The sequence below is a fragment of the Meles meles genome, chromosome 2, assembly GCF_922984935.1.
Source record: "Meles meles chromosome 2, mMelMel3.1 paternal haplotype, whole genome shotgun sequence".
NCBI classification, from domain to species: domain Eukaryota; kingdom Metazoa; phylum Chordata; class Mammalia; order Carnivora; family Mustelidae; genus Meles; species Meles meles.
The window spans coordinates 23,355,376-23,466,802 of record NC_060067.1 but is presented as its reverse complement, the minus strand read 5'-3'; the positions used below and the strand labels follow the sequence as shown (position 1 = coordinate 23,466,802).

Genomic DNA, 111,427 nt, shown 5'->3' with positions numbered 1-111,427 from the left:
AGTACCATGCTGTCTTGGTGATCACAGCTTTGTAATAAAGCTTGAAATCGGGTAACGTGATGCCGCCAGTTTTGTTTTTGTTTTTCAACATTTCCTTAGCAATTCGGGGTCTCTTCTGATTCCATACAAATTTTAGGATTATTTGCTCCAGCTCTTTGAAAAATACCGGTGGAATTTTGATCGGAATGGCATTAAAATTATAGATTGCTCTAGGCAGTATAGACATTTTAACAATGTTTATTCTTCCAATCCAAAAACATGGAACAGTCTTCCATCTTTTTGTGTCTTCTTCAATTTCTTTCATGAGTGTTCTGTAGTTCCTCGAGTACAGGTCCTTTACCTCTTTGGTTAGGTTTATTCCCAGGTATCTTATGGTTCTTGGTGCTATAGTAAATGGAATCGATTCTCTAATTTCCCTTTCTGTATTTTCATTGTTAGTGTATAAGAAAGCCACTGATTTCTGTACATTGACTTTGTATCCTGCCACGTTACTGAATTGCTGTATGAGTTCTAGTAGTTTGGGGGTGGAGTCTTTGGGGTTTTCCATATAAAGAATCATGTCATCTGCGAAGAGAGAGAGTTTGACTTCTTCCTTGCCAATTTGGATACCTTTTATTCCTCTTTGTTGTCTGATTGCCATTGCTAGAACTTCTAATACTATGTTGAACAAGAGTGGTGAGAGTGGGCATCCTTGTCGTGTTCCTGATCTCAACGGGAAGGCTGCAAGCTTTTTCCCATTGAGGATGATATTTGCTGTGGGTCTTTCATAGATAGATTTCATGAAGTTCAGGAATGTTCCCTCTATCCCTATACTTTGAAGCGTTTTCATCAGGAACAGATGCTGGATTTTGTCAAATGCTTTTTCTGCATCAATTGAGAGGACCATGTGGTTCTTCTCTCTTCTCTTATTGATTTGTTCTATCACATTGATTGATTTGCGAATGTTGAACCAACCTTGCAACCCAGGGATGAATCCCACCTGGTCATGGTGGATGATCTTTTTAATGTGCTGCTGGATCCTGTTTGCTAGGATCTTGTTGAGAATCTTTGCATCCATATTCATCAGTGATATTGGTCTGAAATTCTCCTTTTTGGTAGGGTCTTTGCCTGGTTTGGGGATCAGGGTAATGCTGGCTTCATAAAAAGAGTCTGGAAGTTTTCCTTCTGCTTCAATTTTTTGGAACAGCTTCAGGAGAATTGGTGTTATTTCTTCTTTGAAAGTTTGGTAGAATTCCCCAGGGAATCCGTCAGGTCCTGGGCTCTTGTTTTTTGGGAGGTTTTTGATCACTGCTTCAATCTCGTTACTAGATATCGGTCTATTCAGGTTGTCAATTTCCTCCTGGTTCAATTTTGGGAGTTTGTAGCTTTCCAGGAATGCATCCATTTCATCTAGGTTGCTTAGCTTATTGGCATATAACTGTTGATAATATTTTCTGATGATTGTTTCTATTTCCTTTCTTTTTAACATCCCCCCAATTCTTGGGCTCTATAAAAGAGAAATTAATGTTATTAATTGACTCAGAAGATTCACATTTCTTCCACTCCCCCAAAACAGTAAGGAGTACATCGTGCAAAGCAGTAGAAAGTGAAGGGAAAGGGCCCTTCTTATTGCCAGACCAGACACTCATGTGCTTTTATGGAATAAGTATTTTGCACCAGGACTGCACAACGTAGTGGATTCCTGATGAGAGAAGATGAAAGGAATGGCAGTTGGCTAGGACAGAACACCAAATGTTCCCTCTTCCCTCCAGCCAGCAGTCTGTTCCTCGGAGCCAAACAACCCTCTGTCTGGGATTTGTGTTAAACATGACCCTGCCGTGGCTTTTCCCCCAGACAGTGTAAGGCAAGTTCTTTTATTATCCTTGTGTAGACCCAGCTAAATCCATACACAGGAACCCTTAGGTTGCTGCTGCTCTTTTCGAACTTTCTGGGCTTTGAAGATGGTCTATGACCTATTTTTGAATTACAGAATCTCAAATTCTTGGTCAAGTTTTCACTCACGAGCCCCCAAAGCTCCCGATTATGGTGCAGATGGATTGAGTTAGTTGAAACAGAAGCGAATTATATAAACCTGTAGGAGATTCCAAATGGTTACTGTTTGACCTTATAGTCTATGTGTGGTATCCCCATTTAATTTTTATTTTTTATTCTTTCAAGATTTTATTTATTTGTTCATTTGAGAGAGAGAGAGAGGAGTGCATTCGGTGGGAGGAGCAGAGGGAAAAGAACAAGCAGACACCATGCTGAGCACAGAGCCCAATGTGGGAGATGGGGGGCTTGATCCCACAACCCTGAGAGCATGACCTGAGCCAGAATCAAGAGTTGGATGCTCAACCCACTGAGTCACCCAGGTGCCCCTATAGTCCTATTTTCTGAATCCCAAATAGGACACATTCAGAGCATGAGAAGGACTTGAAATCCAGACCGCCCCGGGAGCAAGAGATATAGTCACTTTATGTATGTTGCATATTATTTAGGTAACTGAGTCATTTCCCTAACTTTGCCTTGCTTAGGTAGTATAATTACTTGTACTCTGTAACCGTACACCAGTCTGAAGGTAGTGAAACAGCCGTGGGTGAGGGGAAGCAAGGAAGAGAGAAATGGTTCAGATGATCTGAAAGAGTGTTTCAGAGATAGCGGTGTTACTGAGATGCAACTAGTTACGTATCATTTATTATATTTCTATTATGCGTATCATATATTAAATTACCATATATACTTATCTGGTTGGAAATCCCTTCAGTAAATGAAACCGCTGGTGCAGTGAGGGCTCAGTGACTGCCAGTGTGAATCAGCTGAATTCCATTCACTTGACCTTTACGGGCAAGAGGGTTTAGCTGCTGGGTTTAGTTCAGCTTAGTAATTTCCCTCATTTCGCCTTTGCAAAAAAGTCATTGTATGAGGTATCTACTGCTGTGTAACAAACTACCCCGAATGTCAGTGGCTTAACATGAGTACTTAGCAGCTCAGTTTCTGTGTGTCTGGATTCTGGGAGCAGCTGAGGTGACTTAGCTCCTGCTGGCTGTCGGCCAGAAGCTTCCCTCAGTTCTCTGGCATGTGGGCCTCTCCAGAGGGCAGCTCACGACACAGCAGCAGCCTCCCTCAGAGTGAATGAGAGAGTGTGCAAAAGAGAGCAAGACAGAAGTCACGGTCTTTTGGTCACCTAATCTTGGAAGTGACATGCCATCGCTTTTGCCATAGGGTCCCGCCCATAGTCAAGGGAAGGGCCACAGGGATCGCTGGAGCCAATCTTAGGTGCTGCCCACCACAGCTAGAGAGAAAGCAAGTGATCATTTGATTTGTGATCAAAGTAGTATGACCTAAATATGACACAAAATACACAAGCCATCGAAGAAAAGTTAGGTGAATTGGACTTCATCAAAATGAAGAATTTTATGCATCAAGAAAGTGAAAAAACAACCCATAGAATGGGAGAAAAAAAACCACAAACCATACATGGGTTAGGGTGTCATATCCACAATATATAGATTTCTTACAATTTAACAATAGAAAGACAAATAATGCCATGTAAAATATGCAAAAGAGGGACACCTGGGTGGTTCAGTTGGTTAAGCGGCTGCCTTTGGCTCAGGTCATGATCTCGGGGTCCTAGGATCGAGTCCTGCATGGGGCTCCCTGCTCAGTGGGGAGTTTGCTTCTCCCTCTCTGCCCCTTTCCCATGCTTGTGCTCTCTCTCGCTCTCTCTCCACGTGCTCTCTCGCACTCTCAGTTTTATTTAAAAAATATGCAAAAGATTTAAAAACATTTCTCAAAAGAGGGTATACACATGGTCAATAAGTACATGAAAAGATGCTCGACATTAATCATTAGGAAAATGCAAATCAAAGCCACTGTGAATATCACTGCATTCATGTTATGTTTATTTAAAAAAATGGAAAAAACACGTTTTAGCAAGGATATGGAAAAATTGGAATTCTCATTCACTGCTGGTGTAAAGCATTGTAGCCACAATGGTGGTTCCTCAAAAAAGTTTAATGCAGCATTCCTACACGACCCAGCAATGCCATTCCCAGGTATAGCCCCAAGAAAAAAAGAAACTGCACATTTGCAGAAAAAACTTGTATGTGAATGTTCATAGCCACATTATTTGTGACAGCCAAAAAGTAGAAATAACAAAAATGCCCATTAAAGTGAATGGAAAATCAAAATGTGTTTCATCCACACAATGGAATATTATTGAGTCATAAAAAGGCACAAAGTAGGGACACGTGGGTGGCTCAGAGGGTTAAATCCTCTGCCTTCGGCTCAGGTCATGATCTCAGGGTTCTGGGATTGAGCCCCACATCGGGCTCTCTGCTCAGCAGGGAGTCTGCTTCCTCCTCTCTCTCTGCCTGCCTCTCTGCTTACTTGTGATCTCTCTCTCCGTCAAATAAATAAAATAAAAATCTTAAAAAAAAAAAAAAAGTGACCACTTTCCCGCTCAGTCTCCTTTCCAGTAACTGTAACAGGCAAGGAAAGCTGCGTGGCCCTCAACGGACAAGCCTCTCTCCCAAGTCAACACGGCCCTTTAATTCCCTGCTATTTTCCTTTCTGGGGGCGACTCGGTACTTCCGAGAGGGCCTATTTTGTGCTTTCCCGCTCTTCTCTCACTGTGGGTTGGGTTGCTGGGATTCAACGGCGGACAGAGAGAATCATTTGTTCCCGTATGGAACCGAAGTTGGATTCTGTCCAAATGGGTTGGCACTTGTGCCCTGAAAAATCTGGATGTTATAGTTTGTGAAGTTCTCAGCAAAAAAAAAAAAATAAATAAATAAGATGCAAGGAGCCGGGAATGTGAAGACTTTTACATGGGGCTGCTGACCCCTCTTTTTATTTATTTTTATTTTATTATTATTATTTTTTAAATATTTTATTTATTTATCTGACAGACAGCGATCACAAGTAGGCAGAGAGGCAGTCAGAGAGATAGAGGGAAGCAGGCTCCCCACAGAGCAGAGAGCCCGATATGGGGCTCGATCCCAGGACGCTGGGATCATGACCCGAGCCGAAGGCAGAGGCTTTAACCCACTGAGCCACCCAGGCACCCCGCCTCTTTTTATTTTTTAATCGAGCTGTAACTCTCAGCTTTATGGAACCGTCTTTAATCTCAGCCTCCCAGAGCCCCAACCTCTGGGGTCCTGAATCCTCCGCTGCCCAGCAGATCTCCAAGTTGCTTTGGCGCCACGTGCACTGTTTGGCTAAACTATCTGGGCTGGGGTCCCAAATCACAGGGGCTCTAATGAAATCCACCAACTGACCAAAGTAGTAACATTTTTTTCCATTCATCCCTGGAGGCAATTTGTGAAAAAGAAATTGGTGAAGAAATTTAAAAAATAGGAAATTTAAAAGAATTAGAACAAAAAGGATCAGCAACAGCTACTTTTTAGGCTTTGAAGGCAAAGCCTGTGCAGTTCTGGCTGGTAACCCTCTCTTGAGGTGGGTGACAGCAGTAAACACACAGGATCAGCCTTGGCGCCACAGCGCAACAGCGATGGGAGGAAGCTCTAGAAGGGAGACTAGGCAGAGACGGACAACTTCAGGAAACTTCTGGTAAGTAAGAAACAAGAAACTGTGGAGGCCTACGGAATGCAGGAAGGGTAGGGAATTGGAAAGTGTAGACGTGTGGATCTGCTTCTTGAGAGCCGTGGAAACCAACTAGCTTTCTAGAATTAAGCACTTGTCTCAATCTAGCTGAGTGATTTTTTTACACGTATATAAATCTGTGAAACCACGGGCCAAATCAATATGAAGAATGTTTCCTTCTTCCCAGAAAATCCTCTTACAACCCTTCCCGGTCATAGCCCCCTCCTCTCACTCAGAAGTAGCCCTATCCTTATTTCTATCACTACGGATTAGTTTTACCTGTTCTTCAATTTCATATGAATGGAACTACACAGCGTGGGTTGGTCTGTGTATGGCTTCTTTTGCAGAGGATAAGGTCTTGGGGGGTCTATGCATGTTGTTATGTGTATCTATAGTTTGTTCCTCTGATATGGCTGTGTAGTTTTTCATAATATAAATGCTTATCCACTGTCCTGCCAGAAGGGTTTTTCCAGAGTGGCTGTATCGTTTTTCACTCACCAATAGTGAGAATTCCCATGGTCAGTTTTTTTTTTTTAAGATTTTTATTTTATTTATTTATTTGACAGAGATCACAAGCAGGCAGAGAGGCAGGCAGAGAGAGAGAGGGAAGCAGGCTCCCAGCTGAGCAGAGAGCCCCATGCAGGGGTCGATTCCAGGTTGAGCAGAAAGCAGAGGCTTAACCCACTGAGCCACCCAGGCACCCCCTCCATGGTCAGTTTTGAGATTAAAGAGCAGTCAGCAAACTCCCTTAACCTGAGCCCAACTCCTGGCGGCATGAAATTTGCAAGGATCTGTAAGATAGGGAACCAGCAAGGCTTTGCAGCTGAGGGATGAAAGAAAAAGAATAAAAACAGAGGCCAGAGAGGGCACCTGTAACTGTCCCACCCCATCCAGTGCCCGCAGGAAGGAAACCCTCAGTTATTTGGGGGTCTGTTTCCTAGAGTAGACATTAGCTAAAGGGATTTGATGGAATGGGAGATGCTAAATCTTTTTTTCAATTAACATAGTGAACAATAACACAAAAAAGAAAAAGCAGGGTACTTCTCATACTTCACTGAGCAGGCGAGCTGGTTAAAAACACAGAATTTATGTTTTTTCTTTTCTTTTTTTTTTTTTTAAGATTTTATTTATTTATTTGACAGAGAGAGAGAGAGATCACAAGTAGGCAGAGAGGCAGGCAGAGAGAGAGGAGGAAGCAGGCTCCCTGCTGAGCAGAGAGCCCGATGTGGGGCTCGATCCCAGGAGTCTGAGATCATGACCTGAGCCACCCAGGCGCCCCTATGCTTTAAAAAAAAAAAAGATTTTATTTATTTGACACAGAGAGAGACAGCAAGAGAGGGAACACAAGCAGGGAGGGTGGGAGTGGGAGAAGCAGGCTTGCTGCTGAGCAGGGAGCCCAAGAGCCCAGGATCATGACCTGAGCAGAGCTGAAGGCAGCTGCCTAAGGACTGAGCCATTCAGACACCCCACAAAATTTACACTTTTATTTTTTTTTTTAAGATTTTATTTATTTATTTGACAGAGAGAGCACAAGTGGGCAGAGTAGCAGGCAGAGGGAGAGGGAAAGGGAGAAGCAGGTACTTCACTGAGCAGGGAGCCCAATGCTGGGGCTCCATCCCAGGACCTGGGATCATGGCCTGCACCGAAGGCAGCTGCTTAATGGACTGAGCCACCCAGGCGCCCCAGAATTCACACTTCCAAAGAGACACTCCAGGTGATACCATTGGTGTTTCAAAAACCACTGAGAGGGAAGTCTGGGTGGACCAGTCAGTTAAGCCCCCCATGGGCTCCTTGCTGGGGGAGGGGGGCGGGGGGGGGGGGGGTCCTGCTTCTCCTTCCGCCTGCCACGCCCCTTGCTTGGGCTCTCAGACAAAAATAAAAAAAAATCTTAAAAAAAAAACAAACCTACTCCCACTGTTTAGAGTTTCAGCAATGCTTGCACGTAATGTGTGCTGGGGATAACAGCAAGAATGTGCCCATCTAACTTGACTTTATATTAGGGCACCTTGTTGACACCATCCTTTAGATCTGGAAACGTTTTGAGTGTCCCTTTAAGCACCTAAAAATCGGGGAAAAAGCTTCCGCGTTCACTTTTTCCCTGGGGCTGGGGATGGAAAGGTTCTTTCCGGTAATGAAGCTTTTTCTCTCCCTTTCTTGTTGCCAAGGAGGACAATTACCTCAGGTAACCCCATTCCCCTTTTAAAGGGATTTACTTTTAGTTTCAATGTTGAGCTGTGAGGAGCTACAAAAAATTACCAAGACAGCATTACGAAGTTAAGCCAATTTTGGCACATATAGCGACTTGATTACATTTATTTCATTAAAAAGTGTACTGTACCAATTACGTGACAGGCAGTACTCTAGGACAAGGAATACCCGTGGAAAGTGCATATAAAATCCATGAAAAAAGGTGGGAGAAAAACGCCCCTCCGCCTGTGCTAGCTGAAACCCTAGCAAAGCCTTCTTCGTCCTGCCTCCTCAGGCCGACCTTGACCTTCGGCTCCCCAGACCACTAGAGACCCCTTGGGCCAACGGCCCCTCCTCAACCGCCTGACTCTCTGCCCCCCACCCCTCCCCGCGGATCCCAGCCCGCTTCACCCATCTCTGAGGCCAAACAAGCAAACAAAAAACAAGACGGAAGAGACTTCTAGTTTCAAGAGATTTTCATTCTAGTGGGAAATTTTATTAGTCAGGGGTGTGTGTGTGTATGTGTGTGTGTGGGGGGGGTAACCTGTAACAAAAGTGCACGCCCACACCCGCGTGCACACACTCGGGCACCTGTTGTCGGTAGCTTAGCGCAGTAAAAACTCATAGTGCTCAGCATCTCATACCCCAATTCAGGTTGGTAAAAGGAGAGGAATTCTGCTCCAGGCCGCCTTCCGGGCCCAGACTCCTTCCACTTTCCTCCGAGCCCACAGAGGGGAAGGAGAGAGCCCGGGGACCACACGGCGAGTTTTTATGGCCAAGTCTGCAAGGGGCGCGCACCACCTTACCCACATGGACCAGACTGAGGCAGTGGTCGCCCCCAGCTGCAAAGGAGGTTGGGAAATGTAGCTGGGTGGAAAAGGAAAGAAAAGGAAACCGAGTTTGGTGAACCCTAACAGCGGCTACTGCAGGGGCGAAGAAGAAACAGGAAATACAGTCCGGGGTGTTAAGTGCTGTTCTATGGGAAGACAGTGCTTGGTAATATACAGGAAATAAACCTAACCCAGCCTGCGTTTGGGCAAAGAGAATATCCAGAAGGAAATGATGCCTAAGCTGGGGCAAAAAAAAAAAAAAAAAAAAAAAAAAAGAAAAAGAAAAAGAAAAAGAAAAAAGATTAATTTCTTTTTAGACTATGGTAACTGTCTGCTAATGAGATACCTCCCTGCATGAACGATTTGTTTAAACCCCAAAACATTTTTCCCCCCAAAGTAACTATTAAAAATAATAAGCCCTTTCCTGGGTTGCTCTCATTCTTGCTTTAAGAAGAAATAGCCTAGGGGCACCTGTGTGGCTCAGTTGGTTGGGTGACTGCCTTCAGCTTAGGTCATGATCCCGGAGTCCTGGGATCGAGTCCCACATCAGGCTCCCAGCTCCATGGGGAGTCTGCTTCTCCCTCTAACCTCCGCTCTCATACTCTCTCACTCTCTCTATCAAATAAATAAATAAAATTGAATTTTAAAAGAAGAAGAAGAAATAGCCTAATGTGGCCTTTGCTATTGACTGACTGCCCAAAAGCCACTCATTTCATCTTCCTTGATAAGAAATGCCTGTTTTCCTGATCCATCAAGCAACAATGTGTGCTAGGAACATGGGTTCCAGGAGATGGCCTGTAATTAGTCTAAGGCAACCGCCGTAATCCAATTCACCTTTCATTCATTCAACAAATATTTAATGAGCTCCTGCCATGTGTTATTCTGTTCTAAGTGCTAGTTTCTCCAATTGTAGGCATGGGGTGCTTTGAGCATGGGGCCCAATTCTAGATAATGAGGGGAAGGGGGAAGACTGCTGGGGGCTTCTGGGAAAAGGCTTTCCTCCCTGATAAGGTAAAATGAGAGTCATTTAAAGAGAAAACCATTTCTTTTCCTTCTTGCATTTGGAGGATATTATGTGGGATGTGATGCTTGGAACTGACTCGGTATCTTGCAACCAGGAGGAGATGGAGAAGAGATCACAGAGAGGATAACCTAGAGCTCTGGCCTAGTTAGGCGACGGAATTAGGCAAACCTGGAGTCACCTACATTTTTTATATGAGACAAAAGAAAGTCTGATAAGCTACTTCAGCTGGATATTTGGTCACTTATAGCCAGAAGCATTTAAACAAATATACATGATTTTGTTGGCATTGTTTGCTTTGGGTTAGAATGGGCAAATAATTTAATAAATGAATGAAAAATCTGAAATTTTTCATTTTCTTCTCAGCTGTGCCATTTGATCATGCAGGAGTTTCTATTGTAGATATATTTCTGGATAAAGATCATCTTCCATGGGGCGCCTGGGTGGTTCAGTCAGTTAAGCATCTGACCTTTGATACCAGCTCAGGTCATGATCTCAGGGTCTAGAGTGGAGCCCTATATCGGTTCCATGCTGGGTATGGAGCCTGCTTGAGATTCTCTTTCTCCCTCACTCTCTGCCCCTCCCCATCCCAACTTGTACTCTCTCTCTCTAAAAAAAAAAAAAAAAAGAAAAAAGAAAAAAAGATTACCTTCCATGTTGACCCCTTCTTTGGCCACTGCAGATACCCCATCGGAAGCAGATATGTTTGGAAGCAAAACCATATTCTCTTTTAGGTCCCTACTTTGTGCCCTTTGGAGAGCACTCCCAAATGAAAGGGTTTTTTGTTTCTGGTTTTTTGGGTTTGGTTTGGTTTTTTAATGTAGAAGAGGCAGCTCCTCATTTGATGATGATGAACTTGATAGGTAGGTTCCTTCCTCCCTTCCTCTTTCTTTTCTTTTTAAAGATTTAATTATTTGTCAGAGAGAGCACATGCACACAAGCAGGGGGAGCTGCAGAGGCAGAGGGAGAAGCAGGCTCCCCACTGAGCAGAGAGTGCCATGCGGGACTCAATCCCAGGATCCTGGGATCATGACCTAAGCCAAAGGCAGAGGCTTAAGGGCTGAGCCACCCAGGCACCCCTCTTTCTTTTCTTTCTTTTTTCTTTCTTTCCTACCCTCCCTCCTTCCTTTTTCCTCTCCCTCTTTCTTTTCATCTCTCCGTCCGTCCCTCCCTTCTCTCTCCTTCTTTCTTCTCTCACCATGGAATGAGTTGGGCTGCAAACAGTGTTCTTTGTGGCCTGTGGGATTTTTGGAGGCTCCCTGAATCTTGTTCAAACAGAAACCTGGCAAATTCCATCCTAATTCAGAGCTTCCTGGCTGAACTCCATGGAACTCCAGCTAAGGAATTAAGCTGGTAAGCCGGTGATATTTGAAATGAATAATGGAGATATTTGGGGATAAGCTTTAATTTTGGAATAAGTATGCCAGAGAGCTTTTTGCTAGAATGACCTGGCATCACAAATATTTGAGATGCCACTTGGCTTCTCACCTGATGGTGATGATGCCAATAAATGGGAGTATCTTTCCCAGACTCTGTGAGATCTGGGTGCGAATGCCTGTTCGCTTTGACGATTATGTTGTTGATCCAAAGGTCATCATCATCATTTTGAGGCTTTCATATCTGCCCATTTTTTATGTCATTGGTTGTTTTGATTTATAGCTGTAATTGGAGGGAGAAGCTCCGTATTGGTCAGGGTACTGTCAGGAAATAGAGGGCAGAGTGTACCGCAGATGATTCATGAAAGGGCTCTCCGAAGATGTGAGAGTATTACGGGAAACCCACAAGGGGGAGTGAGACATTAAGGCGAATACCAATGACTACTTCTAGGCTTGGAATGGGCCAAGGAAAGGGAAATGTTATTGGAAACTGAAGAGATCAATAGCTTTGGGAGGGCCTCCTGCCAGAAGCTATGGCCTTGCCTAGAAGAACATAGTCGCTGTCAAACCAGGACTCTGGATAGACAGAGATGGGTGAAAATACACTGACATTACTCTGCTCTTATCCTCTGATCCTGCTGCTAGTGAGCATCATTGGGTAACTCAACCCGCAGTCAGAGGAAAGGGAGCATGGTTGAGGCAATCTGTAAATGTCACCCTCCCTGGCCACAGAACAGGGTAGAAAAGGATAGAAAGTGGATCTGGAAGAACGAATTGGATTAACTGTTTGTGTGCCTTCACTTTCTTTGTCGATAACTTTAAAACCAGTTAATAGATAGGCAGGTCCTAGATCCATTCTTTAAAGCTATATGCTTTTGGGGCACCTGGGTGGCTCAGTGGGTTAAGCCTCTGCCTTCGGCTCAGGTCATGATCTCAGGGTCCTGGGATCGAGCCCCACATCAGGCTCTCTGCTCAGCGGGGAGCCTGCTTCCTCCTCTCTCTCTGCCTGCTTCTCTGCTTGTTTGTGATCTCTCTCTGTCAAATAAATAAATCTAAAAAAAAAAAAGCTATATGCTATTATTGTTTAGGAAACAGGGGTGCTTGGGTGGCTCAGTGGGTTAAAGCCTCTGTCTTCGGCTCGGGTCATGATCTCAGGGCCCTGGGATAGAGCCCCGCATCGGGCTGTCTGCTCAGTGGGGAGCCTGCTTCCCCTTCTCTCTCTGCCTGCCTCTCTGCCTACTTGTGCTCTCTGTCTGTCAACTAAATAAATAAAATCTTCAAAACAAATTTTTTTTAAAAAGGAAGCAGGCTAGGCTCTATAATGAGATCCCCAAACACTATGAGTTTCTCAAAATACAAGGTTATTTCTCTAGTGGGCCCCTTCCCAGAAAGGAGTCCAGAGCTGATGTGATGACTTGATGGTGTTCAGTGCTTTGGTAGATATTAGTTCTGTTGAAAAAAACATCTCCAGTCTTCTTTCTCTGAAAATAATGGAGGATTTTATTTCTCTGCCCTGTTGGGGTTAGAGAGGGTCCTGCACTTTGCTTTAGCTGGTGAATTGTGAGTGTGGAGTGTGCCACAGATGCATTTAGTTGCCCACGTTTTCCCTTTCACTGATATTTGCAAGGAAGCACTATTACTATGAAGGACAGCCATCCCAAAAAGATTCTCAGAGCTGTAGCAGATCTGTGGGAGAAATAGAGAAATAAAGTGTGCTTTAAAAAAAAATTTTTTTTATTAACATATAATGTATTATTAGCCCTAGGGGTACAGGTCTGTGAATCGCCAGGTTTACACACTTCACAGCACTCACCATAGCACATACCTTCCCCAATGTCCATAACCCCACCACCCTCTCTTCCTCCCATCCCTCCGTCAACCCTCAGTTTGTTTTGTGAGATTAAGAGTCTCTTATGGTTTGTCTCCCTCCCGATGCCATCTTGTTTCATTTATTCATAAAGCGTGCTTTTAAGCCAGTGGTTGGAGGTCGGTTGTTCATGCAGCTAAACCTGGTATTTTTGAAGAATACAGAGACCCAGGCTCCTTCCGTTCTGTTGCCCTCCAAACCCTAAGGTACTGCTGTCATTTACATGATCGCGACAGCTCATTATCATAGTCCTATTCTAGTTCAGGAGAAGTGGGACAAGAAACAAGAGGACACATATTCTTTTTAGAGGCACGACCCACAAGTAGCACCCGTCACTTCCTCAGCCACACCTAGTGCTTTAGTTCTCTATTGCGGCAAGACCAAATATCCCAAAGCTTAGCAGATTCGAACAGCAAACATTTATAAGGGACAGCTTAGCTGGGTAGGTTACATGTCAAGGGCTGCTGTTATCTGAAGGCTTGACAGGGGCTGGTGAATGCACTTCCAAGCTCACTCACATGGTTGGAGGCAGAGCTCTGTCCTTATTGGCTGTTGTAGGGAGGCGTTGGTTGCTTGCCATATGGGTGTTTCCCTAGGGCTGCTCGCCATGGCAGCTGGTTTCCCCCACAGGGAGGATGATCCCAGAGAGACAGACACAGAGACAGAGAAGCTGCAGTGTCTTTTAACCTCATTTCAGAACTGACCCATCATCATTTGTTTCTTTACTGGTCACACAGACCTGGTACAGTGTGGGAAGGGACTATGCGAAGGTGTGAACAGCAGGGGGTAGAGATCACTGGAGGCATCTTGGAGGCTAAAATACCTCACTGGAAGAGAGGCGAGAAAAGCTAGTCTTTAGCTGGGCAGCCATCCCCTCAGATAAAACTATAGGAAGAAGGAGAGAAGGGCTGAGGAGACACAGAATTCTCCGCACTTGCCTCTAACCACACAACTATACATGTGCACTCTCTTAATCATACATGAATATACATTCTATATCCTAAAAAGATTCTAGGCTTCTGAATTATAGTTCACAGCTGTGGCCCAGAGGATTCTCATCCTTAGGGTCTCTATCCCCAGAAACTTGCCTTCTTCACTTCCAGACAATGCCAAATTCCCATATAAACTACTTTTAAAGAAAGGAATGGAGAGAGGGAGCTTCCATCTGGAGGAAAGAATAAGAAAATCCTTCTCAGGGCAGCTGGGTGGTTCATTCGGTTAAGTGATTGACTCTTGATTTCAGCTCAGGTCATGATCTCAGGGTTGTGAGATTGAGCCCCAGGTTGGGCTCCCAGCTCAGCAGGGAGTCTGCCTGGGATTCTCTCTCTCCCTCTCCCCCTTTCCCCCGCTCATATTCTTTCTCTCTGTGTCTATTGAAAAAAGAAGAAGAAAAAGAAAATCCTTCTGCATTGCTAATCTGGAACTCCAACGATGAGTCATATGAACTATGAGTCAGTTGACCATTATATGTAAGGAGTTGGATGAGTTGCATAAATTGAGATTCAAATCTAATGTTTCTTATGTTTTTCTAAGTTAAGGTGGTAACTTCATACAGGAAGCCACATCGAAATCTATATTGGCAGGAGCATATCCCCAGTGTGACAGCACTTAAATACTTTCAAGTGTGCAAATGACGGTGAAGGAGAAGGGAGAAGATCTCTAGAAGCTTCTACTTCTTCATGCCTGTAATTGTTAACATAGAGCACAGCAGCATAGCCCTGGGCTTCATCAAACCCCCAAATCTCATTCTTCCCTGCCAACAGAAGCAATGGCTGATGTCCCAGATCTTTGCCTGACTTACGTCCACTTCGCCACCTCTCGGTACTTCCATCATGGGAAAAGAATGTGAAGGTTCAAATTATTTTTCTTATCAGCATTGTTATGGCTAGATACTTTGGCATTGAATTGGGGCAAGGATATGCTTGAAAGCGTTTTAAAATGTCCTTTTAGTGGACAGTGGACTCTGGGGAGCAAAATTCTACGTGGAGATGGCAAGGGTTAAGAGAGAAGAGCAAAATATCACCCACGACATTCTGTCAGTTCAAAAAAGTATGTCCTTGATGTCCATAAATTACCTACTTGTCACCTTGTCTTTTAATGTGCAAACCTAATTTTTTTTTTCTCGAGTCTCCATCAATTGAGAAAAATCTGGTACTCTGTCCAATTATTTTCAAGGTTTGTTGGCCTGTAAATTCCTGTTATTATTATTTTTTCTAAATTTGGCTTGGATTCCCTGCTTCTCTTGGATTCTTTCTTTTTTTTTAAATTCTTATTAGGTTTTTAAAAAGATTTTATTGATCTATCAATTTACTTGACAGAGAGAGACAGTGAGAGAGTGGAGGAGTGGGAGAAGGAGAAGCAGGCTTCCTGCTGAGGGGGGAGCCTGAGCTGGGGCTGGATCCCAGGACCCTGAGATCACAACCCAAGCCAAAGGCAGACGCTTAATGACTGAGCCACCCGGGCACCCTGGTCCTGGATTCTCAATTACTCTAGTAGCTGATAGCCTTCCTTCCGTGCATTCGTCTCTTCTTTTCTTTACTCTGACATTAGTCAGGGCTCCTTGTGCTGCCAATAAAAGATACGCAGCAGGAAGAGAATTCCTTCGTTCACAGAGCCTGGGCTGGGGTAGCCCAAGGGAAGAGTGGGAACCGGGGCCTCAGGACCTGACCTCTCTTCCTCTTCTTCTCTTTGAAATCCCCACCTCTGCCTGGCTTCATTCAGTGCCCTTCTCCGTGTGGTTGGGTAGAAGGCTGCCCGCCACGACAGCCCTCTTCCTCCTGACTCCCCATGCAAGCGCACAGTAGAGAATTACCCCGCCAGCTCCAACTGGGAAACCTCTGGTGCAGGACTTTGCCCACAGGAGGTCAAGAGCCCTTACCTTGTTTCAGTCCCTGTGTGTGCAGGGAGATGGCACTGTGGTTGGCCAGTTGGGGTCCTGGGTGGGGAGCGTGGGGGGGCTCTAACTGCTCTACCAGGACCACACAAAGTGGGAGGAGATGCCGTCACCCATTACAAGAAGAGAGCAGACAGAAACACATTTCTTCAGTCCACCGTGTGCCAGAAACACGCCTCCGGCAGTTTCTTCCCGATCCCCTGAAGGCTCACCAAGGCAAGACCACTGTGGACTAAAGCTTTCCTGAAAGTTGAAGATTTCATCAATTGTGCCTACATAAGGAAGCCTCCAGAAAAGCCCCAAAGTACAGGATTCACAGAGCTTCCGGGAGGTGCTGGGAAGTGTGGGGTGCCCACAATGGGCATGAAAGCCCAACATATCTTCCCCGAACCAAATCCTCTAGAATAGACTGGTCATCCAGTGAGTAAACTGTTTTTCCGGATTCTGGGAACTGTTCTAGCCACTTAGTCACACCCAAGGAGGGGGTCCTGGGAGCTTTTGATATAAAACCTCAAAAGCACGCCGCCCTCCATTGTATTACACTGGTTACCTCTGGGTAGTGGGATCATGGGTAATTTTTATGGATTTTGTTGGGTTTATTGTTTCTCCTTTTTGCTTATTTCTATTTCTACAATTAACAAATGAAATTGGTTCAAGGCAAGCCAGGAAAAGCAGAGCCTGCTGTCCCCGTCCTCTTTACTGGGAAACGTGGACCCCCTCCCGGAAGCCTCCAAACTCCTAGCCCCAGCCAGGCCTTCATCCTAAGCCTCTGCGGCAGGACCGCATCACACGACCACCACAGTCTCCAGCGAGGATGGGAAAAGGAGTATTTCCGTTTTTCAGCCTCTACAGTCTTGCTAGAGAAAGGTGGCCACGGAGGAAGGGGGCCTGGCGTAATGATCAGTCTAGGCAGCCAGTACATCCGCAACAGCAGAACTGAGACACCAGGGAAGGCAGAGAGATTGGACGATTGTTCTTGGTCTGGGGTGGGTGTTACCACTCTGCTGTGTGGGCCTGGGTGTCCAGAAGGGACTCCTGATCATAAAACGTAAAGCTCTGGCCTTTCATTATGACTGCTCTCAGGCATCACATTGATCCTGGTCCCCATCTCGTTACTATTTTGCAATGATAGTAATTATTATTCCTATTTATAAAGTGCTTTTTCCGAGGTCGTTGCCAACCTCCTATTACAGTTGAAAAAGTCAACTCAGGAAGGTTAGTACGGGGAACAAATGTGCATTGAAAAGGCCATGGACCTTCTGGGCCGCTGCTGAGCCTTCCAGATTGGCCTCCGCCCCGCCCCCCACACGGGCCCCCTCCGCCAGGGGCAAGGAGGGCCCTGCAGCTGGCCGTGTTGTGGAGGATAGGACTGCTGCACCAGGAGAGCTGAAGACCCCCGGGTCTGCAAGGGCCTGGCGCGGGGACACCCCAGCCACCAAAGCCTGAGATGAACTCCAAGCCCACTCATCCTGTGAGCCGCATGCTATGGCGAGGAGCCCGGGCATGTCAGGTTGGGGGAGGCCCTTTGTGCCGAACCCCAGATGCACCTAGTGGAGGCTGATGGCCAGGCCCTGCTGGGGGAATGGGTGGGCTTCTGGGAGCCGTTCCGGGAAACCGAAGACGGGGATGTGTGTGTGTGTGTGTGTGTGTGTGTGTGCGCTGTTGTGCGGCAGTGAACGACGCAGCAAAGACTCTCAGCCCAGGACATCATGAAGGAGTGCTTCAAAGGCAAAAAATGAATAAACAAAAACTTTGGCACTGGTTTAAACAAACTAGTTAGTTAATTAAAAGGACACAGAATCTCATTTCGTCCCAGCGTGGGTCAGTCAAGGACTCTTGACGCTTGGGCCTGAGGAGCACAGGGAGCGAGGCTTCTGTCACACACACTGCTTCTCAGTCCCAGGGCACACCCTCTGCCCGGCTCGTCAGCTCTTCTCGTCCCGGATGGATTGTTCTCGAAACATGTCTCTGGTGTGCTAGGAAGACGTCTGACGTGGGCCTGAGACCTGGTTTACCATCTCTCTCAGGCCCTGGCATGGGTACATCACTGTGCCCTGCACCTGCTTCGCCCGCAGTTACTTTTCTCCCTTAGCCAGTGTCCATGAAGGTGCTTGGGAACGTAAAGAATGTTCTCTCTCTGCAGGTATTTCTTATGTGCACGCATTCCTACCTCGTCTCCACCTTTCCCCTCTTTCTTTCTTTCTTTTCCTTCTTTCTTTCCTTCCTTCCTCCCTCCCTCCCTTTCTCCCCTCCTTCCAGAAAGTGATGTCAGCATCCAGCGCTGGGTGCTGGGAAATGCTCAGGGTACCACTCATTAGGTTGAGGGGAGCATGCGGGGGGCATTATTCTTCCAGACCCTGGGTCACTGTGTGTTATTCCCAGAAGAAAAGTTTTAAGGTATAGGGACAGGAAATTTGCCAAGGATCTTTAATGGGTTCTTGTAAACATTCGTATTTTGAATAACTGTTAGTGTTTCTTATTCTGGACTCTCTATTTTAAAGATCTAAAAAAACTTGTGCCTGCATTGTAGGCCGGAGTCCAGAAGTGTGGACCAGTGATGGGGCGCCTAGGTGGCTCAGTCAGTTAAGCGTTGGACTCTTGATCCCAACTGAGGTCTTGATGTCAGCATCCTGAGTTCAAGCCCCACACTGGGCTCCAAGCTGGGTGTGGATCCTACTTAAAAAAAAAAAAAAAAGCATAGACCAGTGTCATTCCAGGGTGTGTTGGCAGACGCTGCTAGTGGCCTTTCTAATAGCCACCCTCCCCTTCTTTCTTCTTCTTTTTTTAAATTTTATTTACTTGAGAGAGAGAGAGCCAGAGAGAGAGCACAAGTGAGCATAGGGTGGGGGATGGACAGAGGGAGAGGGAGAAGCAGACGCCCCACTGAGCGGGGAGCCCGACATGAGGCTCCATCCCAGGATGATGGGGTCATGACCTGAGCCAAACGTAGATGCTTAACCAACGGAGCTACCCAGGTGCCCCCTCTCCTTCTTTCTTACCAACAGAACCCTGAGTTTGCTTAAGCAGCCATATGCCCAATTAAAAATGTTCACTTTCCTAGGCTCCCTTGCAGTTAGGAATAGCATGGGACTGAATTCTGGCCAATGATATGTAAGTGACAGTTGCCAGGTGGGGGCCTCCAGGAAACCATTTTTTTTTTTTTTAAGATTTTATTTATTTGTTTGACAGATAGAGATCACAAGTAGGGAGAGAGGCAGGCAGAGAGAGAGAGAGGAGGAAGCAGGCTCCCCGCCAAGCGGAGAGCCCGATGCGGGGCTCGATCCCAGGATCCCGGGATCATGACCCGAGCGAAAGGCAGAGGCTTTAACCCACTGAGCCACCCAGGCGCCCCCAGGAAACCATTTTTAAAGGCCAGAGATTCACTGGCATTCTATTCCCCCCCTTTTTTTTGGCTTGAAATGCAGATCAATGGCCAAGCATCCACCTTATATCCATGAAAACAAAAGCTACAAGTTAAAGATAGCAAAGTAGGAGACAGAATGACCATAGGTCCTTGACAACAGTAGAGAGGCACTTACTTGCTGATGTCCCGGGTAAAAACAGTCAATTAACCAATTAAATTAACCAATTCAGTTAATCCATTATGGTCAAGTTATGGGCCCATGCAGTGAAACACTTTTTTTTTTTTTTAATTTATTTATTTGACAGAGATGACGAGTAGGCAGAGAGGCAGGCAGAGAGACAGGGGGAAGCAGGCTCCCTGCCGAGCATGGAGCCTGATGTGGGGCTAGATCCCAGGACCCTGGGATCATGACCTGAGCTGAAGGTAGAGGCTTTAACCCACTGAGCCACCCAGGTGCCCCTGAAACACACTTTTTAAGAAAATATTTATTTATTGAACAAATGCCTGCCTTACCGCCTAGCCCGATCAGGCGCGTGGTTCAGTCTCCCCAGCAACTGAACCGAAAACGCAGAGAAAACTCCAAGTACCCTGGGAAGGATCGACTGCACCGTTCACAAGAAAAACATTTCACAGAGCTTCCTCCCCTTTATGTAATACCTGGTGCCTAAGTAAGCGTTAAATACACGTGTGGGTTTTCTTGTATGAAATCATGTTCTGCAAACCAGTATTAATAAATTTTATTACTAAGCGTAAAAAAAAAAAAGAAAGAAAAGAAAATATTTATTTATTTATTTGGGCGGGGGGCGGGAAGGGCCGAGGGAGAATCTTCAAGCAGACTCCCCGCTGAGTGCAGAGACTGACTTTGGGCTCCATCTCCCCATCTGTGAGATCATGACCTGAGCCAAAACCCGGAGTTGGCCACTTAACTGACTGAGCCACTCAGGCACCCCAGTCAAACACACTTTGAACTAGCAAGGCCATTAAGACATTAAATGTGCTATGACAAGGGGTGCCTGGGTGGGTCAGTTGGTTAAGCCTCTGCCTTCAGCTCAGGTCATGATCCCCAGGGTCCTAGGATTGAGCCCTGCATAGGGATCTCTGCTCAGTGGGAAGCCTACTTCTCTCTCCCTCTGCTGCTCCTCCTGCTTGTGCACTCTCTGTCAAATAAATAAAGTCTTTTTAAAAAATAATGTGCTATAGGGGCACCTGGGTGGCTCTGTCTTCAGCTCAGGTCATGATCTCAGAGTCCTGGGATTGAGCCCCACATCGGGCTCTCTGCTCAGCCAGGAGCCTGCTTCCCCCTTTCTCTTTGCCTGCCTCTCTGCCTACTTGTAATCTCTGTCTGTCAAATAAATAAATAAAATCTTTAGACAAACCATAAGAGACGCTCAATGTCACAAAACAAACTGAGGGTGGATCGGGGGAGGAGGGGTGTGGAGAGGGTGGTGGGGTCATGGACATTGGGGAGGGTACGTGCTATGGTGAGTGCTGTGAAGTGTGTAAACCTGGTGATTCACAGACCTGTACCCCTGGGGCTAATAATACATTATATGTTTACGAAAAAAAATTATAATAAATAAATAAAATCTTAAAAAAAATAATGTGCTATAATAGAAAATGGGTGCAAACTTCCTGTAGGGTCTGTGAGACCCCAGCGCTGCTCACCCTTCCATGTGCCTGTAAAACCCTTAGAGACCATGTTAAAACCGCAGATGCTGACTCAGTTGGTCTGGACCGGAGTCCGAGGTCTGCCTTTCTCAGAAGCTTGCAGCCAGCGCTGAGGATGCCGGTAGGGACCACACGCTGAGTAGCAAGGACTTGAAAAATGACAGCTCTTTTGTCTGCTCCTCCGTTGGAGCTATTCTGTTCTTCTTTGATACGTGGACTATTCAGTTAAAAATCTGCAGAGGACCCAGTACATTTTCAACCAAAAAAGTTTTTATTTAGAATATTTCAGAGACAAAAAGCAGTTCACTTTGTTTAGTAAAATAAATTTAGCAAACACATTTAAATAAGGTAAATCGAAGACTTCTGTGGATCTTTTTCCTGTTACTTGGTTTTCTGCCAGTTGGAGTTTCTGTCTCCCAGCCTGACTGGGTTCTTTCATAAACATAGCATGAGGGGGAAGCATTTCCTTCTGACTCTACTTCCCTAAGTTGTTTTCCTTATGTTATGTTTTCAACAGAGGCCTTGCCTACTCTGAAATGGGAGGTAAAAATAAATTGGTACTGGGAGGTGATGATAAAAGGCAAACTTAGATGATTTTCACACCATCTATTATCAAGAACCAAAAGGAAATGCAAGCCCCACCACTTCCCAGCCAAGCCGCTGCTTTACACGGAAGCTACATGGAGTTGCCTAGGGTTACTTTCTTTTCTGGTTATGTACATTAAAAAAATACAACGTTGTGTTAAATAGCAGGACAGCTAACAATGGAACACACAGCACTACACTGAAAAACCAAAAAGCTGGGTTGAGCCGAGGAGAGAAACGGTGGATGGTCTTCATGGAGGGCAGCTGTCAGTGCCCATCATCTCCTCAGTCTGTCACGGATCTGCACTCTGAGGGCAGGCCTTCCGATTGCCGCCACTGAGCCAGACGCTGCTTAAACCATTTCTGGAGGAGGAAAAAGTGCAAAATTACCTGTCACATACTGGCAAACTGAACATCCCTTCCTTTTCTAAAAGATAGCCTCTGTGGCTCAACCAGAAAGGAATGTGTCCACGGGGATGGTTTTTCTCACTGTGACACTTGCCTTCCCTGCCCCAGGACATTTGTACATGCTATTTCCTATGCATAGCGTGGTCTGTCTTCATTCTTTATCTGATGATCTCCCTCTCATTCTCAGGCCTCAGCTTGAAAAGAACTTTCTCAATGAAGTCTTCCCTAACCACTTTGGGAGGACCTAAAGCAGGTTCTCCACCCGTCTCCTTATTCTCTATTTTAATACTTTGTTACCTTCACAGAACTCTTACTACCTGTAATTACTATGTTTATTCACTGGCTTTTAGTCTACATTTCCTTCTGGAATATACGATCCACGAAAGCAGAGACTGTTTTCATCTTATCATCACTGATTGCATCCTCTACCTGAGCACAAGGGCTGCTTCCTCAAGTTCTCAGAGCCAACTGATCACCGTAGAGCTTCCTACGGGAAGGTCCCAGACTGAGAGTCCCCACTGGTTACCCACCCAAGCAACTTGCCTGTTTGTCCCAGCATGACACGAAATATCATTCCCAATGTTTGCCATGATGCATGAAAGGCTGGGAAACAGGAGAATAGAGCGTGAGGTCTGACTTCCCACAGGGCCCTCTGACTCATCGGCTCCCATGAGGATCAGTGTCTGCTGTTTCTGTTTCCTCACTAGTCCCTCCTCGACATTGTTTTTTAAAAAACCCAGTTTCCTCCCGGCCAACCTGATCTACACCCCAGCCTATTCACCAGCCTGGGTCTCCCGGTCCCCTGTGCACAGAATCCCCCCGCCCCTTAGCAGCAGGGTAAAAGGCAAGGACCCTGTCCAGAAGCATCGCATCTGGGGCCTTCCCTAAATCCATGGTCTCTTTTGTGAGATGCAAATATTTGAGAGCTGCATGGTGCCGGTTTCACTAATGAGGTAGCTCTGTGGGGGTTTTGGGGCGACAAGGTCTGATTCAATAGTTAGTACCGCTGAATACATGGCGACGTTTTCAAGACTGACTAATTAAAACTTGGAGGAGGAAAGTCTCATTTTCTGTCGGGATTCATTTAAGACAAAATGAGCTGGCCTTATTCAGAAGAGCCACCCATATCTTTATGCTAGTAATGAATATTAATGGACAGTTACCAAAAATAACCTCAGCGAGGACCACATTTGTGAACTGGGAAATTGGCGTCCACATGCCTAACAAAGCAAACCCCAGTGCTGGGGGATGGAACCAGGTTCAAGAACAGCAGAACAATTTTCTCAAGATACATATTTTAAATCAGGTGTGTGTGAAATAATTTGGCAAACGAGTTGCTGTCCAACAAAAACCATCAAACACACCTCGCTTGCTGCTTTTTCCCTCCAGAGGTGAGTCTTACCACATCTCCCTCATATCAATACGAACTTTCCACCTGGCTTTATTCTTCCCTTCCTTGTTTCAGTCATCCCCTGGGAAAGACATTCATCCCACACTGGCTCATAAATGAATGCCCTCATTACCTCACCCCATTGATGGAGATTTATTTACTCTGAGTGAACAGATGATAATTAGACACTGCGGTGGGGAGGGATGGAGGCAAAATAACATTGTTCCCGTCCTTTTCTCTAGTAACTAACATTTTGTTCATTTCAGGGGGAGACCTCTAGAGGTCTTTATTCCACTGATAAAACGTCCACCAACTAAAACCACGGAGTTCTGGGAATAGTCCCAGGGCATTAAGAGGAGATAAAGATACTGGGAACCTCCCTAAGAACCAAGGCCAGCTACACCGGGCTTGGATTTGTGATCGTAGAAAACGCCAGGTCTTCCTGACCTCCCCAGGGACTGATAAAAGACCTTTCCCAGCCCCTTCTAACACTGACTTCAAAATAATAAAAGACACAGGGGTTGGGATTCTGTAAGGTTTATCTTTTAAATGGAGGAGGTATCTTACTACTGCCATGAGAAAAAAAAAAAACAAAAACAAAAAAACACCCATTCTAGGATCCCAGCAAAGGCAACTTAAAAAGTTATTAACATTAGAGCTCCCTCCACCTCCCTCTTGGTTCCTGCAGGTGTCCCCCCAGTAGCAGAGAGCACTGTCCTATAGTGGGACAGTTACTAAGAGGTCATCAATGTCATCATGTCAGAGAATGTTTCAAACTTCTAGTCTCTCCTCCCCTTGCCAAAGTACCAGCAACGTGAATCAGCTCAGTTCATTATCTCAAAGGAGCATCTCATGCTTATTTGAATCAGAATATGACTCCGATTCTGGTAGGGGTGAGCAATCAGGCATAAGAAATAAATATTATTGTGGCTTTGGAGATCTCTCCCTGTGGAAAGGGGCAACAGAGATAAAGACTAGCAACAGGGACATGCTGATACCAGACAAGCTTATATGTAAGCCCCGTGACCCTGGCCTTCACGGAGTTATTTAAAATCCCTGCAAAACCTGCTATTACGTAAAAGAATTTTATTTATGCCTGAAAGTTCACCACTGCACATTACATCTCCAGAAGACACTTTAAAAAAATATAAATGTTGTTTGAGGTGGCTCAGTTGGGTAAGCGTCCAACTCTTGATTTCAGTTCAGGTCACAATCTCAGGGTTGTGAGATCGAGCCCCACGCTGGGCTCCTTACTGGGCATGACACCTGCTTAAGATTCATATTCCCTCTCTCTCTCTCTCTCTCTCTCTCTCTCTCTCTCTCTCCTCTCCTGCTGCCCCTCCCCCTCTCTAAAATAAATATTTGTTTGAGAAGATTAAAGAAGAAACCATTCTTACCAAGCCGTGCACTTGGGGATGGCGTGAGCTGCGAAAGAGTTTGGGTGGAAAGGATGGGAAATTGGAAAATGGGGCCCAAGCAAGTAAGGGATGACAGAGGATGGATACCCTGAGGAAGCCTCTTCCCCCAAACTTGCTAAATGTTGCCTCCCTCTGAGCTCTCTGATGCTCCCCTGCGGGTCCACACAGGAAGGCAGAGGGGCAAGCAGAGCTGTGGCAGCCCCAGAGAGGAAGAAGGTGTTGGCCCTGAGGCAGGAAAAGGAAGCCAGGGGCCCTGCTCTGAGGCTGACTCACCCCTACATCCACTCATTTCAGGGTTACATCTATCATTTGTTCACTTGAAGATGGAGGCGGTGGGGGCGGGGGCAATGGAGAGCCGCTGCACTGTGGGGGGAGGGGGGACAGGTGAACCTGCTGTCAGAAGTCTGACTTGGTAGACTTCAATCACAAAAATTCTTTCTTCCTGCCCCTCACCTGATTTCATTTCAGTTCTTTCATAGAAGGTGAAGGTCAAGAAAAGATTGAACATAGCCAGGATGTCTGTCATGTAATACATAGATTTTTTCCCCCGTCTAATACATGGAAAATCCATGTAATCCACAGATTTTTTTTTTTTTCCAGGAAGAAATACAACAGAATGGAATGTTCAGGGCACCTGGGTGGCTCAGTGGGTTAAAGCCTCTGCCTTCAGCTTGGGTCATGGTCCTGGGGTCCTGGGATCGAGCCCCGCATCGGGCTCTCTGTTTGGCAAGGAGCCTGCTTCCCTTCTTCTCTCTCTGCCTGCCTCTCTGCCTACTTGTGCTCTCTGTCTGTCAAATAAATAAATAAAATCTTAAAAAAAAAAAAGAAATGGAATGTTCAGTCCTCGCCTCCATCCCCTAGTCAGTCCCATTCTTTTTCTTTGTGAAGACAACAAGGGAGCTAGAGGAGTCTGGACTGTGACCCAGACTGCCACGGTTCAAATCCCAGCTCTGTTACTTCCTAGCTGTGGCCTTGGGCCAGTTATCCAACCTTTCTGTGCCTTGGTTCTCTTATCTGTCCAGCTGGGCTAATGCTACCTACCGCAGAGCCCTGTTGTGACACACAGATGACTTATTGCGCAGAGGGCGCCCGGCACAGTACCTGGCAAGGATCAGCCATCACAGAGGGCGACGTAATTATTCTGCCTCACTGGTGACGGTGATTTACCGTGGGAGTAACAGAGGCTGAGAGGAGCTTGGACCCCTAGCTGGAACTGTGCCCTCAATAAATCTACAGCCTTTTTAAAAGACATGTTATTATCATCTCTCTGATCACTCCTCTTTTCTAAATATAGTGTGGGATTTTAAGTGAGAAAGCTTCAGCAAGCTGCCCCCTCCGGGGGTTCCGAGAAACATGAACTGCAGGACTTGGGTTACATTAAATCACCTTCCATTAAGTTCTGGTTCTGGGTAGTCCGACAGCTGTTCCCTCTGTCCCCTTTGCTAAGAACCGATATGCTTGACTTTCTATTTGACCTAGGGATGAGAGGATTTTCTGTGGGCAAATTTTCCAAAGTGCATCTGGCTTAATTAGTAAAAATCATTTTAGGCTTGGGATCCCGGGTCTTGGTTCTAGACTATCCTGGAGCACCCATTACCAGCTTCTAAGCCTCAGTTGAGTATGGCTCAAGGTGAGGAGAGGTCAAAATGCCTGATGCTCTGGTCTATAAAATGGGAAAAATAAGACCATCTCTGCTTTAGAGCTGAGACTAGAGGTGTGGAAGGGCTTTGGGCTCCCCTGGGAGAGATGCTAGGGCAGTTCCAAGTCGTGTTATCATGCAGAACTAATTGTCTTTCCATGACCAGGGGGAAAATAGAAGTCAGAAAAACTCTGGATAGGGTTGTGGGTTTTTTGTTGTTGTTGTTTGTTTGTTTTTTTTAAGTCAGCGGAAGGAGCCAACATTGCACCTGGAGGTTAATAATCATGGGCAATGTTGCATTCTCTGCCCTAAACAATATTCCGAATAACATAGGAGCTTTTAAAAATCAATAAATGAATCAGCGCACTTAATGGGACATCTGCTTCCACTCCCTGCAGTTGTAATGTCAGATGCTTTGCTTCTTGGAAAACTCCAGAAAAAGACTACATCTTAGAGCTCGGGAATTTTTTTTTAAAATACGAGATCTCCCTGACTATACACAGTCTTAGCTCTGCCTCTAAGGGGAAGCTGTGTGGAGTGATAGGGTGGAGAGACCCTTGCTATCCGGGCAACTCTCTCCCTCTTGGCCTCAGTTTCCTCGTTTGCCAAAGCGAGGACTGAATTTACAGCCGATCGCTCAAGTCCCTTCGCGGCCCGACACCCTCACTCGAGAATGGATTTGAGAGCGGGGGGCCTCAGAGGGCACACAAGTCGCCTCTTCGGAAGGTTTTGCTCACGGCCCTGGGGAGAAATGGAGCAGCGGGAGGAGGAGGGAGGAGGAGGGAGCGAGGCGAGAGCGGACCGGGGCCGCAGCTCCCGAGCCGGGGGATGGCGCACTTCTCCCGGCCTGCGGGGGAGAGCAGCGAGGCGCGGAGAAGGGTGGTCGTGAGGATTCTGAACGGTCCTGGGGCGCCACCGCGGGCTGGGGCTGGGGCGCAGACGGGGCGCGCGGAGCCGGATCGCCGGGATGCGGCGGGGGGAGCGCGGCGGCGACCGGGCTCCCGGGGTGCGGGCGGTAGCGATGGCAGGTCGGAGAAGGGCGAGCGGCAGCCCTGCCTGCGCAGACGGCCCCGGCCGGCCAGGGTCGGGGGAAGGGGGTGCGGAGCGTGCCGGGCTCACCTGGGTCTCCTCCTCCGAAAGGCCGGCCTCGGCCGCGATGAGGCACAGCGTGGTGGGGTCCGGGTGCTTGTTGACCTTGTTGAAGTTGTACTCCAGGATCTCCACCTGGTCCTCCGTGGGGCCGCTCGAGGTCTCCGCCGACATGGTCCCGGCGCGGCTGCGGGGAGGAAAGCGGCGGCTGCGGTGAGCTCGGCGGCGGGCGGGGACGGAGATCCGGGCGCGGCCGGCCGGGCACCTCGGGGCGCGGGGCCGTCCCTCCCACGGGCGCACGATCGCGCGAGTCCCCGGCCGCAGCCGGCGCTCCCGGCAGAGCCTCCCGAGTGTCAGCCGGCTGAGCCGCGCGTCTCCGGGCTCCGGGCCGGCCCGGGGCGGGTGGGGTGCGGGGGGGTGCGGGGCGGTTCTCACGGCAACTTTCCCCGGGCCGGGCCCGGGGCGGCGGCGGGAGGAAGATGACGCTGCGCGCCCTCCTGTCCCGAGGCTCTGGGGACTAAGCGGGAGGGGAAGAAGCGCGGCGGCGATTTTGAAATCGCCTTCAAATCCCGCCCACCCCGCCCCACCGCGGGAGAGGGAGCTGCGCGGGGACAGTCCTGACGGGTCGCGGGGGTGGGACACACCTCACCGGTCCGCGCGTCGTTCTGCCTCTACAGTGGTTTCTAGCCCAGGAGGGCGGTGCACCCCACCCCTCCTCCGAAGAAATGACCCCAAGGACGGAAGTTACTTCTTAAAGTTGGGGAGCTGGAGCGGCACTTCCCATCTCTGCCTCTTACAGAGCTGGCGACAGCGTCCGCAGAGATGTCGGGTCCTCCCGCCGGTGCTGGGACCGGGAACCGAGCATCAGGAGAAACGTCCCCTGGAGGGCTTGTGTGAGTCACTCTGCAATCTGCCACCTCCTCTGCCATCCCGCCCGCCCCGTCACCCCCATCATCCCGAAGCCAAGAATCCACAGCCTCCAGTCAACGCGGCTGGTCGCTGCCTTGCGTGGTCTGGACACGATGACGTAGCTCCAGCCGGGAGCCCCCGGCATGACCAGCCTCGAGGTCTCTTGTATTTCCTTACTTCAGAGCCCAACACTGCTCTGGTAGGTTTGGGGTACCAAGACTTCCTGCTGCATCCTCTCCATGTCTACACAGCCTCTGAACTGGGTCCCAAAAAAGGGAGGGGGGCAGACGTGCGTCCCTCCTCTCCCTTCCCACAATGTAAGAGGTACTGAGGTACCGGACGTTGCAGTCTGGAAGCTGTCCGGGAGGATTTGGCAGAGACAGGTCAGGGCTCGACTTCGCTGGCAGTAAAAGAGAAGCGCCAAGTGTGGGAATCAGGTTGGTTTGTTGTTTAAACAAACCATGGCAAAATCATCCAGCACAGTCCTGAGTCGGTTTTGATGTGGTTTGTGCCTGGGGAGGAGCTCCAGTCCGCCTAGGAGCCTGCATAACGTCCCCGATGCTGGGACAAGGTTTTCTGGGACCTGCCTCCAGCGCTCCCTGATAAAGGTCTTTACCTGTCCTCTGGGTCACTTGGAGAGGCTCGCAGGGAGGACAAGAAGCCATTCTACTGGGAGGGAGACTTGGGCTCAAGGCACTTGTCAGGTCAGCAGGAAATCTGTTTCTAGGTGAGTTATATGCCCCCTCCCCCATTTAAAAATCTGTACCGGTGATTGTAGGTCAGAAACACCTCCTCTCCTCTTGACACCTGTCTCCCTTTTTCTTTGAGCCAGAAGTTCGGAGCTGGAGAGAACCTTGGAGATGAACATTTTCAGTCCTCTCCTGGAAAAGCCCGGGAGAACGAGGCACAGGAGGGCTTCCGAGTCCAGCGGTGCCCAGTTAACCACCAGCACCCTAGAGGGGAGAGGCTGCCTTAGCTTTGGTTTCAGTCCTGGGCTCTCCAAAACCCTTCTCAGCAGGCCATCCAGTCTTTAGTCTGGCAGAAAAGATCAGGAGGGCAACAGTTTAAAGGCAGGGGCTTTGGAAAGAGCATTGACTGTCCTCAAAGGATACCAACTCTAGCCAAAGCTGCCCACTGGAAACACCCACCACTGCTTCTTTTGCCCAGAAGAGTATAGGAGAGGAGACACGACTGCCTGGGATTTTATTTCTTGGAAAGCTTCCATCTAACCCCATGGACACAGTCATGCTGCCTCTCTTCTAGGAGAATTTGTGCTTTGTAGAATTCTCGGTCCTTCAGAAATATGAACGGAGTGCATAGATTTCCAAACTGGACTCAGATTCAAGGACTGCTCTGCATATCCTTATCTCGTTTTGTTACATACTTACTATTACATAACTCAGAGGCTCTTACTGTCCTTACATTTAATCAGGTGCATTTTCTTTTCTATTTGTGTGGTTTCCTGTTACAGGACTTTGTATGAGGTTTCATGGGTAGCTTCCAGTTGACTTCAAAGTTCTCCGTGGTTAGGTGGCTGAGGGCCATTGGACTCGTTTGGCTGCTAAGGAGACTTGTGGGAGGTCCATTTGAACGTACCTACTTCTCCAAGATACACCCAACAAACAAATCTGACCTCCAGAGATCAATCTGCTGTTTCTCCACAAAACTAGTTTCTGTCCTTTCAGCCCTCGTCGGTTGACAAGCGTTTACGGCTGTTGCTTTATTTCTTCTCTCCTTCGCTCTCTTTTCAAGGAAATTTAAAAACCAAATCACCTTGGTAACCTTGGCCTTATAAAGCTTCTCAACTCTTTCCAGTAAGGAAACTGTTGAAAAGCCCTCCTGAAGGTAGTCTAAACACTTTCAGATGAAAAGAACTAAAAATATTTTTAAAGCTCCTTAAACTTTAATCTCAGCACAAGTTCTGTTGTCGCTGTTGTTATATTCATAACTTACGGAACATTCAAAGAGTAATGCGTCCTGTAGTCGTGTTTTCTTTTGTGGTCAAGGGAAGACAAAACCTTTTCAAGAGGCTAAATGAAAACGGACAGCTTTTCCTGAATTAATCCCAACACCTGGTTGGCCGTTTTGCCCTTGTCCCCTAACCTGATAGTTATTTTAAAGCTATTTCCCTGTATGAGCTAGCTCACAGACAGTGCTACAAACTCGTAGAAATTCTACGAGTTCTACAAATTCCACAGGTTCTACAAACCTGCAGAAATTGTTGTGAGCTCACGGTTAACTATCTTCTTCCTCTTCCAGCCATCTGACCTCTTTGTAAAGCCACTAGTATGAAACCAAATTGTTATCAGTGATAGATACTTGTGAACAGTCCCATGGTGAGCTGGCCAAAAGAGAAAAAAGCCATGGAGTCATTTTTTAAGACCGTCGCCCAAGTTTCTTTAGCCCAAATTTCCTTCGTGTTCACTCCAGACTTCCACAAACCAATGGGCCCTTGAAGCTTTAGTATTTTCTTAAGGGAGGAAAATGCGCTGTGCTGCCCCAACCCCAAAAGAAGTGGAGGCTCGTCATTTATCACTTGCTGAACTACTCTGGACAGGGTGCCAGGGGCAGCACCCAGGCTGTCTGTGTGTCTCAGGATGGACAAACAGGGGACGCCTAGGTGGCTCAGTGGCTTGAACATCTGACTCTTGGTTTCCCCTCTGCTGTGATCTCAGAGTCCTGGGATCTGGCTCCACACTCATCGTGGAGTCTGCTTGGCCTTTCCCTCTGCCCCTCCCCTTCCCTCTCTCTTTCTCTCTCCCCAATGAATCAATCTTAAAAAAAAAAAAAAAAAAAAAAAAAAAGGAGTGGAATATTGACCTGCCCCTCCAGGCTAACAGGAAGTCTGCTTTCAAAAGAGAGTTTTTGTTTGTGTGTCTGTTTGTTTGTTTTTGTTTTTTGTTTGACTAATGTCCTTATGCTTCCATCGGTAGCTCTCATGCGTGGCTGGGCCTCAGAGTCACCTGTTGAAATGTCCAGGGCCCCCACGTCCTCCTGAATCAGAATTTACTTTAGGAACCCAGTGGGGAAGGGATATAAAAAATAGCTCAGCTCTTATTTACAAGATTTTGTAATTTAATCATTAAAATCAATGATAAATGCTTAGAACTTAATACTTTATGCCTGTAAAAATGCATTAAAATATTTTGTACCTCTGATGCTGTGTATCATCTCAACAGTTGAGTAGATGGTAGGTTGAGGAGGTTTTAAAGGAATAAAGGTAAAAATGATTCTATTTATTTACGTTAGAGAGAGACTGGGGACAGGAGCAGAGGGAGAGAGAGAAAGAGATTCCCAAGCAGATTCCTTGCAGAACATGGAGCTGAATGTGGGGCTAAATCCCACAACCCTGAGATCAGGACATGAGCCCAAACCAAGAGTCATGCCAAAACCATGCTTAACTGACTGAGCCACCCAGCTGCCCTTAAAGGAATAAAGTTTTTAAAATACAGAAATACACACCAGGAAAAAAAATTTAGAACCGGGCGCCTGGGTGCCTCAGTGGTTTGGGCCGCTGCCTTCGGCTCAGGTCATGGTCTCGGGATCCTGGGATCGAGTCCCGCATCGGGCTCTCTGCTTGGCGGGGAGCCTGCTTCCTTCTCACTCTCTCTGCCTACCTCTCTGCCTACTTGTGATCTCTCTCTGTCCAATAAATAAATAAAATCTTTAAAAAAAAAATTTAGAACCATGTTATTAATCTTTTTTTTTTTTTTTTAAGATTTTATTTATCCATTTGAGAGAGAGAGAAACAGTGAGAGAAAACCTGAGGGGGGAGAAGGTCAGAGGGAGAAACAGACTCCTCGTGGAGCTGGAGCCCAATGAGGGACTCGATCCTGGGACTCTGGGATCATGACCAGAGCTGAAGGCAGTTGCTTAACCAGCTGAGCCACCCAGGCACCCACTATGTTATTACTCCTTTTATATGTATGGTCAGGAATGGGGAAATTGCCTTTACAATGACAAATTATTGGGGCACGTAAGTGGCTCAGTCAGTTAAGTCTGTGACTTTGGCTCAGGTCATGATCTCAGGGTCCGGGGATGGAGCCCCACCTCGGGCTGCATGCACAGTGGGAAGCCTGCTTGTCCCTCTGTCTCTCCCTCTGCCCCTTCCCCTGCTTTTTCTCTCTCTCACACAAATAAATAAAATCTTAAAAAAAAAACAATGAATTATCCAGAGAAATTTTCTCCTGCTTTCGAAAATTTAGAAATAATATAAAACCCTTTAAAAAATCTTTCAGAAAAATGTATTTTTATATTGAAATCAGAGTTTAAGAAGGCAGGTCATCAAAAGAAAAATTCCACTTCATACAAATACCTGTAGTTGATTTAGAAGCCAAAAATTATAGGAGAGAATATTTGACAACTTGACAAATGATTGTCCTTCTCCTATTTCTTAAAGTTTCCTGTGAGAGAACTACTAAAATTTAAGTTATCATTTATATGGGTAACTTGTATACTAGAACTTAAAACTGAACATTAGACTATGAATATACCATATACACATAAGAGGATTCTGAATAGAAATAGAAAAATATATTCTTAAATGCTATTATTAGTTCTAGTTTTACATATTTAAAAAACTAAAGAAAAATACAATAAATATTAACAATGATTATATGTAAATTACGGAACTACAGATGATGTAAAGTTTTTTTCTTTGTGTCTTTTTCTGGTTTTCTCCATTTTCTATAAGCATTTATTACTTTGAAATTAGAAAGTTTATTTTTTCTTAATAAGGTCCCTGATGAGACTAATGATCCATCTTGTCCAGAGTTTCATCTGATTATTGGGAACAAATTACATTTTCAGTGCCTGAGTGGCTCAGTTGAGCGTCTGCTTTCAGTTCAAGTCATGATCCCAGGGTCTTGGGATCAAGCCCCATATCGAGCCCCACATCGGGCTCCCTGCTTGCCAGAAAGCCTGCTTCTCCCTCTCCCACTCCTGCCTGTGTTCCCTCTCTCACTGTCTCTCACTCTGTCAGATAAATAAGTAAAATCTTTTTTAAAAATTACATTTTCGGGGAAAGCATGGAAGTTGTTTTCTATCGAGTCTACCTAGAAGATTAGGGAAGTAGATACTTTCATTTTGAAAGATCATTAGGTATTAAAAGGATATTTGTAATATACATGCAAGTTATGAAGAATAAATTAACATTAGTGAACCCCACCCAATTTAAAAATTAAATCATGACCAAGACTATGGAAGCTACTTGTATTTCCTTCCCAATCCTACCCTTACAGCTTATTTGCTCCCAGAGGAAATCAAGATTCTGCCTTTTGTATTGGTCATTCCCTTGATTTTTAAATAAGTTCTATCACATATGTATGGATTCCTAAAAGAACATGTTATTTTAGCTTTGTATATGTTTGAATTGTATAAAAGTAGTATTATATGTGATTATTCTGTGAATGCTTTTTTCCCATCAACATCTTTCCAAGATTCATCTATATTTCTGCATGTAGAGAAGTTCATTCGAATTCAGTGCTGTTTCCATTTTGTGAATATACTATAATTTAGGTCTTTTCCTGCTGGTGGATATTTGGATTGGTTTCAGTTTTTTGCTATTACGAACACTGCCTCTTAGAAACTTCTTTTGTAAAGATTTTATTTATTTATTTGAGAGAGAGCAGAAACTGGAGTAGAAGGAGAGGGGGAAGCAGGCTCCCTGCTGAACAGAGAGCCCACCATGGTGGGGCTCAATCCCAGGACCCTGGGATCATGACCAGAGCCAAAGGTAGAGGATTTAACCCACTGAGCCACCCAGGCGCCCCGGAACATTTAATCATATGTCTTCTGGAGTGCATCTGGGAGGGTTTTTCTAGGGTATACACGAGTGGAACAGGTCATAAGATATGTGACTCTTTTTTTTCTTTAAAGATTTATTTATTCTTGAGAGAGAGAGAGAGAGAGAGAGAGTTTGTGTGTGGGGGGGGGAGGGGTAGAGGGAGAGAGAGAATCTTAAGCAGAAACCCTGCTGAGCAGGGAGCCCTACCTGGGGCTCGATCTCAAACCCTGAGATCATGACCTGAGCCGGAAATCAAGAGTTGGCCACTTAACCGACTGAGTCACCCAGGAGCCCCGAGATATGCAGCTTTTAACTTTATAACATGTTATCAACTTCTTTTCCAAAGTTGTTGAACAAAACTATACAAACATTGTATAGCATTTCCTTTGCCCCACATCCTCATCAAGACTGCCAAACTTAAATTTTTGCCAAAATTGTTATGTATTCTTTTCATGCATGAGTAATATCTAATCCTCTTTCAGCTATTTACGTATGCAGCTTGCGTAAGTTCTCAGGGCCAGAAGGCTCCATATGTTTACTATTTACTGTGTAAAATTATTTCCTGTTCCAGCCGAGCAGGAGATTTGAGGTATTTTTTGAGAGTTTGGGGTATGTCTCTAGGGTATCTTGTTCTTTCCATGGGTCACCAAAAACAATGCAAAAGATGGATGGAAAACCAATTATAGGAGATCTTTTGTCTGATGCTAAAAATGTTCCTATTTTGCCTTTTACAGAGTTCTTGGAAGTCAGGACTTGATTCTGTGCTTAAAAAACAAACAAACAAAAAACAAACAAACAAAAATGTTAACCATATCAATTATCCAACCCCCCATCCTCCACCCCTGCAAAGTGAGTATCAAAGTCTCTGAATGAAAACAATAGGTATGAATTTCAAATGACCCAGGAGAAGAAAAAGAAAGGATGTAGGGATAGACAGGAAGTCTAAAAGAGACCATTAGGCTGTGGGTTTAAAACGGTATAAACATGAAAAACCAGATAATGTGCTCAAGGGTTTGGCCTGCGATGCCATGAGCACGGGGTGCTGAACTCCAGTCCGAAAGCGGGTTGTTATTAGTTCTTTGGGTCTCTCTCTCTCAGTAATCAGAATGGAATTAGTCCTGTTTCGCAGTTGAGAAAAGTTAACTGATTTGTCTGTAGCATCGGCGGAAGGCTCGGAATCCTACCTTTTATTTGGCCTGAGCAGGAAAGGCAGTTTGTGATATCTCGGACAACAACATTGATTTATACCTTTAACATAGATTCTCCTGGAGCGCCTGGGTGGCTCAGCCTGTTAAGCAGCTGACGCTTGATTTGGGCTCAGGATCACGAGATCAAGCCCTGCATTGGGCTCCAAGCTCAGCGTGGCGTCTCCTTGTCCCACCCCCTCCGCTTCACCCCCCCCCACACCCCTCCCACTGGCTTCTACTCCTTCATTCTCTCTCTCTCTCAAATAAATAAAATCTTTAAAAATATATATATATTTTTTCCCTATGCTCTACTGATGTCAGAGATTCTAAGATACCACTGGATCACCTGTTTGGATTGTGAGCTCTAATTGGCATCGTTGTCCGTTATTTTAGTGACCGGTCGGTGCGGGTGGCAGCCAGTCTTTCCCAGTGCGGGGCGGGCACTGCTGACTGGCTGTGGTCTCTGCAGCCTCATTCCCTTAGCTGCTTCTGCAGGCTTCTTAGAAACCTCCCCACGTCTCCTGGGAAAGCCTGGTGTCTGGCTGACACCAAGGTCACAAGTATAAGGGACTCGCCCCTCTCCGGTTTTGTTCTGACTCCATTGTTTGGGGTGTGGAGAAATTGGGGAGATTTGTTCAAGTTTGTGCAGTAAGATCTGAGTTCCTAGTTTTGGACTCCATGTAACAGCTCCAGGTGCATGGAGAACCCCTGCCCGCTCACAATGACAAGCACCTGTCCTCCAGAACATGCTGCACTTGACTCAATGAGGCAGGAAGACTGAGAGGCCAACTTGTCCTTGAATACATACCATTCCAGCCGGTCGCTGGTGCCCGCCCCATCCCAAGAACCTCTCTGTGCCCCTGGGTTCTGTCAGGCAACGGTGTATTCAGGTTTCGTTTTTGATGCTTCAGCCCTGGTGTGGGATGGCATCTCTCTTGGCAGCTGGAAACCCAAGGCTTAAAAATATGAAGTCCTGCCTTCTTTTAACTTCCGCCTATCTGACGCGTGCTGTTCCGTGCTGTGTGGAACTGCTAATTCACCGTACTCCTTCCCAGGAATTCCACTTTCAACTTGCTTTCCTCTTGCCTTAGAACCCCTCTATTCCAGGAAACCCAGCAGAATGAAGAGCAAAGTGAAATTCAACTTAGTATAGTCCTGAGTTAAAAACAATTAAAAGTCCCAAGTACTGATCATTCAAGACATCACTTTGGGGGCACCTGGGTGGCTCAGTTGGGCCAGTGTCTGACACTTGAGCTCAGCTCAGGCCTTGATCTCAGGGTTGTGAGTTCAAGCTCTGAGCTGGGGTCCATGCTGGTTATGGAGCCTACTTAAAAAGAACAAAAAAAGGGGTGCTTGGGTGACGCAGTCATTAAGCCTCTGCCTTCGGCTCAGGTCATGATCCTAGGGTCCTGGGATCGAGCCCCGCATCAGGCTCCTTGCTTGGAGGGAAGCCTCCTTCTCCCGCTCCCCCTCCCCCTGCTTGTGTTCCCTCTCTCACTCTGCCAAATAAATAAAATCTTTAAAAAGAAACCGAAACAGAAAACATCACTTTGCCAAGCCTCTGTTTCTCTCATGTGAAGAAGGGATACGACAAACACCTTCACGTAGCTCAGAGCTTTGTTGTAAAGTTTATATATTATTGTAGGGGAAGTATTTCTAAACTGTGAAGCGCTCGCTTGCAGAAGATACTGTTCTTTCAATGACTGTGAGCTAGGCCTTCAGTGGGGTGTCTCCTGAGGACAACTGGTAAGAACAGTTTATAGTTTCAGTCTTTCTGGGCTGCAATTTATTTAAAAAAAAATATTTTTCCTGGAATGGTGAAGTACAAGCATTGAAATCAGAACCTTTTGGAAAAAAAAAATCACATGCTGTCTGTATTGCTTCACCGTAAAATGTATCCCTGGATGGAATTTCTCAAAGCTAACGAGGTGGGGATGGGCGAGGTTGAGGATGTCATATCTGTAGCACGATTTCTCATTAGCACTTCTACGCTGTGTGTGGATTTGAATTTAGTTGTTGGATTTTTTTCCCCCTCATTTCTCACGGGCACTTCTCAATTTATCCTCCCATCTATTAATGAGGAAGCATTACTATACAAAAGATGAGTAGTGAGGAGTTAAAATAGGAGGAACAAAGACTCTATGAGCTAGTGAGTAGAATTTTCTAGGCTGTCTTGGCTTATGAGAATAATGATCAAATTGAAATTGTTTCAAAATAATTTGTTTCTGGCCTGCCTTCTCCACTGAATGATACGCCCCCATGTAGGGGATGGGTCTTACACATTTCTATCTTGCCGGCATTCATTAGGAGAACCTGGCACTGAATAGGTACTCGTCACTTGTCTGCTGAGCTGAACTTAGCCAGTGGCATCTGGCATGACTTGACTGAGGGCATAAGTTGGAAAGACATGGTTTCCAACAACCAGGACTGACCAAGTTCAAAACCAAAACATTATATTGGAAAAAATAACTTCCCTGCCTTCTAATATCTTTTAGTCCACGCTGCCTGAAACAGCACAGAGTTGGTTCCTGTTTTTGAATTGCAGACAGACACCTCATCCCTGCTAGCACAATAACAGCATATTTATTGAGCAATTACTCCGTGCCTGGCACCGTCATACGTCTTAGACGAGTTAACTCCTGTAACCATCAGAGGAAGCAGCACTATGGGATAGGTACTCTTCTTGTCTCCATTTTATCCATGTAGTAATGGATGTAAATGGAAACTTCTATCCCTTTCCCCAAGAGATGTATATAACTTTCCTCAAATGCAAGCCTAATAATGAGTGGTAGAGCAGGAATTCAAACCCAGAAAGTCTAGCTTCTGCATCCACGTTCTTGGTCACTAACTAGATTTCCTCTTTGCATGGAGCAGCCATGTAGACAGAAGAGCCTTGAAGGGTGGTTGTGGAAAGAGGAGAAGTAAAGCCAGGGGGTGCCTCCTGGGACAAAAGTAAGGCAGTGTCCTGCGTCTATGCCGGCTCCCCTGTGGGGCGGATCCAGTCTTGCAGCAATGACCCCCCTCTCTGTGGCATGTTTCGAAACAGAAACATGGTGACCAGACGTGGCTGTGACCCAGTGAAATGGATTAGCTAGTGATTTCAGTGACTGCTACCAGTCCACTGGCCGGGCTGGCTTGCTTTCCCCCACACGCTCTTCTTTCATGGGTACAGACATAACTGAAAGATGACATTACGTGAAAAATACAGTGGACAAATGAGAAAAGATGTCAGCATTTGACAGAATGGAACAGAAAGGTTGGCTTTGGCCAGACCAGGTGGATCTTAGTGACTATGGCTGCTACTTACTCCCTAGATTTACAGAGTTTAGTCAAAGGGATTAAGGAAACTCCTGAAACTGTTGTTGAAACAAGTCTGTCAGTGGTCTAGACTTTCTACGGTCACTTACAGAAAATAGCAAGCTATGAAAAGGGAGGGGGTGGCGTCTGTGAAGGTCTTCCAGCAGTGAATTAATCATTAATTAACCCTGAATAGAAAAGTCTTTGTATACACAGAGTTCTTTTCGCTGGTAGCCCAACTCATGCTCTAAGTAGAAACTCCGTAGGTAGAGACGTGGGGGGAAATGGTTAAAGACAGTAATAAAACCTTGGGCTTCTTTGTTCTATGAAATAAGTGGAGGAATGAGTCAACCTACTTAGAAGTAAACAGGCAAATGAAAGAAGGCAACCCCACTTCCGTAATCTCCTCACAGGAGATCTGCCCGTCGTTTCAGTTTGCTTTTCCCAAAGTCTATCTCTGTGGTGATCGTTATGAATTCAGAAGAAGTTTTCTCTAGACAGAACGCTGTAACTGTAGGTAGAATCCCAGGCTTACCGACGTAGGGAGTGTAACTAAAATGTTACATATTTGTTACAGGTAAAAAAAAAGGGGGGGGGTAGAAACTCATCCTGTTGAAATATCCCAGGGAAATTTAATAAGCTATCCTCCCACTTTGAAAGTAAATGTTTAAGAAACCGCAGTTTTAATTAAGCCTTGGCTCAGAGAAATGAGGTTCTGGTACAGATATTGAAGGGGGTTCAGGGAACTTGGAGGAGACTAAAGGTTTATAGCCCAAATCTGATGTATCCCAAGAGTCGGGAGCAGTCCCTGACACATTGTGGGGTGTACAGTGAACACGTATTGGATGCAGCGTGATTGAAATTTATTTTCACTTTGGGAAGTATGACTTACCCATAAAAACAGAATCATTAGAGCTGTATTTGGGTCAGAAATGAAATAAAATGGGGGAAGGAGGGAGAAGGGGAATGCTGAGAAGCCATGATGTGAGAAGTAGGTTGTCATAATTAATGGGAAATACAGTTTCCTATAGAAACTCTATTCTATAGTTATAGGAAAATATAGTTTGCTATAGAGACATAATTAATGAACAATAAAGAAAAAGTCAGAGATTATCTGGCACAGTCCTCACCTCCTCCTTTTCTACCCAAGGGACAAGGAAGAAGGTGGTAGGAAAGGTTTTGTGCCTTGCATTTCCTGGGGCAGCCACCAAGAGGCGCTGTCAGGCCAGAACAGTTCAGTTGCAGGCCTGAGCTCTTTGCAGGTAGGAGGAAGAAGCAGAAATAAAATTATTTTCAGTGTACAACATTAGTTACAGAGGGAGTGTTGTATATCTTTATTGAATTACATAGAGGGGAGAGATTTTAAATCCTCCTTAATGAATGAAAATATTAACCTGGAATGGGATATTGGAAAGAGCACTGGACAAAGAGTCAGACCTGCATTTCCATTTTAGCTCTTCTACTTAGTAGTCACGTGACCTTGGCTGAGGTGTTTGGTTTTTTTGTATGTTTATTTGTTTTTAGCGTTTGAAACTTAGTTCTCTTCTTTATAAAATGTGGCTAAAAACTTTCTTCCTTCCTCACTTCAATTGTGATCCTGTGAGATTCTGCTCAGGAAACAACTTAGAAAACTATAAAATGACCTTTATGTTTCCAGAAGTGCAATAATTTATTCATCCAGAAAAGTGAAGATGTTGGGCCAGATGACCTCTGAGATCATTTCTCCTCTAAAATTCTGACACTCGGCATGGCCTGGGTTTAAATGATCATGCTGTTCCCCAACAACAGTTTGCTAATGTCACTGACCTGAGAAAGGGGAATACGGTGGCTTATTCCAGGCTCAGTCCCTGGTATGCTGAACACTTTGTGCCTAGTTTCCACTTCAAAGGACCACTGAAGAGCCCACAACACATTTTGAACCAATGTGCTCTTTAATATTTAACGTGTTAAATTAACATGACCAAATCATTTGCCATCTAACCTGGAGCATCTGTGTGTAAATGGGGTGCTGTGATTAATTACACCAAGACAACAGCATACGTCAGAAGCATCCCAGGCAAACCTGGCTATCTGGTCCCCTTAGTATAGGTAAAACATTCAATTTCTCACTTAGGTATGGGATAGTATAAATATTCCTGTTGGATTTAGGTATCCATGCTGCTGTTGGAGTTTAGCAAGACGCAGTTCTGATAGAATCTTGGAGGACAGAAACCCATATTCCCAACCTTGGTAGTGAACAGGAGGCGGCATTTTGCTCTTAAGAAATCATACGGTTGCAGCTTTGTGGTCACCGATCAGAGAATACACTATAGCTTCAAATTTCCTGACCTTTCATTTTTATCCCACTTTGAATAGGTAGGATAGAAATTTGTCTGATGGGGTGAATATGGTTGGGCCTCTGCCTGCTTTGGGTATTGTTAGTATGGTTGTGCTAATGCTTAGTAAGTGTGAATATTCATTACATCCCAAACAGAGTTTGGTCCTATGATCAAATATAAACAAAGGGACAAAAACGCCTTGTACGAGAGATTTCCACCGGCCCAGCCATGTGCTCAGGGCTTTTCAAACCAGATAATCCAGGAGGGGTGAGACTTGTGAAGTAAATTGATTTATCAAATCTCTTTGAAAATGTCTCATGCCCTAATACACCAAGAAAAACAGATTTTTAGACAAATAGATTTCTGTTACGGGGGGGGAATCTTCAATATTTTCCAAAGCAAACCATTAAACATAAAGAGAAATTTGCACTGCTAAGGCTAGAAGCAAATAACAAAAAGACCACCTTTCTAAACTGTTTGTGGAGAGGAAAAATGGCACAAGTAAGTCAAAATGGCAGGTTATAAATATCCTTTTTTTTTTTAATATCCTTTTTTTCAAAAGAGATTTATTTATTTATTTTGGGGGCTTACAGAGGAAGAAGGAGAGAGAATCTTCAGCTGATTGAGGAGCCCGACTCTGGGCTTGATTCTCATGACCTGAGCCAAAATCAAGAGTCGGACACTTAACCAACTGAGCCACCCAAATGCCCCTATCAATGTCCTTTCTATGTTTTAAGATTTTCATTTTGGGTAACCCACTTAGCTTCCTAATTCTGCTTGACTTAGAAGACATTAATTAAGTTAATTACATTAATAGGCTGCAGGGTAGGGAGAAATAGTTTTCTTTCTTGGAAGAGGAAGGGCGCTCAAAACTTAAACACTAATGATAGAAATCAGCCTGGTATTTTAAAAATCTCATCCAGTGAAGCCACACACAGATAACTGAGAGTCGAGTAGAATTGTCATATTGTTCTGCCATCTAGTCGCTTTAGAATGTCAACAAAAATTAGAGGTTTTTTTCCGAAGTGGTTCTTATTCCCAGTGCCTGACTCTCAAAAAGGCTATTCATTTGTCATTCTGGGGACATTTCATCATGATTTATTTTTTTAAAATGTATACTGGGTTCTACAATACTTTTGCCTGAGCCATAATTGCATGGTAAAGAAAAGTAGTTAGGGACATTCCTGGTATTGCACATGCGTGATGGTCGATGTTTGTAGGAGTTTGTAACATAATGCAAGCAGGCATAACTTTCTCAGGATGATTTTGCATTTTGAAATGTCTAGGAAAACTCTTTGGGGGCACCTGGGCGGCTCAGTCAGTCAAGGGGCTGCCTTCGTCTCAGTTTATGATCTCAGGGTCCTAGGATTGAGCCCCATGTCAGGCTCCCTGCTCAGCAGAGAGCCTGTTTTTTCCTCTTCCTCTGCCTGCCGCTCTACCTACTTGGACTCTATCTCTCTGTCAAATAAATAAATAAAATCTTAAAAAAGAAAGAAAGAAAAAAAAGACTCTTTGAAGAATTATCTCTACGCAAATGTACTTCAATCAATTATTCTTTTTTATGGTCCAACCATTCTTGTTTTATGACTGTAATTAGGTAATGAATAAAATGACATGCACTTGGTACTTTGTAGCTCTCCAAATTATGCCAAAGTCCAACCATGCATGTTGCTTGTTGCCATGAAACTCAGTTATATGGGTCTTATTTTTTTACACAGTTGTTTTTATGGACAGGTGTTCAGCTAATGGGATAAACACAGGGTGTGCTGCTAGAGCCTTCTTATTAACATCACAAAATAATTGAAAAAGACAGATACTCTACAAAGTCCAGCCCAGGGGATAACTCAACCTACTGTAGGTCATGTCGCTGAGCATTAGAGAGATGTTGCAGAAAGGCTGGATGAGGGGGCACCAGGGTGGCTCAGTGGGTTAAGGCTCTGCCTTTAGCCGAGGTCTTGATCGCAGGGTCCTGGGATCCAGCTCCTTGGAGGGCTCCCTGCTCAGCAGAGAGTCTGTTTCTCCCTCTGCCCCACCCCCCAAATCATGCTCTTTTGCTCACTCACTCTCAAATAAATAAATCTAAAAGAAGAAGAAGAAGGAGAAGGAGAAGGAGAAGGAGAAGGAGAAGGAGAAGGAGAAGGAGAAGGAGAAGGAGAAGGAGAAGAAGAAGAAGAAGAAGAAGAAGAAGAAGAAGAAGAAGAAGAAGAAGAAGAAGAAATGCCGGATGGAGCCTCAGAAGACCCTCACTCTGCTTCCAGAAATGTTACTTAAATTTCCAAGTGACTTTGGACAACTTAATTGCTTTGAACTGCCATTTCTTCATCAACAGCTGAAGGTATCCCCACCTGCTACACTAATCCTACCACCACCTGCCTCACAGGGTTGTTGTAGGATTCAATAAGATAGATTATGCTTATGAATAGCACTATATATTATAAACACTATATAAGTACAAGATATCCCTATTATGGTTCCTATGCCTTTCCTGGTGACTCAGGATCAGCTGTTGGGCAATTGAATGCCAACAGGTTTTGCAAACATTAAAATAGCAAAACATTCTAGAAACTTCACCCAACCCTATGACTAATAAGGTCCCTTAGAACATTTCATTTGCTTTGTCCAGGTAATCAATGGCCAATATGGAGAAATGAAATGCTTCCAGAACTGACAAGCCCAAGTTGAAGAACATGATGTTGAAAAGGGAAGATCATTGAAGATCACACTCTTTAAGCTCCAGAATATTATTTCGGTCTCTTATTCAGGAAGTTACTAAGGAACTAAGAAAAACTTCAAAACATTTGAAATACTGGACTAGGACTTGTGATATCATGTGTCTCCATTCCTCATGGACAATTCAATATTCCTCATCGCTTAAAGAAAACATAGGCCATCTAGCCCACTCCTCTCCCTTTCCTGTTTCCCATCAACCAGATCTAAAGAGTGCTCAACAATATGTAGGAGTATATTCATTATGGCATCATTTGTGAGACCTGAAAGCAGCAGAAACATTCAATACTAGAGGATTCAATAAGCAAAGAGTTGCACAGAAAGAGGAGACCAATAAAAAGCAGTTAGAAACAATGCATTAGATACATTAGAAATATAACTGGCAACATAGGTCGGTCTTAAGAATATGCTGTTAGGAGAACACGATAAAGGGTGAGTGGGAGAGCAAATAAATAGAATGAGAAGGAAAACCCAAGAAGGGTCTTGTGTGCACCATAAATTAAGGCATATGATGACATGAGCCTCAAAACAAAACAAAGACTTTAAAAATTAGAGGACTGTTGGGCTGCCCCCTCTTTCAGAGTTTACTTGTGTAATTCTTCTAAGGTATTTTTTGCATAATGAGGGACTGCTTCCTGGCTTACTCAGTATCCTTCATGCTGCAGCCCACACCAGGGTTGGTCCGTTTCCTCTCAGCTGGCCAGGTGGAGAGCTGATAGTTCACCACCATGATCACCCTCCAGGCTTTTCAACACTGATATCAAATGGCTTTCTAGTCTTCTCTTACCCAAGTTATCCTTTTGCTGTTCCTTATAGATTTATTTTATTATTATTCAGCCATTTAGGAGCTCTTCTAAGCTAGTGCCAAGGACCAGAAAACTCCCTTTTAAATTGTAGAACCTGGGGCCCCTGGGTGGCTCAGTCAGCTAAGCATCTGCCTTTGGCTCAGGTCATGATCCTGGGGTCCTGGGATCGGGCCCTACATTGGGCTCCCTGCTCAGCGGGAAGCCTGCTTTTCCCTCTCCCACTCCCCCTGCTTGTGTTCCCTCTTTCTCTGTGTCTCTCTCTGTCAAATAAATAAATATAATCTTTAAAAATAAATAAACAAATAAGTAAATTGTGGAAACTGAACCAGGCATAAAGCCAATGAAAGAGGAGATGACCTCCCCCTTTCTTTCTTTCTTTCTTTCTTTTTTTTTTAGTAAACCTCCCCCTTTCTTTAGTCCTGCCTCATTCACCCCAATGCCAGCCATCTCCAAAGGATGCCATTCTATTCCCACAGAAGAGCATGAAGAACACACAATAAAAGGACAGATACTTCCAAGCCCAAGTTACTGAATTAGAGTATTTTCTAAGACAGATTTCACCCCTGGGCACCAGTAGACCAGAAATTTGGAAAGGAGTGAGGGGCATAAGAGCTAGAGACATTGTTTATATAAATTTCCTTAGGGAGAAACCATACAGGAAGGAAATGAAGATTTCTAGCAGTGAAGACTAGACTATCTAAACAGATTTGTCATGTCCTCAAGAATTTAAGGAAACTTCCATTATGATCCTCCAGACCTAGTGGTTACCGTGGCAGCCATTAGTTTCCTGCCCAGGACACACTAAGAGACCAGAACTGATCGATGTCTGCCTTAGATTGTTTCTGGTTTTGTTTTAACATCAAAGGACAGAGTAGCTCTGAAAGATCTGGAGGATTTTCATGTTTGGCCACATTTTATCAAAACTACCAGGAGCAAATTACAAGAAATCATATGAGAATGGGTAAAAATTAACTTCCCTACCTTTAAAAGAACTTCTATCGTTATCCAAACATGGCCATAAGCTAATATTAGAACCTGAAGCAAATAGAGTAATTTGACCTTGTGATGAACAATTCCTTGAGCCCCTAGCATTCATGTTGAACTTCTGTTTGGTAAGCCAATATAAATATACCGGCTCTCCGTCTGGGCTGTTGGGACATAAGGCTTCCCACTGGGAACCCCAGTCATAGAGCAAGTGAGTGACTTGACAGGGACCAGAATGAGGCGTGGGGAGGGCTGGTACCAGAGCCAACTCAGCCACCAACTCATCATAAGATGCAGGACAACTCATTATACTCTTGAACCTTTATGTGTGGTATTCAGAGGTGACCATACAGTTTATTGCTCAGGATAAGTATTTTTGAAAATGAAAGAGGGCACTATTAATAATCGACTGGAGGGGCGCCTGGATGGCTCAGTGGGTTAAAGCCTCTGCCTTAGGCTCAGGTCATGATCCCTGGGTCCTGGGATCGAGCCCCGCATTGGGATCCCTGCTTCCCTTCCTCTCTCTCTCTGCATACTTGTGATCTCTGTCAAATAAATACATAAAATCTTTTAAAAAAAATAATCCACTGGAACAACAGATAATTCAAGCTCCCTCGGCTTCAAAACTCCATTACAGCTGAATGAGAACTGAAAATAGGACGCAGGATCCTGAACATCAGACTCATACGTTGCTCCCTAGGCTCGACTGTTGTCTGCCGGGACTTGTCTACATGGGGATTCTGTGGAAGAGTGTTTAACCTATCACTTGAAGATCGATGAAGGGAGTCTCCCAGCAAATAGAAAGGATAGCCTGACCTATACCTGTTTGGTCACGAATCCACACACCCAAAACTCACCTGTGTTCAGAATCAACAGCACCGACATGCCAAACCCATATTGGGGTCCTTGAAGGGTGGGGCAGTCAAGGGACTGAAAGCCAGGAAAAGAACAGGAGCACACACCACCTGCACCAGGAGAATCCCTTATAGATTGTTCTCTAGCAGCCTGCCCAAGGTGAGCAGACAGGATGGCTGTGGTCCAGGGGCTGCCTCGGGATCCTCAGTTGTTGGCTTTGAGATGGGCAGGTAAGTCCTTTATAAATTACCGTGGGCCATATGCCACACTTCCGCCCACATTTTCATCTTTGCACAGTTCTGTTGACCATCCCCATTCACCTGGCTTTTTAAAAGTTCGAGGGAGCCATCAACAACATCTAAAAATTAATCTAGGTTCAGTCATGACACAGTCTTAAAAAAAAATGTCCAAGTGAGTTAAGCCATTCCACAATAAGAGAATTTGAAAACAAAGGGGAGGGGGATGTATTCAAAGACAAGCCATCCAAAGAAGGCAGAAGTTCTGTCCCTGTTCTACAAAAATGATGTTTATCAGCCGCGCAATCATGTCAACTCATTTTTCAAAAAACAATTTTTGGTGAAACTCTGGCCAGAGAAAGAAACACCAGGCTTCCCAACAGCAGCATTAAACCAGTGTGCGCTGGCCACCTAATGCCAATAGCCTAACTCTTTCCTCGAACTCGAGTGCGGTCTCCCCGGAGCCAGGACAGTGCTTACCTTCTCCCTCCTCTCTTTGATGCTCACTGCTGGATCACGAGGGAAGACTCTGTGCCCTCCGGCTGCCCAGCCGCTCTGGGCTCCCAGCTGCCTGCAGACTCTGCTTCCCTACAGGTTAATCACACACCTGGCCACACCCCTCTTTGGAGGCAGGACATGCCACATGCCACTGTCACTTGCCAAGGAGAACTGCAGCAATCTCAGGCTTCTGAGGGAAGACAGGGCTGTCAAGGACCCAGAGTCCCAGGGACTGAGGGGGTCCCTTGTCCCCGGCTGCAGGACTGCATCCCCAAGGAAGGAAGCCCCTTGTCACTAGGACAAGGCACTGGGACTGCTGGTGCCAGCTGTCCACACAGGAGGGTGAGCCAGGTCATACCGGTAAAGCCCTGTGAGCAGAATTTCCCGACATTTTTTTCTCCACTGTAGTGTCCTTAAGGCGGCTCTCTGTTTTTCAGAGAGATACATGCAGCCACCTCCAATAAGCCCATATGCATTTAACAAAAAATAGACCAACTCAGACAAAGCATTCTGTGGGCCCCACAGTCCATAGAGAATTCCTTGCAGGATGGGATTTGAGGAATTCTGCTCCAAACTCCCAATCTTGGTGTATTTTCCCCCAGCAAGTTGCTTGGAATTTTTACCAGTCGGGATTATACATTTCGCCTACAACTTTGATCCTCTTGATGGCCCCAAATGGTAATTATATTTAGATAACATTTCAAAGAATTCCCAGATACATTATCTTGCTGGGACCTATTTAATATCCTGGGACATAACTCATTAAGCAATTATTGTCTATTAACATCATAACTTTAATTAGTTTTCCAGAGAAGGAGAAGCCAAGCCCGGAGGGGGTGAGACCCTGGAAATCAGATATGTTTGGACTAGAAGGGAGTGGAGAAACCAGCTAACACATGGAGCTGGCCCAGGCAGAGCAGGGGTGGTGGGCGGTCCCAGGGACACCCTTGCACCCACCCAGGAGCCACAGTGAGGAACAGACAGGAGCAGCAGTAGCCACAGAGGCAAACTTCACCCCCTCACGCTGCTGCCCAGGACCGACTGGAACTCACACAAAAACATGTCCCCCTCCCCCCCGGCCCCCGCGGTGCCAGATTGGCTCCTTCCAGGGCTGAGAACTCGCGCTGATCCCCACAAGAACAACTTGGCTGCCCTGGGCACCTCAGCAGAGAGCCTTGTGTGTCTGCTGCAGGTCTCTCCATAAGTATAATCCCCTGGCTTATCCCAGATATTTTGGAAGGGAACAAAAGGAAGCCTTCGTTTTGAAACATCCCTTTTCACCATCCCTTCTCACGTGTTAGCACAATCCCTAAATAATGCACCTTTGTGGTTCTGAGTAATTCTTTCCGCTGGCTGCCCCCAGCCTGTCTGGGTTCCAAGAATTTGCATGAAATGCGCTGGATGCCTTGTCCTAGCGAGAGCTGCCAGTGTGGTTTTGAGACCCAGGAGCGTGGTCTCAGGGCTTCCTCTTCCTTTGAGATCCTGCTGCTGTCTTCCCTGGGCCATGGGAGGGGTGGTTCTATGGTCAGGGGCAGACCCACCTTCTCTCTGAGCTTCCTTAGCCTCCTGTGGCAAACCTCCTGTGACAAACCTCAGATGCCCCTTGCCCGGCTTCTTCTAATTAAACTGTAGATGTCAAGCTCTTTGAGAGCAGGAGCCCATCTTGTATTTCTTTTCTCTTCCTTGAGGCCCCCAAGTTATCTTTGCCCAGAGAAACCCCTTATTCATTATTTGCTTGATGGGAATCAAACCTTGGTGACCTTACAAGGGAGTTTCAATTGGGTGGCCAGCTCCCCACGCCTCCTCTGTAGGTTCCTAACCAGCAGTTCCACTCAGTTTAAAAATGATAAATTAGGGGCGCCTGGGTGGCTCAGTGGGTTAAAGCCTCTGCCTTGGGCTCAGGTCATGATCGCAGGGTCCTGGGATCAAGCCCTGTATCAGGCTCTGTGCTCCGTGGGGAGCCTGCTTCCTCTTCTCTCTCTACCTGCCTCTCTGCCTACTTGTGATCTTTCTCTCTGTCAAATAAATAAATAAAATCTTCTAAAAACAAAAAAAGATAAATTAGCTTAAATGCATTCATTTGGGGGTCTGTGGAGTTCTAGGGCTCCAGAAAATGAGTCAAGGTGTGTGTTGTGGGGAGCAGGGGGAACTACCTAGGAAAGGCCCTTGGCTTTCGCCAGATTCTTAATCACCAGATTCTTGACCCCAAAGGAGGAACTATGGAATTTATGTCATGTTTTATTCCTATCACAATCCTACGTGTATTTTATTAATATGATGCCTAATAGGAACTCCCCTCCGGTCTGCTCCCTTTCCTCCTCCCTACCCCTCCCCTCAGTACCTTTATTTTGTTCTCTACTGGCTCTGGTTATACCTCACCCTGCTCCACTCAAGGCCTGTGGGGTTGGCAGTGCTGTCCCCCGGGAACTTTCTGCATCCCTCTTCTCTTCAAGACCCTCTCACCTAAGTCCCGTGGAGTGCTGTGCCTCTTTACTCACTGATTGCTGTCCCACCCTACCTCACAGTCCACCGAAACACCCGGGTACCGCTGGGCTCCAATATCACAAACCAACATTGCCTCAAACCCCAGGGCGTGGGATTCCTTTTCATCTTAAACAAGATCAGTGTTTGCACTATTGTAAATAAGTGTCAGAAGAACCAGACGTAACAAGAAATGGCGCTGCAGATTCACCGCTGCTCTACCGGACACAAAAAGATATTAAAAAATAATGCGATGTCTGTTTCGAGACCGAGCTGAATGATAACATCAGCTTCTCAGGGATCAATCCAAACGCATCTGGCCCAGTCATGCAGACACTGGTTTCACAGTGTCTTCCAGAGAGAGGAGAGAGCAAGAAAAACATCTCACCTGTTGGCCGAAAGGCCAGACCGGACTCCACCTTGCCCCGATCCCCCAACCCCTTGCATTGTCTACAAGGGTCTGCTATCTTCCACCCAGCTGCGCTCTCTGGCTCCCTGCTCGCTCGGGACCAGCTCTGAACTTTTATCCTCCCTTTCAGCCCTGCCTTGCCCCGACAGAAGAGCACATGCAGTAACTAACAGAAGGGCACTGCGGTCCAGTTTCTACAGTTTCATTCCTCTGCAGTAAAGGCAAGCCTCTGAAAGTTACTTACATGGAGTGGTAAAGGCAAGTCCTGGATCTGGAAGCTGAGTTTGCTGATGCCAGCCCGCTTAAATAGCCGGTCTGGCTGACGCAGGCCGTTGGTAGCACGTTTATTTACGCCTGTGAGTGCTCGCTCAAGCAAGGACCTGAAAAACCTGCAGCGTGGGCAGCAGGGGAACAGCTGAAAGTATGCCCAGGTTACGTCCCGCCTGGTTCTTCGAGTCTGATAGGCAGGCGGTGACTTCTGAGTTCCACGGAACTTTCTCGGCACCACCTTCTTGTCCCTGCTCTCTTTCTTGGCCGGGCAAGACTCTTTGCCTAGATGACAGGAGAGATGCAGCTGAGAGAGGAAGGAAGAAACAAAGGACCCGGGATCTTTGCGCCAAGTTCCTTATTTTGAATGGGCTTCCAGTTCAATGTTGCCGTATTTTAAACCACAGGCTTGGTGAGGTTGATTTCACAGCTCTGCGGGCTGGGTGCCAAGTTAGGAGCCTGGACAGATTCCCGATCAATGAAAAGTTGTGTGTGTGTGTGTGTGTGTGTGTGTGTGTTTCAGGCACAGACCGTACAAATAAAGAACGGTTACAGGGGAGGTTCAGGCTAGGAGGATACAATTTTAGATCCCCTTCAAAAATGATTTTAATTTCTTTCTTTTGCAGCTGTACTTTCCTCCTGACTCCCCCCTCCCCTTTCTTCGTTAATGAAATTCCTATCTGAGAGTTGAGAGATTCCCCATGAGAGCTCAAATAAAAAGCCAGTGTGTGAGCTAGCCTGTGGGAAGAAGCGCTCCAAACGTGCGAGAGTGTTCCATGGTTCATGTGATCGTCACTGGAAGCGTTTCTGAGGGTGAGGGTATGTGTGTGGGTGTGGGGACTCAGTTAGCCGATGTTTATCTGTTTTTTATAGTTAGATATGGCAGTTAATAGTCAATTACAGCATTGCTAAACACATTAGCTGAGCATGATTTTGAGAGAATGAAGGAAGGGAGACAGGCTTTGGTAAGATCATTTATGGGAGTATCTGTGAGTATTTGCTGGTACGTAGCACAGACGGGTAAGTGGCACCCAGATTTACACAGTCTACATTCTTCACTTCGCTGGACAAAGAAAAAGCCCCCTTGATTCTCTCAGCAACAGCAGCCATATGGGAAAGAAGGGCAGCAATCATTAAGAATATTTCTTTCTGTCTTGGAAAAGGGACAATGGTTATAAAACATGTGTGGGAGAATAGTAGAGACAGGGGGGCTGGCCTATCCCAACCCTGGTTACCAGAAGAATTCTTTTGTTGCCTAATTCATTGCCTAACTTTTGACTGTTCTATGGCCAAATCTGGATTCTCGCCTCCCAGATTTCTTGAATGCAGGGTCTATGTCTTGTTTATCATTTGACGGTAACAATGACTACGGATGCTGATGTCTGGGTTTACCCTCAGGACTGATGTGAATCAATATTTAGGAAGTTGCTTCAGAATGGTTTCAACTATCCTTATTTGTTTGTTTACCATCAGTCTTCCGGAAGGTTATTCCCATGACCTTGGTGACCTTGCCAGCCTTGCCCACTCTTGCAACCCCAACACCCAGCACAGTGTCTAGCACCTAGTAGGTGCTCAACAGATATGTGCTGTTTGCTTAGTTTCTAAATTCCTTTGCAGTCTGTGTAACCCAATAGACAGAAGTTTTGGCATCAGTGGTCCCATCTTGGTTCACGTATGTTTCTTTCACTCCTGCATAACGTGTTGGCTTCAGGCGATTCCTCTTCATCCATTGTATCATGGAACTGAAACCGAAAGCGGCAGAAACCATTGGGCAACTTGACATCACTTAAGAACTCTGCAGGTGTGTGGTTTCAGGTTGCTCGTGGTGCAATGAGGTTATCAAGAACTCAGGCATCTTCTGTGTTCCATTTTGTAGTCTTCGAGGTCACAGCATTGCCTCCTGTCATGGCAGCAAGGTTGATGCAGTGGCTTGGTATGTCCCATCCTTAAATGAAAAAAATCAAAGACAGGTAGGAGGGGATATGGACTTTCTCCTTAGTGTCCCTTTCTGTTAGAAAAGCCACTGGCAGACTTCTGATTATGTCTCCTTGCTGAGAACTGGGTCACGTGGCCACCACACTGGCTGAATCCATGACGGCCCGCCCAGACCATGGCAATTCTGCTTCACTCAAGCAGCTTTCTCTGGCCATGGCACTTGTGGTTTGTTTGTTTTTAATGTTTTAAGTTTTAGTTATTTTATTACTATTTTTATTTTATTACTATATTTTTAGTTAAAACTATTTCAACAACCCACAAATAAGGGAAGTAGCTGACTACACTGATTTTTGTCTACAAGCTTAGATTATAAGTCTGTATCACCACTGATTTTCTGCACATCCGAGGAATAGCATAGAATCTAGCAGCCTCTTATTTTCTCTTCTGTCAGATGGGATTGATGATGCTGTTAGTTCTCAGAAACATCAAGCCTAATGCTGCAACTAAGCATAAAATGTTTGCCAAACAGTCTATAAGGGTTTAAGATTCATTTTCCTGCTCCTCCTCTTGTCTATTATATTTCAGTGGAATCCCATAGTCCCACGTTTGCATCTGGGGCTCCGGCTACTGCTTCAGATTTGTAAGCTGGAAACAGATGGCCGATACAGTAATTCTCACCGAGAGTTTATCTTCTCCCGGCGATGAACAAACTTCAAATTAACACACCAATAGGCAATTTTGTTTTCCTTCTCTTAGACCTCTTCCTTGCGGTGGACTTCAGGAACTCTTCTCTGCATTGTCACAGATCAAGAGAATTAGGATGAAGGATGTGGTGAAAAGAACAGTGTCTGGGAGATGGTCGGTGCTCAATAAGTGTGTGTTGAATGACTGGAAGAATGGTGGAAAGGAAAGAGTATGGACTATATTGAACCATGCAGGCTTGCATTCAAGTCCCAACCTCTGCGACTTCCCATCTATGTGAGCCAAGGCAAGTTATACAACTTCTCTCAGACTCAGCTTCCTCATCTATAAAATAGGTTGGCCAGAAGGGCTAGAGATAATATACGTAAAGCACTTAGCATAATGCCTAGAACATAGTATATGCTCAAGAAATGGTAGTTGCCACTAACAGCTACAAAAAGAAGCCGAATTTTCCTTAGTCATCTTTGTGGAACCCACACATGATGGGCACAAAATAGTGAACTGAAAGCCACGGGTGCCACAGCAAACAAGAGTGTTTGGAAGAGCTACATAGGCTGGAGGGGCAAGATGGTTGAGAAGTAGGAGACCCTGCTTCACCGGTCCCCTAAAGTGAGCTAATTATCTACCAGAACACTCTGAACACCCACGGAAGAGCTACATGGAAGTCGGTGATATCTGGACAGTGGGCAGCTATTCCTTTCCTGCTCAAAGCCAGAGGTCACCAAAGTGCAGAGGGACACTTTATGTATGAGAAGCGTGCAATGGTGGCGGAAGAGAAAAAGCCATTTCCTGGGGAACAGAAAACTCCCAAAGATATTTGAGAAAATTTATCATGAGGGATATAAACCTCTCCAGAGCCAAAATCTGACTTGGACAGAAGCAGATTAGGAAGAAGGGTGACCAGAGTGTAGAATCATACTTGCTGAAGTTTCTACGCCAAGGTGTGAACTTGCAGAGCAACTGAGAACCTCATTCCATCTGCGGATGGTGTCGCAGTGCTGACCCCCAGCGTGTCCTTCCTGGGCCAGACCAGCGTGGGAGGTAGCAGAGGATCAGCAGTGACAGAGAACCTGGTTACAGAAAAGGATGTCAGCTAACCTGGGTTGGAGATGTTTCCCATGGCTCTCCCCGGTGAGGAGGGACTGAGAGTTATAACAGAACCACACTCTGGCCTTTTGTGAACTGGTAGAGATTAGGTCATTCTTTCAGTGAACTGCCATATGTATTTCCAAGTGTGGATTCCGTCATCTTACCTAATCCACCCTCTGTCCTTGTGGATGAGCCCTGAGTCAGTGCATGACGAGAAGTTAGGATGCTGCGGCCCATGCCCCACGCCCACTGCCAAAGGTGCCTGGGGAAGGCTGTTCCAGCTGGTATGGTCCACATGGCCTTTGCTCTTTGACTTAAAACTCATCTTCTCCTCTCATTCCATTTTGTTTCATCCAGAGTCTAATGAATGGGGAGGTCACAAAGCATCGTTTTCCCTAGAAACCCCATTCATGCTCTTGACTGGAGGAGGGGAAGGCTCTTGATAATGGGGAGCATCAGCCATCTGGGGAAGGAGGGAGGGGGAGGGGTATCTGTCTTCACCCATGAATGCCTCCAAATGCGTCTTCTCCTCTCCCTCCGTGTGAGGGCTCACTGCTGCCAGCAGGAGCTGCTGGGTGACATTCTCAAGAGGGGTGGAGCCTCACCAAAGAGGCTACCCTTCCTTGAGTGACAGTAAGGTATTGCAGGTTGGGGCCACCTCAGCCTGATTGTCATCCCCTAATACACAGGGTGAGGAAAGAGAGTCCCCACACCCATGAAATTTCAGGGGTGGGCCCTGTGCTTTTAGAGAGGAGCGGGTGGAGAGCTGGGGTAAAGAAAAACTAAATCCTTTGGTAGAAACTTGCCTGACTGGGTGTCAAAACCCGGCACAGTTCACGATACCAATCACCACCCACCATGACCTTTGTGGCCACTTCTCAGGGTGACTCACTGGAGCCCCAAGGAGGAAAGGAAGAGCCATCCCCCCCTCCCAAGGGGTATGCCCACCAAGCTCCGTCTGTTTAAGATACTTGACTTCCATGAGTGATTTTGTCTGGAAACAGAGAGGAAGAAGAAAGGAAAAAAGGGAACTAACAAAAATATAAACCTGAAGCTTTATATTTATATAAATATATTTATTTAATATATTTATATAAATAAATATATTTATTTATCTAAATAAATATATTTAGAATATATTTATTCTAAATATATAAATATATAATATTCTAAATTTATAAATATAATATAATAATATATATAATATATAATATAATATAAATATAATATATAATAAATATAAATATTTATATATTAGAATATATTTAGAATTTATTTAGATAAATATATATATTTTTAAAGATTTTATTATTTATTTGACAGACAGAAATCACAAGCAGGCAGAGAGGCAGGCAGAGAGAGAGAGAGGAGGAAGCAGGCTCCCTGCCGAGCAGAGAGCCCGATGCGGGACTCTACCCAGGACCCTGAGTCAAAGGCAGAGGCTTAACCCACTGAGCCACCCAGGCGCCCCTAGATAAATATATTTATATTTATATATATATTTTATATAATAAATATAAATAAATATTTAGAATATATTTATTCTAAATATTCTAAATATATAAATATATAATATTCTAAATATATAAATATAATATAATAATATAATATATAAAATATATATAATATATAATATAATATAAATATAATATATAATAAATATAAATATTTATATATTTAGAATTTATTTAGATAAATATATTTATTTAGATTAATATATTTATATATAAAACCAAAAGCAACAAAAAATGCATGTTTGATACTGTGGAGAAAGGGTTGAACATACTTTGGGCTAAAACTGTGAATCTCCTAAGGGGAGAGATAAGCTTTGATTAGCAGCTACAGATGGTTTCCTTCCTCCACCCTCCTCTTCACCTCAGCAGCCGCAGGCTGGACTCAGCATGTGACTCCAGAACATCCAATCCCCTCTCCATGCCTCAGCCCCTGCCTGCCTGTCTGTGTGAGGAGGGAGTTAAGTAGATGATCCCTCTGAGGTTCTTTCTGTTTTAATCTTCTGCACTCCAAGGGGAGAGAGTCAGGGGCTACTGGGTGGAGAGGAGGGACCCCTAGCAGCCATAGGGGAGGATGGCTCCCCCCTCTTAGGGCTGAAAGAAATGAGAGGAAATATCAGTGGACGGGTACATTGTGAGCAACTATTGTGACCCTGAAACCCTCCACTCACTACCATTGGTAAGGATCCACTCCCCAGGGCTCCCTAGTCCCCCTCCTCAACAACCTGGGCCTCCTTAAGCCTCCTGGGAGCCAACAATTAGAGGTAAAACCTGGCTGTGTGTGTGCATGTGTGCGGGCGTGCGTGCGTAGCAGAGGGGGCAACCAGGACCCGCCTCCAGCTCCAATACTTCAGGCATGTGTTTGGTCAGTGCCTGACTTTCCACTACAGTCCAGGGAGATATGTTAAAAGAGAAACCCGGGAGGTGGGGGAGTTTAGGGGGCTGGGGCTCGGGGTGGGGGTGGGTGAAGAAGGGAGGGTGGGTGGAACTGTTTATACGTCATCCCTGAAAAAATGTCTAAAGTTCTTCATTTATGCTTTTGGCAAAAATATGCTGCAGTCTGATTTTCCTAACTAATTCAGCACATTTCTGCCCTGCACGTTTCAGCAGAAACCTCCCTCCTCCGTGGTGGTCTCTGCGGTTTCTGTAATGAGGTCCTGGCGGGGCAGTGGGCAATGATTTAAGGTCTCTTGGAAAATGGCTTCTGTTGCGGTGAATTACATAAGGGTGGTGCACACCCTTGCAGCTGACTTCTACCTCTCTGGAGAGTCAGCTCCCAAACTAGTCTTTCCAGTGGGTTCTGAATAAACTGCAAAAGGGACCTGGTGCCCTGAGTTGACTTCCCAGAGATGACATTGAGGAGGGAGCAAAAGGCAAGCTGAGGGCAAAGCACACTCCCCTCCCAGGTGGGATATTTGTGACCTTGCTCGGGCACTCCTGGCTGCCCAAGGACAAAGGGGGGAAATGGTCAACAGATAGAGATCATAGTCACTCAGGACATGAGCCTCCCCCACTTTGCAACAGTCCTCGTGATTTACAAGAAAAGAAGAGGCAGTCTTACCAACAGCCCCACCTCTAGAAACCTACAGACTCAGCTTTGCGCAGTGGCAGTATCGTAGCCAATGAGGTTTATCCGAGGCGCGATTATTGCTAATTGAAACCTACAAACTCAATTTCCTGAGGCCCTAACATCACCCGCCCCTCCACAGGATAGAAAACCTTATATGATCAGTCACACTCCTCACAACCCCAGGCAGGTCTTTCTGCCCACAGGTCCTGTCCCTGTGTTATAATGAAACTACCTTTTAGCACCAAAGACATCTGCAGAATTCCTTCTAGACTGTTAGTTCACATTTCACATCAACACCACTGACTTTGGTCCCTGACTCAAAGGGAAATAAACTGCATTTTTCATGGTGCTGCTCGAAGTTGTCCCATCTGTCTCAAGGCCAAATCTCAGGCTGAAGAGAATTTAGGGTGGTACCAGGATTCAGAGGGAAGATTCTGGAGAAAGTGTGGACCTAGCTCAGACCTATGGTGACCACTGGCCCTGGTTTTCCCAGCACTGTCCTGGTTTAGCACTGGATATTCCATGTCCTGGGAAACACCCTGTTCTGGGCAAACTGGGATGGTTGGTCAATCTGTCCTAGTTTTCTTACATTATAGCCAGAAATTTAACCTCCTTTTTTTTTTTTTTAAGATTTATTTATTTATTTGAGCTGGGAGATTTATTTATTTATTTATTTATTTGAGAGGGGGAGAAGGAGTTAAGAAGATTCCACATTGAGCACAGACCCCAATGTGGGCTGGATCTCACGACCTTGAGATCATGGACAGAGCCAAAACCAAGAGTCTGATGCTTAACTGACTGAGCCATCCAGGTGCTCCAGTAATTTAACCTCTTTGAACCTTAGTTTTCTCATATATTAAATGAAGATAATGATCAGCACCTCATGTGATATTTGAGGAGTGGGGTTGATATCCACACAAAGATTGTTTAGGGAGAAAAGAGAAGATTGGGTGGCAAAAGTAATGTCTTTGTGCCTCTGTTTCAAGGAGGAAATGTGTCCTCTCCCCCATGGGTTTTGACCTTCCCAAGTGCAGGTGTGAGCACAACACTTGAGGATTCTGAAACAATCCAGAAAGCCTTGCGGCCCTGGCTAATACAGAAGGCTGGATTAAGGTCTCTTCCAGCCGTGTGATTATCTGATTAAGTGTAAATGGCAGAGGCAGCTGCCCCCTTGCAGAAGTCACTTTCAGCAGCTATCACTTAGGAGTCACAAATAAGGGATTATGAAGCCCTTTCTTTTCAGCTTCCTTGTTGCCCCTCAGCTATTGTGCGTGGAGATTCTCAGCTAATAGCCATGTTCTGAGTAACTGTTTCCCAGTAACTACTGTTTCATGGCTGAAAAAGGAAAAGAAGTTAATGTTTTAAAAGGACTCCCTTGCAAGCCTTTTGCAACCCAAGGGTGAATTTCACAGATGTCTTAATCCCTGGCAGTAGATGCTGAGGGTGTCTTGGGGACCAGAAGCAGCAAGCAAGAACTCTAACAACAAAAGGGAGGCGAGGAAATTATTTATTCAAATGTCCTGATAGAAGAAAGCTTTAATCAAAGAAAACAAGCTGCAGACTGATAGGGAGTATCTGGAACATGAAGGTGTCAAAAAATCCAGGCTCTTTCTGAACAGAAGGAAATGACTGGGGAAAATGGTTCTTCCTAGTATTGTCAGCACCAACAACATGAGGGGGCTTTTATTAGGAAGGTGCCAAGGGCTGGAGATGGTTCAAAGCATGACCATCTTCACCATCCTAGCCCTCCCACCCCACCACAAATGAAGTCAGAGACATTAGAATTACTGTCAGATCCTGATGGAAAATAGAAGGTTGCAGAAATTAGAAAATTCAACATGCAAGACTCTGACACCAGTGATAACTAACTAGTCCAAGGCAGTTGATGGCACAATTTTGTGTAATCAGGACACATTTGGGAGGAGAGAACAAAAGGACTCTGCAATCAGAAATTTACTGATTTACATAAACATTAGTGTGATCGATGGTTTCAAATCCAATGGTGCCTCCTTCATATTTATATCCCAAATTAATGAGGGGGAGGATGCCAAAGACAGTGATATTTCCGGCTTTTGGTGGCACACAAAAGGGTCCACCAGACTCTGGGGAAACCTGCAAAGTGGATGTTTCTAGGTCACCAAGTTATTTTTCTCCTGTGCTGCCCACCCCTTTCTAAATAAAATTAAAGTCTGGAACAATTAATTCAAAAGTCAAGAAATTTGATTATCTGAGTAATGCATTAAGCCATGACCATTAACTAGTACTGCATGATAAATCACTCCAAAGCTGTGGTTAAATTAACCACACTCGTTTTATTACCTCTTTCAATTTCTGTGGTCAGGAATGCAGGGAGGGCTCAGTGGTGAGATTCTGGTCTGGTCTGGGCCCCCTCGTATGGCTGCAGTCAGAGAGTGGCTGGAACTAGAGCAGCAGAGAAGCTAGAGAAGCTGCAGTCTTACTGGGTGTCTCCCTCAGGTAGTCTCATGGCCTGTCCATGCAGTCCCTCCACATGCGCTGGTTGAGCTTCCTTACAATATGGTGATCAAGTGGTGCAGTGTAACTAATTCAGCTTCCAAGACAGCAGCATCAACTTTTACGACATGGCCTTCGAAGTCACCTGGCATCACTTCTACAACATTCTCACACTGGTTACGAGTGGGTCGTAAGGCCACCTAACTCAAGGGGAATTAGTGAAGAATTCTTAATTCTTACTGGAGAAATGGCAAGGTTCCAGAAGAGTGATGTGGGGTAGGAGATATTATGGCCATCTTCGGAAAATACAATATGCCGTAGATAGGATAACTGATGATCATGAACTTTAAAATAAATTTTTGTATTTTAAGAAAATAATGTTGAGGCACCTGGTTGGCTCAGTCACTAAGTGTCTGCCTTTGGCTCAAATCATGACACCAGGGTCCTGCTCATCACATCGGGCTCCCTGCTCAGCAGGAAGCCTGCTTCTCCTTCTCCCACTCCCCCTGCTTGTATCCCCTCTTGCTGTCAAATAAATAAATAAAATATTTTTTTAAAAAAGAAAACAATGTTAACCCAATTGATCTCTAAATTAGTGAAATATGTACTGAAGAACCTAGTGTTAACTTCCTTCAACCCCTTCTTCTCCATGTTACCTCTGATTCTTCGGGGTCAAAGACTGTAATGTGCTGTATTAGTTTGCTGGGACCATCATAATAAAGTACCACAAACTGGGGGCTTATGCAACAGAAATATGTTGTCTCTCAGTTCTGGAGGCTAGGAGTCTGAGATAATGGTGCCAGCAGGATTGATTCTTCCTGAGAGTCAGAAGAGAACAACTGGTCCCTGCTTCTCCCTTTGCTTCTGGCAGTTTGTTGGGACTCTCTGTTGTCCCTTGTCTTGTGGAAACATCCCTCCCATCTCTGCCTTCATCTTCACATGGCATTCCCCCTGATACAAGTGTCTCTGTCCAAATTTCCCCTTTTTATAAGGACACCAGTTTATTGGACTATGAACCCACAGTACTCCAGTGTGACCTCATCTTTATTATATCTGTAATGATTTTATTTCCAAATAAGTTTACATGCTGAGCTCCTGGGGTTGGACTTCAACATGTGAATTTGGGGGGGGGGGGGTCATTCAACCCACATGTCTCTCATTTTCTAAAGGTGGGGGCTTCTTTTGATATGATTTTTAAGAGTACAAATGGGAGAGTAGAACACAATTGCAAGTAACATTTTCAAATTTTATATCTTCTTTCCATGGTCCTTACCGTTCTCTCCTATCTCCTAAACCCCTTCAAATTTTAAGTAAAGGTTTTCATTGAAGCTATTGATGCCAGGGGCGCCTGGGTGGTTCAGTGGGTTAAAGCCTCTGCCTTCGGCTCAGGTCATGATCCCAGGGTCCTGGGATCGAGCGAGGCCCACATCGGGCTCTCTGCTCAGCAAGGGAGCCTGCTTCCTCCCCTCTCTGCCTGCCTCTGCTTACTTGTGATCTCTGTCTCTCAAATAAGTAAATAAAATCTTAAAAAAAGAAAAGCTATTGATGCCAGTATTTTAGGACTAAAAGTATTTTTTATTAAAATGTCATTAGATAAACAAATAAACAAATAAATAAGTAATTTTAAATGTCATTATCAGCTGTTGGTTATGGAACCTCATTCCCTCTCAAATTCTCTAAAATCTTAACTTCACTAGTTATAGAACTTCAAATTGTGTAAGATTTTTCAAGACTTAATCCTCCTTGGAACATGGGCCTCATATCTACGTAGCAACTTAGTTCATTTAAAAGAACAATTTTTTTTAAAGATTTTATTTATTTATTTGACAGAGAGATCACAAGTAGGCAGAGAGGCAGGCAGAGAGAGTGAGAGGGAAGCAGGCTCCCTTCAGAGCAGAGAGCAGGACGTGGGACTCGATCCCAGGACCCTAAGATCATGACCTGAGCCGAAGGCAGCGGCTTAAACCACTGAGCCACCCAGGCACCCCCAAGAACAATTTATTGACTTGGGGAATGTGAGATCGTTCTCTCCTAATCTTGTGCAGACATTTAAAAATGTATTTCCTTTGGATGTTTAAAGCAAGAAGAAAGAAAGACAGGCACCTCCCGCTGCCTCATTAGGGAAGCCACATGTCTTTGGTTTTCCTGACCTAGCACTTATCTTGTATTTGATGTTTTCAAAATATCATCCAATCCTTAAATAGCCAGTTCCCACTATATCTTTGTGAGATGTGAGGATTCTTGCCATTTTTAGTAAAGGGATTTGAAGAAAAAGCACCAAGGTGACCTGTGCAAGGCAGTATAACAAATCAGGACTAGACCCAAGTGTCTGCCATTTCATGAGCTAAAGCTTTGTTTTGTGCAAACCAAAGAACAGATTCTCACAACCCCATCCCTTTCCCCTCTTCCCAGAAGCCAGATGCCCACTTTCCCTTTTGCTCTGCAGTCACTGGAGGAGCAGCCGATGAGGCAGGGTCTAGCAGATACCCACTGAGAGCAGGCCTGTTCTCCGTGTTTCTGAAACACCCCTGGAGGGGTGCCTGGGTGGCTCAGTGGGTTAAAGCCTCTGTCTTCGGCTCAGGTCATGAACCCAGGGTCCTGGGATGGAGCCCCGAATCGGGCTTTCTGATTGGCGGGGAGCCTGCTTCCCTTCCTCTCTCTCTACCTGCCTCTCTGTCTACTTGTGATCTCCATCTGTCAAATAAATAAATAAAAGCTTTAAACAAAAATAAAGGGGCGCCTGGGTGGCTCAGTGGGTTAAAGCCTCTGCCTTCGGCTCAGGTCATGATACCAGGGTCCTGGGATCGAGCCCCTCATCAGGCTCTCTGCTCAGCAGGGGGCCTGCTTCCCTTCCTCTCTCTCTGCCTACTTGTGATTTCTGTCTGTCAAATAAATAAACAAAATTTAAAATAAAATAAAACGCCCCTGGGGAATCTCAGAAATCAGAAGGGGAACCTTTGGGATATGAAGCCCCAGTCAGCAGGTGGGCATCCCAGTGCAATCTCATTTTACCCACAGAGTGGTGAGTTCTGGGAAAATCAGCACACGTATCAATCCTACAAATGGTATGGAGGTGTTCTTTCTAGTCTTAGAAAACCGCAATCTTCTTGATCAGAGACTCGACTTGAAACAAGCCTTCTGAAATTCTTTGGTCTCGTCTTAAGCCACCAAACAATGACAGCAAACTTTATGGTCTTTCTTAAGTTCTAGGAAGGTGCTGCCAGACAGAATCCCAGACATCTTATGTGGCGGCCTCCCCAGGAAGACTGGTAGGCACCATAATGCTCCCTTGTTTTTGCAGAGTTCTTGGTTTTTCCTCTGATGAGAGAAAATTGCATATCATTGGCTGGTCCTATACTTGAGTGAAGGAAAAATAGTTGCATGCAAATTATCCTATTCAAGATCATTCAAGACTCTACCCAGACCAGCATTTTACTCTTAGGCAGGCCATTAAAGCAAAAAACAAATGCAAATCACAAGCTCCTCTGCTAATTTACCAAGCAAACCCTTACCCTTCTTCTCTCTTTAGTGACTTACTTTAAAGCTGTGATTGGCTCTTTATTTGGCGGAAATACAGCTAGTAAAGTATGTTTTGCTTTGATTACAGGATACTCAGGTAGAATAGTGTATGATGTGGGCCTCTTTCTAAGCAAGAATATAAGTTCAGGAGACGCCTGGGTGGCTCAGTCTGTTAAGTGTCTGCCTTCAACTCGGGTCATGATCCCAGGTCCTGGGATTGACAACTGCCCCCCCCCCCCAACAAGGGCTTCGCGCTCAGCAGGGAGCCTGCTTTTCCCCTCTCCTGCTCCCCCTGTCTGTGCGTGTGTGCCCTCTCTCTCTCTGTCAAATAAATAAATCTCTTTTTTTAAGATTTTATTTTTATTTATTTGACAGAGAAATCACAAGTAGGCAGAGAGACAGGCAGAGAGAGAGGGGGAAGCAGGCTCCCTGCTGAGCAGAGAGCCTGATTCGGGGCTTGATCCCAGGACCCTGAGATCATGACCAGAGCTGAAGGCAGAGGCTTAACCTACTGAACCACCCAGGTGCCCTAATAAATGAAATCTTTTTAAAAAACCGAGTATAAATTCAGACTTCTCATCCTCATATCAAAATGCCATGTTGGTTCTGCGCTCCTAATTCTAAGCTCAGGGATCTAAGCAGTTAGGTCTATTTTCCTAATCAATAGTAGCAAACTCATCCCATATTTCAGTTCATCTTAGTTTAGGTTTTCAGGTATGAAACTTTTACATTCACAATGTTTATTATTTATACATGTCTTAATGATTTTATAAGAGTTTTTTACTCAAATGCACCTCAAATCTTTTTTTTAAATAATGTAAACATGGAATTAATAATAAATAAAACACGTAATATTCAACACTGGGAATTTCCTTAAAAAGTCATTGTGTTTTGTCTACAGGTTGACTAGAGAACACTGGTAAAAGATAACTAGTTCTGGTATTTTGCTGGGACACACTCATATTGCCATACCGGAAATTAAGATACTGAAATCTCTGTGTGGATTGTTTAAAACCACTGCCCCAAGCCTCCTGAGGACCTACCATAGGCATTGAACTCTGTGCCTCCCCTGGGACATCTCCCTTACCTTCTCCAGGATCCAGCAACCAAAGTGGCCCTAAAGGACCAACTCCAAACTATGACCAGTTGCCATTCTCTCATGTTGGTGATCTAGCTGTTCTGGCTATATCTTTTTTTTTTTTTTTTAAGATTTTATTTATTTATTTGACAGACAGAAATCACAAGTAAGAAGAGAGGCAGGGGGAGAAGGCAGGCTCTCTGCTGAGCAGAGAGCCTGATGCGGGCTCGATCCCAGGACCCTGAGATCATGACCTGAGCCAAAGGCAGAGGTTTAACCTACTGAACCACCCAGGCACCCCTGGCTATGTTTTTTAATATTCCCCTTAGAGGAGATGGTTTTTGCTCCTCTTGTATCCCTTTAGTGCAAACGATATCTTCACACTAATTTTTTGCAAACAATATTCTGAACGACTGAGCCACCCAGGAGTCCCATAAACAACATTCTTTTAAGGGCCGGGAAGTGGTGAAGAATACATATTCTGAAGCTGGACTGCCTGGGTTCAAGCTCTGGTTCAGCCTCATATTTGTCCTTGTGAACTTAGTGGATTCTGTATCTTCCTCATAACCTCATTTCTTTATCTGTGAGTTAGAGGTAATAGTGGTATCTCCTTATAGGACTGTTGTGAGGAATGAACAGTGAGTGTAAGTCAAGCAGTTAGAACAGTGCCCATAGGGGTGTCTGGGTGGCTCAGTGGGTTAAAGCCTCTGCTTTCAGCTCGGGTCATGGTCTCAGGGTCCTGGGATCGAGCCCCACATTGGGATCTGCTCAGCGGGGAGCCTGCTCCCCTCCCCACGTCTGCCTCTCTCTGTCTGCTTGTGATCTCTGTCTGTCAAATAAATAAATAAAATCTTAAAAAAAAAAGAACAGTGTGCATAGTAAGCTCAGTACATTAGCCGTTATCACTGAGCATCTAACATGTGTCAGTCAAGTACTAAATGCTTTCTGTATCTTATCCCTCCAACACCCAATCAAGTAGGTATTATTGTCCCCCCCTGCTTTTAAAAAAGATTTTATTTATTTATCTGAGAGATAGAGTGAAAGAGCACAAGCAGGGGGAGCAGTAGAGGGAGAGGGAGAAGCAGACTCCTTCCTGAGCAGGGAGCCTGATGCGGGACTCGATCCCAGGACCCTGAGATCATGACCTGGGCAGAAGGCAGATGCTTAACCATCTGAGCCACCCAGGTGCCCCTTATAATCCCCCCCTTTTTTTTAAGATTTTATTTATTATTTGACAGAGAGAGAGAGATCACAAGTAAGCAAAGAGGCAGGCAGAGAGAGAGGGAAGCAGGCTCCCCGCTGAGCAGAGAACCCGATGCGGGGCTCAATCCCAGGACCCTGAGATCGTGACACGAGTTGAAGGCAGAGTCTTTAACCCACTGAGCCACCCAGGCACCCCTATCATCCCTTTTTTAAAGAGAACTGAATCACAAAGAAATTAAGGAATGTGCCTAAGCTTACCATGATGGTGATGGATAGAGCAGATTTAAATTCCTATGTGTTTGGCCCAAACTCTATGCTTTCCCCTCTGACTTAGAGTCTTCCCTAGTAGAAGCAACACTTGGCAGCAAAGAAGAAAGAGGAGATGCCATCTGGTCCAGGTACCTTTGGTACATGCCAAGTGTGTGATGATGCTCAGTGGACACAAGACCTGGCAGAGGATGGATGGCCAATAGCGTTCCTACCTGACTAGAAGGGTCAGAGCTTCTATTAACAACAATGTTCTCCTGTCACCCCAGCTTTGGCAAGCATCTCTGATCCCTCCTGTTCCCTCGTTCCCAGCCCTAGTCGCCAAGCCCCTCAAGTCTGTTCCAGTGGTTTCTCTCACATCCCTGCCATTCCATTCATGCCTCCTGCTAACACTCCATTTCAAGTTCTCATTACCTCATGTCTAGATCATTTCAAAAGCCTCTTAACTAGAGTCTCAGCCTCCGTGTCTCCAAGTCACCCCTCCCGCAATCAACACATTGTTCCCTAAAGAAACTGCTTCCATCACATGATTTCACCACTCAAGCCACCCCCCACCACACCACCCCCCCCCCCCCCCGTGAATGCCCGATGTCTACAGACTACAGTTCAGCAATTTAGAATGACCTTCAAATTCCTTCTTAATCTAATTCCAATCTTTATTTCCAAACTGCTCTCCCAGGATTCCTCTGTAAGACCCCTATGATTTAGTCAAGATTGTTCCCTTGTTCTTTCTTAACCATGCTATTTCTTTTCCCACTTCCAAGCCTTTACCCACTCCATTCCCCGGGCCTGCCCCACCCCTCCTCCACTCTTCTATGTCCCGCATGTTCATCATAACCCAGCTTGGCCACCTTCTCCACTGTGACACCTTCCATGCCCACACCGCGGAAGTGGGTCTTCTCCTTGATCTGACCTATACCCCTCATTCGACACCTAGACCCCATCGCCTTATAGTATAAATTTGTCCTTTGTTTCTACATGTTCTGTTTTCCCAGGTACCTTGTGACTGCTTTACAGTCAAGGGAGTAAAGGAGTTGGAAGGTGGGAGGGTTTTGACAAGGAGTTGGTGGAATATAGCTTGGTGGTTAGGCCTTCAGGCTCAGGAATGAGATAGCCTGGCTTTGAATCACAGCTCCACCCTAACTACCTATCTAGGCAATCTTTATCAAGATGGCTAATCTCTCGGTGTCCCCGTCTATAAAACTAGGACAATGACTGTCCCTTCATCATAGAGCTATTGTGAAGATTAAATGAGCCCTTATCCAGGACCTGGCACACAGATAAAGCTCAGTTAATATTATTTGTTATTACTTTCATTATCAAACCAAAAGACAGAGTGTATAATGAGCTAGACACCAAATAAATTACCTTATTTAATTTGTATGACAACTCTATAAGGTAATAGATCATGTCCTAGCTCTGTCCTAGCTCTGGAGCCTTCTCACCAGCCCTGAATCATGACGTTTCCATGCCGTGTGGAAGCCATGTTTAATATTCCTGTTGCAGCTGAACTCAGTTCTGACAGGCACAATTACTGTCACTCTGGTGCTGGAAATAGCAGCCCTTCTCTCTGGTGACCATTGGGAACTTCATTTCTGGTATTCGAAAAATTCTATTAGGAGGGAATGACCCAATTTAAGTCTTTCCTACATTGGCTGGTTTCTCTTCAGAGTGAGCAGGAGGATATGAGATCGAAGAATAAAGAGAGAGAAACCAATATAGATTCTGTCCAAAAAGACGGGGAGGAGGCAGGGTTGGGCTAAACTCGAGGACCCTAGGCTGCTGCCACCATAACCCCCTGGGGACGCGGGGGCAGATGGGGCTTCACAGTTGGCACAGTCTCTTCAGAGAATCACGTGGCTGTTTTTTTTTTTTTAATTTTTACTTATTTATTTGACAGAAATCACAAGTAAGGCAGAGAGGCAGGCAGAGGGAGAGCAGGAAGCAGGCTCCCCGCTGAGCAGAGAGCCAAATGTGGGGCTCGATCCCAGGACCCTGAGATCATGACCTGAGCTGAAGGCAGAGGCATAACCCACTGAGCCATCCAGGTGCCCCTCACGTGGCTGTTTTGAGCTGTGTAGCTCGTAAGTCCAGCCTCAGGTCAGAAACCCCTCTGGAGCCGGCTATGGGTTATTTGGGTTATGATTTAGCAATTTGCATTAAGTCATGACCTTGGTCTGTCCTTTGGGCATCTAGCTAAGAAATGAAGAAAAGCAAAACATAAAAACACTCAGGAGGAGCCCAAAGCAGTGGCACAACCCCTCCCCCCATCCCACCTCCCTTTTGCTTGTTGGAGGAGTTTGTCCTTTCACCAAAGCTATGAGTTCAAGTTACTGGCATTCTCAGAGTCCTTGTAGCTAGAGCGTGGATATGTGACCTAGTTTAGTCCAGCTGACCTGACTCTGTTGGGAAACTCCTCCACTGGACATAATCTTGTTGACATGGGATGCCTGGAACTGCTGCAGCCATCTTGTTAGTATGAGGTACACAGGAGCGAAACATACTGAGGAAGGCAAAGCCAAGAGTTCCTGATGAAATCACTGATCCAATCTTTTAAAATTGGACCGAATCCAACTTAATGGTATGTGAACCAATAAGTGACTTTATTGTTTAACTAATTTTGGTTAGATATGCTGTTACTTGTCACCAAAAGCATTTTCACTGATGCAGTGGCCAAAACATTTTAATTTTCAAAGCTGTATTACTGTATCTCTATAGGTTACCCTAGTCAAAACAAATGTATCTCGCCCTTGCTAACATGTTCTTTCCCATTTTCTAACTGGAGACAGGTTAGGGAAATATGCTATACCCACTTTATGGAAGATTATACAGTTAGGTAACCCACATTCAAAGCCTGGCTTAACCTCTGTGGCCTTGGGCAAAATAACTTCTCTGTCCCTCAGTTACATCATCCATTAAATGGGAAAATGGGGGCACCTGGGTGGCGCAGTGGGTTAAAGCCTCTGCCTTTGGCTCAGGTCATGATCTCAGAGTCCTGTGATTGCTCCCCATTGGGCTCTCTGCTCAGCAGGGGGCCTGCTTCCACCTCTCTCTCTCTGCCCACTTGTGATCTCTGCCTGTCAAATAAAAAAATAAAATCTTAAAAAAAAATAAATGTGAAAATAACCATCCTGCCTCCTAGAATTGGATCCAATGAACTAATAAATAGAAAATACTTAGAACAGTGCCTGGCCCCCAGCAAGTCGTCAATCAATTTACATTAGCTTTGTTTTCATCCTTCCAGCAAAGCCCTGCCCTTCCCCAGGTTTCCTGCGTATTTTGCTGCCACACTTTCCACCTACGTTTTTCTCTGCCGGGCATTTCTGAGAATAGCTGAAATGTGGGACAGACACAGTCAGCTCAATCCTCTTGTTAGCACGCATACCACAAGACCATCAGAAAAGAAGTTTAAGAGAAGATTACAAATCTCTTGTCTGGAAACACCGTGTAGAAGCCCAAATTCCCTTCACTCCCCAGATCCCACGCTCTGGGTGTCCTTTACCCCATGCACTGAGACAGAGATGGCAACGACTCTGGGGTTGCTTGTCCCATGGACCCCTGGGGTGTGCCCTTGGCATGGAGTGTGCCTCTCATACATCTACAGTCCTAGTGAACAGAAACAAGAAAAATCCACAGATCCTCTTATATCACGATCATTTTTTTACTTTACTATGTGGCATTTCTCCTCTTCTTGAGCTTGTTTCCTGGGCCAAGTATCTCATCTTGTCTCTTTCTCTTGGGAGACTTCTTTTCCCATCAAACCATGACTGTACATCCCTTGTCTGGCTCCCACCCACCAGGGACTCGCAGTTGACTTCAGCTCCTTATATCTGCATGTGCTTGTCAATCTAGATTGGCTTTCAGCCAACGCTTCTGTATATCTAATCTGTAGAGCCCTTGGCAGCCTCCAAAGTGTTTTGGCACAAGTTATTTAATCTTCACAAAAATCTTGTGTGGTGCATATTTTTATTCCAAACCTGACTCCTTGGGGGCTTTTTCCTTTTCCTGTAGAGATCAAGGGCAGGAGGGAGATGGGACAAACATATTTCATGGTCTTTGCAGTATAAGTCTGAGGTGATAAGGACTTCATCTGGTTTTACCTCGCCAGTGAGCGTTTCTGGAGGAGAGAACCCAAAGACCCTACAGGAATCAGCGGAAGTCCACCAGACATTCAAGGATTTGGCTTTTGAAGGAACGGCAAACACCTGATATTTCTCTGGAAGGAAGGATCAGGTTCTGACTGGTGGTGGGCCAATACAGAAGAGGGGCGGGAGGAGGATGAGGCTCTGGAAACTAGTTGGCACAACCAAGTACTTCCTGACAAGAAATCTTCTGCCTTTTGTATGAGACCAAAGAAGCACGATACTTGGCCCCCTTTGGATTGAAGATGTTCTACTGATTGACTTCTCAGAGAGCCCCTCAAACATTTATATTGGCAATGATTAGGCTAGACCCCCCCCACCCTGCAGGGGTGGGGGTCCCAATTCTCTGGGAACAGTTGATGGGCAGTGGAAGTTTGCCTGAACAGGACTGCAGATTCGTGGAGCCCTGGTTGCCGCGTTCTAGAAGGTAAGAGGAAATGGGGGCCTCTGCGTGTGGGCTGGTACCACACAGCTCTGCTACCTCCGTAGCTGTCCGAGCTGCCAGACTCTTGGAAAAGTTCCTTTCAAGTCTTCAGTTTTATTCAGTGCCAGGTTGGGAGGCCTGGAGAGGGGTCAGGGACCCAACCATTGCTAACCAGAGCAGCACCGACTGTCAAATAAATGTTGTTCTTTCCTTTTTATCTTTTTATTTTCTGCCTTCCAGGAAGATTAAAAACAAAAATAAAACCCAACACGCGTTTTACTTTCAAGCACACCCTGTTCCCTCACAAGGAAAAAGGCCCACAGAGCAACATTTATTCATAAAGTCTCTATTCAGCTCTCCTTGCTAGTTTTTGGCTCAGGGTTTAGCTAACTGGTTCCCACAGAGTGCAGGCCAGCGGGGGAGGTGAGGTTCAGAGTAGAGAACAGTGAGGAGACCTGCTCTTCCAAAATGCAAAGGAAAACCACAGTGTTCCTGGATGAGTGGCATGAGCACAGAGGTGACTCTGTTCTCCATTTCCCTCTTTGGATGGGAGCCTGCCCACCTCAGGGCTGGCCAGGCCCGCCCACCCATTCCTGCCTGGGCACGTCCTCTCTCTGAAAGGGCCTGCTTTGGGGGCAAATTGAATGTGCTCTTGGAGTGGCTTTCATGGTAGAGTGAGCCCCTGTCTTAGAAGGAGACAAGTGAGCCATCCTTCTAGCGGCTCAGGGAGAAAACTCTGGAATCACCCTTGATTCCTCTCTCGAGTCCCTCATCCTACTTCCAGTCCACTAGCATGTCCCATCGGCTCTGCATTCAAAAGTCCTTCAGTATCTCTATCAGTCAGTATCTATATCGACAGTCATCTAAATTATAAAAGTGAGTCCATACCTAGACTTCTTTGTGGTTTGACAAGAGAAGAAGAAGCAGTTGGATATGCATAGTAAGAGATTCATTGCAAGGACTCAGCTTACCTCATTGCGGAGCTGGTTAGGAGAGTCTGAAGGCCGTAGGGTGGACCCTCAGGAAAGCCAAGCAGGAGCCCTGAGGCGCCAGGTGAGGCCGCTGTCCACCGGCAGCGCTGACTGCTCATCTGGGAACCCTCAGGTGTGCTCTGATGGCCCTTCACTGATTGAATCAGGCCTACCCTGAATCTAGGATCATTTCGCTTAAAGTCAACCCACTAGGGACTTTCATCATATTTACAAAATATCTTCACAGCAACACCCAGATTAGTGTTTGGTTGAATAATTGCTGACTGTAGCCTAGCTATGTTGACCCATAACACCTGCCATCCCATGGTCGAAGCCACCATATTTCTCCTCTAAATTACTATTGCTTCAGCATCTTTACGAGTTTCCCTGTTTCTGCTCTGATCCTCCCTGCCTCTCCATCTCCCCGCACTGGTCTCAGCAGAGCAGCTGGAGAGATCATTGCTCCATTGCTCAAAGCCCTGGTGATGGGCAGAATGATGGTCCCCCAAAGATATTCACATCCTAATCCCCAGAACCTGTGAGGATGGTATCCTGCGTGGCAAAAGGGACTGTGCAGGTGTGCCTATGGGATAAATTGGTGGGGGGCGGGGGAAGGCATGGTTCTGGATTACCAGGTGGACCCAATCTAATCACGTGGGTCTTTAAACATGGAGGAGGGAAGCAGAAGACTATGAGAGGTTTGCTGAGATGACTTGACCCTCCAGTACTGACTTTGAAAATGCAGGAAGGGGCCACCAAACCCCCAGCAAGGAATGGGGGACCTCAGTCGCACAACTGCATGGAACTGAATTCCACTAGCAAACCCAGTGAGCAATGGAACAGATTCTCCCCCACAGAGCTTCCAGGGTAAGAAATGCAGCCCTGCACAGAGCTTAATTTAATCCTGCATTGTGCTTCTGAGCTATAGAACTGTAAGATACAAATGTATGTTTTTTTAAGCCACTACATTTGGACTGGTTTCTTTCGGCAGCAACTTCGCATGGCAGGCAGTGTGAAAGCCAAGCTCCGCAGAATCCCCACCTCCCCTTCTCTCTGACCTCATTTTCTATTACTCTCCCCTAGGCTCCCCTCACCCCCTCCATCAACTCCAGGGCCTGTGCCAGACTGAAGCTTGTGAGGCATCAGTCTCGAGATGCCAAAAAATTCAGTAATCAAGATAAAGAACATTTGAACGAAATACCAAAATTAATGCCAAAAAAAAATCCATGGCACACAAAGTATAAAAACTTGGACACAGAGCTGGATTCAACCATGCTTTTTGTACAGCTTGCCTCCCACTAATGCTAGCCCTGATCTTTGTTGTTCTCAAACTCCCAGCACCTTCCCATTTGCTTTTGCCCCAAATGTCTGCAAACCTTTCTCCTTCACCTGCTTCAGGCTTTGCTCAAATATCCCCTTTTTATGAGAATTCCCTGACCCTCTATTTAAAGTAGCAGTGTCCTTCCCCGGCACCCCCTGGCCCCTCCCTTGCTTTATATTTCCCCAAACGTGTTACACATCTAATTCTGTAGTTTGTTTATTTACTACTGTAGGGGAGGCAAATTTTCTCTATCCTCCTAGGGTTTCTGGCTGGGACTGTCTTAACAGATTAAAAGAAGTATCTAGGTCCAAGTGCTTATATACTAAGTTGGAAAAAAGAGTGTCAGTTGTGGAAAAGTAACTACAATATTTGGAAAGACTAGAAGAAGATAAGAGAGGTTTTAATAAGGCCTGTGTGTACAAATTTCCCTCAATCTCGACTCCCTGTCTTAGGTGACAAAAATGTTCTTTTTTCCTCCTGGTATTAGGAGGGCATTTTTCACACTGGGAGTTTCATCTCCCGTTTTCAGGAAGAAAAGGAAAGTTCCGAGTGCTTTCCTTGTGTGGGTTGTTTCTCAAGTGACTTTAGCTCAAAATAATATGCCAAAGCAGCACATTTTGAGGTAACATGTTCTGAACCCCTTTGTTACTTATTGTTTGCTGCTGTTTCATCAAGGCCTAAGAATATGTGGCACCTGGTAGACCCTCAGATAGGAGTGAAAGAGAGAGAGAGAGACAGGAAGTGTGGAAAGTGTCAATGGCAGAACAGGGTGTGTAAGTACATTCAAGGAAGAATTTTCTCGTTGGTTTATTGAAGCATAAAATCCCTGAAGAACTATAGTAAATTTCAGTCTGTCTGTTTAAGGAAACATTGATTTATAAGCAGGTTATTTTTTCTTCTCCCAAAGGGGAAAAATCATCAAAAGCCAGTATGTTCTAGTAGATTAATTAGGAGGTTTGGATTAGCTGTGAACTTCCTTTTCTAGGACATTAGCTCAATTCTGTTTCCCCTGCAATTCTGAGAAATGTTTGAATCCCTTGCAATTTGTCCAAAATCCTTTGAGATAGTCTCTGCAAGCTATATTTAATAATCTCTAGAGAATTTATTCTTGTCTAGTTTACTCTCAACAATTAAAAATTCCATTTTGATCCCTTTTCTCTATTGTTTTAGTAGATTCTAATGGATCTATTGTCAAAGATTAGTGACAACTTGCATCATAAATTGTTTTTTCATGCCACAGTAGAAAAGAACATTGTAATAAATGTATTACAAGGTTGATTAGGTTGGAAATGAGACCCAAGTTTGACCGCCGTTCGTTGACTGACTAGCTGTCATGAGAATCAGGTGTTGGCTGGGATATATGAGCTGGGATTTAATCAGAGTGAAGTTGCAGTTGGTGACACATGCTGAATTCTGAGGATTGTGGGCCAAGATGGCCAATGTGGGCATTTGTAGGACAATTAAGCTGAGGAAGTAGGTTAAGAAAGAGAAGAGCGGTCCAGAAGGAGGCCAAGAAGGGAGGTGGGTAGCAGCGGGGAGAGAGAGACTCAGAGACAAACCGGAAATAATGGACTCCATTCCCTAGGGCTCTTCCAGTTCCCATCCTTGAGTCTTTGCTCCCCATCCATGAACTCCCATGAGCTCCCCCCACAGCCTTCCTTGAGCTGAGTTGAGGGTTTCTTTGTTCCTTGTACTTCGAAGAGTTGACGGGATTGTATATTCTTGAGGATGGCCATTGAAAAAAGCAAAATTTCCTTGAGCACCCTTGGGAAATCACAGGCCGGTTTATGCAGCCTTTTCCACTGGAATTGAAGAGTGGGTTTTGATGGTTTTAGGGTATGGAAAAAAAATTAGAAGAAAAATAAAAGGAAAAATCAGCTCAACTATATGTAGTACCTTGGATTGGATCCTAGAACAGAAAAAGGATCTTGGTGGGAAAATTGCTGAAATCTGAATAAAGTCGAGTTTGGTTAATAATCATAGTAATAGTGAGTTTTAAAAAAAATTTATTTATTTATTTGACAGAGAGTTCAGAAGCAGGCAGAGCAGCAGGCAGAAAGAGAGGAGGATGCAGGCTCCCTGCTGAGCAGAGAGCCCAATATGGGGCTTGATCCCAGGACCCCAAGATCATGACCTGAGCCGAAGGCAGAGGTTCAACCCACTGAGCCACCCAGGCACCCCAGTAATAGTGATTTTTTTTTTTTAATTTGACATGTATCACATTTTGAAAGATGTTAACATTAAGGTAACCCAGGTGAAGAGTATACAGAGCCTGTCCTATCTTTGAAGATTTCCTAGAGGTCCAAACTTATTTCAAAATAAGCATATTTAAAAAAAAAACAAACCAAACTTTCAGGGGCACCTGGATGGCTCAGTCAGTTAAATGACCAACTCTTGGTTTCAGCTCAGGTCATGATTTCAGAGTTGTGAGATTAAGCCCCACGTTAGGTTCTGAGTATGGAGTCTCCTTAAGATTCTCTCTCTCTCCCCTCTGTCCCCCCCAACCCCCGGCTTGTGCATGCTCTTATGCATAAGCTTGCTCTCTCTCTTTCTCAAAACTTTTGATTCTTCGATTTGATTCTTAGATAGAGAAGGAAGTAGAATGATGGCATGGAAATAGCAACTATAATAAGGGTCAGAAAAACTAGAGTAAACCTGGAGAAGCTTGGTTTAAGTCCATGCTTGGCTTCTTCCTAGCTGTGCAGCCTTGGCCAAGACCCTTCTCCTCTCTGATCTTCAGTTCACTCACAAATTCCTAGCGCCATAGCAAACAATGACCTCAACAATGATAGTATGGTGGGATGAGCCAGGATGGTGGTGTGGGAAGGAGAGGGAGCTGGTCTAACCTGGACAGCCGGACTGCGTATAAACGAATTCAACCCTTGGCTTGTGGTCCTTACTTTATGCACTTTGACAAATAGAAAAATCACTGTCACCCATCCATGATGAGCGCCTCTTCAAAGATCTATGTTAATGTAGAAAATTACATATCACTGTGTACACACATTTCATGCGTCATCTTTTGGGTAATATTATGTCATTAGTATTTTTAGTGTCTGTAGTCCTCAAATATGTTAACTGCAAATTAAAACCCATATATGTTTATATATATATGCAAAGAATGTTTTATATATAAATATGTTTATAGGGGCACCTGGGTGGCTCAGTGGGTTAAGCCTCTGCCTTCGGCTCAGGTCATGATCTCAGAGTCTTGGGATTGAGTCCCACATCGGGCTCTCTGCTCAGTGGGGAGTCTGCTTTCTCCTCTCTCTCTCTCTCTGCTTGCCTTTCTGCCTACTTGTGATCTCTCTCTGTCAAATAAATTCTTTAAAAATATATATTTATAGATATATATAACATATATACATATAAATCATACTGTGATAAATATGCTGCTTTGGCATATGTAATACGTGACAATAGAACATATTGTTCAAGACCAAGGCTACAGCCAGGCTCTGGGTATGAATCCTAACTCCACCACTTCCTACGTGAGGTCCTATGCTTCATTTTTCTCACATAGAATAAGGTAGAATGTGCTTCAAAAGACAATTGAGATAAACTGAAATAGTTTATACAAACAGAATGTAATGTCTGACCATAAACAATGAAAGATTGGCTTTGACTATAACCAACTTGTGACAGTTGGGAATCACTTGAACATTACAGAAATGTAAAAATCTTCCATAATTCCACCCACACCACCCAAGATCTTGACTACAACTGTTTGGTGCCCATTTCTACTCTCCCACTTCCCATTTGGGGTCTTTGAATTTTTCTCATCCATTTGTGTGGGCGCCTGTTAAAAACAGTAGTCCTTTTTGTCTTTATACTTGTTGAAGACTTTCCCCAATCTTTTGCTTGTTTTTTGTTTTGATTATTGGCTTGGAGGTCACATGGAGGTATGATAAACATGATTTCATAGCCTATGTGAGTGATATTTATTTTTTAAAGATTTTATTTCTTTGAAAGAGAGGAAGAACATGAGTGGGGTAGGGAAGGCAGAAGGAGAAGGAGAAGCAGACTCCCAGCTGAGCAAGGAGCCTGATATGGGGCTCCATCCCAGGACTCTGAGATCATGACCAGAGCCGAAGGCAGACGCTCAACTGACTGAGCCACCCAGGCGCCCTGTGAGTGACATTTGTGTCCATTCCCGGCCTGATTTCCTTTTCTTGAGGAAGTTCAGAGGGGTGTAGATAGTATCAGGACCTCGAGGAAAGGGGCTGGATTTGGGTGCTCTGTGGCATCATGGTGGCACCTTCTGAGATGTCCTTGTTCCCATCTGGTCTTCAGTTCTGCATCCGTGCAGATCCTAACCCTGAGGCATCTTCAGGTCTGCTGTCTGACCCTCCTGGCCACATCCCTGATCCTGTCCTATTCTGGCTGAAGTTCAGGCCTGTGGGGAACACTGAGGCTGGCTCTGGCCTTCTCAACCTATGTATGCCACATGCCATTTCTCCTCTCGTGCCCTAGGCTAAACTTCAGGAACTCTGGGGTCTTCTTCAGGTTCCTTCCTTTCCTCAGTTTACAGGTGTATCTTCCTGAAGTAGCCAGGCCCCGTCTGAACAATCTTTTTATGTAGGTGAATATTTGAACGCCAGAAGCTGGTAGGGGTGGGGGGGAGGGTCTTTCAGAATGACAGAGATAGAGCTTGAACTGGGGTACAGGTACAGGTGTTATGACCTCTCAGAGGCCCCCTAAGGTCAAGCTAGTAGGCCAGACTTGTGTCCTTCCACACCGAAGAATCATTATTATTGGTTGTCTCTAGGGAAGGGGTGTTATTTTGGGCCAGGCAGCCTTTTTGCCTGCTCTGGGGAGGTGTCTCCCGGTGAGATGTCTCTACTCTTGGAAGCTGGGGGAATGAGGGTTCAGTCATGAAGGGGGTATGTGGGCAGCGCCACGGCATCCCCCACGGTGGCCCACTGGCCTCTGAGCTTTCTTTGTGACCCTGGCCCCCCTCTCTCCTCCCTCATTGGACTGTAGAATCTTTATAAAGTCTAGAGGGATAGCCTGGCTTTTTTTTATATTCTTCCAAATTTATTGTGTTTGCCCCGAGACCTGAGATTTTGAAATTCCAAAGCCAAAAATGAGTGTCCCTTGTTCACATTCTGCTGTGTCGTCGTTTCCCTGAGACAACGGAACAAAATGCCTGGTTGCCTGAACAGTGGGGCCGGGAGAGTGACAGGAAGTACCAGGACAAGGTCTCAATGTATTATCCCGCCATATCGGAACACACTACACAATGTGTATTTAAGGTTTACATGATGCAAATGACCCACAATGATGTTCCACGATTCTTCCTACCTGGTGTGGATATGGAGAAGAGAGAGGGATTCTGCAAAGGGTGCCAAAGCACACCTTGTAAGGGGAAAACATTTCAGGATCTCCAGGGGTTGGGATGAAAAAGAATTGGTAAAATCTTTAGCCAAAGGGAATATAGACTGATTTATAAATACTAGAGCCTTGTGAAAGTGAGATCTTTATAGAGGCTTGAAGAGATGGGATCCAGAGAACAGAATGCTTCTTGACAGGAGGAGGGAAATCGCTTCCATTTGAACTGGACGGGAAGAGGAGAGTGAGAGGTATACTGTGGGCAAACACGGAGCCTCCCTCAAATGGAGTCTTTTCACTGAGAAGCTGGAGGCAAGGTCATTCAGTGGGAGCAAAAGAGGAAATGCTCTCATGGAATGAATTTGGACAAGAGAACCTTGAAATAGCTCCAGGGGAGCAAAAGAAAGCCCTTCCCAGGGACATAGGGAAGGAAGTGTCACTGGGCATCTCAAGAGCCCCACAGAAATAGGCATTACTCACTGAAGCTGGGAGTTTTCCTCTGATAGCATTACATACAGCAGGTGTGGGCTCAGATAAGGAAAGGTGATAATGGATTGATTAGATGATTTTTTTTTACCTACAATTAAAAACATTGAGCCATAATTGACATACATTATATTAGTTTCTGATGTATAATGTAATGATTCTGGGGTGCCTCCGAGTCAGTTAAGCATCTGACTCTTGGTTTCAGCTCAGGTCATGATCTCTAGTCTGGGAAATCAAGCCCCCTGTTGAGCTCTGCACGCTCTGCACGCTTCAGGGAGTCTGTTTCCCCTCTCTCTCTTGCTCTGTCTCTTCCCCTGCTCTCTTTTTCTCTCTCTCTCTCTGAAATAAATAAATCTTTTTTTCTTTTTTTAAATATTTTGTTTGTCAGATATAGAGAGCATGAGTACAAGCAGGGGGAAGTGGCAGGCAGAGGGAGAAGTAGACTCCCTGCCTAGCAGGGAGCCCAATGCCCAGACTCAATCCCAGCACCCTTGGATCATGAACTGAGCTGAAGGTAGGCTTAAGCAACTGAGCTACCCAGGCATTCCTGACACAAATAAATCTTTTTTTTTTTAAAGGTTGTGAACATAAAAAGAAATCATGTACTGATATGCCCTACAGCACAGATGAATCTTGAAAATATTATACCAAGTAGGAAAGAAGAGACAAGAAAGAACACATATTGTATGATGTATTTGTGTAAAATGTTCAGAGGATCCACAGAGAAAAAGCAGTGCTTGCCAGGGGCTGGGGGTGAGGAGAATGAAGTGACTTCTTCTTTTTTTTTTTTTTTTTTTAATATTTATTTTAGAGAGTGAGAGAGTCTGTGGAGTCAGAGGAAGGGCATAGAGAGAGAGGGAGAGACCATCTCAAGCAGACTGCACTGGGCAGGAAGCCCCAAATAGGGCTGGATCCCATGACCCTGAGATCATGACCTGAGCTGAAACCCAGAGTCAGATGTTTAACCAACTAAGACACCCAGGTGCCCCAAGAGTGACTTCCTCAATGACTTTTTAAGCTCACAAAAGAAGTGAGCTTCCCTTTACTAAGCAACTCCAGAGCGATTATGGGTGTACAACATCGTAAATGCCACTGAACTATACACTATAAAATGGTTAAAATGGTGAATTCTATTTGTGTTTGTGTGCAAGTGTGCACGTACACACATACACAACTCAAGGCCGTGGAAAAAAGCAGGGAAAGCAGGCACAGGTGGTTCATTTATTATAATTGCCATCATCACCCACCTGCCCACGACATAGGCCCCACCCTACATCCTGGCCAGGCTCCTCCCCCTGATTCTTGACCTGCCCGCACTTCCTCAGGAAGGACCCGTGTGTCCTGCCCATAGGTATGGATAGATGGTCTCTAAACTGCCTTCAGGTCTGAGATCCTCTGATCTTATGATGCTCTGATTTGTGGAACATTCCTTCCCCTTCTCCTTACCATACACTCTCTTACTCAGAGATATACCAGCATGACCTACAGATGGAGGAGCAAGAAATCTGAACTCGACTCACATTCAGATCTCTGCTTTTCGTTGTACTTGTTGCACGACCTGGGGACCGTGATGTCCCAGAGGCTCTGTGAGCTTCCTGCTTCCTTGCTTCTAAGGGGGAGATTATGACTACCACCTGGCCAGAGCACTGTAGGGATTAACAATGTCTGTGGGGCTGGCACAGAGTAAAAGCTAAATACATATTTCTAATTGTTGCCTTTTTTTTCAAAATCAGAAACTCAAATTCCTATCAAGAAGTAGGTATTTAACCACCACCAATGCAGTAGGATCTAAATTTGTAAATCTACTTGGCAAAGCCCAGAAACTTCTAGGCCCAATTAGATACTTATGGGATCAGAACTACCTTTGAGGCATGACTTGCCAAAGTTAGATAACAGCTTGGTAATAGTAATTAGATTTTATATGTATCAACCAGATTTGCTATAGATTAGGGCTGAAATAAGGGCATAATCTTATGTAAAAATTAAAGCCTCAGGGTCACATTATCTCAACAGAAAAGAAGAACAACAGAATTACAACATGTTACTGCCCTTTACGTGAAGGAACTAAGCCCTGGGATGCCCTCTCAGCAAAAATCTGCTTTAACATAAGCCAAAAACACAATAAATGGGAATCCAAAATAACTTTGGAGTAAAACCCAACATATATCCATGCAGGAGGGAGGCTAAGGTGTTGTACTCCTGCCTCTCCCAAGGCCTCTGTAAACCCCTGAGGCCTGTAAGAGGTTCTCACATTTCCAAACCTTCCCTTACTTATGTTGACAGAGCCCTGCAGCTTGCTGGGTGAGAAAAGTTAGTGCTCCCCAGATTTTCCATGAGCTCTTGTCTTACTTTGAGTGCACCCCCCCCCACCTCAAAGCACAGTCTGACAGAGCACTTGGCATAGGGAATTTACCAGAGAGATCATCTGAAGTAGAAGTGAGGGAGTAGGGAAGGTGATGTCAAGAAGGAAAGTGTTGGGTGCCTGGGTGGTTCAGTGGATTAAGCCACTGCCTTTGGCTCAGATCATGATCTCAGGGTCCTGGGATCGAGTCCCATTGTGCTCTCTGATCAGCAGGGAGCCTGCTTCTCTCTCTCTCTCTCTCTCTCTCTCTCTCTCTCTCTCTGCCTTCTTGTGATCTCTCTCTGTCAAATAAAATCTTAAAAAAAAAAAAGAAAGTGTTATCAAGGTGAGAAAGGTACAGAAGGTTTCAGGAATTCCCCTGTACCTGGAGTTATTCTTACCTGTTGTCTAAGCAAGCTCTCATGGTGTTGGAGAAGGTCCTGGGGCAGGACGCTCAAGGACAAGACCTCACGCTTACAGGAGGGATGCTGCCAGTGAGAACAGCAGCTGTGGCAGAGCTCAGAGGTGGCCAACGTGATGCAACATGGACCACCGAACATGTTTGTTTCAGCACTCCTACACTGCCCAGCCTCTCTGGCAGCAAGACTGTGGTCTTGCTGAGTCTTCACGGAGGCATCTGATAAACCCAAAAACATACTCTTTCTACTCCTATCCACTTCACCGGGGAGGCAACAACCTTAAGGCAAGTGAAGGATGGGCATAAGAGGGAGTTGTTTCTTACAGTCAGACAATAGCCTTGGCACGGGAATTGTGAGGATTAGGAGATCATTTTTCTGTTTGTTTTTTTTCCCCCCCTCTGAGGAGCTAGATCTAACAACAGGCAGTCGACATGTTTTGATAGAACCTCTCATCTTCTTGTAAATGTCTATGTAAGCTTAGGATTTTTTTAAAAGTTCTGGGTTTGGGGCACTTGGGTGATATAGTCAGTTGGGTGACCCATTCTTGGTTTCGGCTCACGTCCTGATCATCAGAGTCGTGAGGTCAAGCCCTGTGGTAGAGCTCCGTGCTCAGCGGGGAGTCTTCTTGGGATTTTTTTTCCCTCCCTTTCCCTCTGCCCCCTCTCTCTAAAATAAATAAATCTTAAAAAAGAAAAAGTTCTGGGTTTGAATTTCATTGGTTTGGTTAAAATCAGATGTCTATCCCTGAATCAATTACTATGGCCAGAGTGTAGAAGATTCCGATTGAAGAGTCCTGGATCATGTGACCTATATGTCAGCCTTGTTTACAATCCCTGAAGGTGAAGACCAGTGGTGAATCTGGGTGAAATTACTTTAAGAAAAAGATAAATAAATGCTGGATAGCAAAAGCAACATATCTATAGAATACTCTTGTTTATCTCTTTATTGAGATATCACTTAAAGCGCGTGAACTATACCAATCTTTTCATTTTTTTAATTTTTTTTAAAGATTTCATTTATTTATTTGACAGAGAGACACAGCGAGAGAGGGAACACTAGTGTGAAAGGTGAGGCAGAAGGAGGTGAGCACAGAGACAGGAAAATCAATGTATAGATTATTGCATCAGACCTACTAAAGGAAGATACAAGCTTCAAACGGGCCCATTCCAGACGTAATGGAGAACAGGAAATGGCTCTTGAGGGGGTAAAAATCTATAAGACTTAGCGAGATTGGAGGAGGAAGGCGGAGGCCAGGAGGAAAGAATTGGGAGGATGCCTGTTTTCGGTCTGTTAGGATGATGAAGCTGTTACTTAGAAGAGGAAATATTTGAGAAAAAAAAGGTTCGGACAGGACTGGAGAGGGAAAGAGTAGAGGAAATAGGTTTAATTTTGGTCATTTTTGAGCTTGAAGTATCTGGGATAGAAGTAACACATACAGTGGGATGTATAATCTTGGCATTCGGGATTCTGAACTAGAAATGCAAATTTAGGATCATCAACACACAAGTCCTGGATAAAGCCTGGAATCATTCAGGGAGACACAGAAGATAAGAAGAAAAGAGACAGGACAATGCCATGGAGAACACCAGACTTTAAGAGGTATGTGATCAGAAGTACCCCCCTCTCCCGCCAACAGTGAAAGAGACAGAGGTGCATTTAAAAGAGAGGAATAAAACTAAAAGAAACGTAAAGTGTGTGCAGGCTACTTCTTCTTGTTCATGGTGTATCTGGACCACATAGAACTGTCCAGCTCATAGTTGTTGCATGAATTAACAAACAAATGCAAATGGAGTGGTTTCCTAAAGATAAGGAGGCATTTCCAGAAGAGTCCACACGCAAGTGTTTTGAAGAGGTCCTGATGCAAGATGAGAACGTCGTGTTCCCGGACTGATGTGCACCTGAAGCAGGAAGCATTAGGACAGCCCCAGCTACCCCAACCCCAAGGGCTCAGCCTGAGTCACTCTCCTTTGCACATAGACCTGGGGTGTGGTTTCTCCAGTGCTGAACAGAGGACACTCCTTCTATGGTGGTTGCCATTCTCGAGCCCTCCCCAATTTCCACCCAATGTCCTACAGCTGGATTGCTGCCCTTGGCTCAGTTCCCAAGTTCCTGCTTTGGCACATGGCTGTATTAGTTATTGATTGCTATGCAACGAATCACTCTAAAATTAGTGGTTTAAAACAACACATTCATTACCTCACAGTTTCTGGGGTTGTGAATCTGGACGTGGCTTAGCTGGGATCTTTGCTTCAGGATCTCTCCAAAAGCTACAATCAAGTTTCAAGCGAGGCAGGACCCACTGCCAACTCACTCAGTGGATATTGGCCATTCCTCCTCACAGGCTTTTGGATCGAGGGCCTCAGTTCCTCACAGGTTGTTGGCCACAGGCTTCCCTCAGTTACCTGCCATATGTGCCTCTCCAACAAGGCATCTGACATCGTCAAAAACAGCAAGAGAGAGAGTCCGCTAGCAAGACCCAACTCACAACCTTGTGTAACCTAATCACAGAGGTGGCGTCCCCTTACTGTTGCCATATTCTATGAATTACAGACCAGTCACCAGGCCCAGCCCACAATCAAGGGGAGTGGAATTACACAAGAGTGTGAAAGCCCTGAGGTAGGAATCACTGGGGGTCATTTTATTTCTGTTTTATTTCTTTTAAATTTTTATTTAAATTCTAGTTAGTTAGCATATAGTATAATATTAGCTTCAGGAGTAGAATTTAGCAATTTATCAAATACACCTAACACTCAGGGCTCATCACAACAAGTGCGCTCCTTAATCCCCATCACCCAGTTAGCCCATCCCCCACCCACCTCCCTCCATCAACCCTCAGTTTGTTCTCTATCATTAAAAGTCTCTTATGGTTTGCCTCCATTGGGGTTCATTTTAGAAATCTGCCTGTCGTGAAATAAGTCAAGCAGAGAGAGTCAATTATCATATGGTTTCACTTATTTGTGGAGCATAAGGAATAACATGGAGGAGATTGGGAGATGGAGAGGAGAAGGAAGTTGGGGGGAATTGGAGGGGGAGATGAACCGTGAGAGACTGTGGACTCTGAGAAACAATCTGAAGGTTTTGAAGGAGCCGAGGTTGGGAGGAGATTGGGTGAGCCTGGTGGCAGGTATTATGGAGGGCAGGTATTGCATGGAGCACTGGGTGTGTTGCATAAACAATGAATTCTGGCACACTGGAAAGAAATTTAAAAAATAAAAAAAAATTTTTTAAAGGCTAAATTAAAAAAAAAAGAAAAGAAATCTGCCTATCACAACCACCTAGATCCCCAAAACTTAGGATCTCTTTTGTGGAGGATAATTCTCTGGTAGTCATCTTCACCATCTTCACCATCTCTGGTAGTCACCTTGAACTAAAGCAGAAAAATCTTACAATCTTTCATTTTGCTGTACTAACAATAGCTAATGCTTATCTGGTACTAACGATGCGCCAGGATTTACGTGAGCATTATACGAGCTTTATAAATATTAACTCACTTAATACAACAACTGTGGACCTTCTTGTTAACTTGTTTTATAGACAAAGCACCCAAGTCACAGAGAAGTGTCTAGCCAAAGGTCACACAGCTATTAAGTGGTAGAAATGGGATTTGAGATTCCAGTGTTTGGTTCCAGAATTCCTCCTGGTAACCATTCTGCTAGTCTACAACTTGACTATAAGCTGGGGTGCAATGTTGTCCAGTCTTAGCGTGTTATGACATTAAAATAAAACATTAAAAATATAAAATATTTAAAAACATTAAGCAACCCAAACAAATTCCAACATTTAATTATCATTAAAGATTGTGTTGAAACTCTCCAGCAACATGTTTTGTGTCTCAGAGCCTTGCATTTGCCAAGTCTCCCCTTCAGGTGTTCTCTGAAACCCAGTCCAGGCTATTTTTCATTTTCTTTTCCCTTATTTCTCTCTTAGCTCCTTTTTATATAGGTTGACCTGGTCTTCTGGCTTCATTCTTTATTATATTGTTTATTTAGCCCATGACCTGAATTTTACAGAGCAAAGGGTAATCCTGGACTTAACCAAGCCACCAGGAATTTGCCTCCTTTCTTCCTAGTTGTCCCATCTGGTTTCTCTTTCCCTATTATTACGTCATAAGGAAAACACAGAACACGTAGACAGAATTCTTCTAAGTGAAGAGAGAGCAATCAAGAGAAAATTCTCTTCAGGTGGTGGAGGATGTGGAGAGGGGAGAAGACAAGAGGTTAGGAACACATAAGCTGATAATCTTTGGAATGGTCCCATTCCAAAAGACGCGTGACTATTGTGCAATATTCTATCACAGATGAGGCTGTCAAAGGGAGAATCTTCCTCCTCAGATCTCACTCATCTAGCTCTTTCCCCTGAGGCTGTGAATTGGGTTGAATCACATGGAGACTCAGGGAGAATGAGAGATGCTTCCAGTTTTCTAACCCACTCTGCCAATCAACAGACCCAGGGTCTACACTTCGCTTCCAAGCCTGGAGTCTGTTCACCAGAAGCTTGCAAGAGCTGATTTGGGAAAGATGAAGTAGCCATGCTTCATTTTCTCTCAGAGTAAAAAAGGAGTGTTAAACTTTGTAGTAGCTTCCTCTGCAAAACCCCTCCTCCAGTTCCTTCTTATCTGTTCTTGCTGTCAACACCTCGATTCATAACTTCTGTGTGGATCTCTTCAACTGTCCCCTAAGTCACTTCCTGTCTTTTTCTCTACCTCAATCCATTTCACATACCACTGCCAGTTTACCCTTCCCCAGTGCCAGTCTGATCTTAGAACCCCCTTGCTCAAAATCTGTTGCTCCCCTTTCTCTGTAAATTCTTCATCAGAAACTTCAAGACCCCTAAAGCCCTCTTTCTAGAAATGTCCTTCTACATGTATTGTATGATCCATCTAAAATAGATGACTCACTGATTGCCAAGCATTCTCTACTTCTCTGCCCTATGTCTCCAACCCCCATCGTTCCTCCTGCCTCCAAAACCTTCCTCCCACCCTCCCATGATGACAAATTCAAAGACCATCAGAAACGACCACTTCCCTTAAGAAATATATCCAGATAATTACAACTTAATATGATTTCTCCCTTCTTTCATTTCCTGTAGCATTCGTTTGATCTTCTTTATGGCATTTTTTCTTATATTTACGCCATAATCCATATGCCACTCAATCATTAGATAGTACATGCTTTGAGAGAAGTGCTTTCTTGTTGAACTTCAAATATCCTACAGTGCCCAGCAAAGAATCTTAAACATGTTCATGTTAAACATTCAGAAAGTAATATTTGAATTGAAGCTTGGACTTCTGTGGTCCTAATTTATTATCTAATTTATCATTTTACATGCTTTGTTGGAATAAGCAAAGACACATTGCTTTAAAGAGGGAGGGCATGAAGAATAGCACTGTAGAGGCCCTTGACCTGGCAGTCATGGTTATGTACATTTCACAGCTTGCATTTCATCAAAGCCCATGAGTATTTAGTCTCTGGGTGTTACCTAGTGAGCAAGGCTTTTAAATAATGTGACCTCATGCTTTTCAACCCTGTCACCTACCACTCTGAGAGGGAATGTGGCATAGGGCATGTCAGACAGGAAAGACAGTTACATCAAGTCAAGTTTACAAATACCATTTAACACCTACTATCAGCCAGCATTCTGCTACGTGCCAGGGACAGAGAAATGAACAAGAATGATATGGCATGTGTACATCTGAAATATCATTCCCGTGGGAGTAGCTACCAGGTAGTGATAGCTTATAGACGAGGTCCTGGACTCGTGTCTGAATACAGTGTCTCACTTAATCCTCACAACAAGCCCTAGCATCACTCTCATTTATAGCAGGGAAAATGGAAGCTTAAAGAGGTTAAGTATTTTGCCCTGGATGAGCAGGCAAGTGGAGCTAGGATTTAGATCTAGGTTCTATGACTTGGGTGGATGCTTAGAAGCACTTACTCTGCTGCCTCAACATGCTTCTGTTCTGCTCAAAATAGATTCCTTTTATTCTTTGAGTCTTGCAATGTGGCTTTGGGTGGAGGCATGTATAACATAAACAATCTGGCCTCATTGACATATGAGATTCCATATGTCCATAGAGAAGTCTCTCCCTGGATTTCTCTAACATTCCTTCATCCATAACACTCAGACTGAGGGAGCCTGTGGGCAGAGGCCATGCAGACTCATATATCTATCTTAAAGACACCTCTGCTACATTTCTCTGCCCTGATACCCTTAACTATGTGTTTCATCCGTTTTTATTGTATGAGTTTTTGCAAATCTCTCCAAATCCTTTGTGGAGCAGGTAATGCATAAGTAAATCAAATATGTCTAACACCTGCTCAGTACATCACATGAATGTAAGCTAATGACACTTGATGTGTGAAGAAGCCTGAGAGAATGTCTTCTATAGTTTTTATTTCACTCTGCAGAAGTGTTCTTTGGAGTTATTGGGCTCCTCACCCCCATTGCTTCTGGGATACTCCCCTATAATTCTTTTGCATGTAGAGCTTCCTGGAACATTTCCTTTGAAGAATGGATTCTCTGACTAATAAAAATTCAGTTTCTCATTGGGAACCTTGTACATTACTGATGGGAATATAAAATGGTAAAAGCACTGTGGAAAATGGTATGGTGGTTCCTCAAGAAATTAAACACAGAATCACCCTATGATTCAACAATTTCACTTCTGGATATATACCCAAAAGAAGTGAAAGCAGGGACTGAGACAGTTGCAACAGGGTTCACAACAGCATTGTTCACAATAGCCAAAAACTGGAAGCAACCCAAGTGTCTATCAATGAATAAATAGATAAAATGGGGCAAAGATACAAAAATATTATTCAGCCTTAAAAAGGAGTCAATTCTGACACATGCTACAATAAGGATGAACCTTGAAGGCATTATGATAAGTGAAATACAATATGACTCCACTTATATGTGGTGCTTATAATAGTCAAATTCATAGAGTCAGAAAACAGAATGGTGAGTGTCAAGGGCTGGGGAATGAGAAGTTGCTGTTTAATAGGTATGTCATTTCAATTTGGGAAAATGAAAAAGTTCTGGAGATGAATGGTGGTCATGGTTACACAACAGTGCAAATATACTTAATGTCACTGAACTATATATCCTTAAAAGTAGGTAAAATGGAAAATTGTACGTATATTTTGCCATTTTTTTTTTGAGTTGAATTTCTCACTTAATGAAAGAGATATCTGAGTTTCAATGTGAAGTGGTTTGTCTGAGGTCACTTGGCCAAGTGAGTGGCACCATTGGGAGTAGTAGAACTCAGGGTTGCTGGCCATCAGGCCATGGCTCTCCCTGTTGTAGTATTCCTCCTTGTGCAGATGAAAGGTCCAGAGGAGACTTCAGGGAAACTCCAGAAATCAATATCCTCTAGAGCCAGACAGTGTTTTCACAGCAGCCCGTTTTTGTCCCCTGTGATCTTGCTATCTTCATTCCATTTTCTTTTTTCCTTCATTCCATTTTTGTCCCCTTTGTTTCCATGAACCAAATGGTCTTGATGGTCAAAGCAAGAAAGGTCCTCCTGGTGAGGCCCTGAAGAAGCAAATGCAGATGGGCGCCAGTAGAAAATGTATTATAGATGGGAGTTTTTCTGTTTCCTCCAACTCTCTTGTCTCTGAACTGTTAGGATTTCATTCAAAGTGGAATTTCTAGTCCTAGTTAGGCTCTAATGCAAGAGTTTTATTTTTCCATGTGTGTCTGTCTGTCCTGGGCTTGCTGGTTGTCTCTCATGGATGCTCCTGGCTGCTGTGCTCTTGCTGCCCTGACTGTTGAACTTGAACAGTGCTTCCATTATTGGAAAATCATGCCCTGGCAAGCTCTGAGGGCATGTCCTGTCCAACCAGAGAGAGGACACACCCTTGGGAAACAGGTTCACTCACTGCAAAAACATCTCCCTTAGAGTGCTCAGTATACAAGGAGAGAGGTCTCAGAGCAACCCAAGTCAAGATTTTATTTGGTCTTTAGATGGACCAAAGCCTTAACATAGGGTAGGAAGGCAAAGGAAGATGTTGAGGGACGCCTAGGTGGCTCAGCTGGTTAAGCATCTGTCTTTGACTCAGGTCATGCTCCTGAGGCCCTGCTACTCTCTCCATTCCTCCCCCTGGCCTGTGCTCTCTTTCGCTCATGCCCTCTCTCTCTCAAATAAAGAAATACAATCTTAAAAAAGGGGGGGTGGGCACGCCTGGGTGGCTCAGTGTGTTAAAGCCTCTGCCTTCGGCTTCCTACTGACCTTCCACCAGTAGGTCAGCTAACGCTGTGAAGGGAAACAATTTTTTCAATCTTTAGTCAATAAATATGTATTGGGCATCTCTCATGGGCTAGGCACTGTCTTAGGAGCTCGGGATATCTGAAGAATGACCGAAATAAGTCCTCTGCCCTCATGAAGATTACAGTCTAGTGGAGGAAGCAAATAATTAAGGAAACAACTAAGAACATGTTAGACTGTGAAGTTCTAGGGAGAAAATAGTGAGGTGATGGTGGATAAGGGTGGTAGAAGGAGGCTGTTATCCTGCTGCTTTAGATGAGGTGGTTGGAGAAGGCCACCATGAGAAAGCGAATCTAAGCTGAGACCCGAAGATAATAGGAATATATGAAAAGCCATAACAACATATGCAAAGGCTATAAGACAGAAAGTTGGTGGTGTGTACGAGGACCAGAAGGACCGCTGGTGTGGCAGGAGGATGGGGAGTGAGGGAGGTAAGAGGCTAGGACAAATGGGTCTTGGTGGGGACCCTACAGTAGGGAGTTTGGCTCTTAGTCAAAGGGGAATAAAAATAGGTCTTTGAAGGTTTTAACGTAGATGAAAATGATTCAGAACAGACCTCACCTTCCTGGCTGAGACCTCCCTACTCTGATCATTCAGTTCTCCAAATTACTGGGTCTCAGTTTTAAATAAGCCCATCTCTGCTCTCATGCTGAGGGGTAGAAATTGAGCTGCAGAAATTCCAGAGACTCATGAGACTCCCGAATGGATTGGCCATGTTAAATCAACTTGCATATGTTTCATGTTTCCATCCCTCCATCAGCTTTTAAGGTGTTGGAATTCAGCATTAAAAGCCTCCTCCAGTCTGAGGCCTGACACAGAAAGAAGCTTAAGAACATATCATTGATCTCACTACATCTGGAGTAAAAATCAGGCCAGCTGATCTTTAAATTAAAAGTACAGATTTCTTTTCACACCTCCTCACACTTAACAACAAAAATTAAGCAACAGACATTGAACTGGTGAATGATGTGTTCATCAAAAATCTATCTAGGCGTATTTATGTATCAGAGCTACAATTAACCTTAATTGAGGCTCACCCATCTGCTCCCCATTGCCCTGCCCTCACCCCCCACCTACAGAGGAATATCCAGCCCACTCCCCACCTATAACCCAGAAAAATAGAAAATTTTTTATGAGAACATATGGACCCACAGTCCTTTTACTGAGTAATCATCTATGTCCTGTTCCCTATAATGTTGGTCTGGACTATGGGGTATGGAAAACAGTCTGACATCTGGAAGAAATGTAGGGAAAGTGTACATTCCAGCTGGAAAGGTAGGATTCTGGCCCATTTTCCTTTCCACTGAAGGACTGTCTTTCCTTGGTCACTTAAAGTATTCCTGGCTCCTGCTTGACTTCTCTCTTTTCTTTCACTTGTCCCACAGATATTTTTTGAGCAGTTAATATATGTCATGCAAACATATCTTTATGAGTCTTTTCTGGAATGATATAGTAGAAGAGCTTGAATTCTGAAGTCTGAAGACCTCAGTTTTCAGTCCAGGGAGACTTTGCTTGCCTAGAGCAAATAATTTTACTTCCCCAAATTTTGGTATCTGCTTTGGCAAGCTAAAAGCTGCTCTTGGGAATCAAATATAATAATGAGTATGAAAGTTCTGTAAATCATAAAGTGCTTCAAAATAATAGTTGGTTTTTGAGGATATTGCATTTGCTTTAAGATGGATCTCCTTGTGGTCACTCACAACCTCTAGCAGAGGAAGCTAATGGAGGTTAAGCTCTACTTGTACATGCTTTATCCAGGGCCTAGTGAGCAGTCCTAACAAAGTATTCTGATGGTCATGTGTTTTTGTAAAGTTTGGGAAATAATGATATTTAATGGCAATTGGTTAAGACCACTATATCTTTCCTCTCTGACTTTTTTTTATCACCAGTCTCTCCCTATTGAACAGTGATGAGTGGCAATAGGCATTTTTGGTATCTGGCCAAAGAGAAGTTGAGTTGGGGATCTCTGAAGTTTGGACTGAGTGGGACATGTTTCTGTTGTTGTCAGTCACTTCCATGAGTAGTGAGGTTATCATCAGAGCTCCTAGTTATAGGAATGGCTTCCAGAAATTCTCCTGACTCTACAACATCAACTCATTTGGTACCATAACATCAAAGTTCAGGGCCAAGGGCAAAATGGTGATTTGAATATGTCCCCTGGCACCCAGCACCCAGTAATGGAAGAGCAATAAGGTTTAGAACATATGGGACCAAGCTAGTTTCAGAAAGTTCTTTGAATTATTAGATGCATACAATTGTAAGTAGAAGATCCAGTTCTCATTTACGTCTAGTTAACAGTTTGTTACTATTAGAAATACACTTGGTAGCGGAGTGTACACAATTATTAAACCATCATTTTTTTTCTTTTTAAAGGGAAATCTTGCAAAATAGAATTGATCACAATTCCTAGGTTTATAGGTTATGAACCTGTGGCAGTATTACCAACAGCAAGCTTATCTTTGTAGGAAGTCAGATGTTTATGCCTCACAGCAAATCAGATCACCTCTTAGCATGTCTGATGCTCCTTGTGCTAACAAAATCTGTTGAAGCAAATGTTCTGTCAAAACTCCCACATATTCACTCATAAATCAATGTAAATAATATAAAAGTAGTTTGATTACATTATTTTTTTCAGGTCAATACAACAAGAAGCAAGTTAAAATTGCTCTTCTGTGTGCCTTAATTTCAGATTAATTTTGCATATTTTTTGGAATTACTGATTATATAAAAATTACCCCAAAACTTTAGAGAGGCATGTTAGACAGTAAAATAAACAAAATGTTATATTTTTAAAATTGATGTTTGTAATATTTGCCAGCTTTTCCACAAAGCTTTTTCAAAGCTTTTGCACAAGCTTTTCAGTTGAAAACTACTATGATTTCTTTTCTCATTCTGGATATTTACTTTGTGCTTTTTATGCATACTTAATTTAGCACTCTTTTTTTTAAAGAGGGTCCCCAAATTGTATAAACTCCAGGTGTATCAAAGCCTGAATCCAGCCTGCCTGATTTGGTGAAAAATGTGGTTCCTCAACCCTGCTGTAAACACAAGTGCAGGATCCCTACCCAACTCCCAGCTCCACCCTTCATGCAAGAACTCTGATGCCAAGAGTGCACACTGCAGAGGGCAGGCCTGCCACCCAGGACAAGAAGCAGAGCATCCCAGAGTCTGCCAATGAAAAGATTCTAACTAATGTGTTCCTGGAATTTAGCACTGGGATAGGATGCCAAGAGAAGGGAAGGAAGGAAGGAAGCTTAAGTGATTACCAAGGCAAATGCCTCTCCTATAAAAGCCATATATACTGAGCCAGCTTGCAGTGAAGATATTACAAGATTGTTTACACATCTTACCCTACACTTTTATTTCAACAACAATAACTAACCAGAGGGAAACACCTCTGTGGTAGAGAATGTTAGCTTTCTGCCAAAATGCATCTTCCTCCTTCCACAGATGTCGATTTTAAGCCAAGCATATGGACACTCCTGTAGAGATTCCTCTTCTTGCTTCCTTTGTGACTGGCTGTGGTCACTTGACTAAGTTCACCAACGGGACGTGAGCAGGAGAGCTGTGTGTGACTTGTGCCTGTCTTGCTTTGGAAAAGAAATTGCTTCCTTGGACTTTGCTTTTCTCCTCTCTGCCAGCTGGAAAGTGAACGAGTCTTATTTTCAAACATGCAGGTGAGAACAATGAATTGAGCCAGAAGTTTCCAACTTTTCAGTTTATAGTACCCTTAGTATCTCAGTAATTTTATCACAACCCTCATGGGCCAAAAGAAAGAACTAATAGTTGTTTCTTAAGTAGCTTTGTCCAAACAACCTAATAAATACTTATGTCCTGACAACTGAGTGTCAAGAACTGTGAAGGGTCTGAGATTTCATCCTATTTGTAAGCTAATGAGTTAGCCAGCCGCATTTCATGGAGGTTGGCAGAAGACACGAGACTCCTGGGTCAGAGAGAAAGGAATGCATTACTCACAGCAGCAGCAATACCCCATGTGACAGCATTAGCTCTGGTTTCCCGAGCGTCCATTCCATAGAGCTATGTGACGAGAGCTGTGTGACGCCTGCACACAGGGGGTTGTGTTACAGGAGAGGTAACCTGAATCCCAGATTGCCACGCTTTGGCAATCCAAATCTTTTATAATGGGCAGTTAGCCTGCCTGATCTCTGGCCTAGAGGGAAACATTATTTCTATTAACTAGACAGTAAATAGACCTGCTCTTTGTTCCAGAGAGAGTCATTATTTCTGTATTCTAAGACTATTAGCTATACAAACATTCTTGAAAAGTTTGGATGGAAGACAATAAGTATCTCTACTTACAATATATGCGAAATCACGAGAGATACATGGAGCATCATCTCCCAACATTTAGAAGCGATTTGAAAAAAAAGTAGTATACATAAATCAAAAGAAAAATATTTTTACTTCCAAACAACTACAATCCCTTGGTGATGGGATGTGTGCACCTGCTGGGCAATGCCCAGCTCCTCAAACCTTGGAATCAGGTTGGACACCACCACCCCATTCCCTCTTCAGCATCAATTTTCTCATAATACTTGCCTTTTGTCATAGCAACCACCAAACACCTAGCTTCCCAAAGGTATGATGTCATCAAAGGGGAGTGGTGTATTTCTTTCTCAGTGTTGAAACTGTGAACTAACGAAAGCTGTTAGCCTATGTGGTGTCTGTCAGCTGTGGAGGATCCTCTGTTCCTCAGAAGTGGTACACAACCTGTGGTTCTCCTGAGAGCTGGCTGAGGCTCTCTGGGACAATCTGGTGCATGGTTTGGGAACTACAGCCCTAAGCAATGGTGAGAGAAGCCCTTGATTCTGAGTGGTCTTGCAGGATGGTGCTGTCTCCCTAGCCCATGCTCTGTGGATTGTTCTGTCAAAGAGAAAAATCTTCTATCTTCTTTCAGTCAAATTTGGCACAAATTATGTGGCACAAAAATTGTGCCACAAATAGGCACGGCTTCTATCCTGGCTAATACAGCCTCCTGTGTAACTGTGACCATGCCTCACAATGTAGGGTTTGATGACATACCTTCTTACATTGTGGGAAAATTTTTTTCTATATGTGGATTTTGTCTTTTCAATCATCAATCAATATTTCCTGAGCCTCCTTACTATGCCCTGGCTCTGGGCTAAGCATCCCTTCAAAAATCCAAGTCTACCTGAGTTCTTCAGTCTCCTCAGTGGCAAGCTCTGCTGCTCTTTAGCCAGGTCTAAAGCAAGGCCTCTTCCCAACCAGCCTTATGCCCAGGAGTAGCTGGTGTAGCTTCGTTGCTGGCCAGGCTTAGTCCTGTAACCCAACAGAACCACAATGGATCAGCCTTTTTTTGTCAACCTGATTAGGATCAAGATACTTTATTTTTTTAAGATTTTATTTATTTATTTGAGAGAGAGAGCGAACAAGTGAGAGAGCACAAGCAATATGAAGGGGAGAGGGAGAAGCAGGCTCCCTACCGAGCAGGGAGCCTGAGCAGGGTTCGATTCTAGGATACCTGGGATCATGACCTGAGCCAAAAGCAGACGCTTAACTGACTGAGCCATCCAGACATCCAGGACTAAGAGACACTTTAGACCAAAATCCAACCGGACATACCCAGCAAGACACAAAGAAAGGAAGCACATAAGCAGCACGGTAGAGAATGCTTATTTGCTCTCGTGCTCAGCGGGCCTGGACAACTACTGGGGTAGTGAGCCCTGTGCGTCTGTGAAAAAAAGGTGCAGGCAAGAGAGCAGGCCTTGGCCCATCAGCCGTTGAAGGGAAAAAAAGAGGTGGCGGGACTGGCCTTGGGTAACACTGGGAGAAGCTGCTGCGTGTCCACTTCTGCAACATGGGTGAGGTGTGCGTGCATGCACGCGTGTGCACACACACACACATACACACACAAGCAGCTAGGCCTGAGCCCTGACATCCTCCAGCTCTGCAGCAAGGAGAGAGAAGAGAGTGCTGAAAAGCTCCAATCCTCCCACACCCAAAATGAATGACACTTTAAAGCACATCAATCACTAGTAAATTTGACCCGATAAGAATCCTAGAATTTGAACACTCCATGACAATCTGTCTTCTTGAGGGGCAGCACAGAGAAGAGGAGAGGGATGGAGGATAGTGGAACTTGGCTGTCCTGAAGCCTGCACTGTGTAATACTCATGGTCTGACTACTATAGGAAAAATTCATTTATCCAAAGATCTCGGAGGGGTTGAAATAAAACAATATTTGTGATAAACTTTAAATAATCTGGAGAATTTATCATAATCTGAGACCAGATCTCTGGTTTCAAAATCAGTTGTTATTTTTCACTTGTAGATTTGCTTAAATCATTATTTTATTGAAAATGATACTATTGCTTTATTGAAAGAGAAATATATACATGGTAAGAGAATCAAACAGTACAACTCTTACCCAATATGATGGGTGAAAATGGTACCTGTTTTTTTTTTTTTTTTGCACCTCTTTAATGATGAATGAGGTTGAACATCTCTTGCAATGTTTAAAAGTTTTTTTCCGTGAGTTGTCTATTCACACATTCACTTGGTTTTATTTTTCTTTTTATGCTGTTGCTATTTTTCTTATTGTTTTATAAGAGTTATTCATCTATGAAGGAAATTAGCATTTTGTCTATCATAGGTGTTCTAAGTATTTTTCTGGGGTTTTTGATGGGGTCTTTGTCTGGTTTTGCGATCAAGGTAATACTGGCCTCATAAAATGAGTTTGGAAGTTTTCCTTCCATTTCTATTTTTTGGAACAGTTTCAGGAGAATAAGTATTAGTTCTTTAAATATTTGATAGAATTCCCCTGGGAAGCCAGCTGGCCTGGGCTCTTGTTTTTTGGGAGATTTTTTTGATGACTGCTTCAATTTTCTTACTGGTTATGCTATTCAGGTTTTCTATTTCTTCCTGGTTCAGTTTTGGTAGTTTATATGTCTCTAGGAATACATCCATTTCTTTCAGATTGTCAAATTTGCTGGTGAATAGTTGTTCATAATATGTTCTTAAAATTGTTTGTATTTCTTTGGTGTTTGTTGTGGTCTCTCCTCTTTCACTCATGATTTGATTAATTAGGGTCCTTTCTCTTTTCTTTTTGATAAGTCTGGCCAGGGGTTTATCGATCTTACTAATTCTTTCAAAGAACAAGCTCCTCATTTTGTTGATTTGTTCTGCTGTTCTTTTGGTTTCTATTTCATTGATCTGCTATGATCTTTATTATTTCTCTTCTCCTGCTGGATTTAGGCTTCTTTTGCTGTACTTTCTCCAGCTCCTTTAGGTATAGGTTTAGGTTATATATTTGAGACCTTTCTTGTTTACTGAGAAAGGCTTGTATTGCTATATATTTTCCTCTTAGGACTGCCTTTGCTGCATTCCAAAGATTTTGAACAGTTGTGTTTTCATTTTCATTTGTTTCCTTGATTTTTTTTTATTTTTTTAAAGATTTTTTTATGTATTTGACAAACAGATCACAAGTAGGCAGAAAGGCAGAGAGAGAGGAAGGAAGCAGGCTCCCTGCTGAGCAGAGAGCCAGACATGGGGTTCGATCCCAGGACCCTGGGATCATGACCTGAGCCAAAGGTAGAGGCTTTAACCCACTGAGCCACGCAGGCACCCCTGCTTCCTTGAATATTTTTATATTCTTTAATTTCCTGGTTGACCCATTCATTCTTTAGTAGGATGCTCTTTAGTCCCCATGTATTTGAGATCTTTCCAACTTTCCTCTTTTGGTTGAGTTCTAGTTTCAAAGCATTGTGGTCTGAAAATATGCAGGGAATGATCCCAATCTTTTGATACCAGTTGAGACTTGATTTGTAACCCAGGACGTGATCTATTCACATGTTCCATGTGTACTAGAGAAGAATGTGTATTCTGTTGCTTTGGGATGGAATGTTCTGAATATATCTGTGATGTCCATCTGGTCCAGTGTGTCATTTAAGCCTTTATTTCCTTGTGGCTCTTTTGTTAGATGATCTGTCCATTTCCATGAGGGAGGTGTTAAAGTTCCCTATTACTATTGCATTATTGTCAATATGTTTCTTTAATTTTGTTATTAATTGGTTTATATAATTGGCTGCTCCCATGTTAGGGACATAGATATTTAAAATTATTAGATCTTCTTGTTGGACAGACCCTTTAAGTATGACATAGTGTCCTTCCCCATCTCTTGTTATAGTCTTTGGCTTAAAATCTAATTTGTCTGATATAAGGATTGCCACCCCAGCTTTCTTTTGATGTCCATTAGCATGGTAAATTGTTTTCCACCCCCTCGCTTTAAATCTGGAGGTGTCTTTGGGTCTAAAATGAGTTTCTTGTAGACAGCATATCTGTGTCTTTTGATTGGGGTATTTAGCCCATTTACATTCAGGGTAACTATTGAAAGATGTGAACTTAGTACCATTGTATTGCCTATAAAGTATACTGTTACTGTATATTGTCTCTGTTCCTTTCTGGTCTGTTACTTTTAGGCTCTCTCTTTGTTTAGAGGACCCCTTTCAATATTTTCTGTAGAGCTGGTTTGGTGTTTGCAAATTCTTCTAGTTTTTGTTTGTCCTGGAAGCTTTTTATCTCTCCATTTTCAAAAACAGTCAAGCTGGATATAGTATTCTGGCTGCATATGTTTCTCATTTAGTGCTCTGAATATATTATACTAGTCCTTTCTGGCCTGGCAGGTCCCTGTGGATAGATCTGCTGCCAATCTAATATTTCTACCATTGTATGTTACAGACCTCTTGTCCCAAGCTGCTTTCAGGATTTTCTCTTCGTCACGAGACTTATAAGTTTTACTATTAGACGATGGAGTGTGGACCTATTTTTATTGATTTTGAGGGGGGTTCTCTGTGCCTCCTGGATTTTGATGTTTGTTTCCTTCTCCAAATTAGGGAAATTCTCTGCTATAATTTGCTCCAATATACCATCTGGCCCTCTCTCTTTCTTCTTCTGGGATCCCAATTATTCTAATATTGTTTCATTTTATGGTATCACTTATCTCTTGAATTCTCCCCTCGTGATCCAGTAGTTGTTTGTCTTTCTTTTGCTCAGGTTCTTTATTCTCCATCATTTGGTCTTCTATATCATTAATTCTCTCTTCTGTATCATTTGTCCTAGCAGTAAGAACCTCCATTTTTTATTGCACCTCATTAACAGCTTTTTTAAACTTCAACTTGGTTAGGTTTTTAGTTCTTTTATTTTCCAGAAAGGGATTCTCTAGTATAGTCCATGCTTCTTTCAAGCCCAGCTTGCACCTTGATAATTGTCATTCTGAACTCTAGTTCTGACATATTACTAATGTCTGTATTAATTAGGTCCCTGGCCCTCAGTACTGCCTCTTGTTCTTTTTTTTTGTGGTGAGTTTTTCTGCCTTGTCATTTTATCCAGATAAGAATAGATGAATGAGAGAACAAAATATTAAAAGGGTAGAAACAACCCCAGAAAGATATACACTAACCAAATCAGAAGTGACCCAAAACTGGGGGAAGAAGAAAGGAGGAAAAAGAGGGAGAGAGGAAAAAAAAGAATTCATTCATATATATATATATTTCATATATATATATATGAATATATATATTTCATGAATATATATATTCATATATATATGAATATATATATTTCATGAATATATATATTCATATATATATGAATATATATATGAAAAAATTCTTTTTTTCCTCATATATATATGAATGACTAAATATATGAATATATATGTGAATACAAATATATATATGCATATGAATCTATATTCATATCTATATGGATGACTAAATATATGAATATATATATATATATATATATGAATGACTAAATATATGAAAGACTAAAGAATCATGGATAAAAAGCCATGAATTCTATGTGTTGCTTTTCACTAGCTCTGGAGTTCCGGAGTTCTCACTGATCGATGAACTTGGTCTTGGCTGGATGTTCTTGCTAATCTTTTAGGGGAGGGGCCTGTTGCAGCAAATGTCTTTGCTCGAGGCAGAATTGCACTGCCTTTGCCAGGGACCAGACTAAGTAATCTGCTCGGTTTTGCTCTTCAAACTTTTGTTCCCTGAATGCTTTCCATACAGATTTGGAGGAGAATGAAAATGACAGGCTCCCAATCTCCACCCCGAGGAGCCAAGCACTCAGGGCCCCACTCCTCAGTGCTCCCTCAGAGAAAAGCAGTCAATGCCTCCTGTCTCCCTGGTCTCGGCCATGCTCCATGCTCACCCAGCCTGTGACCAAGGATTTCTATCTCTGGTGCACTGCCCCGTTTGGAGTCGCCAAACACAGCAGATTCCTGTAGTGTACTCTTACACTGCTCCTCCAGGAGGAGGAAGGTGAGTCTCCCCAGATCTGCTGCTTGTTGGGTCCCTATCTGAAAAACAGTGGCCTGACTGTGCCTTGGATCATAGTTTAAGGTAACCCTGAGCTGAGGACCCCCCTTGGCTCCATCTCTGTAGTCGGCTTCCCCCTCTGATACCTGGGAGCTCTGTCACTCTCAGACACCCCTGGTCTTTTTGTAACCCAATTTTCCAATCACTATTTATTAACAAACTCTCATCCTCCTCTTATTTGAAATGGCAGCTATATCCTATGTTTTCAGTTTTTAGGATAATTTCCAAGTTTTCTTTTGCAAGTCATTGATTTGACACTCTGTTCATGGTCCAGTACTCACCTACTTCAACTAGATAACACCTATATTAAATTGAAAGTACCCTATTATGTGCCCCTATCAGATCTGCAAAAATTATAATAACTTACATTTGTTGGTGCTTGCATTGAAAACTATGCAATTGCTATTTTTTTTTTTTTACTATTTTTGAAACTTAAAACTGTTGCTTTCATTTGGCTTAACCTAAGATATTTAGATATTTTGCTAGGCAGTGTACAAATATTAACTCACTGAATCTACACAACAACCTATCAGGTAAATATTATTGTGACCCCATTTTAAAGATGTTGGAACTGAAGCACAGAAGAGTTAAGTAATTTGCTCAAGGTCACACACAGGTAGAAAGTGGCAGGCTGTGATTTTAATTTAGGTATCCTGATGTCATAGTCTGTGCTCTTAATTACCATACTTCATACACTATACAAGAAGGGGGTAGGGTAGAGGAAGAAGCTGTCAATGAGCAGTATTTGGCAAGGGTGTGAGAAAAACACATGCACCCTTCCTAAATATATAAGTTGCTACATGTTTTCTAGAAAATAATTTGTTAATGTGCATCCACATTTTAAACATACCTTCCTTTTGACCCCAACTCAACTTCTAAGAATTTATCCTAATGATCTCAGAGTTTAGAAACGTACAAGAGTGTCTATTAGAATGTTCACCATTGCGGTGTCTATAATAATGAAACACTGGAAGTGACCTAAATGTCTATCAAGAGGGTATTACTTAAATAAACTATACAACTTTTTTTTTTTAAAGATTTATTTATTTGACAGACAGAGATCACAAGTAGGCAGAGGCAGGCAGAGAGAGAGGAGGAAGCAGGCTCCCAGCTAAGCAGAGAGCCCGATGTGGGGCTCGATCCCAGGACCCTGGGATCATGACCTGAGCCGAAGGCAGAGGCTTTAACCAGCTGAGCCACCCAGGCGCCCCTAACTATACAACTTCTATATGGTGCAGCCAACAAACAGGATCATGGCTACCTAAACTCTCTGACATGAAAGACATTTGGGTCCATTATGAAACCAGGATAATGCCTTTCTGGTTAAAGGGCTGGCCTTATATGGAGGTAAAGTTGGTGCTTGCCTCTTAATGACATTTGAGACACAGAGAAGCTCCCTGCCTACTTTCTCTACAAAATACCTTTCCCACTCATACCCGATACTCTCCCACACATCCCTTTAGGTTGATCCTTGCTCCTGTGCGCTCTGCTGCAGTGATACCCTGGGAAGCTATAACAAGCTATCTTTATCTCCTTATGATAAAGGTATTAGATGCTTTCCTTTCATGAGGGTTGAATGTGGTAGCATAAGAACATTAAGTACTTCAGTAAGAGTCTAAAACATAGCAACAAATACAGGCAGAAGGAAGGAAAGGAGCTGAAGATTATTGAGCATCTCCCAAGGACAATGAACCCAGTCTCTTGTGTGGATGAGATTCCAATGCAAGCATGTCAAGCAGAAGTTGCATATAATAATATGCAATATTATTAATATTAATAATAATAATAAAAAATATATTAATAATATATAATATATATTATTATATAATATATAATATATATATAATATAATATATAATATATAATATGTATATATATAATATATAATATAATATATAATATATATATTATATATATAATATATACAAATATATAAATAATAATAAAAATGAATCTGGAAAACTCCTTAAGTCACTCAGAAAATACTGTATATAGAGAGTCATGTATATATTTCATCAGTGTGAAACATACATCTTGCATATATGATAAGCATTACATATAAAAATATTTCAGGATATTTTATTATGTAAAAGAAAGGAACATAAGGGTTCCTGAGTGTCTCAGTGAGTTAATCATCTGACCTCACTTCAGGTCATGATCTCAGGGTCCTGGGATCAAGCCCCTTGTCAGGATCCTCACTCAGTTGGGAGTCTGCTTGTCCCTCTGCCCCTTCCCCAACTCATACTCTTTCTGTCAAATAAATAGAGAGAGAGAGAAATGTATAAAATGTATAAAAAGAGCAAGTGTTGAATTTACATAAGTTACTTGTGTATGTGATATAGTAGTATGTAATTAATTACAGTAGTATGTAATTTAATACTTTCAACAACACTGGAAGATGATTGCTATTAGCTTCATTTTGTAGAAAAGTAACTGGGGCTCAGAAAGGTTAACTGATTTTCCCAAAGTCACACAGCTAGTAAGTGCCAGACACAGGACTTCAATGCAGGTTTTCTATCTCCAAGGTCAGTTTTATCCACCTCATCACAGTGTCCTTCTTCTTGACCCCTGCTTTGACAAGGGTCAGGGGCTCCCTCACCTTATGAACTTCATGGTTTTGCCCTAAACTGGCTCTGGCCTTGACCATATGAATGGTCAAGTGTGATTACTGGATCATTTGGTAGTTCTGTTTTTAAATTTTTGAGGAACATCCATACTGTTCTCCACAGTGGCTACACCAGTTTGCATTCCCACCATCCCCACCAACAGTGCATGAGGAATCTTTTTTCTCCACGTCCTCCTGTTCCTTGTCTTTGATTTGAACCATTCTGACAGGTGTGAGGGTATTTCATTGTGGTTTTGTTTTTGTTGTTGTTGTTTTGTTGTTGTTTTTTAAGATTTTATTTATTTGACAGAGAGAGAGAGAGATCACAAGTAGACAGAGAGACAGGCAGAGAGAGAGGGGGAAGCAGGCTCCCTGCTGAGTGGAGAACCCGATGTGGGGCTCGATCCCAGGACCCTGAGATCATGACCTGAGCCAAAGGCAGTGGCTTAACCCACTGAGCCACCCAGGTGACCCTTCATTGTGGTTTTGATTTGCATTTCCTTGTTAGTGAGTGATGTTGAGCATCTTTTCATTGTCTGTTGGCCATATGTGTGGCTTCTTTGCATAAATATCCGTTCATGCTTTTACCCATTTTTAATTGGATTATTTGGGGGTTTTTATGTTGTTGTATATGTTCTCTATATATTTTGGATACTAACCCTTTATCAAATATGTCATTTGCAAATATCTTTTCTCATTCAGATTGTCATTTAATTTTGTTGATTATTTCCTTTGCTGTGTGGGAGCTTTTTCTTTTACTGTAGTCTTAATAGTTTATTTTTGCTTTTGTTTCACTTGCTTCACCTCAGAAGACATAACTAGAAAGGTGTTGCTACAGCCAGTGTCTGAGAAATTACAGCCTGTGCTCTCTTCTAGAATGTTTATGGTTTCAGGACTCACATTTAGGTCTTTAATCTATTTTTAGTTTACTTTTGTGTATTGTGTGAGAAAGAAGTCCAGTTTCATTCTTTTGAATGTAGCCATCCAGGTTTCCCAACACCATTTGTTCGGAGACTTTTTCTCTTTGCATATTCTTGAGTCCTTTGTTGAAAATTAATTGACCATATAATTGTCAGCTTATTTCTCAACTCTGTTCTATTCTGTTGATCTACTGTGTCTGTTTTCATGCTGGTACCATACTGTGTGATACCTCCAGTTTTGTTCTTTTTCAAGATTGCTTTGGCTCTTTGGGGTCTTTTGTGATTCGATACAAATTTCAAGACTATTTGTTCTAGTTCTGTGAAAAATGCTGGTGGCATTTTGATAGGAATTGCTTTAAATGTGTAGACTTCTTCAGGTAGTATAGACATCTTAACATTATTTTTTTCTTCCAATCCATGAGCATGGAATATCTTTCCATTTCTTTGTGTTGTCTTCAGTTCCTTTCATCAATGTTTTAGTTTTTAGAGTACAAGTCTTTCATCTCCCTGGTTAAGTTTATTCCTAGGTATTTTTTTTTTTTTTTGGTGCAGTTGTAAATAGGACTATTTTCTTCATTTCTCTTTCTGCTGTTTTGTTATTAGTGTATAGAAATGCAACAGATTTCTGCACATTGATTTTGCATCCTGTGACCTTACTGAATTCATGTATCAGTTCTAGGGTTTTTTTTTCTGGTGAAGTCTTTAGGGTCTTCTATATGTAGTATCTTGTCATCTGCAAATAGTTAAAGTTTTACTTCTTCCTTACCAATTTGGACGACTTTTATTTCTTTTTGTTACCTGATTGCTCTGGTTAGGACTTCCAGTACTATGTTAAATAAAAGTGGTGAGAGTGGACATCCTAGCCTTGTTCTCATCTCAGGTGTAAAGCTCTCAGTTTTTCCCCATTGACTCTGATGTTAGCTGTGGGTTTTTTAAATAAGGCCTTTATTATGTCGAGTTATGTTCCCTCTAAACCTACTTTGTTGAGGGTTTTTATCATGAATTGGTGTTGTACCTTGTCAAATACTTTTCCTGTATATACTGAAATGATCATATGGTTTTTTACCCTTTCTTTTATTGATGTGATGTATCACATTGATTGATTTGTGAATAAATTCCACTTAACCATGGTGAATGATTTCTTTTATGTGTTTTTGGATTTGATGTGCTAATATTTTGTTGAAGGCCTTTGCATCTATGTCATTGGAGATATTAGCTTGTAGTTCTCCTTTTTTGTAATGTCTTTATCTGGTTTTGATATCAGTGTAAAGCTGGCCTCATGATTGAATTTAGAAGTTTTCCTTCTCTTCTATTTTTGGGGACAGTTTGAAAAGATGGTATTAAATCTTCTTTGAATGTTTGGTAGAGTTCACCAGTGAGGCCAGCTGGCCCTGGACTTTTGTTTTGGGAGTTTTTTGATCACTGATTCAATGTAATATACTTTTTCTCATGCATATTATACTTCAATTTAAAAAGTTTTTAAAGGGGCGCTTGGGTGGCTCAGTGGGTTAAGCCTCTGCCTTCGGCTCAGATCATGATCTCAGGGTCCTGGGATTGAACCCCATGTCTGGATCTCTGCTCAGCAGGGAGCCTGCTTCCCCCTCTCTCTCTCTCTGCCTGCAGCTCTGCCTACTTGTGATCTCTCTCTCTGTGTCAAATAAATAAATAAAATCTTAAAAAAAAAGTTTTTAAAGTGTATGTAGGATGCTACTATTTATGTAGAAAACATCTCTGGAAGCATAGTAAGAAACAAATTTCCTCTCTATTTCCTGTGAACAAGTAAACTGTATAGTAGGGAGAGAGACTGGGTGGCTGGAGGATAGAAATGGAAGGAAATTTTCACATTACACCCCTTCATACTTTTGAGTCATTTTAATTTATTCAAAAAATTCTTTTCTGGGGGCACCTGGGTGGCTCAGTGGGTTAAGCCTCTGCCTTCAGCTCAGGTCATGATCTCAGGGTCCTGGGATTGAGCCCCACATCGGGCTCTCTGCTCAGCGAGGAGCCTGCTTCCTCCTCTCTCTCTGCCTGCCTCTCTGCTTACTCGTGATCTCTCTCTGTCAAATAAATAAATCTAAAAAAAAAAATTCTTTTCTGATAGTTTTTTAAAATTATTTTTAAGAGTAAGTTTACACTGGCCCTGCCGCCAAGGCAATTATGTTTTTATAAAGACAATGTTTTATTTGGGAATTATCTAGAGCACTCAAAAGTGCATCACCGTAAGCTGTGACTTTATTTAAAAATTGCTGCACTCTAAGGTAACTTGTTCTCCTGGTGAAGAATATACAACAATATAAATTGTCAAGATAAAAGAGATGTTCACAGCAGAGTCTTGAGCCTCTTGAAATTGAGGGAGGAATGGTTTGGAAAGTACCAACTCTTTCAAAAAACTGAAAGGCAATTGGGATTCCGTTTGTAATGGAATTTTACCTTATGCCCTCTAAAAAGAAAAGCTTGTCCTGCTCTCCGTATGCATTTGAATCCATTAGAAACCCTGGTAGATAAGTTCTGTACACTGTGTGGACACACGCCTGTGTATCTGTGTTATTCCCAGTTTGAGTCCGAGATCCTTCCAACAGCAAGATCTTCACAGGTCACATGAGTTGGTGGGGTGAGCCATCTACAGTCTCTCTGACTTCCACGCAGGGCTGAGGAACCCTCTGGAGAGAACTCTTCCTAAAGGAAGAAGAACCCAATGGAACAAGCTTGTGCAGAGGAGAGATGTGCTCTCGAGTTTGGTGGCTGCTACTTGGCTTCGTTTCTCCGCTCAGGATCCCCATTCATTCGTGCCTTAGTCCTATGGTGGGAAATAACCAAAAGAGCTTTCAGTGAAAGAACACCCACCTAATTTAAAAAACAAAACAAAAAACCACTGTGGGATGGCAGGAGACTATAAGTGACACTGTTTGTATTTGTTTCCTGAGACTGCTACAAAAAATTACCTCAAACTGGGTGGCTTAACATAACAGAAAGTTATTGTCTCACAGTTCCGGAGGCCAGAAGTCAGAAATCAAGTTCTCATCAGGACGGCACTCCCGCCAGAGGCCCAAGGAGACCATCTATCCCTTGCCTCTTCCATCTTCTGATGGCTGCCCTGAAATTTCTGGGCTTGTGGCCACATCATCCAAAATCTCTCTCTTCATGTTTCTTATCTGTATGTCTGGGACTTCTCTGTATCTCTGTCTTTTAAGGGTAAAAATGATTGTATTTAGGGGTGCCTGGATGGCTCAGTCCGTTAAACATCTGCCTTTGGCTCAGATCATGATCTCGGGGTCCTGAGATCGAGCCCCGTGTGGGGATCGCTGTTCAGTAGGGAGTCTGCTACTCCCTTGCCCTCTGTCCCTCCCCTGACTTGTGCAAGCTCTCTCTCTCTCTCACAGAAATAAATAAAATACTTAGAGCAAACAAACAAAAAACCCCAAAGCCCCCCAAATAATTGCATTTGGGGCTCACTAGGATAGTGGAAGATGAGCACTTCCTCTCAAAATTTTTAACTTAATCATATCTATAAAAACTTTTATTCTTGGGGCGCCTGGATGGCTCCGTTGGAAGAGCATGGGACCATTAATCTCAGGGCTGTGAGTTCAAGCACTATGTGTGGTGTAGAGAGTACTTTTAAAAAATAAAATCTTTTAAAAAATAATAAAATAGCGGCAGCTGAGTGGCTCAGTCATTAATCCTCTGCCTTCGGCTCAGGTCATGATCCAGGGGTCCCGGGATCGAGCCCCGCATCGGGCTCCCTGCTCGTGGGGAAGCTGCATCTTCCTCTCCCGCACCGCCCCCCCCCCCCCCGCCTGTGTTCCCTCTCTCACTGTCTCTCTCTCTCTGTCGGTAAAATAAAAACTTTAAAAAATAAAATAAAAATAAAGATCTTTTTTTCTCAGTAAGGTAACATTCACGGATACCATTCCGTCCACAGGCCTTCTTTTTTTGGCCTACCACAGGACTGGCACATGCTAATAATGAAGGAAAATCTAAAGAGGATGTGGGGGACGAGTGCTCTCCCCTGCCGTACCTTTACTTCAGCAGCACACAGTAACCGTGCAGGACCCGGGCAACAGAGGTCAGGGATATAACACTGTGATTGAACTGACTCAATCATAAGGGCCCAAGAGAAACTCCCGGGGGCTGGCCAGAATGTTTTAAGATCACAGGCATGGCGGACTTTGCAGGGAGCTGGGATCCTGCATTCCCAGGAGCAGGTGGGGATATCCGGTGACCGCATTAAGTGAACAACTTGGTATCCAAGACCAGAACACAGGGTCCACAGCTGACTTGGAGGAAGTAAGGAAGAGACTCTCGCCACCTCTAGTTGTAGCCGTGAATCAGACAGGTCCGCCCATTCTAGGGGACACAACTCCTGCCCCTTGACAGATAGCCAACTTAGTGCTTGTCAAGTTTTCACCACTCAGTCCCAGGCAGCTCCATCCCTCAGGTTGTTCTGGGTCTCTATGGTGTGCTCCAGGCCCAGCGTGGGGCCAGTTTCCAAAGGTCATGCCTGGTGTGTCTCAAACAAGCTTGGGCTCCATAGGAGGTGAATGACCAAAGACCCAGAAGGTATACTAAGTCAGAGGCAGAATCCTGTCCGTTTGGGGGCTTATACCCCAGGTACAGACTAAGACATGGGCCAGCAGTTCCCTAGGACCAAGGCCTCCCAGGCAGCACCAGCCTATCAAGCTCTCTAAGAGCTCCGTGCAGGGAAAGGCATGCAGGTAGGGCTGGACAGGGCTTCAGTGTTGTCAAACGCCCAGCTGAGTATCTTCCGGCAAGGCCTGAGATCTCTAAGCAGAACCTGGGCTTTGTTTTATTTCATTTCATTTTGGTTTGTCTTTAAGAAAGTACAAGTACAAATGATGTTACTGTCTTTTCCCTGCTGACCTGCCTTACCAACCTGTTACTTTTTTTTTTTAAGATTTTATTTATTTATTTACAGACAGAGATCACAAGTAGGCAGAGAGGGAGGTAGAGAGAGAGGAAGGGAAGCAGGCTCCCCGCTGAGCAGAGAGCCCGACCCTGAGATCATGACCTGAGCCGAAGGCAGAGGCTTTAACCCACTCAGCCACCCAGGCACCCCCCCCACCCCATCTGCTGCTTATAGAAGCCAATACGCCACTTCAAACACTCAAGTAGTCGAGGAATGTCCTGCCTCCCTGACTGCACTTCTCCTCCGGTGTGTCAGGGTGAGGCCCCTGCTCAGGCCATCCAAAAGCAGGGCAGAAGGCAGGCTGGCCTCGCTGGAGCCTTGTTTTGGCATCGAGGTTGAGGGGAGGGGAGCATGACGGTGGAAGGCCAGGGGCGGAGGGTCAGGAGACGCACTGCCAGAGCTAGATGTTCCATGATAAGATAGAGAGGGAGTGCATTGGCTGCGCAGAGCTGGGTTTTACTTGCTGGGAGCCTGTTCAGCAATTCATGGGCTGAACCCAAGTGCTCCCTTTAAAAAAAAAAATATGGTTGTTTGTTTTGGGCTCCAGCTTCCTGCAGTATCAGTTTCTGTCAGACCAGTTTGTTAAAAAAGCACTTTGAGTAAATACCAGAGCCCAGGCTGAAACTAAAATAGGGAGACTTAAAAAATGTTTTGTTTTGTTTTTTTTTTTTTAATTTTATTTATTTATTTGACAGATAGAGATCACAAGTAGGGAGAGAAGCAGGCAGAGAGAGAGAGGAGGAAGCAGGCTCCCCGCCAAGCAGAGAGCCCGACGCGGGACTCGATCCCAGGACCCCGAGATCATGACCTGAGCTGAAGGCAGCAGCTTAAACCACTGAGCCACCCAGGCGCCCCTGTTTTGTTTTTTTAATAACTTGAATTTAATGCCCTCTCAGGGTTAAACAAAATTCTCTTCAGGGTAAAGACTGCCCATTCGCTGCTGAGAGGGAGTTTCGGAGCTGGGGAGGGAGCTGGGAGTTGGAGACCAGACCCTGAGTTATTATTGGAGGCATCAGATTGCATCAAGGAGCTTTGCACCACCGAAAGAGAAAATACAGGCGTTGACCTTTTGTTGTATACTAGCTATGTTCCTGAAAAATTACGTGAAAAATTTCCAAACTGATTCCCACTCACAGTGCAACAGGCAAGGTCACTGAAAGATCTCTCCCAGGAAGTTTTATAAAAGGTGGTCCCCGCAGGGTTCAGACTAAGGTGAGGCAAGTGAGAGGATGCCAAACCCACAGACTCAAGATGAATAATAATGCGGTATTTTACCAAATCAATTTATGCCCCCCAAAAATCCATGATGAACAAATTCTCATTTTTTACAGGAAGGAAGGATTGGTCCCTGCCTCCATCTTCTCTGAGGTTTCAAGCACTTACACCTGCTGCTGCTGCCTCAAGTGGAGGTAAGGCCACTTCTCTGGGGGGAAGATGGAGAGAAATTTGTAGGTAACATCCCCCATGGTGTCCTTATCTCTCCCCGCTTTGCTCAAAATTACCCCACTCCTTGGTCTGCATAGAACCACCTTAATGACTGCTCAGGTATCCAGTGGCTGCCTAGAAGTTTTTATTACATGTTCTTAATATCCCTATCAGTGCTGTCTGGGTTAATTTGAAAACCTCCCTGAGATGGACTTTCCAATGATGTTTATGGTCCGTCACAAACAGACCAATGGGCCGGATGATGGTGTTGGTGACCCTCCCATCCTCGCAGCCACCGGAAATAGAGTAAAGTTGTTTTCATCAACCTACATGTGGGACATTGTGTGATGACCCATGTGGAGACCGAGGAGTACAGCAGCAGAAAGAAAATGGGAGATTCAATCCTTTCGGACCCTATGTGTGAGCCTGGATTAACATTCTCAAGGAGAACCACTGACAAACTTCCTTCCTTCCTTGGTTCTTTCTCCCCAGTGGGTAGGAAGTGCCCCCCACCCCCACCCCGGGCAGACAGTGCTCCCTGGGTTGGCGGCTGGCCATGATGCACAGAGGAGTGCTCACTGCGTGTTTTCTACTCTATCCCAGCAGATCTGCTTTCGGTCCCACTCTGGGCTTTGGGGACATGATCTTTAGGAACTGTATCAACAAGGATCTCCGGTGCCATGATTTGAGTTGGGTTAGGAAACTGGGAGGCAACCGCAGAAGATTAGAAGTGGGAAAAGAGAGCAGTTGAGGCACGAAGTCCCCTGGGTCCCTCCTGCTGGGCTTCATTCAGACTGACTATGTTCCTCTGCTAAAAGCCCAGGCTGGCCGGTCAGTCCGTTCCTCCTCTTTGCTGCTCTGTCTGACCTTTGTAACCACTTCCTTCCCCAGTCTCTTTAGACCTACAGGTAATGTTCTAGGTGCACGCATCATGGTCCTCAGCATCACTTATTGGTTTCCCTTAACCCTACCCATGCCTTATAAATAGTCTTTCATTATATCCACTTCCGTTCTTCACTGGTGTGGCATCTGTCTGTTGCAGGACCCGGACTGATGTAAGTGATAGGAGCCTCTCCCTCAGCAGAGGTGATGCGTGGTCCAGTTCTTGGCTCTGGCAGTTGCCTTTCCATTTGGAAAACAGAGCAGCCTTGCCTGGTTTTTCCTGACCTTAGGTCCTGTGCTCAGTTGAGTGCACCTGTTAATGAGTGAGCTGCAGAAGTTTTACAAATGGGCAATCCCCCTTAGCTTCTCTGCCTCTTTGGACTTAAAATATTTGTTCAAGAGGCTCCTGGGTGGCTCAGTTGTTAAGCATCTGCCTTCAGCTCGGGTCGTGATCCTTGAGTCCTGGGATCGCGCCCCGCATTGGGTTCCCTGCTCAGCTGGGAGTCTGCTTCTCCCTCTCCCTCTGCCCTGCTCATGCTCTCTCTCTCTCTCCCCCAGTCTCTCTCTCAATCAAATAAATCAAATCTTTAAAATATTTGTTCAAGAATGAGAAATTTGGGGCACCTGAGTGGCTCAGTGGGTTAAAGCCTCTGTCTTCGGCTCGGGTCATGATCCCGGGGTCCTGGGATCGAGCCCCACATCGGGCTCTCTGCTCCACGGGGAGCCTGCTTCCCTTCCTCTCTCTCTGCCTGCCTCTCTGCCTACCTGTGATCTCTGTCTGTCAAATAAATAAATAAATAATCTTTAAAAAAAAAAAAAAAAAACGAGAAATTTGGCCTCTCGCCCTAAGATATCCAATCCCACAGAGAGGAAAACGCCTAGTCACCGGAAGTAAATGCAGCTGGAGCCATTTGGTTACCATTAAGCTTTCGGCCATGTTTTAAAACACTGAGAAGAGCAGAGATTTCAGGCCCCAGACAAGGCGTTCTCTACCTCTACAGTTGAGAAGACGACAAGAGATGACAAAAGACTAGAGGTACTATCTTCCTCCACCCACCTCTTGAACTTGGTTTCTCATACCTAGTGTCTCTTGGAATGTGCTCAACACTCTTATTATGGACTCCCTCTCCTGCTGGTTGAGGAATCTCTACCACCAACTTTTTATACTGGGTGCGTTAAA

At 44.3% G+C, this 111,427-nt stretch overlaps 1 protein-coding gene and 1 pseudogene across 4 annotated transcripts; one reads left to right on the top strand and one right to left on the bottom strand.

Moving 5' to 3' along the window:
* Positions 1-21,037: 21,037 nt before the first annotated feature.
* HOPX (HOP homeobox) lies at positions 21,038-50,186 on the bottom strand. Of its 4 annotated transcripts, none has more exons than XM_045997117.1 (3): positions 50,055-50,186; positions 27,349-27,505; positions 21,038-21,737 (listed from the first exon to the last, which is right to left on the bottom strand). In XM_045997117.1, the coding sequence occupies exons 2-3, from the start codon at positions 27,490-27,492 to the stop codon at positions 21,660-21,662; spliced, it is 222 nt and encodes a 73-aa protein (XP_045853073.1). In that variant the 5' UTR covers positions 27,493-27,505; positions 50,055-50,186; the 3' UTR covers positions 21,038-21,659. The 4 variants fall into 4 exon arrangements, with proteins under 4 accessions (XP_045853073.1, XP_045853071.1, XP_045853072.1 ...); XM_045997115.1 differs by lacking the exon at positions 50,055-50,186 and adding an exon at positions 46,903-46,986; XM_045997116.1 differs by lacking the exon at positions 50,055-50,186 and adding an exon at positions 27,963-28,093.
* A 6,721-nt stretch (positions 50,187-56,907) lies between these two features.
* Positions 56,908-56,992, top strand: LOC123937658 (annotated as a pseudogene).
* The last annotated feature ends 54,435 nt before the right edge of the window (positions 56,993-111,427 follow it).

Bases quoted from the DNA above. Each gene is read 5' to 3' on its own strand.
- HOPX (XM_045997117.1), bottom strand. From the start codon at position 27,492: ATGTCGGCGGAGACCTCGAGCGGCCCCACGGAGGACCAGGTGGAGATC. The intron at 21,738-27,348 runs GTGAGCCCGGCA...TTCCTCCTCCAG, and splicing joins TTTCGGAGGAGGAGACCCAG to AAATGGTTTAAGCAGCGTCT.